The sequence below is a fragment of the Anabas testudineus genome, chromosome 13 (assembly GCF_900324465.2).
Source record: "Anabas testudineus chromosome 13, fAnaTes1.2, whole genome shotgun sequence".
NCBI classification, from domain to species: Eukaryota; Metazoa; Chordata; class Actinopteri; order Anabantiformes; family Anabantidae; genus Anabas; species Anabas testudineus.
The window spans coordinates 20934372-21078096 of record NC_046622.1 but is presented as its reverse complement, the minus strand read 5'-3'; the positions used below and the strand labels follow the sequence as shown (position 1 = coordinate 21078096).

The 143725-nt window shown below is 41.3% G+C and overlaps 7 protein-coding genes across 13 annotated transcripts in view; 3 read left to right on the top strand and 4 right to left on the bottom strand.

Annotated features, from left to right (window-relative positions):
• The window catches only part of esamb (endothelial cell adhesion molecule b), an 11400-nt gene extending 7268 nt beyond the window's left edge, over positions 1-4132 (bottom strand). The window contains 1 exon segment of the mRNA XM_026378786.1: positions 4115-4132. Within this exon segment, the coding sequence (XP_026234571.1) occupies positions 4115-4132 (18 nt within the window).
• Positions 4133-39465: 35333 nt separating this feature from the next.
• Positions 39466-83708, top strand: zgc:77784 (Ig1_Robo domain-containing protein). Its single transcript, XM_026363820.1, has 26 exons — positions 39466-39749; positions 47439-47765; positions 57575-57732; positions 59849-59969; positions 60073-60211; positions 61471-61598; positions 64797-64921; positions 66384-66555; positions 66943-67148; positions 69142-69223; positions 69420-69588; positions 72722-72888; positions 73223-73344; positions 73561-73777; positions 74537-74655; positions 76244-76421; positions 77080-77292; positions 78227-78269; positions 78357-78493; positions 78601-78888; positions 79918-80056; positions 80997-81319; positions 81538-81654; positions 81998-82174; positions 82525-82646; positions 83118-83708. The coding sequence occupies exons 1-26, from the start codon at positions 39701-39703 to the stop codon at positions 83127-83129; spliced, it is 4050 nt and encodes a 1349-aa protein (XP_026219605.1). The 5' UTR covers positions 39466-39700; the 3' UTR covers positions 83130-83708.
• A 7222-nt stretch (positions 83709-90930) lies between these two features.
• lim2.3 (lens intrinsic membrane protein 2.3) lies at positions 90931-92229 on the top strand. Its single transcript, XM_026378167.1, has 4 exons — positions 90931-91105; positions 91555-91704; positions 91790-91924; positions 92038-92229. The coding sequence occupies exons 1-4, from the start codon at positions 90931-90933 to the stop codon at positions 92097-92099; spliced, it is 522 nt and encodes a 173-aa protein (XP_026233952.1). The 3' UTR covers positions 92100-92229.
• A 447-nt stretch (positions 92230-92676) lies between these two features.
• On the bottom strand, positions 92677-98195 carry hspa8b (heat shock protein family A (Hsp70) member 8b). Its single transcript, XM_026369378.1, has 9 exons — positions 97841-98195; positions 95615-95824; positions 95320-95525; positions 95024-95176; positions 94265-94820; positions 93970-94172; positions 93652-93850; positions 93318-93550; positions 92677-93204 (listed from the first exon to the last, which is right to left on the bottom strand). The coding sequence occupies exons 2-9, from the start codon at positions 95817-95819 to the stop codon at positions 93019-93021; spliced, it is 1941 nt and encodes a 646-aa protein (XP_026225163.1). The 5' UTR covers positions 95820-95824; positions 97841-98195; the 3' UTR covers positions 92677-93018.
• A 4429-nt stretch (positions 98196-102624) lies between these two features.
• Positions 102625-105865, top strand: LOC113165406 (zona pellucida-like domain-containing protein 1). Its single transcript, XM_026364843.1, has 10 exons — positions 102625-102638; positions 103153-103268; positions 103361-103587; positions 103778-103962; positions 104078-104150; positions 104259-104356; positions 104449-104529; positions 104618-104789; positions 104931-105027; positions 105729-105865. Exons 1-10 carry the CDS (start codon positions 102625-102627, stop codon positions 105863-105865), a joined length of 1200 nt encoding a protein of 399 aa, XP_026220628.1.
• Positions 105866-106985: 1120 nt separating this feature from the next.
• sytl2b (synaptotagmin-like 2b) lies at positions 106986-122308 on the bottom strand. Of its 2 annotated transcripts, none has more exons than XM_026372139.1 (20): positions 122058-122308; positions 120982-121140; positions 119409-119572; positions 118900-119011; positions 117601-117637; positions 117427-117511; positions 116860-117298; positions 116569-116777; positions 113572-116046; positions 112450-112563; positions 112312-112362; positions 112111-112205; positions 111906-112016; positions 110701-110870; positions 110451-110553; positions 110197-110358; positions 109914-109998; positions 109264-109366; positions 108969-109174; positions 106986-107702 (listed from the first exon to the last, which is right to left on the bottom strand). In XM_026372139.1, the coding sequence occupies exons 2-20, from the start codon at positions 121080-121082 to the stop codon at positions 107554-107556; spliced, it is 4971 nt and encodes a 1656-aa protein (XP_026227924.1). In that variant the 5' UTR covers positions 121083-121140; positions 122058-122308; the 3' UTR covers positions 106986-107553. The 2 variants fall into 2 exon arrangements, with proteins under 2 accessions (XP_026227924.1, XP_026227933.1); XM_026372148.1 differs by having other exon boundaries at positions 117427-117508.
• A 678-nt stretch (positions 122309-122986) lies between these two features.
• Positions 122987-140894, bottom strand: picalmb (phosphatidylinositol binding clathrin assembly protein b). 6 transcript variants are annotated; one of them, XM_026370641.1, is made up of 23 exons: positions 140108-140894; positions 136507-136649; positions 136272-136347; positions 136061-136163; positions 135176-135269; positions 134872-134983; positions 134645-134751; positions 134498-134539; positions 132926-133011; positions 132695-132818; positions 132471-132604; positions 131294-131394; positions 130984-131136; positions 130493-130576; positions 128948-129040; positions 128640-128750; positions 126996-127112; positions 126863-126893; positions 126652-126751; positions 126419-126478; positions 125557-125661; positions 125100-125205; positions 122987-124443 (listed from the first exon to the last, which is right to left on the bottom strand). In XM_026370641.1, exons 1-22 carry the CDS (start codon positions 140235-140237, stop codon positions 125113-125115), a joined length of 2199 nt encoding a protein of 732 aa, XP_026226426.1. In that variant the 5' UTR covers positions 140238-140894; the 3' UTR covers positions 122987-124443; positions 125100-125112. The 6 variants fall into 6 exon arrangements, with proteins under 6 accessions (XP_026226426.1, XP_026226384.1, XP_026226392.1 ...); XM_026370599.1 differs by lacking the exon at positions 130493-130576 and having other exon boundaries at positions 140108-140890; XM_026370607.1 differs by lacking the exons at positions 125100-125205; positions 130493-130576 and having other exon boundaries at positions 140108-140885.
• Between the last annotated feature and the right edge of the window lie 2831 nt (positions 140895-143725).

Here is a 143725-nt window from a genome sequence, read left to right as displayed (position 1 = left end):
CATTTCTCTGTGACAGAATCAAATCCTAATCATATCAAACCTTAATGAATCACTGACTATTAGGCGCACTGTGTTGTCTCGAATGTGTGATGTGCTTGTATATATATCAAAGAAAAAAGCTGAGAAGAATGAAAAATTGTGAATAATTCCTCGATAATCACCAATAACCTCAGCACCACGCAACACCCAGCATGCTTTGGCCTCTGTGACTTTTTTAAACATACAGACAAAATTATCTAATAAGACAGCAGAGGAAGCACATTGTACAAAGTGCATCACAAAAAAAGACGTGATGATGACTGAAGGTCAGCACATACAAGTTTATCTAAGAAATGTGTACCTAAGAAAATATCACAAACAAATGAGGGTGATAACGTGAGTGAAGAATGAAGAAAGAGAAAACATGGGTGATGTCTAACTCACAGGGTGCCCAGTCACCCGAACCGGACAGCTGAAGCCGGATCAACTGATCCCAGCAGTCGGAGTCAGTCTGTGTCTCCAGCTTGAAGTTGGATTAATGAAAACAAAAAAACTCACACCAGGAAAAACGGATTCTTGTTACTAAGTCCGTTGACTGCAGGAAACACTGAAGCTGTGAAAAGTGTCTCTAATATGCTGAATGGACAAATGGTGAGAGAGAGAGAGAGAGAGAGAGAGAGAGATACGATTCACAGGCAGCCGAGATCTGCACAGCTGGTCAGCCAGGCACGCCTTCCTTCTTTTCTAGGCTAAAAAGTGTGTAGAGGCAGGAGAATTAGGCGATTGGTGGTGGTGGTGGTGGAGGTTGGTGGTGGGGGCTGGAAAGGTGGGTGTACAGATGAAAAAAGGGTGAGAGAGTAAGAGAGAGAGTAAGAGAGAGATTGCATGCATGAAAGATGCAGCACACATGAGAGATGGAGAAATTGTTTTTGATTTAAAAGTTTTCCTGGGGTCACTCAGTGCTCTCTCATTCCTCCGGGGGCAATGTGACCCCGCTGACGCCGTGGCAAACTTGTCCCTTCATTTTCAGAGTCTCTGAATCCGGTAAGTCCCTCTGACTAATCCCCAAACAATCCCAGGCTCAATCCTCTCACCTCACGTGAGCAAAAGAGCTCAGCCAGACATAGATACGACGCACAATAACCCATAACCCCCGATTCCTCATCATCAGCAACAGCACCTACACTCTAAATTACAATTAGCTCGACACGTCTGTACCAAATCATGGCAATCCATCCAACAGTTGTCAAAACGTTTCACTCAAAACAACAAATGTCAAGTTCGTGGCCTCAGTGGATGTTAAGATATTTCAGAGCGGACCAACCCCATACGAGGGCCACGCCGTAAGCACAACTTAAAGCCTAGTGATGCGACACCGCCGAGTCCACAGCAGTGATTTTACCATCAACACAGATGAAAAGATGTGTGTATTGTAATGCATAAATGCAAAAATCTTCCTCCATCTAATCATAAAGCATGTCTTCATTCCCTTCTTCTACTCGTGGCAGTTGTGTAAACATGTAATTACATACATTACAGTAAAGCAATCTGTTGAACATGTATGAATAAGATTAACATCTGTATCTTTATCGTCACTCGTTGTATCGGCCCGTTTTTCACTCATAATGTACAGCAGCTCAGAGAACAGAAGAACTGACGATTGTTTTTTCTAGATGTGACAGTTATTCCTCAAAAATCCTGTTAATGCTCAGATTTCATTTCCAACAGCTATTGTCTCCGCTGTCGTGCCATCCGGCGAGCTGACGTGTACGTGCTGTAACAATTACGTAACAATATTGAGGAAAGGATCTGGGTTGAGCTGTGATTGTGTGTACGTGGAATGAAGCTATAAAGTACTGGATGGGCCTCATGCCTTGATTAGTATATATTTGTATAGTAAAGGGACAATCAGAAAGGATCTGTACGTTGATGAGACTACACTGCTTCTTTGATATGAGGTGCCAGTTGCAGACAGCACACAGCGATGCACAGATGCAGACAGACAATTCTGAATGATGCACACAGACCAGGATAATGCCCTGTGCTCTCCACACTCCTGACTATTCTTGTGTTTCTTTGAGCAGGTTTATCCTCCAAACTGTGTCATTCAATTGTTTATTAAATGAGGGAAAATCTTCACTAATCCGTGGTCTTCTCCATCTGGGATTTGAGTGTGTATTGCTGCAGACGCAGACAGACGCAGAGAGACAGTTCAAGACGTGGATATGGAAAGGAACTTAAATCCTTCACAAGAAGGAAAAATCTGCCAATAAAGGGGAATGCAGATATGAGCCTAAGTAGCCTTACTTAACTGTGTCCTAATTATATTTCGCCAAAGGCTATCATTCAGCCAAGCTACGCTTTCAATCTGCTAATTGGATTCTTCTCTTTAGAACAAACAATGTTTTTTGTTTTCCTGCAGGGCATCCTGGCTGTGAGATAGGGGCCGAGTATTAGCTGCAAACAGCAAACCTGAACAATAATAAATATAATCAAAGTAAAGTCCACCCTGGGATGCATGTGTGAGCCGTGGCACAATTCAAAGATCAGGCCGGCTACTGCTGTAGTACTGTGAGCAATCCACAGGGGGCAGCACATTCCCATAAAACCAAATCATGTTATGAAGTGATAAAATCATAGCAGGAATCCTCATTTCACAAACGCAGTACAATCTGTAGATATAAGAATCAAGAATTTACTCATTTATTAAGTGTTCGCAAAAGCAACATAGTTAAATGAGTGTGAATTTTTTCACAGGTTGTCTAAAAGGTCTGACAAGGCTTCCCGACCTAATTCTGCTGTGTTGTTGTTGTGATCAAGTGAATGATAGAAAGAAAGAAAAAAAAAAAAATCAGTCCCTCTATCAAAGCCCTCTGGGAGGTTTGTGTAGGCCTGTGTGAAGATAAACTGATCCTCTTTAACCAGCCCCACTCTATCTCCCAGAGTAATCTCTGCTTCCACCCATGTCTTTCTCTCATGAGTCCCTCTCTGGAGCTAAAGCTTTAGCTGAGGCTCAGATTTACTCTCCATTTACACCTCATCCACCCCACCACCCCCTCCCATTTTTTTTTTTTTGCCATCAATACAGAGGGGTGGGCCTTCCACCCACAAATGAACTGATAATCTAAAACAAGTAGCACCAACGTGGTCATAGGTTCAAGCTTTTGACAGAGTGATTTTAGTGAAACTAAATCACAAACTATAAAATGCCAGACTGAATAAGTTACAGATAAAATTCCTTTCCTATTTATTAAACCTCTTTATACCTTTTACATTTAGTTTAGGTTAGTATTTTATACCATATGTAGTTTTTGTTTTCCTTACACATGCAAATCAGCCATTTGTGCAAGTATTATTCTGTCCTTTACCATTTTCCACTGCTCAGTTTGGCTGGACAGCTCGCTCTATGGAGAGTTCAAACATCTTCCATTTACTTGGACTTCATGGCTTGGTTTGTGTTCCGACTTGCACTGTTAACTGTGAGACTTTATATAGTGTATGTCTTTTCAAATCATGTCCTGTCATGTCATCAACAGAATTTCCCACAGGTGGACTCCAAATGAGTTGAAGAAACATCTCAAGAATGATCAGTGGAAACAAAATGCACCAGAGCTCAATTTTATAGTGTCATGGCAAAGAAATATGCACATTGAAATGATCTCAATTTAAAATTAGATTAAAAGTAAGGGGATAAATACATCTCTTACAGTTACTACAGACTACATTTCATAGCAAGCAAAACAACTTTCTCTAAGTGCCAAAAAACCTCATAGTGGCACTACAGGAAAAATAATGAGCAGGGTTTACCCTCTGTGGACTATGAATGTCTATATGTGATTGTGACCATAATGGTCCACACTCTATATATTGTTGTATAATTATTAATTATATTGATGAGAGTCGGACCACTGCACAAAGTCTTCTCCAGCACATCCCAAAGATTCTCAATGGGGTTAAGGTCTGGACTTGGAACATGTCCGTGTCATCAAGGAAGAATCTTCATTGATGGAATAACCTGGTCATTCAGTATATTCAGGTAGTCAGCTGAACTCATTAGCTGAAACATAATCATCCATGCAGTAATTATCCAATGGGAGGCTCTTACTTATTTGCTTAGTTAAATCCAGGCGGTGACTTTTTTTTTTTTTTGCATGGGCAGTGTATTATCTCAGAGAAAATATAGTAATATCATCCGACCCTATGCTCCATAATTAATTGCAGAGGATATCACAGTTTTCTGCTTTCAGTTGTTGTGGAGGAAACTGTGCTTGTCTGAGCTCTACAGGATGTTTCGTCTGTGCTGAGCTGAGATCTGTGTCAGAGCACCGTGATACAGTCAGCCTAGTCACGAAAACAGACAATATCGAATGGATAAATAATTGAAGTATCAGATTCCTTTTGCTCATTTTAGTCTTCCGTTAGTGCGGCTGGTGAAGACAAATTTACGAAGTGAGAGATAGATTCCTAGATTTTGTTGGTGTCACACAAACATGAACAAGCCAGAAAAAAAGGGGGTTATTCTCTGACTTTTTGATAGACAGGACAGGGTGGAATGTAGGACAACAAAATAGCCTTGTTGGTGTAAAACTGCACATTGGACTGACCCTACAGGCTTCAAACAGATGGTGCTTCAATAATAAATATTTTGGGGAAGGCTCCTTTAAATTGGATTACATTAGTGTAATCTCTGCAGCTATTTTAAACCATTTTGAGTGTGCTATCTCATCACAGTAGCTTTAATCCCTCTTAACTTTTGATTGTGTTTAAATTGATTCTCCTCGCACACATGGCTCCCAACTCCCACAACCTCCCCCCCGGTTCTCACAGGAAACTAATTTTTATTCCTCTTACATGCAAAAAACATGTGAAGTCGTACACAGTCATGTTTTACATGAACACACACAAACACACACACACACACACACACACCCCTACAGCTTATTTGTTTTTACAGTATCGCCCTAAGGTCACAGCAGACATACTAGCCCACTCATGACAGAAAAGTGGCAGCTTCAAACTGGCGGAAACTGGAAATTTTTAAACCCACTGACTTATGAACTAGATTTAGTTGCAGTCTGCCAAACTACTTTGAAGTGCAAAATGCATGGAAAAAACACTGACATCTAAGTTTAGAAGGAATATCAAACAAACATGGAAAGTGTGCGTAAATGCTTATTTTGTGTGATATTCCTTTATTTATAGAGCATATATAATGTGAAAGCTCTTATTTTGAAGGGGTCATATAAGCCCCATTCACAATCTGAAATAAAGGTTTCAAAGTCTGTCTTAGAAATACTCACATGTCCATACTGTATGTACACTGAAACAGGCTTAGGAATTATGTATTCTAATACTGAAACTATTGAAACTCGTCTAATACTGAAAGTATTAGACGAGTTAGACGAGTCAGGTGAGTAGGAGCCTCACTTATTATAGCAAGTTACACCTGCAAAGTTTAGTGGATCAGTCAACCAGATAATTAATATAAAATTAATTGGCAATTTAGCAATGTCTTAAGCAAATTAATTAATTAATTAATTATTTAAAAAAATGTGTCCAGCTTCAAAACTGTGGGTTTGATGTATTTCTTTAATGTACACAAATAGTAAACTCACTCATTTTCATTCAGGTATTGAGCAGACTAACTGATAAGGAAATAATTGGTTGCACCCCTAACAGAATGATAATTTCACATGAGCATAAAGCCATTACTTTACTGTACTGTTCATGTACTGCTCTTTGGTTGTGTAAAGCTGCTTTGTGACAATGTCAATTGTAAAAAGCGCTCTACAAATAAAATTGAATTGAATTGAATTACTGCAAACCTTACTGCACATCCATATCCCAAGATGACACCTGAGAATCTTTGGGATGTTACGCAGCAGTCTGATCCCAACATCAATACAAGAACTTGTCCAGAACAGCTCTGGAGAAAAATAAATGTAGTGACATTGCTTACACTTATTTTAAGGATGCCATGATGTATGTGTGCTGTACTCAAAGCAAAAGGCGACCTAAGAAATACGAAGAGTCTGTGGCTTTTTAACACTGAAGAACTGTGAACCTGTCTACTGGTTAAGTCCAATATTCTCACTTTAGCTTTTCTGTGCTCTCCACAAACTCCTGAACTAATATATTATACTATAAATATAGAATTATCTGCTTTGCAAGCTTTTGTTTGCCTTTCTGCTGCCTGCTGCATCTACCAACGACACAAGGTCACAGAAGGTGAACCAAAAGGTTAAAGCTGCGATCCGTAAAAGCCAAAGAAGTGAAACTCATTATACATCTCTGTAGAACAGAGAGAAACTGCAGTGGGGTTCATCACACACATTATACAAAAGTGCTTCAGTGGTGGTTGTTACACTTGTTCTGCAGTATTCAAGGCTCGTGGGGGCTCGTACACAAAAAGAAACACCATGCAAAGAAACAAAAAAACTAAACAAAAACCCCACTGAGAAGCTTCTTCTTCACTTCCTTTCTGCTTTGCTGCTGCAGCCACATGATTCTCGCTGCCTCAGCTATATATAACCTTTAATTTAGGAACATTAAATCATCAGAAATACGATTACTGCCGTCACAACCTCTGATAATTGTCGTATCAGAACATTCACATCACTGAAAAACCAAACCGAGCTCTCACATTTATTCACTGCATAAATACGTGTACATGTATCTCCGCCTCGCTACAGCTGAACGACCTCGCTTGCCGTTTGTCCTCCGACTCTCCTCACAGCGTTTTTTTACATGCATGATTGTGCACTGACAGCCACAGCGGCGTGCATGCTCCTGTGTTTATGCTGAATGCCTTTCATGTCTTCTTACGGCTCCACGCGGCACGTTTAACCACAATTCCCTCGGAGCCCAACGCAACACCAGACAATGAAACGGGAGAGAGAGAAAACGGGTTTCTATAGTCGGTGAATGGAGGGGGGAGCAGTGGGCTGTTGCTTTGATCACATGCAAATACCACACACACAGGGGATATAGGTGTTTACATAGAAAAACAAAGACTCCTATTGTAAACCGAGAATTATGCAAGTTGTGGAAAAGGTTTACATCTGCAAGCTGAAGTCTGTAAATACTTTAAACAGGAGAAACTGTCTGTGCAGTAGTTGGTGCCTCGTGGTGTGTTGGTCAGTCTGACTTGGACTAGCAGATGCCAGTGGCTTTTTCATCCCAGCTGTCCATCACAAGTCCCAAAGTGTTCTTCCTAACCCCCTCTCCAAGCTGCTCTGTGGTCCTAGTGGCAGAGAATGAAAGGCAAACTCAGAGTTGAAGTGGGTCTGCAATGTTACACCACAACAGAGCCCATAGCCATCCCGCCACCCCTTACGCCATCTCGGGCCTTTGAAGAAGATATTTATAAACCATTAGTGTGGCAGCGGGGTGAGGCTTGGCTGTTTTATCTCCCAGATCTGTCATGCGTTACCGTGCACGAGGCGTGCTGTGCTGACAGAGTGACAGAGCGAGGGGCTGATGGGGACGCTGCTGCGCTGGTCCAGGGTCGAACTTTGCTGCCTGTGGGACACGGGGAGGGCTTAATGCAGCAAGACTGTAATTAAGAAGTTGAGTGATCCGATTTCAGATTCCCACTGAGCTCTCATCAGAGAAGAACCACAGGATGAGGCTTATCATCTGTACACAACATCAGATAGTAAAACGCCTCCCAGGTTCATCAGGGGAGAGGTGTAGGGCGAGGAGGATGCACGTCTCAACATCTGGAGAGAGACACGCTTCTGTCTTTTGTGTCTGGTTATTTGTTTTTAAAGGGACAGTTCAACATTTTCGAACGTGTAAGGTCATAGTTTGCTTAGCTTAGCATAAAGCTTCAAACTGGGCTCTGTTAAAAACTGTTCTAATTAGAAGGATAAAAAAAAGACTGACAACTACATAACAGCCAATAGAGGTGGAAGTATATTTACTCAAGTACTTTACTTAAGTAAAATTCTGAGATACTTGCACTTTATTGAAGTATTTCCAGTTTATGTTATACTTACTTTAACTCCACTTCCAATGAGGTAGGAAGAAAATATTGTACTTTGACTCCACTACATTTATTTTATCATCTTTTTTTTTTTTTTTTTTGCAGGATTAGATTCTTTTAATAAAAATCATTATATATTAATAAGATAAGCTAAGATAAACTTAATTAATCCCTCAAGGGAAATTCAGGTAGTCTTGTAGATAAAGATAGTAAAAGTAGTGAGTAATCATCTGCTGTTGGTTGGAGTGTTGTAGAGCCTGATGGCTGTGAGGATGAAGGATCTCCTGTATCTTTCAGTCCTGCAGCACGGTGAGGCGAGTCGTCCACTGCAGCTGCTTCTCTGGTCCATCAGGATGGTGTGCAGGGGATGGTCGGTGTATGGTAGAATAGTCTCCATCTTTTTCTGTGCGTTTCTCCACCACAGTCTCTAGTGACTCCAACCTCATTTCCGTTTCTGTGCAGTCAAATTGTCTCGTTTTAATCCGAAAGTAGCTTCTTATTTACTGTGCAAGCGCAAGAGTAGTATCAATCTTTTAATCTAGGGTAGCTCACAAAGTTAATTAACATATTTCCCCAAATGTCAAACTTTTGATTTAAGGCATAGAAAGCCATGATATGAACAGGAAAAGAGACAGTCTGACTTCAACTCTCAGCAGGTTCTCTAAGATCCCAGTATAAAATCAAAGCACCGAGTATCTATCAGCTCCCACAGCCAGAGCTACTCCCAAAGGCCATGTATAGATTTTACAAAGTGAAATCCAATCCATAGAAGTGACTTAGAGGTTACTAATCAATAAGGTTCAGCATGGTTCTTTTCATGGATTGAGCCATTTGTTTTTGAAAAACACTTAAATAACACGTATGTTTTTGTTTTAACTGCTTTTAGACGATGCATTAAGGCTGATTTTGTGTGACATTAAGCATATGTTTATTTATGTTCCTCCAGGTGAATTTAAGTCCTGTTTTTGCTCTCTTTTATGGTAGCTACTAACTGCAGAGGATATGTGGGGCGGCTGTGACAGGACCTAGAACATTTGTCCACCAAGTGCGGGGTCAGTTCAGTCCCCAGCTCCTCTTTCCATAAGTCAAAGTGTCCTTTAATTGAACCCCAAGTTGCTCTGGTGGGTCAGGCTGACCATGCAAGGCAGCTATCCCCTCAGAGTGTGAATGGATGAATAAAAAGCAACATTGTAAAGCACTTTGGGCAACAGTAAGGCAGAAAGCACTGTGTACTGTGCAGTGCAGACCATTCACAATATTGGTCTCCTTACCCCTCAGCTGCTAGTTGCTTTGTCCCCCTGCTGTGGCTGGAAATGAAGTTTTTGGGAATTGGAAAACCAAAACAATGAGCTAAAAGATACTATGATAAGGGATGGCTCATAATTCTCTTATTTGAACTATGGTAGCGGCTGGATTGCCACTCTCCATTTGGGAGACCAGGGTTCGAATCCCAGTGACTGAATGTATATATATAAAAATATAAATGCAACCTTAATGAATCTGAGAACCAGAAATTCCATGCTGAGATGATTTCAACACCTGTTTATTGAGATTAATCATAACACTGTACAAGATCTAGCCCTTCGACTCTTTAATTGCATATGTTGTACCATCAAATCCAACTTTCAAATAGCTCTCATTAAGCAAACAAATCATCCAAAAACATCAAAGAGAACAGACGCAGAAGCCTTTGGCTTACAGATTTGGAAAAACTCAAATTATCTGTTTTTCAATCTAATTTCAGAAATAAATAGCATTTTAAACACTTGATAATAATACCAGTCATATTTTGGAGTTTTCTACAGTATATCAGGTTTAATTTAAACTACAGAGGACATGTTCACATCACCTTATATCTGCACCTCCATCTTTACCTTAAGCACTGAAATGAGGTGATTAATAATTAAGACAACCCGCTGCACACATCATTACATAGGCTAAAGCTATATTTCAAAAACCCTAATTATGGCACCACTATTTGAACATGGACGTTTTTCAAGGCTGCCAGAATTCACTGCACATATCCTGGTAGAGCCAATGAGTACAAGACACACACTTTATATGTAGAGTATATACAGTAAAGATAAATCAGTTATAGCTGTGTTGTTACAAAATGAAAGAGACAACGTGAAAACATTATTTTCCAACCAGGTTAGATTTCTACTAAAGTCTGTCTTTCGAAATGTTTAATGGTGCGGGGGTGTTTTGCCTCTGCAGCCATTTAGGCAGTCACTAGATAACTAATTCTGGGTATTACAGATAAATGCAGCCTTAGAGTGCTTAAAGTGAACTTGTTTAAAACATTAGACACACACTGTTACAGCAGTTTAGTCCATCTGTGCTACAGATTCACGGCTGCAGTGATTACAGTCCAGTGCAGCTCAGCGCCTCTGCAGCACTTTCCACCGTTCCAGCCAGCGGTGCTCATGTGTGACATTTCGCCACTCAGTGAATTGGCTTGTACTCGTCGGTTTGCCAAGCTCACAAATCACAGGCATGATTAATGTGGTGCAGTGATTTGTACAGGTAATTCCGCTCTTGCTTTACTTCCCTGCTGTGCATTACTGCGCTAATGTGACACTTTATTGATCCCTGTAGGGAAATCTTCTTTTCATGGCGAGGTCTAAGTGCAGTGTCAGTGACAGGGCAGCAGCTCCGCAGCTGGTAAAGATTCTGTGTCGTGTTGAGGGATGTTCGAAGACAAAGGGGGCTTAAACATGTGGCCTACGGTTGAAGGACGGTCACCAAAGTCAATTTGCTGCCAAACGCTGTCTGATGGTGTAATCTTAGCATCTTTTAAGTACAGTAGAAATGTACCTTCATCATAACAGCACTTTAATTGCCACACTGAATGTCAAACAAACATAGATCCGTGAAAAACACATCACACTGTATAAACTAGATTTACCAGCCACAGTGACCTTGACCTTTGACCTTTCGTGACCAAAATCACTTCATCCTTAAGGCCAAGGGGACATTTGTGCCAATTTTTCACAAGAATGGGACAGAAGGACGAACAACCCAGTGTGCTGATTAAACCAACATGTCATAAAGTAAACGTGCTTTAAACTGATAGTGAGAGAGAAATTGCAACATAATGAACCATGTAATCCAGAAACTGAGCGTATTCTCAAACCATGTCCAAGAAAAATGTGACAAATTGATTCAAAGTGAACAGGAAACAGAGAGGCAAAGTCAAGTGCTTTCTACACAATTAAGAGCAGCAGCAATGTGAGAGAGGTGATAGGATTGTGCTCAACATGGATTATATCAGGGTGGAAAAGGATTCGATGGCTCCCACACCCTGACATGATGGATTAAGTGAGAGAGGCTTTTAAGGTCTCTCGAGCGTCTGTTTGTAAATGCAATATAAACTGTGCTTTTGTCAAAGTGTTCCCTTCTGTGTCGGGATTAGATGGACAACAGTTGCTCCCTTAAGATTGACCGCGTGGTGTCTCTGTGTAATGCTAAAAGACATATGAAAGAGATTTATTGGGGTGTTTGTGTAATCCCCTTGAGCTACTTTACTTTTCTCTACCACAATGAATTAGTAGATAGTGAGGTGCCTGGTGGCTTAATGACAGCTGGTTGGCAAAGTGGCATGTACTCTGAAGGCCAAGAGGCGACGAGTGAAAAGTACGAAATCAGTGTACATTTCAACAAAGGGCTGCAAATAATAATTATTTCCACTATCGATCAATCTGAAGGTTATTTTCTCAACCGATTTATGGTTTTGTCTAAATAATAGAACTCTATGACAACCTTTGACATCACTCTGTGTGGGTTTGGTCTTGTAACAATAAGAGGAACATTCACAGGTTGCTGTGTCGCTGACATTCACAACTTGCGTTCATTTTTGCAGACTTTCTCTGCATTCATTTATAATTTACTAGTACAAAAGTACAAAACTGCCAGGAACTCAAAATACAAGAAAAACAACAGGTCAGTAAAGTGACAACTGTGATATTAATATCAGATATCGGCCCCAATATTGCCTAAATAGGTCACTCAGGTTCGGGCTGATCCATGGGGTCAATCTATTCCCTTCAGTTCTGTGTTTGTTGGTGTGCTACATCATGTGTGAGCAGCTCGTGCAGCATGCTGGTACAAAACTATATAATAATGTATTAAAGCTTAAATAAGCTAAGGAAGTACAGAAATGGTTCACAAAGTGATTGTCCATATACATTCTACAGATAAAGTTATGTTACTACTGAGTTAAGAGTGAAGGAGATACATACACTTCATTTGGTTACTATAACAACCACAATAACACGTGAAACACGTGGAAATCTCAATGCTTAAGCTTTTATTTGTATCCATCTCTGTTTTGCTGTGGCACACAGATTTGAACAAATACTCTGCAGCACATGGCCAGCGTTAAACAAAGCTTTGTATTGTATCAGTTTGATCTGCTCTGATCTATTGGACAAGCTCTTTAAAATTAAAACAAAACCTGTTGCGTAACTGACGTAGTCTGCACAGGAGCTCAGTTATTACACTATTTTCAGGCTGTTTGTGGCTCTTACTCCACAGTCGAGTGTATTTTCTAAATCCCTTGTTCTGTAAAGAGTGTCGAAGACAGGCAAAGTGTTAAGTGTGTAATTTACACAGTTCAACAGAGCATTGATTAGTTTGGATGGATGAGGCCACTGATGGAGACGAGAGCTGCGATGCTGCAGAGGAGGTGAGGATCGATGGTGTTTGTATGCACATTACATAAAACACATTTTATTTTGATGCTGTGAGGTGTTTGGAGTTTGAGTGTTTGTACCTCAGGCAATTAAAATCAGGCACCGTGTGGTTTTATGGGCACATTTGTGAAGCGACTGAACGGCTCCCGCTGCCCTTTAACCTCCGCTGCGTCACACCTACTCTCTGCTCTCAGGCTTCTTTTACCCCCAGTTCCATCTCTCTGCAGCGGCCTTAGAGATAAACGATCACAGTTTCTTACTGCAGGTCGCTAAGCTGCCTCCCCCTGCTCTAATCTTATTATGAGCCCAAGCTGGCTTTAGCAGGGAGGGAGATGGGATAGACACAAGTCCTACACAAGACAACATCATAACATGACCACTGTCCTTTGACTCAGGAGACAATCACATTTTAGCAGAGAGAGAGAGAAACCTGGAGAGAGTATGAAGTGTCTGCACGTGAGATGACGTCTCACATAAGACGATGTACCAGACAGATGATCTTTCTTCTAATAAATGTCCTTTAACATTAAAATGTGTTCAATTAAAATGAAGACGCATCCTACGGGATCATTTCCAATAAGTCAAGAAGACGCTTTCATCAACTACCAAACACCAAAGTTGGATATCTGAGGAAATACAATGACTTATCTGTGAAGTGAAAAGTTTGTTTTATCCAACTCAGGAGAATCTGTGTTTCAAATATCTGATGCTGCTCAACATGAAACACTAACCCGGTAAAATAAAAGTGCCTCTCTAACCTTTGTTTTAAAGACATTTCTAAGAAAACATCGACTCGGAAGAAAAGCAAGCACCTGAGGGCACAAACCATTGTCCGGGCCTTCAGATAAACCAATTAGATATAAGTGTTGATAACCTGCTGCTGCCCCCTCACCCCACCTCACTCTCTCAGCAGAAGTAGAAATCAGGCTGTGACCACATAGAGGTGTTCACCTTTTAGATCCAGACACGACCTCCTCTTCTACTTTAAAATGATAAGCCTTTGTCAGATTTCCCTAACAGGATGGGGGTCCATGCCAACAGATATCAACAGTATTTGTTTTTTTAAGGTGAGTATTAATAAGCAACAGTCTACGATGTGGAATTCCCCCATAAGCTGGCACTGGTCGGACGCCCACCCCCTGGATAATGCTCTGTCCTCCAGAACCTTTGGGCGTCAGTGTTGTGCTTTCAGTCTTGGTTTCAGAGCTGTTCCTTCCCAACTCTCACTATAAAGTCATTCTTTTAACTTTTCAGCTGTAATGTCTGATGTCTAAACAACGTCTACAGTGTTGTACAGTGTCCAGATCTACTGTATCTGTCCTGCAGTTAGAAAAGACTCCTGACTGATTCGAGGATTCGTCTCGTCTGTAGAGCTGTGATGTTCAGCCTGCAAGCCCCAGGTTTTACCATCTCTTTTTCGGTCTTTATTAGTTTATTATCGCTATACTGGTCTTAGTGTACACATGCTGATAATAAATGGTTGTGCAGAGATGCCAAATTAGGTTTGAAATCCAAAAAGAAATCAGTCTTTATCAGATGTGGTTATGTTAAAATTATTTTAAACAATTGAAGCTTCTAGACTGGATGTTTCTGAACTAAGACCTCCAGCTCCTGAACAACAGCTGTTAGTGTCAGATACAGATTTAAACCGTATTTACTGTGGGTAGGCCAAAATTAAACAACTCAGATCAGAATCAGGGCTGGCTTGTTCATGCTTAATAATTATGTCAAAACTAAATAAAATACATTTTGCTCTACAATAGTAAGTTTTACCTTCAGATGTTTTTTGTATTTAACTTTAACTTTTATAAACTCTGCGCTGCTTTAGCAGGGGGAGCTGTACGCCCTTTAGTGCCACAGCTCTATTTCTCTAAGTGCAGCAGTTACACTAATTTTCTCATTTAGAATCAATGAGGACGCACAAGTGCACTGATGAGAAGATCTAAATGCATGACCGACATCTCCACTGCAGGATTTCACTGAAAACAGGAGCAAGATCTCCGTCCATACTTTGTTCCTCTTTTAGATAATTAGTCAGTTTCAGTGTGGAGGAGAACAGATGAATAATGAAATACTGCTTTAAATGCCACAAAACCAGAGGATGTTTCATCCTGAATTACTGATTAATCTCTAACTACTTATGGGTCACTACAGTAGGAAAATGGAGCACTTGTATTTTTAAGGGTATAAAGTGCATCTCTGTAATACTGGTTTAATGAGGCAACTGACAGTTAAGTTTTATTCTTAATGAGCTTTAATCTAATTTGATCTTAATTCATATTGTTAATATTAATATTATATAATATTATTTTTTATTTTGAGCTTGGCCTTCTGTTTACAGTTTAAAACAGTTGCTGCAAATGTTTTACCAGTATCTGATTTGGTTCCCTGAGAAGAACTACAATTATCACCTTGTGAATATGGTTAACAAGAAAAGTAATGTCTTGGGTTTCTGCATAAATCGGTCATGAAATAGGATCTGATCTTCACGGTCAAAAATATTTCTAAGCAGATAAAACACAGATACAATCTTCCATGTCTTTATTGAACACACCCATTAAACATGCAAAGTGATAGTGGAAAAAGGAAGTCAAACCATTTTTTTAACAGTGAATAAGTGGTTGAACCATCTTTGACCTGAGGCAAGTGCTTCCTGTAGCTGTGGATTACAGCTGGACAACAACCAAGAGACTTTGGACCACTTACTTTTTTCCTGCAACTCAAAGTACAAAAGATACAAAATTCCTAATCTTACACATATTCAGTTTACTTCTTACAAATAAAAGCGTAAAATCCAGGCACCAAACATTTTTACATGGAAAATGACCAAAGTAGCTGCAGAGTCCTTCTTGGTCAATCCACTAACTGATCAATCATGAATCATTTAAGCTATAGATGTTTTCTAAACAACACTACACTGTAAGGTTAAATCTTACTGAACTGTTTTAAGACACTTCCTGTTTGAAGGTACCTTCTCTCTATAATCTGACTTCATACAGTAGAGATTTTATCCTGGATTGCTGAAAGCTTCTTCTGTACTACTTGGAATTTTTATGTGGCAAAATAGATAATTAAACCTGGTGTATAGTTTCACTCTGTCAGAGCCTGTTGGTTTCAAAATACCCATCTACTTGTGCTGTAAAGTCACTGTCAGGGATCTTCACAACAAACAATATGACATTAAGATCCACAAAAGGTTCTTCTTACAGGTTCTCAGCTTCATTAAATGGACAAACAAGAAATAAACATGAGAGGTCACCTTTCTCTTAAATGACATATGTTCAGTTACAGGTCTGAAAGGCTGCATTACTGTACACAGGAGGGTACATTTCTCATTCCTCCCTATGTCTCACTAGTTTCGAGATTCACGTTCTACATTTTAGCGGCAGGCATGATACTAGAAAACGTCTGACTTCACCTTGCTGCCTGAAATGAAGCATATTTAATGTCTGAGCTGCGCCGGTAAAGGTGCCATGGTTACTGTGCTTATCAGGTCTGAGCAGGTTTCTTAGAAGCAGCTGTGTTCGCCAGATCAATTTAGAGGACCAACCAACCTCTGGGCTCGAAATAGAAATGAGAAAATTTCACTCCTTAAAAAAAAAAAAAAAAAAAAAAATCCTATATGGGTGAGACTCACGTTATGGATCCAGAAATATGTATCTTACTGCATTACTACTTTGCTGGCAGAGATACAGGAGAGGGCTCAGCAAAGCAGTTCATGTTTTTGGACGCACTGACTGTAATTTAATTGCAAGTTGAGCTAAATATTATATTACTTAAAAAAGCATCTACATGAATATTTGAGAGTGTGCATAAAACTGAAGATTCAAACAGCGTTGCCACCAGTTACCGTGTAAACAACTTGTCACTACAGTTTCACACGTACAGTATGTGTCAGACCTTCTTGCACACGTGCCAGGGAAAGCACTGAAGTTTAAAGAGTGGTCACTAAAATACACTTTTTACCTAAAATATAACTAATCTCATTCACATGGGATCTTGACCTAGATTTTGTGTCAAAAAAACTAACACTGGCCATAAATACTGTAAAATAACGATCCTGGAAGTCATATTTCTGTCAATCCCATGATGTTTCCCTGGTAACACTTTACCTAATAAGTCCTGTATTTACCATTTCAAAAGAATTTATAAACACTGAAGTAATGGTTCATAACCCTTTTGTACATTTATAATGTGCATTATAAAGTACATTTCAGGTATGAAACCTTATCCTGTAGTTAGGGGATGACCCACTCTACCTGCCCACTAACAGCCTCCCTACAGTGGTAATAACAGTGATGAAAAACTCCCCTTATCAAACCTCCCTGCTGATACTCGCTGGCATCTGCTGAGGCTCCCAGACAGTGGTATCACTTCAACTGATCATAAGGTTATTACTGTGCCCCCCCCTTTAATTCTCAGTCATCCCTAAGAGCCAATCACTGCAGGATGTGACAGATCACTGAGATTATCAAATATGGTGTGGCCTCATATTGGTTGCCTGGTTGTTTCTATTTTGAGTGTCAGTACCCTGGAGTCTTAATTCTAATGGCAATTGTCTCACCACCACCAGAGGGACCAAACAGAATGAAAATTTGATGGACAAACTAAATTGATGATACAGCGGCAGTAAACACTGGAGGCCTGGAAACTAACACAAGACATTCATGGGAAGAGCAGAGGCCAGTTCAGGGGGATTAGCTGCAACGTACAATATGTGGTGGGCAGGGGAGAAAAAATAATCTAATTAGAATCTAGTAGTTGTTGACAACTCAAATCTCTTGTTACAAATTATCAGCTATTAATTTATTATTAATCATTAACACGACTACGAATTGTGTCCTTGCAATCTTCCTTCTCAGCGGCCATTAGATCACAGAGAGAGAGTCATAATTCCAGTCACTACATGTTGAGGACAGCTGTCAGGAAAGACAAATAAAAAAAGCTTTCCCTGAAGAGTGCATTACATGAGAGGTAGTAACATTACCGAGCCGCGGCGTCATGCAGTTTTAATCTGTCAGGAGAAACAGCGGCAGCCTGTGTGGCTGAGTTGCCTCGCCCCAGCGGGATTGACCCGTGGGACCTTCTTTAGCTTCACATAACCGCGCCTGGAGCCTGTGAAGCCAGGTTACACCTTAAACCAGATGACAGCGTTAATCTGGCCACAACAACCCTCCCCTCCATCTGGTGAGACAGTCGAGCAACAGGGAGGAAAGGAGCAAGGATGCCTCTCACTCTTCAGTGAATACTAATCTCTGATTTCTGCTCTGACAACGATAAAAGAAACATCCTGATTGCAAAACACGACACTTCTGTCCTCAAACACGTGAAAAAAAAAGACAGTTTCACAAGGCTATCATGTACCATTTTAAAACTAACCCATCACCGACACAGCGAGGCAGAAAACCCACTGAACAAATGTTCCTTTTTTCTAACAGCCACAGACGACTGGACACTTCTAGCATCTTACTGCAAAACTCATCATCTGCTGCCACCCGACAGCCCATTTCCCACCTGCACAAAGTCAAAAGAATAAGGTGCTTTTTTCCTTTCTCCACAGAGCAGCAGTTTTCGTGCCTTTTATCCCTGAAAATCTGTCTTTCTCTCTGGATTAAAGCAAACATTTAAAAATGCTGATGAAACACTTTCTTACACTCGTTTACAAAAAGAAAAGCCTTTATCTTAGTGCGGCAACAGTTTTGATGCTACACCTCAGTTAAATGAACTGAGTAATTGTGATGAAGTGCAGAAATTGGATTAAAATTCATTTCAGCAGGTTAACACTGCTTTCCCGAGCCACGGACAGCAGCTTTAATGGGATTTCATCGTCTCTCCTCAGCTTAAATATCTGTTGGCAAATGAAATGTGGCTGCAGATGACAGTGAGCAGCCTTGCGTCGTGCGTGTTTGCAACTTTGTGTCGGCTCTCTGAAGTTCACTCAGTGGTTTCCTCCCAGAGCAAAGGTCTCCTTTATAGAGGGAATGTACCTCATTACTGTATGCCGTTTAGCCAGGGTGCACCTGATCTAAATCATCACGGCCCTCGCCTACGCCCGAGTGTAAATGACACACTCCTTCAAGATGCGTCATTTGTGGTCCCTGATCAGCAGGGAAACCAGCGTCTAGTTCCAATATAACAAACCTCCTTTGGATGCTTTTTCCTTTCTGTGATTCAGATGCTGTGAAGCTACTGTATCTAAGATGAGGCTAAAATTCAAAGTGACGACCTGAACCTGCAGAATTGGGCACAAAGGCCAAGGTGCACTAATGCGTCTTCGCAAACCAGATCGATCGCCCACCAGCGGCCACGTCATTAGCAACATGAACACGCAGGTGATGGGGAAACGCTTGCTTGGCTGCAGCATCCTTGCTCAATCAGCCTCTGAGTCATTAGGAGTCTAACTAAAGCGTGATGACCTGTAGGTCCAACGATGGATTCACTTTTAAGCACAACAAACACAGCAAACAGCAACAGCTTTGAAATAAAACCTTTGTGGTGGCCTGACACAACACAACGCGATATCCATACGTCTTAGTGAGCAGTGGGAGTTAATGAGGTGAAATTCTGACTCACTGACGGAAGTTGTGACTGCAGATAAACGAGCTCTGGGGTTTCTAAATGATTCATGCTGAGCGGACCTATTTCTTGTTATTCTGCGACTCCATAACTTGTCTTTGTAATGTTGCATGGCAAAGTAGAGTTAAAAAAATCAATTACACTTTAGTACGCGACCTATTTAATTCAATAATTCAGTCCAGTTATCATGGCTCCTCCTGTGACTATGAGTGACGGATCTCAACCCTCCAGAAATGAACTGTTGTGTCTATTCTTCTGCATATTCAGTGCATGTAAAACATATGACTGTGTTCTTACAACCTTCACAGACTGTTGTATTTGACATGGAGAGCCTAAGAGCATTTGAGACATTTTAAATGTTTCACAGTATCAGTAGTGATCATTCAGCATTTGTTATCTGTAAATTTCCTCCTCAGATCAGATTAGACAATTCCTCCTCCAGGGTTTTGCTCCAAATGTAGAAATGTTTCCCAGATAGACAAGCTGGTGGCTGTCAGACATAATAATTCAGGTTTCACAGCATCACTCCCCCGGCATCTGCAACGTCTCTAGTAAATCCACACGTCCTGCCCATACAGAGAGGAATGATATTACAGTTTTACTGAGAAACATCACCAGATTATAAAAAAGTATTATAGAAATTCCTGTGAAGGTGATTTCAAAGTACGTTTTAGTAGTAGAGTCTAAAATCTGGCCACCGCTGCCTCCCACAGATGACACCTACAGTACCTTTAGTCGGTTTTAAAATAAGTTATTAAACATGAACATGTCACAACTGTTACTTTTACTGAAACTCTTTAGATTCAGTTTAAGAATATAGCAACATCTCTTTATTGTCTGTATTTATTTTCTTGTTCTACAGTTACACAGTACATCTGATCATCTGCACACTTCACTGCATGGAGGTTGGAAACACTTTAATTTAAGGAAACATAAAGCTAAAAAACATCCGATCCCTGCATATTTATTCTTCTCTCTGGTGCAGTTAGTGAAGCTGCAAACCATGTACTGGTGTCTTTACTGACTGATTTAGATTTTTTTTTTTTACTACGGCTAATAATCAATGTCCTGTGCTGTTTCAGTAATACGGACAGCACGGCACCGACCACAGTGATGATATGAAAGACGTGATATGTCAATCGTACAGTTCATCAGTATGTTTTTGGCCCCAGGTCAGAATTTATCATGGAATATCACAAAATTTCATGGACAACAAAATGACATGATTACATGGAAGATACCATTTCATTTTGTCCTCCCCCACTGCACTACACATCAGAGACGGTATCTTAAAGCTTCTTATTGGCTGATCCAGGTAATCAGCAATGGGTAGAGCAGGGATAGCTGGAGCACAAGCAGGACAATGGGACCAGGTTTGGGAACCCCTGCTCTAATCTTAATGAAGTGCTGCGGGTGGCTAAACCCAACCACAAAAACCAGTATTCAACTACAAAAACATGTGTGTGATTACAGGTTAGCTGTATATTAACTTCATTTGGGTTGTTCATAACCATGGTTTGAAGAGCATGCTGGTGATGAGCACACATGCTGCATCATCTTCTCAGTATCCAAACATTTACTTCAGTTAGAGTTGAAGTTATTACTAAAACAGCTACAATCGTTCTTTACTGAGCAGCATAATGATGAGGGTTACTGGACTGTTAAAGTGTGCTGTGGATAGCAAATCACTAATGCACTCAGTGTACCTAACATCAAAGCAAGCCATCCGGCGAGCAAACGCTGATTAGTTTGTGAGCATAATGGTTAACATGGTGTGCCATATTTTCCTGTCTGATCCAGGGGAAACAGAGTGTTCATTAAATCTGCATCAGCGAAAATGTGCATGGCTAAAATTTATTAAAATTATGTTTATTATAGCAAGACACAGTCTGCAGATTGTAGCATACCACTGGAAATAGCTACAAGTACATTAGTTTGCATGAAGCCCCTGTATGAAGGGACTTAATATTTCACTTTCATGTCATCCCTGAAAGCAAATCCAATGAAACAATGAGTGATATTTGGGACTTTCTGGCACCATGTACTGTATGTACTAATGTTAACATACTACCACATCCATCACATCCTTCACTTTCTGATTGGTTTGATCACCTGCCTCAAAGTCACATTAGCTCAATGAGCCGACATACAAAGCTCCGATCAACTGTCAGTATCAACTAAAGTATCTGTCAGCAATAAACCAACACAGAAAAACTTTTGCTTCAATCCATAAAGTATAAAGTTGAATGCGCAGCAGCTGCTGTATGTAGGGAACACCAAACCTGAGTATTACTGTCCTATTTATTGTGTGGCAAGTGTGAGCCAATTAATTTGACCTAGTTTTACATGACAGAAGTCTTTAGGTAGCGCTGGCTCTTTCTGGCTCCTTTCAGTGTCTACAGCCTCTACAGGGGTCCTCAGTGTGGCTGCAGTACGCACAGTGGACTGTGCTCAATTAGGCTCTCTCATCCTATGGTATGTGTCAGACTAACAAATGCATTCGCATGTGAAACTGGTGGCAAATCTCCAGTTTGAGCTAGTGAAGATAAATTCAGGCATTCATAAAGTGACTCAGAAGATCTACTGCATCAGGATGTAGATTGGTAGTAAAGAAGAAAAGAAAGATGTATAATATTAGCACTTTTATTTAATGCCCCAATAAGGAGAGGAGGAAATTAAAAGACAAGTCTTACATAAGTAAACTGTTTAGTTAACTGATTAGTCGAGTGACAAAAAGGACTAAACTGTGTGTCTCCACCCACCAGTGAAATTAGACTTACATGTTTGTCCAGATTCACATTCTAATCAGTTCTTCCACGAGTTCAAGAAGAAATGAAATTCTCTTCCTAAGATACTGAGTTGAGAAGAGCAGGACGGTCTGGATGTTACAGTGACCCGTGACCACGGGTGTCCTGAGATATCATGTTCACGAGTCAGTGAATATAATAAATCGTTGCAGCTCTGACATAGATTTATTTATAAAGTTCACAAACTTTTGCTCCTCAAAGTACAGTATATCTGCTCTGTACTGTCCTACTCCATATTTAAGTGTAGAACAAACCAATACCATCAAATGTCCTCTCCATAGTTTAATCAATATGTAAACCATTTAAAGGAAAACAATAGTGTATATATTGCATCTGCAATGGTCTGCGTGTTCTCTCATAAAACCAGCAGGCCATTCCTTTATTCAGGGCATTCAGAAATATCACTAGAACAAGAGAATGTCTGGCATTTTGGCTTGACTAAACACAATAACAATACAACACAAATGACTGACTAATCACTGCAACTCTACTCAGGATGATGCTCATTACACAACTGTAATCAAAGCAGGCACTGATAGGAAACTGGCTGCAAGTATAGGTCTTTATCACAACCAGTGATTAACAGGTAAAAACTTTTTTTTTTTAAAGAAACCATAATGAGAATAGTTCATAAATGCATTATAAGCATGAGACTAACTCACTGTTACACAAATCCTTTGGCATATCGAAGTCTTCCAGATCTGCTGATGACTGCTGAGGACTTTTCTTTTTGTTTACTACTCAAGGCAGCCAAAGGAGCGCTTTACCCTGACAGTTAATTCTCTTGCAGCAGCCGGGCGGAAATGCTGTTTGTTCCAACGCCGGACCACGAGCGATTAATTTATGTTTAGTTAATCATGCGATACATAATCAGAATTACCCTAAGCTCTGTGAGTTCTTCTGTGAAAAAGGATATAGCTGGCTCACAGTATCAGCTTACACACTTTATGAACCAGCGGTCACTGAACACAATCAGCTGAGGACATGACAATATTTTAATAGCCAGGCCAAAGAAAAAAAAAAGGGTGGCTGAGTGTGGTACACTGACCCTTTTCTACATCACACAGCTGGGAGCCAAATCACCAAGTCGATGCCCTCAGGCTGATCCGAGCTATCTGACAGGCAGTGCTAATGTTTTACAGCATGGACACACTGTAAAGTACAAGTAGAATGTGATTTACTGTGGTTAATGGTTATAAAACAGCAGAAATCAAAGGATCCTGCAGGCAGCCCTGCATTAACAGATCTATTTTAGCATTTAGTAACCAATTAGCCACAGTGTGGGGTTTTTTCATGTAACGCTAATGAGCTGCTCTGTTCCATCAATACTGAGCCGAGTCTACTCTGAAGTTACACTGGACAGACGGGCACTGTGCGGTTTTAGAGCTGCAGCTTCTTCATTCACTGATTCTGAAAGTTTCTGACGAGCAGGATTGGCTTGTGACAGGCCAATTAGCCGCTGTGAGAAATGGAAGAAGAAAATCCATCACGCCAATTAAGAAATCAATTCCATCATCAGGACGGACGGCAAGTGAAGCTGCTCGTCAGTGAGCCGCACACAGCCTTTCATTTCATTTGTTTCATTGCATTTAGCAGTTACGCCACAGCACAGGACGGCAGGCGTAACGTCACGCCCCAGGGGTTCCCATGCAGAAATCCATACAGACAACACACGTTAACTCAGGTAACCTCCGCACAGTGAAGAATGAAATATAAGTACAGTAAAACCCATCAAAAGTAAGTTGAAGATGGATATAATGCAGCTCTTTTTTTAAATGTACATACTCCTCAGTGAAACCTGCGTTTGAACCAAACCCATCCTGACATAACAGACATGAGCTGTAACAGTCTCTGATTTCCACACTGGAGGAAAGCCAGCATCTGGTAAGAAATGATGCAGCAGCACAGTTGACAGCAACAAGACCCTGAAGGGCTTTTCAGAGTAGAGCCTGAATGATGCAGAGTATGTTGATAAGAAAGAGGGAAATGAATGATTTAACACCAATTGTCAATATTTGTGTGTGTGTGTGTGTGTGTGAGAGAGAGAGAGATTGTGTTAGGGAACAGCATCCAGTTGTCGTCTGTTCATCTCCAAATCATGTTTCTAATGCAAACTTATAATTAGCAAAGACATTTTACAAAAACTCTTTTTATGTTTAATTTTCTGTTACATATTAAAATGTGAATTTTGAATTTGATCAGTTTACCGGTGCATTCACTGCCGCCCCAACAACAGGCCAGGACTCGGAACCTGTATGACCATTACGTTTCCTAAATAACCCTCATCCTTAATGTGACAGCTGGGACTTCTTGTCCAGAATTTTTTAAATGACATCCCGCTCTTTCAGGTAGCTTTTAATGTTATTTTTAACCTCACAAGGGACAATAACCATCAAAAGAAAGCAAAAAAAAAAAAAAAAAAGCAACAACATTTGACTTCCTTGAAATTCATTTCAGAGCATTCAACCGTGCAGCAGCATTATGCCCTCTTAAGATGAAGAGTACTCGACTGTGTGTGCCTTAAAAGGGGACCTCTGGTAAAAACACAAGCAAGTGGCAGCCACGGCGGAATTCACAGCAATAAAAATTACATATTTCATGAATTGTCAGTGTGCTTGTTCCTGCATTTGAAATCTAAATTTTCCTGGAGAAGGGAGAGGGAGGGGGGTGATGGGGGGGGTGGGGGGGTTCTTCAGACTGTTCAAGGCACAACTTTGGCATCTGAGCAGAATAATAGCTTCTCATTTCTGCCAATAAGTCTGGGGGGGGGGTATCTGTATAAGATTTTATTAATCCAGGTGCAGCACATCCGCTGCTCTCTATGTGTGACACTTTACTTTAGTGACTTCAACCAACTTCTAAAAGCTGAGCTCTGTGTGGAACAGAGCAAAAAAAAGTCTTTCACTTTCTATTAGGTTCACATTAGACATAAACATATTTCTACCAGCTTTTAAATGGACTTTGAGTACAGTGAAATGTATTCAAACGTCACTAGAAATCCATATTCATCACTTCTCCTGCTTCCAACAACCTGCTGCTGGACTCAGGTTTCACTCAGAGGCTGCCACCTGCAGCAGCACCCGGCTTAATGAGCATCACTGAATTAATTAGCTTACCTTGGAAAATCCATAGCAACATCATCATGCCTCGAAGTCTCGTCTTTATCTCCATGGCGCAACATCCACCGGCTGCTCCAGCACGAAGGGAGCTTCTCGAAAGTTGACCCCCAGAAACACCGTCTTCACTCCCGTTCAGCTGCTGCTCTAATTGTCTTCAGGTAGCAATTAACAGTCCGCTACAGAGCCCTGGGTAGAAAACACAGCTTCCTCTTCCCATGCCGTGTCCAAACAGCGGGAGACATCGTAGAGCGCACCGACGGCTCCGCTCCTGTAACTTTACACGCAGGATAACAGAAGAATCCTTCAAGTTGCCTCTTCGCCTCCTGTCTGTTGAATCCGGTCTGGTTCACTTGTGCCCGCCTTGAGTCGAGTGCGCGTCTGTCCGTCCTCTCACACGGGAGCAGGAGCACCGTGCGCTCCGGAGCAGGCGCGTATTCACCTGCCGGAGCTGCTCGGTGCCGCCCCCTGGCAGCGCGTCACCGAACAAGAGCGTGTCATTGAAGTGACAGGTGAAAGTTACCTAGTCACACTTAATGCCTCTTAATGAACTCCCACGGTGATGGCACATGTGTTTCTGAGCACAGGCTGTAGTCACAGAGTCACATGTATCAGCGTTATTCATAAAATATCAACGTATGTGTTTATTATTAGTTGATGTCATTTTCCCTCTGCTGATCTCCTGAAGCTCCATCACCACCTTCAAGTCTCTCTGCTCAGAGGGATTTGACTTGTCCTGAAGCCACTCCAGCGTTGTCCTTCAGGTCAGTGTTGTGCTGAAAGGTGAACTGTCTACCCAGCAGGTCTTCTTAAATCAGTATTTGGCCGCATTCATCCTCTCCTCAGCTCTGATCAGCATAGCATGACACTACCACCTCCACCAGGGTTCACACAGCACCTCCGTTGTGGAGGTCCACACAGACATCACTGTGTTGGCACACGCTTTTGCCAACAGGTGAACTCCTATTAAGTTGTAGACACATCTCCAGATAAACCAAAGCAACTTGGCCATGATTTGCACCACTGTGGCAAATGAGGAAGGAATAGGAAAATCTATAAACAGTAACAATTGTATCCATTTACATGTAAAATATTTTCCGCACCACAAGGAAATGTGGTGACAAATGTTTAGGGGTCTGATTATTTTCTAAAGCTGCTCTATATATTATTTACACATAAGTATTTACACAGCATGGGGAGAAATGTACTGCCGGCCTTGACTGTACTTAGAAAATGAAGGTATTGTTTTGCAGTACCTTATGTAGCTTAAACAAGCCTGGTCTTAATAAAATATATTGTGGTAGGACACTCTGCTTATTGTTTCTAAGTAAAGTGAATTGATTGAGTGATTTAAACCTTTCTCTAGTCACTGTTTTGTGTGTGATCTACTTAATTTAAAAGAAAATGCTAAAATGCTTCAGGTGAAGCAGTGAAACTGCTGAGTTGGATTAAAACTCTCTTTATGTTCATCACCTACCGTCTATCTCTACAAAGTCTTTTGATCCACAGTTAACATAAAATGATTGGACTGGAGCTTCTTAAATTACTTTTAAGAAGCTCTTTTATTGGATTATTCACTTGTTTGCATGGCACCAAGCACCAGACTCAGATGAATAGCCTGCTGTTACTCTGATGTCAGCAACAAGGTGAACAAAGACTTTTTCTTTTTACTCTTAAAAATAAGTCTGAGAATAAGACTAACACTCAAACTCAGTGTGGGCTTTACGTGTCCTACAGGTGATTATCACGTACTACGCTATCTGCTGGATTACAAAGTCTAATTCAGTGTTACAGGTGAAAGTCTCACACTATGCAGCCACTTCTACACGGCAGTGGGATTTTACAGTGTAGTGTAATTCAGAGGCCTTACAATAAATGGCTTGTCGTGTAAAATATTAATACAGGTGGGTCGATGTGTTGTATTTTTAATGGAATATAGAAGATTATTAGATTGTATGAAGCGTGTGCTCCGAGGGCGAGAGCGTGAACTCCTTTGTTGTCACAGATTAGTGATATACAGTCGAGGTTTGACTGAAACACAGTGTAAATTGTTTTATACAGAAACAAACCAAACATGACTCCATATGTCTCAGTTCTACTCCACACACACACACACACACACACAGCTGGACTGTTACAGTCTGTTAATGCGGTAGGGAAATGACAGTATTCTTTGTTTTTAGATTGGATTTACACAACACAATGCCTTTGGGAAATTACAGTGTAAATAGAAATGGACTTTTCTAGTTATTCATTCAGTTGCCAATGTATAAGGTACACCAGGCTTGTGGCCAGGAATCAGAGGGGATCAGGTAACAAACCACCAACCCTGGGTTTTTAGATGACTGCCCTACCAACTGAGCCACAGTCACCCCCTAGACCTTATAATCAACATGTCAGTGACAGCCACGGCCAGATTGTCACTTCAAGGATGAGCTGATTAGAATGGATTTGGACTGACACGCATGTAAACAGCAACTTGACTGGTGGGCTGAGGAATACAGTCACAGGGTGGTAATTCTATATGAGTCTGGTGCTGAGTTTTATTGAGTTTCTATTACTGTGCCCACTATGACAACAAAGGTGGGATAAAGCACAGAACTACCATTGAAAACAAACAACCTTTTATATAACACAAGTCAGAGCTCTAAAGAAATGTCAGGCGCTGAACAAAAACTCCAACAACTGTGGTAAAAGCCCAATGTAGAATATTAAATGACTAAAAAACGAAGAGGCTTAACGGTTTTTAACTCTTTGTTTCTGTATGCAGTAATGTAACTAAAACATGTGTTATTGGTATAAAAGTGACCACATCTAAAAAGTATCTACAGTATACAAGGTGGGGTCTGTGGTGATTAGGAGACTGATGGACCTACAGTACACTGACTTCATCCACAGCTTCATAGCTGCACAACAGGTTCTTTGTATATGCACTGTGTAAGTTAAAAGTCATTAAAGTGTCGTTTAGTTTGTAACCTGAAGTGTTGTCTGTGCTTGTTTATGCAGAAACTGTGTAACTCCTCCAGTATGATGTTATGCAGCTTGCACATCGAGGCTTTTCCAACCCTGTTCCCCTTCAATGAACTTCATGTCGTACGTGTCAGATCGATTTTAGAAATTCATGTGACAAAAAAAAAAAAAAAAAAAAAAAAAGACAAACAAACAAAAAACTGTTCAACAAAGAGAGAAGAAGACAGAATCTCAAACTCAGTGGTTTGGAGAATTGTTTCAGTCGTAGGTTTCCTGGGTGTCTCTCTGATTGGTGACATTTTCTGCAGCTATCTATTGGAGGGGGCACTTTGTGAATGTCTCCTTTATTAAAGTCAGCAGAGATGCTGCTATCCTGCAGCTAGAAGGTGACAGCGTTCGAGATAACATGGCAGGACCTGTTTGTGGAAGTCAGTGCCTCCGTGGTCCACTACAGTTCACACTGTGTGGAGACAGTGATGCTGGAGTTGAAGAGTTCACATTTGTTGATTCCTTTATGCCACCTAGTGGTGTTCACCTGCAGCACCGGGGCAGCCTCTGTGACTTCTTCATCACCTCTTCTACCTGCTTTTTGTTATGGGCTGGCGGGTTGCTGCAGGACAAAACAGCAGACAGGTCAGCAGTCCCTCGCAGGGATAATACAAATTGACAGACAATCAGTCACACTCATGTTTGTACCCGCTGGCAGCTTTTCAGTCTCGGCTCCTCGCCTCCTGCTCCGTGTCTTTGGACAGAGCAGGGAAATCCATGTGAGAGCACGGTGGCAACATGCAGCATTGTCTTAGTAAAAGTCACATCAGAGAGTCCAACCTGAATAGAAGATTGACAGCTGTTCACTGAGTCACCATGCTTCCAGAGGGCACTCCCAGTTTAAATGGGAGGTCGCTCTAATTTTGTTTGCTTGTTAAGCTCTTCAGCTTTGCTGCAGCCACTGGCTGCATCTCTACAAAGCAGTGTGGTGCAGACAGCGCTGATGCCAACAAAACTTTAAATTTTAAATTCAAAACTTAGTTCAATTTAAAAAACGCGCTCAGGTGTAAACAGAGTTGGAAATGAAACAGAGATTTGTAAGTCACAGACGTAGACATATGACAGTAAGCACATAATTTTTAGATCACAAGCAAAAAAAAACAAAATAAATAACATAAAAAATCAGGGGAATCAGTTGTTTAATTCGATTTAATTCAATTCAATTTTATTCAATTCAATTTTATTTGAATAGCACCAAACACAACCAAAGTCATGTCACTGGCATTTTAGAGTGTAAGGTTTAAGACCCTACAGAGTATAATTGTATAGAAAATTACTTTGTTAAAATTACTTACTACCCAACAATCCCATTTAATTAATAATAATAATCACTGCCAATTTTTTTGTTTACATATGTTTTTATGCAATCTCTTGATCAGCAGAGTAACTAATAAGTAAGCTGTGGGATAAAGGTAGTGAAGTAAAAAAAGCATTTAATCTGAGTACAGTACACCACCTGGTGGTTTTTATGTTGCTTTCAACACTGCAGGCTAATAATGTTGTTCTTCAGAGGAGCCTAGAAACAGCTAAGCCACTAAAGCCAGCAGTGCTTTGAGCTAAATGCTAATGTCAGCATAGTAATGTGTTAGTAATGACACTGCTACAAGCTCATTTTTAGCAGGTGTTCCATGTTCTGTATTCATCATCTCACTGTGCTGTATTCATGGTTGCTAATTAACACAAAAGACAAAGTGCCGCTGACACTGATGGGATTGTCAAGTAGGCTGTTTAGTTAGAACTGCTCAAATTTATTTGATGTTGATGGTTGATGATGAACAGTCAGTGAAATGTGAAATGTCTAGAATATATCAGCTGGAAACGATGGGTGTCTGTACCAAACAGTGTGTCGAATCATCAGGTAGATGCTAAGATTTCACAGGTTACGGGAAGTCTTTCTTCATATTTCTGTGTGAAATGTCAGAGGATCAGATCTAATCTGTGCGTTTCATTCAGTCAGTGCAACAGGTGTTGAGACATTTCAGCCTAAACTTTGCTGCTAAAAATGTCAGGAATTCAGGCTGAATAGTACAAAAGCACAATTCACAATACACTGTTCCCAATCTGATGTAAGAGACAAAGCAGCGTCGGCGTGAAACGTTTCCTCTGTGTGCCGTCACTGTGTGGTACGCAGTTTCAGTGCAGAGTATACTGTAGTGATGATGAAACTTGTCTTTAGAGCTAATGTAGTTTTGAAGTGAACTTGTGGAAATGAACATTTAATGCTCCATGGGACACACAGGATCTTAAAATCAAAGATTCCAGGACAGAAGTGCTTTTTTAGTGTAAAATAAAAATGTACACAGATCATTTATTCTCTTTGACCATCTGTGATCCACTTATTCTGTCAGACCGTGTACTTTCTTTACCAATGAAGGTTCTGGCAGCATATATATCTCTATTTTTTTTTATACATTTCTGTGAAACAGCTTTGGTCTACCTTTTAAGTGCTGTTTCTCCCTAGCTCCCTCCACCACACTGGCATGAGAAAAAGCCTATACACAGGTAATAATTATAGTTTTATAAGGATGTGAATTGCAAAGGTTGACATTTGGACGAATGACATTAAAAAACCACCTACACCGAATGTCAGCAAACCAGCTGCAGACCACGGCTCCATCGCTGACCTCCTCAATAAATCATGTCCCGTGGTGAAATACAGCAGAGTCCTTCACAAAGTAGAAGTGACAGCTTGAATTCATCTCGCATGTGAAAAACTTTGACACCTTCTCACCTAAAAAAACATCAGAAAGGAAAGCTCACACAGGTTTATCGCTGAAGCACTGAGCTGTTTGAAGGACTGGAAAAATGCTTCTGCATTAATGCCGAACAAATGAAATAATTGTTTTTTTCCTCAGAGAAATGATAATAGGAAAATAAATGTGGTATGCATATCTTGTTATTGAGTTCTTTTAAATGAATTCTTCCCTTCTTTGAAATGCCTGCTTTTCTTAGAAATGATGTGCTGGAAGCATCTGTGTTTATGGGCTTTAAAGAATTCTCTCAGTGAAATCACAGCTATTAGTTTACTCCGGACATCGCCCGCTTCCTTCCTACATTTCCATTAAAAATGTAGGAGTCACGCTGACTTGCTCATATTGTGCTGTGACAGTCGGGCCGGTGAATAATCTCCGGGGCTGTTTGGATGTCTGCCACATGTTTGGCGATACGAGCCCTCTGTGAAACGGGACCCCTGTCATTTATCACTCTTTACCATCATTACAGCGCAGATTCGATTTGGACGAGGGTAAGGAATATGAAAATGACCTTGTCAGAGGCCGAGACATGCATCAAAGAGAGAGATAATGTAATTGTGCTTGTGAGCACCAGGACACACATCTTCAACCCTTTCACATTAAAAGGGTTTTTTCAGTGAGGAGTAATCCGGGCTGCTGTAATGTGACTCAGCAGGATCACGCTGCGACTCTGCGCCCTCCTTGTGCTGTTTCTCTCCGAAGGCTGAAAACAGTGGTGATTCTGATTTAATCCTAATTGTCAATTTGCTTCACGCCAGCGTTGCATCTGTTTGGTTCTCTCCTGATTGCAAAGCGCACATGACAACTGTTTCGTAGCTCTGCGTGATGGAGAGCCTGAAATAAAACAACTGTTTTCTGAAGATCCTTTATTTTTATTTTCATACATCTGAGACTGCCAGTCATAACACTGAACCTAAATCTGCCTAAGAAGGATTTAAAGAACAAAGAGGAGCAAGAAAAGATGAGGATTCAAGACAAGTGCCGCCTGAATCCATGCAGAATTACGTTTATACTACAGTTTAGAGTCACAGATGATTTCACCAGAATTCACCATCTATAATTGTGCTGTCTTATTGTGTTATGATTTGTTCATCATGCCTAAATTTAGAGATGTTCCTTGTTTTTTATCATGTTTTTGTACATTTATGTGAAAATGATTGGTTGATGTCGACCGCTGGATGAATGACATTGCAGTCCATCTATACCTCAGCAAATATACTGCAGACCACATTCCTTCAGTGACCTCCTCAATAAATCATGTCCCGTGGTGAGATACAGCAGAGTCCTTCACAGAATAGAAGTGACAATTCATCCCGCATGTGAAAAAATTTGACACCTTCTCACATAAAAACCATCAGAAAGAAAAGCTCACACAGGTATATGGGCGACCTTCTGAACCATTGGAGGGGGCTTAAATAGACAAAAGTCTTTCTGTCTAGAGCACACAGTTTGAACCGGTGCAGAAAAGGATGATTAATCCCGGACAACATGATATATGCAGCACAGATCTGTCTCCAGCTACAGGACAGTAAAGGTGTCCAAATAGTCGTTTGCTTTTTGGTGTGAGCACCGTGCAAAGTCACTTGAACTGCAGTTTTTGTGTATCTTTAAATTGAATAATAGAGAAAATATCACTAAGTATTGAAACTGCTCTACAGGGCTCTATTATTTTCAGTATTTGTTCATTTCATTGTTGATTATTTGCATGATTGGGACAATAGACGATTTATTGTTTGGGTTATAATCATAATAATGTTCTAACTGATCTTTTCTTAAAGCTGACATTTCCAGTTTCCATTAAATAAAAATATTCGTGGTACTGGCTGAACCACTGGCAGGTCAGCTGAACACAGAAAGTTGGAAACCTGTGGGTCGGGTCTGGTGAAACCTCACAGTGACATGTGCAGTGACAACTTTAGGCCAGCGGAGGACTCCCATGAGCCTCTGCTGGAATCAGCTGCTGCTGTGAACACTGTGTTCAGTCTAAAATAATATTTTTTCCCTTCTGTCATTCCCTCGTTTCAATAGCCCGTTCTCAAGGATTTTTGGATGAGGTCACTGTAAATGTCCATGTGTCCACTGCTGTGCAGGGCACGCTACGTGCTGCACAGATGAAACATGTGATGTGAAAAGAACACGAGAACAGGGCGTCTGTTTGGACATAAGCAGCTCCAATGAATAAATTCTGTTTCAACTCTGTTTCAGCTGTGGCAGACGCACAACATGTCTGATATTTTCATCAGTGAAACATCAAAGAGAGGCAAGACTTGAGGCCTGTGACGCAATTTTACAAAATAGATAAATGAGCTCTCAAGCATAAGTGGCAATTACATGAGAGACCTACTTGTACCAAGCAATCAGTGGCTGAAGATGTGGAAACTGAAAAGTATATTCCCCCTTTATTCCTGGAAGTGTCAGAAGCACTGGATCATCACATCAAATCATCATCCAGTCTCGTATTTGAATTTGTGAAATGTGAATTTTCCCCAAAACAACACACATTGGACTAGACAAAAGACAAAAGTCAGTGTAGCCTAAAAACAGCAAACACAGCTGCTGCAAGCTACAGATGTGTAGATGATTAGAGAAATTACTGGGACACAAACCAGTCAGGGTGTCCAAAAATCACCGTGACAGTCATTTAAAACTGTAAATACACTGCAGACATGTAAATCAGGCAGTATTACAACCCTAATTCCACAAAAGTTGGGATGTCTAAAATCTATCCAGATGATAGCGTTTTCAGAGAAGGATTTGAATATTTCTATTTTTATTGCAGGACAGTGCTGAACCACATAACAGCAACTTGGTAGTAGTAGAGTCCCGGTGCTGAACTGGTCCGCCTGCAGTCCAGACCTCTCATCAATTAAAAAGACATCTTGAAACGAAAATCTGACAAAGAAGAAAATGGGAAACATTTGTCTTCCAAAACTGGTCAACTGGTCTCCTCAGTTCCCAGATGTTTATAGACCACGGTTAAAAGAAAAGAGGCGGCTACACAGTGGTAAACAGGTCGCTGCCATTTATTTCTAAATTACCTTATTTTCATAGGTAATTATTAATAAAACGAAACAGTTATTAACATAAAAATCTTCTCATGTTAAATCAAAATAATGTTAATGATTAACTACTAATGACTGGACCTACAAAGTTACTTAAACAAATTTGAAAGTCAAAAAGAAGAAAATGTTTTATATATATATGTTTTTTTAAGACTCCCTTCTTTCACCTTCACTGTAACTCTTCATTTTCGGTTTACCATCCAAGCAAGCTTTTGATTTTACACCTTTTAATCTTTTTTTGTTTCCTGGCAGAAAGTAACCTCCATGCTTTCATAGAAAGCACAATAAGTAAAAGACATTTCTACATTTCCAGAATCGTTCATGTATTATCATTGTAAAGAAAAACACATTGAACCAAAAGTAAAACCTGGAAAATTCCTTTCCTGCTTTTCTTAATTAAAGGTAAAAATGCATTTATGGTATTTATGACTTGCTGTTTATCAAAGTTTTGACTAATTTCAACTATTTATTGTATATTTCTGACTTTCTATCCACGGCTAACTAATCATCTGTGTTTCTGTTTCTGGCAGGAATGAGCTTCCATACGAAACCAGCACCATAACCCAGCACTTTTGAAAATAGTTATCATCTGCCCTAGTAACAGTCTTTAGAGCATAAACCATGATATGACAGAGAAATTCATGCCCAGTGTGAGTAGAGGAACTGTAATATTTATCACAAGCAGCCTGGTACAGGCTCATTACATGGCTTTATCAGATGTAGCAGGAGTCCGGGCTCCTCTGGGGCTCTCCCAGATCTGTGCACAACTCAGGATAAACAACTGTTAGGCGGTGTGATGCTGCAATTTAAGAGCACAACATAAGGAGAGCGACGTTGCTATGCATTGCTCCCTCTGCTGGTTCTGAAACATTAAAAAAAACCTGAGTCTTTAAGCCAAGTGTTGCAGCGATAGTAGCTGCTTACCTTTGCATTCTGGTGAACTGGATGTAAATGACTTGCTGCTGTTGGCTCTGTGCTGCTGTGAGCCTCAGCCTATAAATAAACTCTGGAGCCCTCCTGGCTATTTGAAGGTCTTCTGCACTTGCTTAAACACATGCACACACACACACACACACACACACACACACACACACACACCACAAGGAAACAAAAGCCCCGCTCCTGTGACTAATGAAATCTGCTGACAAGGTAGCTTGGCAAGTCAACAGCTACAGTACGACCCACGACCACAGAAGGAGGGGGCAGGGGAGCTCAATTAGTGATGGCAGAATAGGCCTGAGAGGTATTTCAGCTTTTCTCGGTTCTTTGTGTCATCTTCTTGGTTTTTTGGTTAGTAATTGTTACAGCTACACGGTGAGAGTGTAACAATATGGAATTAGTCATAATGAGGTGGTGCCAGACGGTGATCAGAGACACATAAGGTCAGAGCCGGGGGGTGAGAGGCCGACAGCTGAATCTTGACTGCAGTCAAACAGACTGCCACGTCCCACCATCTGTACCTCTCAGCATTGTCACCACCTCACACATATCCAGCCTCCAACCTACCTACAGCAAAGCAGAAAAATAAATCAAGTGTTGCTGTAAATCCTGTTAAATCCTGAGATTCAGACACATAAAAAAAGGGGAGACAATACAAAACACAGTTTAACTGGGTTGTGTAAGAGCTGCAAATGTTTCCATGATTTGGTGTCAGTGATCCAATAACCCAGATTAAAACCATGATGTGTTACGTAATGGATGAAGGTGAAATAAAGCGTTTATTGCTGAGGTTCAGAGGTGCAGGTAGGGGGATTTTTATATCTTGGATGGAAACATTTTTAGTCTTTTTGCTAAGCTAAGTGTCCTCTGACTTCAGCCTCTCATATTAAATGGACAGATCTTCTAACTAACTCTTAAATGGCAAAAAGAAAATGTGCTTCCATCCATGGGGATTTACGTGCAATTTTAATGTTAGCATAAAAAAAACTTGTGAAAACAGTTGCAAAAACGTCTTGCGTACTTCTAAAAGTTCATGAGATAAAGTGCAGTGAGTTCACGATCATGATGTTCACAAAACATGTGACTTAAGGATTCAACAACTTAACGTTTGTGCTCCACGGTAAAGATGAAAAATTCTGAAAGATCAAATCATAAGACCTGTGCAGAACAACCATGAAACGGTAAAAGACAGGAGGAACCCACGTTTCTAGAAATAATCTGTGAACAACAACTGTTTTCTACTCAGTCTAACCACAGCACCAATCAGCTAGGGGCTAGTTAGTTTTACTGAACGTTAGACGTGAGATTAAGTTCATGCTGTGCACATGGTTTCATTATATACAGTGGCAAGAAAAAGTATGTGAACCTTTTTGAATTTCATGGTTTTCTGCATTCATTTCAACACAAAACATTCTGACCTTATTTATGTCTTTATTGAGAACAACTAATAACAAATTGATGTCAAAGACTTTAGAAATTCACCAGTCATAGAAGGCATCATTGGAATTGACTAACATCTGTGTTCATGAGCCTACAGTATGTAAAAGATTGAACAAGCAGGGTGTCTATGGCAAGACACCACGAAGGAAGCTGCTGCTGTTACCGTTTCATGTGATTGGGGGGAAGATGAATTCCCAAGTGATCAAAAAAATTCTTCAGCATAATGTGAGACTGCAGAATATCAGCTTAAACTCTGTAGAAGTTGGTGATTCAGAAAAACTAAATGTGCCTTTTTTGAGTGGCCAAGTCAGAGCCCAGACCTCAACCCAATAGAGATGCTATGAAACGACTTGAAGAGAGCCACACACCAGATGCATTCAAAGAATATAACAGATCTAAAGCAGCTCTGCAAGAAGAATGGGCTAAAATTCCTCCTGAACAATGTGCAGGTTTGATCCACAGCTACAGGAAGCGACTGGTTGAGGTAATTGCTGCCAATGGGGGGGGGGGTCAACCAGCATGGTTGACTTTTTTCACTAGGAGGATTTTATAGTTGTTCTCAATAAAGACATGAAAGATCCAAATTCTTTTGGTGTTATTATTTTAGGTGCATCATATTTGTTAATACTCAACCATGAAATTCCAAAAGGTTCACATACCTTCTTGTGCCACTGTTTAATTACAAGTCTAGCCTCCCACCTACAGTAAGTGGCTGGGTTGATAAGGTGATGTTTGACTCAGGGCTCGGTTAATAAACTGCTTTAAAGTAGAATTAAGTGTTCACTAAAGGCAATGTTGGAGCCTATGACACCACATTTAGAGCAACAGGAAACAGTAAAACGTTACAGTGCAGTAATAAAGTAGTAATGTGCACAATGCAACATGTAAATCATGCACACACAAAAGCCAGTTGCATTTCCTGTTACAGATTTTCTAAAGGTTTTTCTAAATGTAGAAATCGGTCTTCTTATCAAATGGCTCACTGAGTTTATCTAAACAGTGGGACCTTCTCTGCCAAAATAAAACTAGACTCTGATTGACCAACATCTGCTCCTCTAATTGAAATGCTGCGAACCTGCTGAGATTTCCAGCAGAGAGGACGCCGATTCAAAGGAGATCAAATCTGACGAGTGGAGGGACTTGAGCGAATGTTTTATGACAGCGTGTCCACTTCTAAAGCACTGACTAGAGATGGACGGGAGACTGATTCTTAAAATTGCCTTCAGTTGGACGCCAGATTCAAAATCAAGGAAGCACTTGCGAAACGATAAGCGAGAGTGAGAGGACGATACGTTGGACAAAAAAAGCTGGAAAACCGGAGGAAAGTGTAGTGTTAACACACATTTGTGTGAGTGCCTTTGCATGTCCTGAAAGAAGGATAAAAAAACACAATCAGGGACTGAACCAAGGCACGGTTCTCAATTTCAGACTTCTTTGAGGTCTTTATGTGGAAATGCGACCAGCGTTCCCATCACACACCTCTACAACTGCAGCCACTCTCCTGTTGAGTTGCCTCTATTTTATGCCTGTTTAGCCTTTGTGGGCCCCTCTTTGTATCACGCCTCGCTACAGACATCTGGACACTCTTTCTGTTGCCCAATTTCCAGTCTCATTGAAGGGGGACAAAGGAGAGCAGGCGTCCAACGGCCCACAAAGTCACTCTCCATCACGTTGGGCTCCTGCAACACTGACACGGACACAATGATGAGGAGGGAGAAGAAGCAACCGGGGTGCAAGTGGGTGAAACAGAGCTCGCACCCCCAAGGGAGCTGTTTGTGTCAACAACTCCCCGCGAATGAGACCCGACCCCGGCACCAGAGGCCCCCAGCAGGGGCCAGACCGCGGAGGAGAGGGTGTGAAACAACAGCTGCTTAATAAATCACCTCAGAACCAGAGAGATGTTGCTAAACAGTGAGACTTCAACACTTACAGTCAGTGTCCTCCTCCATCAACATCATCATCATTAGCAGTGATGATGATGACAATAGTGATGAGAGTGAGAAAGTGATGATGGATGTGTCGAGGTGTTGATATTGCTTTGCGGTGTGATGGATAACAGATAAAAGCAGTTGTCAGGATTCAAGCATCGAGTCAAGTTTATTTATGCAGCACAAAATCACAAATACTGTTTGTCTCCGAGACTTCACTTCTATCATTAGACCCTCTGGAAAACTACGATGGGGTAAAAAGCTCACAGCAAAGAAGGTGGAATGATCATTGAAACTGAATTGAAACATTGAAGTTTCTATGGTTCAATTAAACATTTATTAAGAGAAAGAAAACAAACGTGGGGAGAAATAAAGAAGAGATGTTATAAGTTGGACCATGTTTAGTTTACAAATATAAACCAACAAATACAAATACATAACATGAACTCTAAACCTATTCACTGTTTTACTTTTAACCTGCAATCTTCATTAATTAGTCAGTCGTTTCTTCTTTGTTTTGCTCATAACCACTTACAATGAAGAATGAACTTGTGACCCCTCATCAGTTAGGGTCTTATGTTTACGCACTGACTAGTTCACCTAAACTGCCATCTGATGAAATGTGTACTGTTGTCAGTGTCAGGGGCCAGACTCTCAGGTTGTTGGAAACCAGCATTTTAAAACAGCACCATCAAACATCCTGCTCCTTCCTTAACTTTGACCTTTCTCCTCACTTCTCCTTCGTTCCTATCTATCCGCTGTCTTGTGAGGGCTTTTCGGTCTCAATATAGCTCAGCAGAGCTTAACCAGTCGCACACAGGGCGCAGATGTCGCGTCTGTCTCTTTAAAACAGTGACTCCTGGAGGCTGGAGAGGATTTGTTGCAGACCCAGTGCGCAGCTCCGCTCGGCATGTGCAGCGCTCCACATTCACCCAAACAGACGCCGCAGCCCGCAACTGGCCGGATCGGAGCAGACTCCGAGAGAAGAGGGGGAATCTTTCATTTCTGACAGGGCTCGATATAGTTATCGATTTTTTGTTTGGTTTGTTTTCATCTTCCTCATCATCAGAAGCGGAGGATGTTAGAAACACTGAATGCGCGCGTCACGGTGAAGTGATGCTGCTGAGTTTGGTTATCAGCTTCCTCCGGGGCGGTGCTGCCGATCCTGCCGCTGTCGTGGCTTTCTGGGAGTGACATCAAAGTTTTTTGGGGGCTGATTTCAGCCGCTTGATTTACTCCAGCTGAGGCTCGGGCTCCTCTCCGGCTCGGCGGAGCTGGTTTCTCAGTCCGCTCCGGGCGCTGCTTCATGACTGCAGGTGTAATTGAATTGTTCGCTCGGCGCTGAGTGGAGTGACGGGAGGCTGCAGACTCCAGAGGATTCGGCACCGGGAGAGTGTGGAGATGAACTTTGGAAATTTCCTGCTTGTGTCATTCATCGCCATCGCTTCAGGTAAAATGAAAATAGCCAGAAGAGTGTTTTAAAGCTGCTTCCTCCCTTGGCTTTCTCTCTATCTGTGTGTGTGTGTGTGTGTGTGCGCCTCTCTCACACACGCACCCTCAGCCCATATGGCGTGACGGGCTCATATTGTCTTGGACTCGTCTCATCGTGTTGTCTGTCCCTGGATGATGCCTGATGGATGTAAATGTTGTGTTTAGCTGTGGTTCAAACACGTTTCCTCTGACAGCTGTGGGAACCCAGCGCATCCTCCCCAGATGAATTTAAACAGGAAAATGTCACGCATGCGTTCATTTGGGGATATTTGGATAGCACCGGTGAATGCCAAGAGCGGGCACGTTTTCCTGGAGTGTCCCCCTGAGCACCGAGGTGGTCACTCTGGGACACCATTAGACAGCAGGAGAGGTCAAAAGAGGCTCCACTCCAGCCAAAGTGAAACCATTTAACTCTCACTTCTGGCTCAGTAACTCTCAGAGAGAGTGTCATAGCCTGAAAAGCCCCCACTCTCAGAGCCAAAATATCTAGAGATGCCACATATTATTAAAATGCCCCTAAAAGCTCCTCTTTGATTACCTTTGAGCAAGGGATTATATTTTTTAACCGTTGCTTTAATAACAGCTTAAATGTCCAATCCTTAATCCGACCCCCAAATAAAATCAGGGCTCAAAAACAATTCAGGAGAGTGCAGATGTCTTTTTCATTCTCAGATTAATTGACACAAATGGCAGCAGTTGCATTTGATGTCTGAACTGTGTATTTCAGTTTAATACTTTAAAAACATTCAGTTGAACTTATACAATTCAGTCAAAACAAACTAAACCAGAAGTAGTCCTTGTTAAAAATATAAAAACACAGAACCTATTTTAGATCAGAACCTGACTGCATATACGGATATATAGTTAGATATTGGCAGATTTATTTACCCAGACATTCTTATACCACTAGCAGCTCTACTGAGTAATGTTTCTATAAAGCTGTTACATCACGATTTACATCCTGGTGGATGTTTAATTTATGTTATACATAACTGAGTGACATTAATACTCCAAAAAAGACAATAAACATTCAATAACTGACATTTTAAGTTCATATAGCTAACCTACAGTATTAGCATAGTTGCCTACATACACATCCAGAAGATAAATGGCGTCTACCAAGATGTATGAAATTTAAAAGCTCACTCTAAGCTGCTAAATACTCAGCAATTGTCATAAGGTAGTTGTAGAATTTGTCTGTCTGTTAATTCAGGCTTGGCAGCTAACATACAGGGAGGTTTTACAGGATATTGAGGGTGAACCAGAATGTTAAAGTTGCAGGCCATGAAACCAAAAAAGTGCACTAAAAAGCTTTATGAAGCTGAAGGGAAGTGCAGGTGATCCGCCCTCTGTGAGACTGCAAGTAGGAATGTCCCCTCTCACACAGAAGTCCACTGTTGATGTTAAAATATTTATGCATAGCAGCTTTAAGGAAATGTGACCAAGACCTGTATTAACTAATATATCTGCAGTAAACTTGTATCAGCTGATAAACTGCCCTAGCCAAGTTATTGGTTCTGCTTGATTTTCCATCCTCTTCAATGATAAACTCGAATTTCACCATAAATCCGGTGCTCTATGGCCCCTGTGACTCCTCTCACCACTTGCTCGGCTTCATTTTATAAACTGCTAGCACCTCTCTTTGTACGAGGTACTTCTTTCAACACCCACACCATCTGCCCACATCCATTAATCTGGACTATTTCTTCTCATTCCTATCTCCATTATACTGCACATTCCCGTGGGGTGATTCTATTTCATAAAAATACTTTCAAACAGGTTTCATGACCTCTGTGTTGAGACAAATACCCCACGGTAGATTGTTTTTATATGAACAAAAAGGAGAAATACGAGCGTTATGGTGAGATACGTTTTGTTTGTGTGGGCTTATCTAGCCAATAAATTCTTCTGTGTTGGCTTTAAGATGTGTGGTGGGGTGTTTGTTTGTGTTTTCCCAACTTTCTTGTTTTATTGTGAAGGAAAAACAACAATCATCTTTAAAAACTGCATTCAATTTAACACAGCAGGTCTTTCTCACGCATGCAGACACACAAAGCAAATCTCAATTAATACGCCATCAGTGTAGACCCTAATACATCTCATTGAAATTTCAGTTATCATGAGATTCAACAGTGGAACTAATTGGTGCTAAACTACCCTTAGCTGGTGATTTGTGTCCACTGTGCCCACAAGCTCATTACTTAGTGACAAATATTGCCGAAGGCTGGTTAAAGCCTCTCGCAGCTCCTCTCCATGAAACAACCGTGGATGATGAAACCACTGCAGGAGCTGGTTGGTTTAATGTGTCACATGCTTGACTCATTTAGCCGGTTGTTGATGATGGCCCACTTTTGGTACAGTTGTTGACGACGTAATTTTAAAATTAGATGATGGGTGAGGAGGACAGTTGCCAATCAAAGGCTCCAAAAGTCCAGACTAATGCCAGAAAATCAAACTGCAAATCCAGTCTGCTTTGAAACGGAGTTTAATGTGCCCAGTTATCGTCTTCCCCCAGAGATTACTTGGCAATGTCACAAGAACTCCATGAATGTTTTTGGCCTTTTTAAGTATGTAAATGAATTGAAATTATAAAAGGCACGAGTAAATCGCAGCAGACAGCACACAGCCCCACGGAAAGGCTGCCAGCCTTCTGCCCATGTCTTCCTTTAACTTGCACGTAAAGTTAGTCTTTGAGCTTTCTGCCTAACAGGTAAATAGTAGCGTTTCTCAGCAGATATCAAGCTGGGAACTCAGACAGGTCCAGCTCCTTGTATGCGTTCCCTTCCGAGCCTGGCTGTCGCTCAAAGGCACAGAGATGTGAAGCACAACGGGACGTCCCTTTGCGGCTTTGTTGTTTTCGCACATTAGCATGACAGCGGTACACTTCTGCCTCTGGGGAGGATGTGGGGTTAATATTTGTAAATATTAATTAATGAAAGCAGTCCCCGTTATATAATGGCACAGCTAGGAGCCAAGAAATGCCAAATGCAGCCTGAATCAACGGGGTTTTGAAGACGTGATCGTGATCACCCCCTCAGCTTTTACCCTGATAACTCTGTGTGTTAGATGAGGCAGAAACGGAGGAGACGCCATGAGCAAACATGTAGGCATGTGTCAGAGTTTGCAATTAAGACCAGTGCAATCACTTGTCTATCAGAGCTGAGCAGGGCATTAATGGGATTTAATTCTACTCCGTGCTGGATTTTTTCATTTGTGATCATGATTAAATGGAGAAATTCCCACAGATTAGATGGAATCATAACAATAACTTCATCTAATCAGATGCTTAGCTCATAATGAATTAAGTCTGTAGCTCTGTTTTTACAGGGAGAACACTGTGCTCACTGGCAGTCGTTCACTTTGTTAATGATGCTATGGTTCTGGCACGTATTTATCAACTTCATCATTCATTTGGTCTAATGTATCTGTTTATTTACCCACTTTAACTTTGTTTCTGCCATCTACGGTATATGAAATACAGTTGAGCTGATAAAAACCTGTGTGTGACAGCGGCACACCGGTGTGTGAGTGGCAGCTAGCACACAGTGGGGTTTTAGAGGATTGAGAGAGAGAGAAGCAAGACATTACATTTGCCGGCCATAAAACTAAAACAATTAGCTGAAAGGCACTAAAATGGATAAGAGAGAACATGACAAAAATCAATGTATGTAGGTTGACATACCGTGAGACGACCCTCTAGGGACATTAGATGAACATTACAGGATATAAATCAATCCTGTAATGCACAGTGAAGCCTATAGTCTTCAAATATTAGCAAAAGACAGTAAAAGCAGAATAAAGATGTGTAAAAACAACACAGACATCATTCGTATGCACGAGGAAACAATGCAAGTGTGAACCTTTAAACATTTAAAGTGTTGAACTCACACCATCCATACGCAGAGTTACACCAACATAGTATTAAAGAGGCCCAGTAACAGAAGGATCTGTAAAGAAAACTCACAGCGATCCTCGTTTTTTAAAAAGTCAACATGCGACCGATGAGTAGAGCCATTAAATTAAGCTTATTGTATTTCTCTGTGAAAAGCTCCTCTTGCCCTCTCATACTCATTTGTAAACAGAAAAGCCTTGGGAGTGTACTACAGCGTGATAACCTTGCATGAGGCCGACACACTCTCATTCATACATAAAGCCCCCTCTCCGCACCGGACGACAGCTCAAGGTTGACTGTCATTCTCTCTCGCGGATTTTATCAACTCTCTTTTCCCCTCTCACACTGAAGACGTAAGACATTCATAGAAAATATGCCTTCAAAAGTGTTTCATCCAGTCGTTCACTCTGACGCCGGTTCAGCACAAACATGTAATTTTAGCAACGAGGATTTAACTGCCCCCCCTTTTTTTTTTAAAAGAAAATCCAGGCAGTGCTGCGATTGTTGAGCTCATATCCACTGATATACTACAATCTAGTGATTTGTTTCATCACACCAGGCTGTATTTGCTCATAGCAAAGCACCGCTTCTCTTTTATTTGCTGCTGAGGAGCCACTTGGACAGTCAGACACATCTCCAGTCTGTTGTTCTGAAGTCTCTGTTGTTATGCGCTTATGCAATTTGTTCTCAAAACCTGCTACACGAGTAGCCGATGTCCTTGCTTGTTCATGTCTTGTATATTTACAAGTCATTTCACACCAGAATGCCCCGGAATAATATTTTTCACACACACCAAGTCACACTCTAAATTCCCAGTGGCACTTGGATATCTCTGGGGACCCACAGCAGGCTCTAATGGACTGTGTTTGTGATCAAACTAAAAACACACCTTCGCAGGTCCTCGTTTTGTGCCTGTGACATTTTATTTTTCCATGTCGCATACAGAGCTGACAGGGTTTTTTTTTCTTTTTTCTGAAAGGTGCTTTCAACCACTGGTTCACAATCTTCCTGCCATGAAACAAACATTACTGTGAAAATATCCCCCCTCAAAAAAGAAAATGTGTTGCTGTCACACTCAAGGTGACGTAGACTTTTTGCTAATTGCACACTTGTCACTTGTCACCTGAATGTGTTTGCTGGTCTTTTTTTCTTGTGACAAGACCGTTTTCCATGTAATGCATCAGCACGGCACCACATTGGTAGTTTTGCTTGATACTTCTATCCACTACCGATTAATAATCTGCAGTGAAAACTGTGTTTCCGATAAACTTTCACGTCTGGACTCTGATTAGTTGGACTTTTTGCATACTGTGTGATCAGTGATGTGTCAAAACCACTACACAAGAATCTGTCACTCAAAGCATCAAGGGCTTCACAGTCGAGAACATTACGACACAGAGAGCTTTGACTACAGCTTCTACAAGTGTGGACAAAGAAACCATTACCGTTACCCAGAGTTAATGGTTAATGGCCTGTTGGTGACTGGAGTGGTGAGGAACCCGCTGAGCTTAGCCTGTATTCCTTTAAGTATATGTAATGTGAGTTGTCAGAGCTTCTTAGCACTCTGAGAGTTTAAGGAACATAGTAAAAGAAGCAGATCAGAGTAAACGATGAAGAGAAGAGGATATGCAGTCTCCAAAGAGTTATTTAAATGGAACATTTTTGTAAATTAATTTCAAGGATAAAGCTGGTAATCACCCATACTTTTCTTTATATCACCATATCCCATTAAAAGGACTCAAACCCGACTAAGAACATGGAATTGTGTCCACTCGCTGTAACATCCCTGAATCCAGAATCTGATTTGATCTTGCCCACCTTCGCCATAAAGCTCCACTGTTGCTCAAAAGCTATTAAAAACCCTCTGCACTGGGTGACACGTTTCTTCCTCAAGAAAAATGTGACCTCAGTATTTCTTAACAAAGAACTCCGAAGGCCCAGGATGACCAGCGCTTTTCACAGTCTGTGAAATGGATTTCTGTAGGAAAGCTGGTGGTTCTGTGGCGTTCTCTGCTTTTTTTTTTTTTTTTTTGGAAAGATACCATGGTCAGATTTTTCGTGAGGCACAAACATGTCACCCAGAGCAGCAGCAGTGTGGCTCACTGACATGTTTTTAATAGCTTTTGAACAAAAATGGAGCTCTGCGACAAAGTTTGACAAATACAAAAATGTAGAAAATCACCAGATTTCTCCTTTAACTTCCTTCCAATGATTGTACTTTAGGGAGTAGATGTTTAAATTACACCTCTCACCCTCCAAATGATATCAACTGAAATGAAAATCTCCTCCAAATAACATCATCTGGAGGAGTTGTTTCAGCTAGAAGCCGGGAGTGTCTCATGTGGCTTTGGAGCTCAGTCAAGTAAATAGTGATTGTGTGAACATATTGTATGCAACATATGAGGTCTAAAACAAATGGGACTGCTTAATAATGCAGTAAAGCTTAAACAAAAAAACTAAAAAGAACAAGCGCATGTCCTCCAGCCTGATGCCAATGTCTCCTTACACTCACTTATCCACGACCCATATGAGGGAGTTCTTCTTCTGAGGCTCGATCTCTCTCTCTCTCTCTCTCTCTCTCTCAGACCAGTCGACATCACAAAATGATTTTAAGTTATTATTGTGTTTTTGTCGGGACAGACTGTGACACATGTTAATGACTCGATTAATATTCATCCACATCCTGCATTAGCGTTTGGAGCCGTCCTGGTTTGTGACCCCCGGTTGGTGTTAGCCGAGAACGCTCCGACTGCTCTTTAGATGTTTACTTCAGGTTTAGGCCGTGATGGCGACTTCTGACCCGCGTGGATCAAATCAGTTCATGAAAAGACATAAATCTGCTTACAGCTGAAAAGTGAGGCTTTATCCTCCGATTTAAGTATAATGTAACATCAGCATGTGCAGCCACATGTATGCCATTAGGTTACTCCTGTCTGCTCCCCTCCAGTGATAAAGAAGGATTTTCATGCTGTCTAGATTATGTCCTGAAAATAATGCTTCAGACAGAGCTGCACAATCAGTGGCACAGTGACCATTTCATTTTCCTTCTTTTTTTTTTCCTGCTGAGTGAGGGGAGAGACCATCTGTTCCTCAGACCAAACTAAAAGCACTGGAATTTTGAATTATTCATTTTTCTATCTGTAGCACATTGTTAGAGATATTTGGTCTTCCTCTAAAAGCTTACCTCTCGTCTTCAAGCAGTGGGCCTTTCCCTCACAGCCAAGGGAAGATAGTAATGGATCCCCAGAGAGAGAGGGATATGGGAGTTATCTATATCGCTCCGTTTCGCTCTCTCGACTCTCGAGCTCGACTCTTAAATGCACACATCCCTCTGTCTTATTCTCAGCTTTCCAGCAACTGTCATCTCTGCCACTTGACGTATAGATTGCTTATTGCTGTATCACATGGATGATTGCATCCTGTTTCCAGGTGATGTCGTCTTTTTTTAAATGATCTGCTCTATGTATGCAACATGGGGGTGTCTGTGTCTTTCTGTCTGCAGAATATAGACATCACAGGTTGTTATTGGAATCTGTGATGTCTTAGCTTGAAATCAGAGATAGCCTTTAAAAAGAGATTACCCATGATTTGCTGCTTCACTCCACACAGTCCTTGTCGTTGTCCCACATCTCTGAAGAAAGACATTCTTGCCTTTTAAAGGGCTTTGACGCTTTCTGCTCTGTTACAAAGAAATTATATATTTGTGGTAGGTGGTTCACTGCCTAGATAACATCTGTCCTTATCTCCACTCCACAGGGTCCCGGGCACGGTTTGAAGACAGCGCACCTCGGATTGTGGAGGACCCTTCGGATTTGATTGTCTCCAAAGGGGAGCCTGCCACCCTCAACTGCAAGGCAGAGGGTCGACCTCCTCCCAGTATAGAGTGGTATAAGGATGGTGAGCGTGTGGAGACGGACAGAGATGACCCCCGTTCTCACCGCATGCTCCTGCCCAGTGGCTCCCTTTTCTTCCTCCGCATCGTGCACGGGCGACGGAGCAAACCAGATGAAGGCATCTACACCTGTGTGGCCCGCAACTACCTAGGAGAGGACATTAGTCGAAATGCTTCGCTGGAAGTTGCCAGTAAGACTCTATGTTATTGATCATTGTCCTAAAAATGTACGTGTGTGTGTGTGTGTGTGTATCCTGTTTCACTATGTTTCCACGTTTGTGTGTGTGCACTATACACATGCTTCACAGTTGTGTCCCAGATCTTTCTGCAGCCGTCTGGCAGCTTTATGGAGGTCCACTGGAGGGTTGGCTGTGCTTAAAAATAATGATATGAGACAAGCAGACTGCAGGAGGCAATCCCACAAAAGATGCTGCTGTAGTTGGTGATAAATTAAGTGAAAAGTAATGGCCTGTGGATTTGCTCCTAATTTTAGGCTGCTGTGAAAATAAATGAATGTGTTCTGTCTTTAGTCCCTTTTCTTCTTTTATTAGGTCATTAACTGTGGCTGAAGAGTCAGCTCAACAACCAAACAAGATTTAGGGCGAATTAAACATTGCAAACAACATAGCTGACATAGCAATATAGATACAAGTATCAGGTCTTAAAGCTAACATGAATCTGATAATGATATTGTATGGCTAATGAAGATGTTATGTAAGATGAGTTGCTGTGCTGGTTAAAGGCAGACACACATTTTTTGTTGTGATGACTAGTGTCTGACTCAGTGTGTTCTGTGTATTGATTAGTTTGAAGACCCAGCTGCTGCCGGTCATTCTTCTTTAAACGTGTGTGATATTTACTGTACAACTGACATTACCTATCGATGGCCTCACATCCAAGAGAGACCTTGTTGAAGTTACTTTAATCCAATATTATTTTTGCTCACTGCAAATTGCACTGTTTATGATAAGTAGCCACTATGAAATGACACTGTGTCCAAACTCTAACAATTGGACATCACTACATTCAATGTCCATCAATTACCTGCCATGATGAAACAATTAAACATGCTGGCAGCAACAGTTCAGTCATGGTGGTTTTCACACTCAGTTTCAACACAGCCTATGTCAACCGACTAAAATTGGATTTATATTAATGTATAATATCCTGATTTTAGATTTGGGAAACAGACTAGTAATACACTGGTGCTGTCTATGATCACTTTACAGATGCATTGAGGTGTAGGAATCAAATCCCTAATTTAACTCGTAATTTGGAAACTGTTTCCTAAACGTTTAATGGTAATCAGTAAAAGAGTGGGAGCTGCCTGCAACTTTCCAAAACACTTCAGTTGAACAGAAAAGAAAGTAATCCACTTGTCTGCATAATCGATCCTTTATGTGAAGCAGTTCACTACAGCAGCTACAGGGATTCCCAGCGGACTACTTTCTGTGTTTACTGCAGACCAGACTCAGTGACAAGTCTTTGAGTGGATTTCTGTTAAAGTGAAGTGCTTTGGGAAGGTGTAGGATGTTTGTGCTTCTTCCTCTGATCGGCATCTTTATTACCAGAGTTTGAGTGTTACAAATCTTTACGAAGAGAAGAATGTTGGCATTTAGTTTACTTCAATCTGCTTAAGCGTCGTGTCCACATCACTAATGGTCATAATGTTTCTCCATCAGTGCCATGTTGAATGTTTATATAGCCACTCCACTGTCTCCACTGACAGAGGAGATCTCCTCTGTGGCAGCCGGATTATCATCATGTCCCCTGAGAGTCGCCTCTCTGCGTCACATGTGTGTGAGCACGCATGTATAGCTGTGATTCCTTGTACAAACGTATCATCTCCAGATGAAGAGTGCAGCAGGGAGGTGGGAGCTTCCTCATATCTTGGTGAATGAGCACTGAAGTAAAAAGCTCCCACTAGGAGCAGTGTCTATTATTTTCCCTTATTGGTCCAGGACTCGTGCCGTTGTCTTCATTCCCTCCTTATTGTGCCAGTGTGGCTCGGCCCTGGGCTCAACTGCAGCTCTCTCTGGCTTGAAGAAATGGATTAGTCAGCAGCTTGATTAGGGGAGGAAGCATAACAGATTAGCAAGGACGAATTATCCTTGTTAAAAAAAACACAAAACAGCAATTTGAGCACGCTCTTATCTTCCACCATATTGAGGCTTCCTTACTGGCAGCGTGTGTGAGTAAGTGCTCATGGCTGGTTGACCTCATCTGTAGCTTGTGTCTAAAAATAGTGACAGCCTCCTCAGATATATCGTATATTGGGAACCATACACAACTGCAACTAATGCAGATATCCATGCTGGGAGAAGATATAATACATATTCAGTCATAATGAAATTTTGCTTTGTGTGCAGCTGAGGATTACAGTGCAGTCGTATCAGATGACTCACCTGCAGGCGCTGAGTGACTAAGAGTATTAATAAGTTCCATTTTGTTCTAATCTCACAGCCTCCGGCTAGCAAGGGCATATGCTAAGACAGCATGGTGGTGGTCTTAGACTCCCCCCTGCACCCCTCCCTATGCAAGGTTGTGCTGACTGTGGAGATAAATAGTGACCCAATTAGCTCTGGCAGGGAGGTGGAGGGGTGTGTGCAGTGTTAATGACAGGCCAGTTTTAAGCTGGTGGTCTTGCAGAAATGTGTGTGTGCAGGGCAGGAGTCAGAGGGACAACAGGTGGGAGGAGGAAGGAAGAGCTTTAGACTCCCACTGAGCAGTAATTAATACTGATGCATCTGTTCGACTATTAGTACGACTCCGAGTCGGGAGCAGGCACTAACCTGGTTTTAACCACATTCATTACATATTAATTTCCAGTGAATGATGCATAATGTATTGTGCTGCATGACTAAGACTTTTCTCTGCAGTGTACTCACTTAACTCGCTCTAACTGCCTTATCCCTAGCCCCATTACACTGGCGAGACTTTGTGTTATTTCTATACAGTATAAGAGGACTTGTTTCTGTGGAGATTCATGTCTTTGTGAAAATCCCTGTCACACATAGGATACATTACAGTACATTTGTGCCATTACATCCCAGTTCACAGAGCTGATCAAGGCTGGGCTAGGATTAAAAATCAACCTTGGACGTCTGCCCAGACAGCCCCACCACACAGACACCAATCATTCTTGCGCTACTTCAAGTGTACCTACCCTGATTACCATCACTTAGCTGAGTAGAGTATTATTCCAAAAGAAAATGATGTTGTTGCTCCATATGTTACTCCATTTAAGGTGTGATGAATTGTGTTGCAATGTCATTTTTTTGCCCAAAAACCTGGAACAGACACGGTTCTGTGAATAAAAAAACCAGACATGCTCATGTTTGACACAAACACTAAAAATAAGGTGGACATGGTTTTGTATTAACAGAAGAAATATAACCGAGATACGTGTCTGAGTCATAGATGTTTGTGTCAAAACATAATTCATTAAAGAGATCCAGAACTTAGACGCTGTATGTTTGTTTGTTCTGTGTTGTCCAGCCCAATTTGCTGCACATTTGCAGTTTTGCACACCGCAAGGCCAACAAGTTATGTTTTTGTATTTTTGTTGTTGCTCGATTGTGGAGTACCTCAGCTGGTTTGCTTGGAAATGCCAGCAGCATTCATTATTCTGTCTTTTTTTTTTCCTTCCCTTTTTACTGTAAGCTGCCAGTGACCAGCTGACTTGCCTGGCTGTTGAAAAACAGAATAATGAGACAGTGGGTGTGGACGGAAATCCATTGCTCTGTTCTTCCACACTGAGCATTTTGGCTTCAAAGGAAAACAAGAAGGTGTGTGTGTGTGTGTGTGTGTGTGTGTGTGTGTGTGTGTGTGTGTGTGTGTGTGTGTGTTTGTGTGTGTGTGTGGGGTGGGCTGGTCGGATACAGTAGTAGAGGCTGCTTTAAAATCATGAATGCGAATGCCTGTCTGTCTTAGCGAGGAGACACTCACAGGGTGCGGGAGGATTAGAATAAAGTAGGACAAATAAAAAATCTAACTTGCTTAAAAGGTTTTTGAGCCAGATGTTCTTCTTACTCCTGATGAGGGATTATGAACAAATCAAAGTTCTGTTTGCAGCTTTTTTCTTTGCTTCTTCTGCCCTTTGTTCTCGTATGACGGGCGAGTATCTGCAGATATGTTTCATCTCTAATCAATGCGTGTTATAGTTAGTTTATAGTTCAGAACTATGGAACAGCACATTTGACCTCCCCAGTCAAGGTAAAGTCCTCTGTATCAGCACTGTTACTGCAACGTCCACATTCACGTGACATGACTCATATAAAATAATTGCAAAAACCCCATGAATTGTATTTTATTCATTACAGGATTTAGATCCATTCAGTCCTATATTCTGGAAAGTGTAGGATTATTTTATTTTATCCCCTTTTATGTGTGCAGGGAACCGAGAGAGGTGACGGGGGAGGTCGCACATTTGCATGCTCTGTGGGCGCAGAGACGTGCGAGGATCTAGATGACTTTTAGTGGAATAAAAAAGCTCCTCATAGAGGAATGAAGATTTTTTTTTAGGTGCCATTGAGCAAACTATGTTTTGATTCAGTATGCAGTTCTTATTATACAGTACAATTTCAGCCTTATTCCAAAATGGATTCAATTCATTATTTTCCTTGAAATTCTACCATCAATACCCAACAATGATGGCATGAAAGAAGTTTGTTTGAAATCTTTGAAAAAAAAAAAAATCAGTATTCACAGCGTTCACTCAAAATTGAGCTCTGGTGCATTTTGTTTCCAAAACTCATCCTTGAGATGTTGCTACAACTCATTTGGAGTCCACAGGAAATTCAATTAATTGGACATGATTTGGAAAGACATACACCTGTCTGTATAAGATCCCACAGTTGACCGTGCGTGTCAGAACAAAAGCCAAGCCTTGTAGTGCAAGGAATTTGTCTGTAGACCTCAGAGACAGGTTTGTATCAAGGCACAGATTTGCTGAAGGGTCCAGAAAAAATCGTGCAGCATTGAAGGTTCCAATAGAGAGGGTTGAAGCTCCAAATGAAGGAGGTTGGAATCGCCAGGACTCTTCCTAAAGGGGGCTGCCTGGCCAAACTAAGCGAAGGAGAGAGAAGTCAGGGAGGTGACCAAGAACCCGACGGGCACTCTGAAAGAGGCTGTAGACAGGAGAATGTTCCAGAAAAATGACCATCTTTGCAGCACTTCACCAATCAGGCCTTTGTGGTAGAGTGACCAGTGACGGAAACCACTCCTAAAAGGCATATGACAACCCACCTAGAGTTTCACAAAAGGCACCTGTAGGACTCTTAGACCATAAGAAACAAAATCTGGTCTAATGAAACAAAGATTGAACTCTTTCTGTCATGTCACCGCTCAGCAGCTGGTCAATACCATCCCTTTAGTGAAACATGGTGGTGGCTGCATCATGGTGTGGGGATGTTTTTCAGCAGCAGGAACTGGGAGACTAATCTAGATTGAGGGAAAGATTAATGCAGCAGAAGTACAGAGACATCCTTGGTGACAACCCTGTATATGTCCACCAGAGCCCAGACTTAAACCTGATTGAACATCTCTGGAGAGATCTGAAAATGGCTCTCCACTGATGCTCCACATCCAACCTGATGGAGCTTGAGAGGTACTGCAAAGCAGAATGGGAGAAACTACCCACAAATAGGTGGTGCCAAGCTTGTAGAATCATACTCTAAAAGACCTAAGGATATAATTGGTGCTAAAGGTGCTTTAACAACTTATTGAGCAAAGACTGTGAATACGTCCTTGTACATGTACATGTGATTTTTGCATTTTTTATTTTAAATAAAGTCATAAAGATTTCAAACAACTTTCACGTTGTCATTATGAGGGATGGTAGAATGTTGAGGAAAATAATGATTAATAATTTAATCTATTTTTGAATAAGGCATTAACATAACAAAATGTGAAAAAGTTAAGTTCTTTATGAACTGTACATCCATGGTCCAGACCATTACCTACCAAAATGTTTTTCATTGTGTTCAACAAAACATCTTTTCCCCAGGTATGCAGACACAAGTTATAAAATTGTAAACCTTGGGAAATAATCTCTCTCTACATGTAAGTTTACAAGGTGATCTCAACTTTAGCAATCAGTTTATTAGAAAAAAATATTTTAAAAGGCATCACCTTATGTAACAGTCCCGATAATCATGCCTATTACATCACAATCCAGACGAGGCCAGAAGATATGGCTGAACAAAGCTTTGAAATCCTAACTGACAGAGATATCTATATTTGAAGAGGGGTGTTGTGCCTCTTTAAAGCCGTAGCTTTTTCATAAACACTGTTTGCCCTAGAGACCTTCACATCCTCCATCAACACAATCAGACAATGGACGGATTAAAGCACCCTCTTTCCTCTGTGGTCTCCATTAGCTGTGACAGGGCAGTATCATGACAATGGGATTAGACTGCCTCCCTAATGGGTTTACTGTTCGCTAAAATGGAAGTACAATAGGAACCAGGCACTGGGTCGCATCAGGCCGTTCAAATGGGTACTTCCACTTTCCTTTAACCTCTCTGTCCACCCTTGTGCCTGTGAGCTGTGAAAACACACAACCTGGTAACTATTCACACATCTGTCCCACGCTGCCGACTCTGCCCGTTTCCCAGACTTACTGCCACCTCTTGTTTAGCAGAAGAGCGTTTGTTTGTGTCTTGCCTGTCACACTCACCTCTCATTTGTTCAGTGGCTGCTTGATTTTCAGTGAAGTCATAATCAGTTAAGAAAAACACTGTCGACCATGTTCATTAATCAGCCCTATACAGGCGAAGTATGAATGCAATGCAAACAGTTTTCTACTGATTAATCTTTTTTCCCTCCCTCTGTTCATTTTTCCAAAAACACTAACAGATGGCCTTTCTGCAGTCCTACTGCTCCCCTCTGCTAAACACCATATTATAGAGATAAATGACACTTAAAAATCAAGTGATGAATATTCTTGGCAAGATTAAATCTCCTAGTCTGTATATCCCTGAAATATTAAAGTTACTAAAATGAATGGAAATCATAATGAAACCACTGGGAGGCATTTAGCCCTGCTTTGCCTCTATTTAAGCTCACAGGAAGTGCCTTAGGGAATATTAGGATTTGTCTGACGAGGCAGGGTCAAACCTCAGCTGCCCTGCAGTAACCACACTCCGTGGCTGAGCCTAGTGTGGACGGGCGGGCGGAAGCGAGAGCGCAGGGCCTGGTTTGGGAGATTATTTGTCCGAGAAGTTAAGTTAGGGACTGTAGGCCCTCGGGGACGAGGGGTGTTTGTCTCTGTGTTTCTGAGGAGATTCTGTGCTGGGATCATCATCAAATACAAACATGCATGGGAAACTCTGTTTGGCATGGCAGGCTTTAAAGTCGGAGCAAGGAAGGATCACATTAACTTGAACACAGCTTCAAAGAAAATTTTGGAGCTCACGTTGCACTGTGTTTGGGGGTAGTGATGTCAGGAATATATTCTGCTCTCTGGCATGTGTTTCTACATTGAAATGTCCCACTTTCTGAGAGTCTGAGCCCGGGGACTCTGGGTTTCAGATGCTAAAGGTGTGTAAGTGCATATGTGTGTGTGTGTGTAGTTCAGGGATTAGCTCTCTGCCCATAACTTTTTCACTTCAGTCACCATGGCAGTGAAACAAAGGTCTCTGTGCACCCATCTAACCAGGCCTTACAGACGGAGGTCTAAAAATAATGCAGTGCATTCAATTAGCCCTTCAGCTCTGCAAAGCATTTGAAACAGGCAGCCAAGTGAACAGCATTGTGGTTATTTGGTGAACAGACGTTTGGGAGGAGAGTAAGTGCCTTTACTGGTTACAGTCCCCCCATGACTTTTCTGTAGCTCCTGAAAAGAAGCTCTTTAATTGCCCTGTTTTGTGAGGACCTTGTGGGTGTCTTACCCTGCTGTGGCAGATGTCCTTGCCATAAACTGTATATGCCCACAAGCTCCCCCCAGACCTCTGGTCAGCTCCTCTCTTGTCACATAATCGCCTGCTCTGAGATGTATTACAGTGTTTGACAGTGAATAATAATTAAAATATCACTGCAGTGTAATGAGAAATTTAATAATGTCTGTGTTAGAAGCTCTGAATGAGTCCTCATTTTGTAAAGACTTCTCCTAATCCTAAATGTCATGGCATTGAAAAAAAAATCCAATTCTCCCACTCGATAAAGAGAGTAAATGTCCCCTTCATTTCAATAAAGTTCAGTTTAAGTAGGCAGGTAGGATCATTATATCAGTCAGCTAACACCGAGGGTTTAAGAAAAGGGTGGATGATGTACGAATGACTCTACTTCAGACCTGAGGGAAAACTGCTGCCTCACATAGATTGAAATATTCATTGCTGTTTACCCAAGACAATTATGTCTGTCAAACAAGGGAGGAATGATTTTCCATTTCTAAATGGCTGCAATAAAGATGTTTGAGATGAGAGTTGACTAAGGGCCAGGGCTGCTATGTTGACATGGACTTGGTGGATAATTAATGATGCATACATTTGATTATGTACTCAGAGTAATTGGCTTTAGACTGTGTTTAGGGCTTAGGTTAGTTGTTGATTTAAGGTGGATTACAGTAACGTCACTAAGTCCTAAGGAATAAAGACTCGCAATACACTGTTGCTGTGGGGTTTCTGTTCTAGCACAGTGTATATGCTATCTACAATGATGATATTTGTATTATTCATAGTATGAAGCTATATTGAAGCTAAAGAAACACCATCACGTAATTTGGGATAGAGATTGTTCCCAACATACATCCACTGAAACATTCAAAAAATGTGTTAATTTGCCTAGACGGACAAAAACTAACCCACACCCTACAGTGAAAGGCACTATTGTCACTACCTAAGTTACTAAGTTACTGTTACTAGACATGCAAACATTTTACACTTTGTATTACAGCACATAAACACATATATTGACACATATTGAGACACAGCTCTTCACTTCTTTGCCATGAGAGACTTAAGTATGGATGCTAAACTGTAACTACTCTAGATAAACGCTTCTCTGGCTGGGGTTTTGACTCAAGAAGGACAAGAATAATTAGTCTGTTGCAGTGAATTGTAGATTGACAGATGGAGGTGATCCTTGTATCAGTATCTGCAAAAGATCGCTAAAATATTCATGAAAGAGTAAAAGGAGATTGTATTGATTGATTATGCTGAAATCTTACACTTTGGCTGAGAAAAACCTGAAGGCTGTAGCTCCAGGATATGGTCCAATATGTCGAGGGAAGTCGGGTGTGTGTATATGTGTGAGGCTGACAGCATGCGTGTATGAGTTTCCATTGTGCAGGGAGTCTCATGAGAAAGCTCCAGTTCACAGTTCACACAGAGGCTTTCATCTGTCAATCATAAAGAAAGATTAGAAGATATCGAAAGTCACCGTGTCAACCTTCTCATCCAGTCATCACCCACAGGGTAGCGGGAGTGCAAACCTCAGAGTTGATACCGGGATGGGCTTTGCTCGTTCAGTGCTGATTTCATTTAAATCAGAGCTGAGCTGCACATTTATAAGATGGCATTGGGAATCTGAGACAATTCTCTTATTAAAGCGGAGGCCTTTTTTTTCCTTCCTCACACATGGGCTAAATTATGAATGCACTGTTATTTGTTTACTCCATGTTGGACTGAGAGATGTGCATTATTCATCTGCTCTGACAGGAGAGACAGCAGAGTAGGACACAGGCATGGGAAAACATTAAAACAGAGCACAGTCTAACAAGGACGTTGCCAGGGATTTGAGCAGTCATGCACATGCAAACACAATAATGGACATTGTCTCAATGAGCTCGTTTTCATCCAACCCCCAGCAAGAAGATGGTTCACTCAAGTAGACAACTCTGAATGATTTCCAAGACAAATTGGTGTGCTATTTGATGATACTGGTCATGTGCCTGTGCTGCTGCTCGCTGATCTGTGTCTGCTTTCCAGTCTTTGTTTTAAATACATCAAGTATACAGACCTTCTGAAGCTAATTAGATTTCTTTGTGTTTTCTTCTCAGTACTGAGAGATGATTTCCGACAGGCCCCGAGTGATGTGGTGGTGGCTGCTGGCGAGCCTGCTGTGTTAGAGTGTGTGCCTCCAAGAGGCCACCCCGAGCCCACTGTGTCCTGGAAACGCAACAACGTCCGAGTCAGCACTAAGGATGAACGCGTTACTGTGAGTTCAACAAAAACAATGAGCAAGGACTGAACGAGTCCAGCTATCAAAATTATTAGGAAAAGTGGATCTGTCTTTATATCATCACACATAATGGTATGCCACAGGGGTCTATTCTTGGACCCTTAGTCTTTTACATAAAGATTATTAAGAAGATTATTTTACCTGATCAGTCTTCTAATATAAACTACCTCAAGTCTCTTCTCTGATTTAATTCTTATAACTACAATACACATTCCAATATCTATATAACTTTAGACAAAAAAACAAAGCTTGGCACAAATGGTTTCAGGTACTAAGCAGCCTTTTGAATAGAACAGTAATCTACCCTTACATTTTTTATGATCCATTTCATTGTTTCTGTAAATGTTTTGTTATTTGCCAATATTCCTTTTGTTGGGGCTATTCTATTCATCTTCAATGGTCTAGGCTGAAATCTATTATACAAGCGGCACAGATACCCATTTTCAGTGACAATCCTTTCAATAGTCTATAATTCAGATACACTTGGCTTCTTCTAGGCTAGAAATTGATCTAATTCCTACATGACTTTTATTCTCTTCTATGTAGAAATCTACAGCTAGACACATTTTCTGGCAATTTTGACACATTTTTGCAATGGTTTTACAACAGCAGCTGCTGCCGTTTTCATGGGTATGACTGTTTATTGGTCTCAGGTGTAAAAGAGTAAAAGCTATAAATGACGATATAAAGATATCAATGAGACTACTTGATTAAATAAAGTGTACATATTTTTACAAACTCTGGTTTTGTAGCCAAGCACTGTTGAAAAGTATTAGACATTAGACATTTATGTTAAATACATGTAGAGATCCCAATATTTCCAAATTCAACACATTTGAAAGTGGGTGTGAAGATACCTACAGTGTTTAATGTATGTATATTTGATATTTGAAATGCCATAATGCACATTATAGTTTATTTTAAGTCATTCCTGTTGCTGCTGCATATGTTCATTAATTCAACATGTTCATGTAGCCACAGCTATAAACTGCCCACAACAAATAAACAGTTTATTTGTGTTTGACTAATGTTTACTGAAAACCACATTCACCTGCTGTTTTTTACTAAATTATTCATCCTGTATTGTGTATTAAAAAATCTATATTTGTCACCAGTTCAAAAAATGCCAAAGACAGGGTAGAGAAATCTGAATGCATTGTGAAACAGATTTTTTGTCTTTACTTGAACTTTAATGACATTAACAAAAACATACTATGTGAATTTGGTGTATTTATCAAGTGAGGAAAAATGTCTTTATTAATTTTTTGTCAGCTTTTTTTAATCTTATAGCAAAATAACAGTTCAAATTCATTTGAATAAAAGTACTGTGGCAACTCTAATCTGAAGCATCAATAGAAAGACTACTGTGCCTTTTCTCAGCACCATTTTATTCAATGATTCAATAGTCCGGGCAAAATCTATTATACGAGGGGCACAGATACCCATTTTCAGCGACAATACTTTCAACAGACCGTAATTCAGACACGGTAGGTTCTTTTGGGTTAGCTTTTCTGTGATGTAGAAAAAGCTGAAACCAATTTCTGGAAATGTGGGAAGGACAGTATGTGTTGATGAAGGACAGTTTTTTTTTACAACAGCACAGAAGCAGAGCTGAAAGACATACAGACACAAAAAAGTCTAAGTATGTAATGTAGTATCTAATTAGTAATGGCCAAATGTGCTTAAAGTACAAGTACTCTTTGCAGAAAACTGGCCCTTGTGAGAGTTATTATTGGGTCACTGTCACTGAATTAAAGTGTATGTAGCGTTTAAATGTTTTAGTTGGTTGAGCTGGAGCTAATTATACATGGTTATAAAACTCCCATAAAATAGAAATAAAGCAAAGGACAAGGGCAAGGAAGTTGATACTTATAGCTTGATTATAAAGCTTAGTTATATTCATCCACTTCATAGAATGATACCACAGTGACTCAAACGGTGGTTTGAAAAAGGATTCATAGCAGTGCAGTAGTATCCAAGTGTGCATTATTTCTCCATTAAAAACTGTGATGATTAGCTGCATCTATCTGCCGTCTTTACTCAGGGCACCCTGAAGACTAATCTCTCGAGCTGTCACAATGCTGTTTTTCAGATGCGTGGGGGAAAACTGATGATCTCTCACACTAGGAAAAGTGATGCTGGCATGTATGTTTGTGTGGGCACAAATATGGTTGGAGAAAGAGACAGTGATCCTGCAGAGCTAGTGGTGTACGGTGAGTTTCTGATTTTTGAACAGTAACTCTTTGTGCAGCCACATCTATGTTGCCTATCAGCAGAATCAGCCTGACGTGTTTGAGTACCTGTCTCTCTCCCCAGAGCGACCTGTGTTGGTACGAAGGCCGGTGAACCAGGTGGTCATGGAGGACGAGACTGTCGACTTCTTGTGTGAGGTCCACGGAGATCCTGCCCCCACTGTGCGCTGGCGCAGAGACGAAGGGGAACTTCCCCGCGGGAGGTGAGAGTGATGGACAGAAAAACAGCTTTACCAGAGACAAGTTGTGGATTATTAGCACATGAGACCCAGAAAAAGTGACATAATTGCTCATTAGTTGTCTTCTCTTGTCGTGGCTTGTCTTTCTGTCAGTGTGCAAGTGTGAATTTATAAAAGGAAGCGACCAAAGAGGATTTACTTGTCTTTTTCAATCCTGAATGCATGTTTAGCTTAGCCTGATAAATAACTACATTTCTTCTCCTTCTGCCATTATATTACATATTACTTTAGGTTTAATGTAGTAAAACTATGAGTGGTAAAAGTTCTGCGTTCTGGTTCTCTGTCATATTGCATATTGATATATTAAATATAAGAGTGATACATATTAATATCACCTGTGTTAGTGGATCTTTTTACACATCAGAATCAGCTGATTCACTTCGTTGCTATGAATCAGATGAGAAGATTAATTCTGCTCCAACAGTATGTTGAATTTGAAGCATAAGACAGCAGGCGATTAGCCTACATTTAGCACACAGACTGCAAACAAGGGAAGCAACTAGCCTGGCTCTGTCTAAAGGTAACAAAACCTGCCTACCAGCTCCCCTAATGCTGACTAATTAATGTGTTAAATCTTGTTAGTTTAATCCTTACACACACTACACTGCAAAACAAGCCTTGGCAATGTGACATTATGTAAAATTCACAGATGGGCTTTTAATTACTAAACAATCAACAGTGAATGAAGGCATTTTTAATCATTTAAAATAATTCTAGGCCTTTCTGATTTTGTCACTGCTTTTCTCCGGTTGGAACAGTATCACAGTAGAGTGTCCTAAATGTGATGTTACAAAGGCAGAAACTTTTGGAGAGACGAGAAACCTAGATATAGGTATTGGACAGTCTTTCCAAAACCCCTCCAGAGAACAGCTACAGCAAATAATGCTGCTGATATGAGAACAGATAATAGCGATGATCACGATTTCATGTAGGTTGTTTGTCATGTTTCTAAGGAGCTATATTATTAATGTTATCTTACTTTTTCAGTTATTTCAAAGAACATCTAAGGCACAACAGATAAGCACATTGTTCCATGTGATCTGATTGGAAGGAAAAAAACAAATCTTTCCACCAGGTTAATTGACAAGGAAAGAAAAGACATCGTCTCATACCACGGGCAGATTTTCCTCTTTATAGATAAGGAGATAAGTATGGTCTTTTGTTGTTGCTATGCTTCTCTGTTAGATGTTTCATTATCTCTGTTTTTCTCATTCTCTCTCAAGGTTTGAAATCCGCAATGGCAACAACCTGCGTTTGTTCCGCGTGAAAGAGCAGGATGAAGGGACGTATACGTGCACATCTGAGAACAGCGTGGGCAAGACAGAGGCGTCAGCCATGCTGCAGGTCCATGGTGAGAAACGCGTCATCCACACTGCGTGTGAGCTCACCCATTCACATGCCCACTCGCCAATAAGAGAGCAAACTTTCCCGTGGCAACAGCATTGTACGCTGGACAAAGCTCTATTCCTGTTTCCTGCCCATCGCTCTGTGTTTTCATGTCAGTGTATTTATCTGAGTCCCTGTCCAGCAGTGCTGCCAGGAGCTTATGCTAAACCGTATGGATTACACCATTTGACAGATGTTTGGTAGATGTGTGCTTTAATTCACTGCCAGAGAGCAGTCCCAGTATTAGTAAGACATGACTCTCTCCCCCTGTCTTCCGCTCTCTTTATCTCCCTCATTTTGCCTCTCTCCCAGTGCCCTTTTTTCTCTCACTGTGCGTGTGTCTTATTTTAAATAGTCTCAGACGACTTCTTCCACTAATGCTTTTATCAGTGTAAATGTAATCTGCACCGAGCAGTTTTCCATTCACTTGTCTCCTCCTTCTTCTTCTTTTTCTTCTTTCTTCTATGCAGTCACCGGTTTTGTTTTGTAGCTTAGCATTTCATCCATCTCATTAATTTTCCATTTCTCCCCATCATGTTTCAAACCCTTATCATCATTCCAGTCGGACCGTTCCGTAAGTTTCCTTTCCTCATCTAATTCTTCTCAATAAACAAGGCATTCGTGTCATTGTGTTGGTTTGGAAATCAACATAACCGATGCCTAATGCTATAAATACAGTCCTCCATTAGCTGCTGACTTGCCGACAACATGCCTGTTGCTGCAGTCAGACATTAAGTGAGCCTAAGATGTAGTGCATTAGTGTACGCCAGATTAAGGGCTCCCATCTAACACACATCTGCTGTGTGTAAAGTGAGTGTGTCACTATGTAAATCCTTCTCTCATTTGCTGCTACAGTGTTTTGAATGCAACTGACACGTGTTTAATTACAACCCAGTGGAAGTCTTAATTTCTAAATAAGGGCATGGTTTGACCTCAGGTTTCGTTACTTATCATCTAACCTAATATTAGCATACTGTAAGTTGTAAGTTGGGTGGGTGCGTGTCATTTTACATGGTCAATGATAATAACAATAATAATAGTTATTACTACAGGTATAACTATACCTGTAAATAAACTATAAACTATAAAACTTATCTTTGACAACATGAAAGGATGTATGGCTCCTTTTCCCATAATGTATTACATGAACAGTAATCAACCACATATTTCTTCCTTGTCTCTAGACCCATAGACACAGTATTAATAATTAGCCATCACGTGTGAAATCAGTGTAGTCCCCCTTTAAGCAAGGGGACCTGGTTACAGATAAAGATGGCGGACTACCAACATGAGCAGGAAGTAGTCGATGTTAGAAGTTGTTAAGCTCTGCAGAATATGAGCCTTTGGATGAAGATTCTTAAATAAGGACGAGTGTTTAGGGTTAGAGAAAACCACTGGTCAATGTGATGAGACTTTGTCAGGGTTCTTGTCTGCAGTCTTTGTCAGCAGGCAGGTACCTCTCCCCTTATTATTGCTTGGTTGGTTAGTAGGTAGTAGTAGAAGTAACAGTAGGTTATTTTAGCATCTGTTGTGTTGACTTTACTGTGAAATAATGTTAAGACTTTCTCCCATCCTTAAAATCCTTCTCTTCAACAACAAAGATCTTAATTTCAATCAAACTAAACAGCAGGTTATTACAAACCTATAGAATAAGGAAAGAAAAAGGTGCAACATAAAAACAGGCATCATCCCCTCCCTGCTCCCCAGTTCATGATGAGACTGACCTTGGTTGTTTCAGCTTAAATAAGAGACAGTGTTATATTTAGGCTAGGTCCAGTTTGATTTAATTATGGTACAAAAAGCCACACTAACCTAATAAAAAGAAGTTAGTGAACAAATTCCAGACATGATCCTCCATATTAACATTAACTCTCAGACAGAAACAGGTGACATTTACTTTTAGACATTTCTGACAACAAGTATGTTAGATTATAACCTCATAAAGGAACTAGCGTGTATACTATCATCTCTGTCCAAAGGAACTAAACTCTAAAGGCACTGAAATTTTGCCTCATTTACAGCCTGAAGTTGTGGTAATTATAAAATCATGCTGTGTGCTTGTCATAATGTCCATTGTTGTTCATGTCTGACAAGTGCCACAGATACAAAGAGAATTTCCAAAAGCGTAATAAACAAAGGCAAACTAACAGGAGCCACGTAAAAGAAATGTCTTAAAGACGATCCAGTGCCAATCCAATGCAGTAAGACAGTAACTGTAGCGACTGCAGCAACACATCCGATTTGTTTAAAGACATTACAGCATCTGAAGAAAACAAAATCCACAAAAACATCATCAAAACATGCTCTCAGCGAGAACATTAAGACACGACACAGATGACTCAATTTTCTAGTGCATTGTGCCAAAAATGTGTTTGCCTGCTCCCGTGTGTGTCTGTGCATATGTACTGAGCACAGATTTGTAGAGAGGATGAATCCAGGCTGGGCAACGTCCTCATCTGACGGCAAGTGTGAGCCAATTATTCATACGGGAGGTAGAAGGCAGTGGTCAGTGTAAATCTGCAGAGAATGTGATGATGTGGATAATGCAACGATCTGACCCGAACTGGAAATTGGCAGCTCTGTCCAGACCTTTCCCAAAATAACTGGGTAAATGTCATGATGACGGCACTGCCTTGCGCTGCTGTGATTTGGGTTTTTTTTTCCCAGAGGATACCGAGGTGATGTCTCTCATTAAAGATGAGAGGGCGATGAGAGTGTAGTGATAGATCAAAAAGCTCAGAAGGTTAAAGAGAAGACTTTTAAATCTTGTTTAATATGAGCAATGGAGAGTGTTTCATCGATACAGATCAGGGCTGAAAGCAATGGTGCAAAGTATGATTCCAATTTTGAGGTACTTGTCCTTTTATATCATCTCATATCACTACTCCGCTCTATCTCAGAGTGACACATTGGTTTTATATATTTCAGTAAAAGGCAAAGATGAATGAAAGGTCAGAATAAAAAAACAGATATAGTTATAGACATTTGTGTAGTTCTAGCACAGTCATTATCATTCATTTCTTTTACTGGAAGTCAAGGGAAAGAAGCACCTCTGATGAAAAGATCAGGCATTGATTTGCACAGTGGATATACAGGAGTTTAACAAATCTTTCACCAGAAGTAAGACTTTTAATGGGTGGTCACACTTGGTTTCCTCTCCTAGTTCCCCCTCAGATTGCTTCAAAGCCCCGAGACCAGATTGCCACCCAAGGGAGGAGCATCACCTTTCAGTGCGGCACTACAGGAAACCCTCCACCTGCCATCTTCTGGCAGAAAGAGGGCAGCCAGGTAAGAAGCTGGAGCTGGAGCAGGGAACAAGACGTCCTCTAACTCAAGAGCATTGTGGCGATGGAGACATGAGTGAAATTCATGTTTACAAATCACCACGAGTGCAGCTGAATAAATTTGCTCTTGTCTAAGAAGCGGGACGTTGTTATTTATGTGGTTAGGTTTTTGTTCTAACCCTTAGTAATCCTGTAGCATATCAATAAGCTGAGTTTCACACCTCTTTGTTTTAAAGGCGAGAATGACTCACCGCAACATGAGCAGGCTTTGTTTAATCTAATCAGACTTTTTCTGACACTTCTTTTTTTTGGGGGGGGTTGCCCACACTCTTCAGGACGAAACAGGCGAGAAGCGAACAAGAGAGAGCAGCACATTTGCATTTGGCTCCGAGAGATGAGTACAGACAAAGTGTTGGATGGCTGTTGCGGTGAAGCGTTGGCGAGAAATGTTTCTCCTGCTTGCGACCACAGTGTAAGAGAATAGCGACAGGAAGAGGCAGAGGGATGAAGAAGCAGGAGAGAAGATAGAGAGGAGGGTGGCAGGAAGTACACCAGGTGTGGAAACTGCTTCTTCGTGGCGAACCCGCAGGGGGCAAACACTGTCCTCCTTCCACATTGTACCCAACTATAAATACCCAGTTGCTCAACAGCAGCTGAGATCACTGAGTAAGAGAAGCTGCTTCAAATGTTTTCAGAAGCAAACAGGAAGTTCGGCTACAGACTTAGGAATCAGCTTCAGTCTGCAGAATGGTCGGAGCATGGTTTGGTTGTTTTGTAGAGCCTTTTCCTGTATTTGGGGGATTATCTGTGGCCTTATAACATGGGTCCCTCCAAGACTAAGCCTCTTAGTAGAATGAAATGGATGACTGAATGGATTGATTTGCATCCCTACCCCCTTGTTCACATCCATCTCACTTACAGAAAAACACGGGGCCGCTATTTAAATGCCTGTTGGTGGGCATCATTCCTGAAAACATCAAAACAACCCATCTCTACTAGTTTAGATCGTCGTTGGCAGTGTCTGTGTGCTGGTCCCAACGCAATCTGAACAGCTGCAGAGGTTTAGTCATAAAGTATAGGAGAGAGTGAAACTTCAACACAGTAGCTGCAGTAGCTCATAGTGGCACTCGTAGGTAATTAGGAGCCATCATAATCTAGACACTATTATCTGTTCAAAAGAGTTTGAGTGAGTCCTTTCAATAGCTGTTCTACAGTTGTAGCTTTTAATTAGTGATGAGGAAACTTCCCCTCCCTGGCTGTTTCGATACATATGCTGTTCCTGCATATTTACACGCCTCTATCGATGAAGTTTCTATTTCTATTGTAAACCGATATATCTGATGGGAACGTGATGGTGTGCAAGATGACCATGAATTATAAATATATCATAATTCCAGGATTATTGACACCTCTGATTTCAGTTTTGACCCGACATGTGACAGATTCCTTCTGCTGTGTGTGTTTAGATGTTATTGTTCCCTGGTCAGCCGCCTTCACAGTCTGGCCGTTACTCTGTCTCCATGAGTGGAGAACTGACCATCACTGACGTCCACCCCGAGGATTCTGGCTTTTATATCTGCCAGGCCATCAGTGTAGCAGGAAGTGTGTTGACCAAGGCACTGCTGGAGGTGGAGGGAGGTACGTCTACACACTCACGTGTCCACACAGTCACGTTCCAACCTGGGAGAAAATGTATTCTTTATTATTTATACCATCAGCTAATGAAGTGCAAACATTAATTACTCACTAGGTGCAATAAAGCTCATGAAAAAAGAACACAGTTAGAGGCCCCATGTTGGGTGAACAATGAGTTTTTGGCTTCATTTTCTTCCTCGGGGAGCTTGTAAGAACACGATTTAATCTTATATTTTCCTCTTTATGCAGCCCATGTTTTGCCTACTAAGCATCTAAAGTATTTTCCCCCTTTTTAGATGTTTTCTCTGCCTTTCTCCACTGTATAGCTAATGAGAAGAGTGATGAATCCCTAAACATAATACCCTGCTTTCTTTCCCTTCTACCTCGTAGGCCCTCCAGGTCGTGTCCCGCCGATCATTCGCCAGGGCCCCGCCAATCAAACCGTATCTCAGGCTGCAACAGCACAGCTGCACTGCCGTGTAATCGGAGGTCCTTCAGTCAAGATTTCGTGGGAGAAGGATGGAGAAAAAGTCCAGGGAAATAAGCCTCGACTGACCTTGATGGAGAATGGCACCTTGCAGATCACAGACATAAAGGTGTGTGTTTGCATTAAGTAGGTGTCATTTATTGGAAAGGCTATGGAAAGGATGGCTTTTGAAAGGTGTTTGCTCCATAACAGAATGAAATATAGACAGTATGACTGCAACGATTTGTGTAAACATTACCATACGATCTCTGACCTCCTTTCACTTTCACTCCAACTCACGTGGCAGCGTTTTTTTTTTTTTTTCTCAGTTTCATTAAACATTCCGCTTTCGTTCGTAAAATTAAGGTGAGACTTAGTTTCAAAGACCAATCTCTCTAAGGCAATGCCTATCTCTCCAGTGCAATTATGTGGTCATGCAGTGTGTAATTGTAATGTTAATGAAGGTGCTTGTTTGTAAATGCTAATGTGTTCTGCTTTGATGAAAGAGCAGTCAGCGGCCCCTTTGTGCTACAACCCCACCTGGAGGTCAGTCAATACTTGCAGGACGGAGTAAAAAGTAGCATCATTTTCCTTAATTGACTTGCCATAGATGATAAATCATCTTACTGGCAATTAAATCTCCTGGCTGGATTGTGCTTATTCATTTCCACTCTCATCCTGTTTCTCAGTAGTGGTACTCAGCAAACTTGGGGCATTAAGGTTTGGTCCAGTGCACCAGTGAGGCGGGGGAAATCTGCCATGCCAATGTGCTCAATGGAACAGAAGACATGCATTAGTGTGGCATCGAGGGGATGACGGGCAAGAAAAAAAGAGCAGAAACAGAGATGACGAGCAAAGGACTAAAAATATTTACTCTGCTGATGCCCCTACCCACTATCAATATTTTAGCAGTATTTGGAGTAATCTAAGGAAGTTCACCTGCCCACATGCTGCGCTGTCTGTCAGCCAGAGGTCAACACTGCGGTGGATGATCTCATATGGTCTGATGATAGTTCCAGCAGACTGGCTCTCATCCAGGGCAGGGCTGGAGTGAACGCAGAGTGTGTCAGCGAAGCATGAAGGCGAATACAGTTCATAGTGTAAACAGAAGGGCAGGTAGAGTGTGGTATAAGAGTGTGGTACAAGAGTGCGTCTCTTGCTGCAGCTGGTGACATAAAATGCATTATGTAGGGATTGGATGGATATCATTTCAATCAGACAGCTGTAGTCTATAGGTGCAAATCCTTTAGTTAAAGCTGCTATAATCAGCATTTTATATTAAAGGGGAACCAAATGTCTCCTGTACTTGTGTGAAATGTGTCACTGGCTGTAACAGATCCACAGAGAAATATAACCTTACTCTGCACTTCCCTCCATCTCTACTGAGCCTTTTGGTGTCTTTCAGCTCATTGTTATGCTTTTATGGCCCACACTGTTACTGTTGTGCTTCACTGTTGAAAAGCAAAATTATGATCCTCATTTCACCTTCATTTTAGCTTCAGTTTTGTCTCTATCGGTGAGACAGGAGACCACCTTGAGATGACAGGCAGCTGTCCCCTGTCCCCCTGTAGATCTGCACCTGGCAGCTCAACTTAGCATTCAAAAATATATCTATCTCCATAGTGTGGAGTAAATTACACAGTTCTTTCTGTAATTAGTACCAAATTACATGGTGCTTTTCATAAAATGTTGTAATATAATGTAATTTAATACTAGTATAATATAGATCTGTAACATTTTTGTATGAGAGTTATTGGGAAATCTGATAATTCCTTAAATTAAAAAAATGTCAAATTTGACTTTTTATACCTCTGGGTTTTTTAATGAATGAAATCATAAAGTGCTGCATGTAAAATCAAAATCTGTCAGGTAACTAGTATTTTTAGCTGTCAAATAAATGTAGTGGAGCAGAAGTAACATAACAATACCTCAAAAAGACCAAATGAAAATCTTAAACAGTAAGTAGAAACAGGATTTTGCTGTCGACCTTCTGGCTCTATTCATCTTTCAAGTCGTCTAAAAGGAGCCAAAACATCGTTCAAAAATTAAAAACTGCTTGCAGCATTTGTTCTGTCAGCTTTTTGTCCTGATGTCTGTCTAAAATGTTGACTGCTGTTTAACAGGACGTGGACTCTGGGATGTACACGTGTGTGGCATCCAGTGCCACAGGGGAGTCGAGCTGGAGTGGGATGTTGACCGTCAAAGGTAGTCACACTGAAACTTTCCACACTGTGTCTATTTGTTGCACTCAGTCTGTCACTCTGACTTTACACATCTGTGTGCACGAAACCACACACTCTGCCCGTGGTGTTCTTCATCAGAGCACAGTGCACAGTCAATGCAGATCAGACTCAATGTATTGTTTGCATGTAATGGTGTCTTTGCCCGCTTTCTGTAACAGAGGATGGAGTTTCTTCAGTGTCCAGAGTTTCTGAGTTCATCCAGCTTCCAGGACCGCCCCAGAAACCCATAGTGACAGAAGTGACCAAAAACACCGTCACCCTCACCTGGCAGTCCAACCCTCATGAAGGCGGGGCTGCTGTCACCTCGTACATTATTGAAGCTTTCAGGTACGCAGTGGTACACATTTTAAATGCTGAAGTTGAAGACATATGTCCACTACAATTGTCAAGTATAATAATAATAGTAAAAATAATTGTATTAATGTGATTATAACTTGGAACAAAAGGTTGGAATGAGGTAACCACAAAACTGAATACATAATATGATGGGAGTAAAGATACACTAACACATATTAAAAAAGCTTGACAGCAGGTTTTGACATTTAAAAGCAAACCCACTTTTAGTATTTATCGAAACCACCATTGTAGGGTAACAGCATGTATACTGTATCTTACACCTTTCCTGCAGTGGAAATTCATTCACTCACTCGATCTCGTGAGTGCATCTTTCCTAAAGTTCCCAAATTTAGAGCACAGCTCGATAAAACCCTAATCTGAACATGCGTCAGCTTCAACCCTACGTCTAATCCTTTTACAGTTTTGTCCTTATCTCTTCTTTTTGGTTTATAACTTTGAGGTTGGTATTTTCCATTTTCTGTTACAAGAATTTATTCTGTGCACAATGTTCATCCTTTCTGTGTTACTGAATATTCCTTATCTGTTATCTGCACTGTGCAAGTGTCTGAATTTCTCAAAATGTTTTATGTTGTTTCTGCAGTCCTGCTAAGGCCAGGCAAACAGCTCTCATCACCCTGCATAAATGAATGTATAACTGAAACTGAATCATGCTACTTTGCCACCCTAATTTGACTTATGCCTATGATAGAAATCAACTTTTCCCCTCAGATAAAGGCCTCTCTCTCTTTGTAGAGATCTGCATTCATCCTGTTTTATGTAGCAGTGTTCTGACTATTTCTTAGCAATGAAGTCTTTTTTCATTTAGAGTCATTAGAGTCTGGAAATAACTCATGTGTGCCCGAGGGAGTGACACTTCTGTTAAGTGACGTGCTGAAGTGAAACTGTGCCACTCACTGCTTCAGTATTTAGCAGCGGCATCCCGATAAGAGCCGCAGCAGCTCTAACAGCCGACCGAGGGGCTTTAGCAAGACAGACAGTGAGTGAAAGAGGAGACAATTACTGCAGTGGTCAGCTCAGCAGCTCGGACATACCCTGGGGCAACGGGAGGGGAAGATGCCAAGCGAGTGGAGAGGGAGCTCAGTCATTACAGAAGCACAGAGAGGGTGCAGAACAAGTGTACAAATGTGAGCACACACAAAAGTCCAGTTAGGTCTGTGTGGACACAAAGCTCAGTGTGGCAGACTTGCATGCAGAGCTAATGATTAAGATCCACTCCCTGTAGCACGCTCCAGCAGCAGTAAATTCCTGTTCTCAGGCATCAGCACGGACAAAGAAAGAAATATGAAGCCATATGTTTCCATCTCACTATTGCGAGCCCTCACATTTAGCACATAGAGACACTTTCATTTTGCTTTTATATTCAAAATAGAGGATTTTTTTGTAAAAAGCAGCAATTGTGGATTCTACTTTAAACCAATCTGCAGAAGCACTTTTTACAGAAAGCAGAATTCACTCTATTTAAATGGCGAAAGTGTTTCTCCGGAGAACATTTGGTAAGAAAGGTTGCGGAGGAGGAAGCTCTGATGACAGCAAAACGCTGTGGCCTGCTTGTTGTAATTACTGCGCCATTTTCTCCTCCATGGACTTGAGAAAAATGTTAAATTGGGCCCATGCTGCTTGATAGTCCCTGTCTCTGTTCAGCATCACGCTCCCGTATCCTCACCGGACCCATTCAGAAGCTGCAGTAAAAAGAAGGGATAAAACTTGTCGTTGTTGTGTCTGGCAATGTGTGCTAGCTCCCTGCTTCCTGTCTTTATGCTAAGCTAAGTAGTTGCAGCATCGTAATTAGCGTTCAGTTAGCATGTTCGCTCGGGGCTTCTCACAGAATGAATCCAATAAGAAAGTAAACATTTATATAAATACATCATCTTTATAATAAGTCGTAGAGCTTAAACTGATTTGAAAATAAACAACCGTGATCTAATGTATGTACATATTAAAGGCACGCAGCAAGTTTCAACCATGGCTATTTTCTGTAAAGAACCAAAAACAAATCTTTTAGAAGCATTAACCCAACAAAGTCTACTAATATGCTCATTTGTTTTGTTATTATGGACTTAATTTAACGAGTTGAGTGAACTGTAAGAAATGAATTCATTTAACTCATAGCTTTAAGTGAAACACCTCTAGTCAGAAGGAGTTGAAAGGAGCTTGTAGTGTAGTTGACTAAGCCTTTTTCAGCAGTGCAGACATATATTTACTTCTAAAAGGTTTTTAGCAGGTCTCGCTCCTGTAACCAGTCAGATTATTTCACGTATTTCTGTTTGATTTGTAAAATCGACAGCATTGTCATTTGTTGTAATGCGGAGTGGGTGATGGAGGACAGGGTGCAGCTGAGAGGACTGATTTCAAGTCTCTACAGAAAACCTCATATTGTAGCTTATAACACAACACGTTTGCTTTAAGATCCCAACTAATGCTGAAATCATGAGTTGATGAATGTTGACTTTGTAAGAGCTTGTCCTCTTGTCCTCCTCCTCATTTTTCTGCCAAAACATAAGGAGATAGTCTAAAGACAGATCACCACATCAGAATAGTGATGATTTGAAACATTGAAAAACAAACAAACAAAAAAGGTCGCTCCCATAATCGTAGTCATATTGCATGCATTTTTATCTCATATGAAATATTCACATCTCTTGTTCTGACATTCCCTGAGTCACTTTCATCTGTCTGTGCTATCAGACTATCAGCAGTGGGAAAAGGGCTGTGATCAAGCCCATTAAATCACCTTGTTATCTCAAAATTACATGATAATGAAGCCAAGCTCTCAAGATAACAGGAGTGAAAATCATGTTCACACAGAGGACAGAACATTTGCCTACTAAAAACACCACTTTCTAGACAGCCTGTCTACCGACTGTGTGTTTAATTATTAGTGTTCTTTTAAAAGCAGCAAATACCCCTCTGATAAAAACCTTGACCTTCAAGTATGACACCATGATCTGACCTACCGCTAGTCCTTTATTCAAGACTATGTCATGATCAAATGTACTATGTGTTATCTCACAGTTACTACAAAACATGCTACAGAATGATGTCCTAAATGTTGTGAGATACTGAAATACTCATTTGACAAAATAGCACCTTTTTATCCCTGCAGCCAATCAGTGGGCAGCACCTGGCAAACAGTAGCAGACCATGTGAAGCAGGAGAGGCACACCGTTGTTGGCCTCTTCCCCAACACCGTTTATCTCTTTATTGTCCGAGCTGTCAACTCTTACGGCCTCAGTGACCCGAGCCCGATCTCAGAGCCCGTCAGGACGCAGGGTGAGTTACATACTCAAAACAGAGCTTTTTCTGTTAGAACTTTTGTATTATACCCAAGATTGAGTCCAATTACCCAACCTTGATTTCAGTTTCTATTTTAAATAAGAAATTAAGAGACACTCAGCGTAGTGCTGGGACAAAGATAATGTGCTACATGGTTTAGGAAAAGTGGCTTTGCATGCGGAGTCTCAAAACTAATTGCTTTCTCAGTGTGATCTTCTACTGCCCTGAGCAATATTCAAGTTCATCAAAAAGCGTTTTCCTTTTTCCGCTGATTAGCTGCTATTCAGCTTTATTTTTGCCCCAGACTGAACGAACGTCTTTGCGGTTTCAGATGGGAGTCCTACAGAACAGGGTGTGGACCACAGACAGGTGCAGAGAGAGCTGGGAGACGTGTCCGTCTACCTGCAGAAGCCTGTGGTTCTCTCTCCTTCCAGCGCCAAGATTTCTTGGACTGTGAGTTGAACACTTGGCTGATGAAAAGACCTACTTTTCAAAGTCATCTTGCAGTATGTGGAGGACACGCTAATCTCCAAATATTAACTTCAAAAACCCATCCAAACACAAACAGATTAACATGAGGGACAAACAGGCAATTCTGCCTTTGAATACTGTTGCAAATAAGAAACTATGTTGATGATTTTTGTGTGTATGTGTCTGGGCTTTTTGCAGGTTGCTCGTCATTCTCGGTATGTTCAGGGATACCGTATATTCTATCGGACTATTGGCAGCTCCTGGTTGGTTCAGGATGTTGAGGAAACCTCCGACCACAGTGTCATCTTAGTAGACCTGCACAGCAACACAGAGTATGAGGTCAAGATACGGCCTTTTTTCAATGAGTTGCAGGGACATGACAGCCTCATGGTTCTGCTGCGTACCCCCGAGGAGGGTAAGAAATACTTTAAAATATGCAATAAGCGAAATAACTAGGTATGTAGTTCACAACTGTACTAAGAGCAGCAACTACGGTGATGCTGAAGTTGAAAAGAGACATTTCAGAATGGATGAAGTTCAGGCTCAGTTCAGATGTAACACAGTAAACTAGTAGCTCCCTTATAACTCAACAATTAGCATTGTTAAATGCAGTAAAACAGAATCCAGGCAGTACCTGTTCACTTTGTCTACAGCTACTCCACCCTCATGTTCTGAATTATTTAGTAACATTTTTATCTCTGCCATGGAATTTGTTTGTAATTAAGAGACAAATGAAATTAATATTAAATAGAAATAAACCTCAAATAATATGCAATTAAGGGAATAAAAGTGGCTCGCTGTTCATTTTGCAGCTCTATAATTTCCAAATAATGATATCCTCTGCTAGGTAAAAGTGTTCTGTTGCTACTATGCACTTCAAATTAATTGATTTGCTAGTGCAATTGGAGTCTTTTAATCTATGTAGCAACAGCAAATCAGCAGAGAAAGCTTATAAATTTTATGAGCTGAATAACATTTACAATCATAATAATAATCATCATGACTGAATTTGTATTTTGCATTAAATTAAAGCTTCGTTCCAGTTTCCCTACAATGAATATCAACATCCAATCATTCTTTCTAGGGAACTTCTTAAAATGAAACTGATAAATAGAGCCTTGTCAAAAACAATGCTAGATCTAATATCTTTTTTTTTTCTATGCTGTGTCTCCAGTCCTAAGTGCTCCTCCACAGGCTGTATCGGTGGTGCAGCTCACCAACAGCTCCAGTATCAGTGTGTCCTGGGAGCCTCCGCCTCATAACATTCAGAGCGGGATCATTCGTGAGTACAAGGTGAGCCCACAGCACTCCTGTGTTTTATTCACCTAGATTTCTGTCTGCTTTTAAAACTGCCAATCTAAAGTGCAAAAAAAGAGTGCTTTTAATCTATGATGTTTGTGTTTTTCCACATGTATTTATATGTATATGAAAACCACTGACTTGTCCCTGTCAGCCGTTCGCTCTGTGAGAAAACACTAAGCTCTGATTATCTGTCTAATAGCATGAGCACAGCATTGATTACTAATCATCAGACTGCTATCCCTGACAATATTAAACACTGAAATAGAACCGGCAGCGATTTATTCTTCCCATCTGGATCTACATGTTGTACAGTACGTTAGAAGAAATCGACACACGTCTGGTCACGAAAATCCAGATTCTTTTGTATGTGGCTCCTCGTCCGCCGAAGGCAAGGTTCACACTTAATCCTCTTAAATATTCAATTTGTTGGGAACTACACCCATAGTACAAGCTTTGAAAGGCTTAAATGTGAAAAAAGAAATGTTGAATCAGTAGGTAGTTACTGTAGGATACGTTTTCATTACAGCTCATTGTTACTGTTAATTCACTGGAGATTATGCAGATTATACCAGAGGTGGAAATGAACTATTTGCTCAGAACTTGTATTAAAGCAATAAGGTACTTCGTATTTCATGCTCCTTTTTTCTTCTTCTATATCTTCTATTTTTAAAAAGATAATTACTCCTTAATGTTTACTTAATTAAATTTAAATTACTCAACTTACTTTGCTGACAAAGACATCAGATACAAATCTAAATAAAAGAATAGCTAAATAAATGTAAGTACCCATTACTATATGCACGTGTTCATTTATTTTGAAACATTTTGCATTTCATTTCTTTTAGTAAAATATATAATATTTATTTATTGCTTATTGCAGCTAATATTAGCAGATTTCACCAACAGGAGATGCAGTTGAATAACAGATTTATTTACTGAGCCAGCTGAGTGACGGTTACTGTTATAGCATTTAGCTTCATGCTGCATTGGTCACTATGTCGCTGTGGCCAAGTTAGCTTATAGACTTATAGACTTGATTTATTCATAAATGAAAATAATTTCATTAAGAAAATAAAACAAGATGTCATTTAAAACATGGTAAAATTACTTATTTAAAAATAGCTTTTAATTCTCTGAACTTCTTAGTACCACTAGTTGCTGTCCATCTTGTGTTATGTGCAGCATGTTACATTTTGACATGTCACACATGTAATTCAACCTTGTGGTGTTGCTAATTATTTCTTGCACTACAGGATTGTGCAGGACATAAATCCAACTTACGTAAACTTTCTTGAGAGTAAAGAGTTTGGAACATGACATGCCTAGAGCAAGATCAGGATTTGAAATCTGTTTTTTATTTCATTACATTTACATCCTTTTCTCTTTCATCTCGGTGCCTTTCTCCACTGTGTACTACCAGATAAAGCTTTAGTGGCAAAAAATAAAGCAGAGGTTTTTATCAGAGCCTTTCTTTTTAGAATAGCAGGTTGCATCTTATCAGCAGATGAGCTAGATAAATTAAATGTCTTTTCATGCTTTAAAATTCAAATATGAACCCTGCATGTCTGGTGTTGGTCAGGTCTGGTGTCTGGGCAGTGGCGTGGAGCAGGAGAACCAGATAAATCGAACAGTAGATGGATCAGTTCTGTCCATCCTGCTGACGGGTCTGCTGTCTGATGTCCGCTACTCTGTCACAGTGGCTGCTGTCACCAGCCTGGGCGTAGGCGCTGAAAGCCCGCCTGTCAGCCTGCTTCTCAGTGAGTCACTCCAAATGTTACAGCTACTATAGAAATATGGCAAGGTTCACTCTCAGTGGGCTGAGTTTACCACAGGTGAAATCTGTATGTGGAAGTCACCAGCATGGATCATCAGAGTGTAACGTAAAATGTGTTGGTCTGGGATTCACAATGAAGCTGAGAAACATGTTGAAACTATATTATCAATTAGTAGCAGGATATTCAGCCTCCGTTCTTCAAAGTAAAACATCTGTTACATAAGCATCAGGTTTTAGAGGCATTTGTGTTTTTTGAGATATTTCACTAATTATACTTGGTTGCTCTAGTTTGTCTGGCATTAGTTAGATTGATGCCACTTTGGCAACAGGTCAGCTTAACTTAGCATAAAGACCAGAAAGAGGAAGAAGAAGCTCGTTTCGGTTCAGTTTAAAGACAACAAAATCATCCAGCAAAAAATAATGCAGAAATAAGTTGTGGGTTTATGGGGAGGTTTTGTTCTGGTTAGTGACAGAGGGATGGGAGTGATATTGTCTCCATCTATGAATTTTTTAAATGCCAGACTGTTCCTTTAAACTGTGACTAGGTTGTTAATAACATAATGTAAACAGCACCAGCTCACTACAAACACTCCAACAGGTCTTCTACTCCTTTCACTATTAAGATTTGTTTTTTTTTTTAGCTGTAGCAATGGACAAAACATCTGTGAAGAAAGGCCGTAACCTCAGTATATCGGAGCAGATTACAGGCGTCATCCGCCAGCCGGCCTTCATCGCAGGACTCGGGGTAGCTGCGTGGTTGGTGCTGACGGGCTTCAGTGGTTGGCTGTACTGTCGCCACCGCAGGAGGAAGCAGCTGGGACACTATACCACATCCTTTGCATACACACCAGCAGGTAAGTGAGTCAAAAGTCCCAATTAAAAGTATTAACTGTCAAATTTAGATTGAGCTTGCTAAGGACTAGTGTAAGAAAGTAGAAACGTTTATTCTGACATGACTCTGGGTGATTTAAATTCTGACAGTTATTACTTCTTATCCATCTTTTATATGTTCGTTCAATAAAGAGGACATAAAAGAGGACTGCATTTGCTGTAGCACAAACCATTGGGTTTGGTTTTCAACAAATGACAGTGACCTCCTAATAGACCGCTGGGATCTATCTCTGCAGCAGTGATGAATGTTTTCAATTTTAGCTTGGATTTCGATAAGCAGTGCACATTCAGTTAATTGAAATGTATTTATCCCCACTGGGCAGTTTTTATGGCAGGAATAAAGGAAAGCAGTGAAAACACACTGAGTCAAGTATATGTTAACAGTTACCACTATGTACAGTGTATTTTAGAATATGCTCTTGGCACAAAGCTGTTTTTGATAGATTATATATAAATCCTCAATAGACAGCTCAAGGCCTTAAGAACAACATATGCAATTCGATTCTTGCATAAATATTTCACAATGACTATTGCTGCTGTGCTAATGACTAAAGATTATAGTAGTTCACATTCAACCAGAAGTCTGTTATAGTCCTGTTTTCTCATATGGTGCAAGAAAGAACCAGCTTCTCTGATTCATCAAATGACATCTGCATTTTTATGTACTGCAGGCATACTGTGCATGAATCTGTTTTATGCCTCTTTGTGTATGTAGGTCAACAGCGTATATTTATAAAGTATTGATTTAAATCTGTACCCTTAAACACTGTGTGGGATAAACTGTATAATTGAGTCCAAAATGTATCTACTTTCAAGTGCGTCTTTAGACAAAAGCTTTATCTTTTCGACTGTAAAATGAGATTTTAAACGGACTGTTTTTTCTTCTTCTTCTTCCAGTTGGCTTTGCTCACAGTGAAGGATCTGGAATCATTAACGGAGGGTAAACTGAAGCTCATAAGTTGACTCAGATAATAGTTGCTTCTGTGTATTCTATTTTAAAAATAGATCTCACCACCTCCCCTTCCAGGCCTGGCTTGCTGGGATCAAATATGGGTAACTACCCGTGGCTGGCCGACTCGTGGCCCACTACAAACCTCACTCATAACAGCAAAGAGTCCGTCAACTGCTGCTCGGGCAAAGTGGATTCGGACAGATATTACAACAGTAAGAGCTCTTTGACTTTGAACGTTTGGTGAAACAACAGTTTTAGGATACTTGTACTTGAGTAGATGATTGTTGCTGTTAGTGTAACACAGTCTTTTGCTGTTCAGCCGTTGGCATCATGAACTACCCAAACCAGTCGGAGAAGCACAGCATGGCGTCTAACGACAGTCCAATCTACAGCACCATCAACACGGCTGCTGAGGACGACCTGCTGGCGTACTACGACACCTACTCCAGCGCGTCCTACAACCAGGGTCCAGACCCATACAGCAGCAATCCAATCCTGTCAAACACTGGACTTGTGGGTTTGGAGCAGGATCTGGACCACTGGACCATCCAGTCTGGTCAGTCTGGGTCTGAATACGCCAAGCTACAGCATACCAAGAAGAGTAAGGGTGAGGATATGATCCATTTGATTTTAATAGCAGGGAGGAAACGTGATTATGACTCACCTGATGTAATACATCTAATTGCATTTCTTTTGTAATGGGGACTCTACCCAGGGAGCTATCGTGTCATGTAGTGTGAAGCATGAGTATTGTTACCATGGTTACTTGAACATAAGTTGATTTAATTATTTAAAACAAAAACTGTCTCCGAGAATAAACATGTTGCAGCGCAATAGTTGCACCAGTGTTAAACATATGCTTCACTGTATATGTACAGTACATGTGGGCTTCCAGCCACCCACACATTTTATCTGTTTCAAAGCATACATACAATATGTACTTCACACTAAGACATCAATTACCATTACACACACACACACACACACACACACATATACAAATGACTTTTGTATAAGTCAAAAGCAGAATATACAGAGTGAAGCACCAGTCTGTGGACATGCATTGTTGTGTTGCATTAAAAATACGGATTTGACTTTCATGTTTTAGCAGCATCTTAACGATGCAGGTAGAGATGGGGACATATTAATAAAAAATATGTGAGTAAGGCCAATGCAAAAATAATTTACAGTTAATAGAGGTGCTGTATAACTTTAAGAGCTTTACTGTGTGGTTTAACGTACAATATATATCATGTATATTAATTCTTACATGAATTTTACTGTCAGATGTTATTTAAAGGTGTTACTGAGAAATGTTCCTGGCCTTAAGATTTAGGCAGTATTTGAATGGTGACATATTGCATCTAAGAGCATACAGGATTGCAGCGGCTCAGTCAGTTTCAGATGCAATAATTCTAGAGAATCTTAAGATCATCTCAAAGATGAAAAAAGAAATGGTCAGTTAAAAGAAATGTCCTTTAGCTATTCATGGGCAAAGTGAGGACAAAGAAGGTGTTTGAAAGCTTGTATTTAGTATGTTTAAAAAAAGAGAGTTCAGTCAAGTAGGTTCGAGAGCGCACGATGAAGGCACAGTAATTACACCTTGCACACTATATGATGGATTTTGTCTTCATAGACAAACTGGTAAAGCAGATGTCTACTGGTTCCTCGTCCAAGTCAGCTCCTCTGACCTGGGTGGATGTTCTGTCGCTGCCTCTTCCTGCCAACAAAGACAGAGGTCACACAAAGACGGACAAAGACGAGGAGCAGCAGAGGTGAGACTAATCACTGTTATCTTCCTTCTACTCTAAGAGCACAGTTGCTGTTTGTAGCCTAATATTCTTTCAGTCAGTTAATCATTGGCATCAAGGCATCTGACTTCACCTAAATGACACAGAGAGTTAAGGGAGATGGAAATCAAACTTGCCCTGCAACTCTGCCAAGGATGTCAACCAAAACTCGAGTGAAGTTTGGAGTCTGGGGAGTTTTTAAATTAACAACAGTTGCGTCTGCAGGCAGTCAGTCGATTGGGCTTTGGGGTTACAGAGGGGAGCGTCTCCTCTAACTAGTTCTGACAGATTAGACTGCAGACATAACGGGGTGGCTGATCGGAGGGCTGTTCTGGCTGTGCTGTGTATTTTGTAATGACATTAGCCACTATCTGACAGTTTAGATTAGTGCTTTCCATTTTCAATGACACGTCCGTCATTACACAAGACCTGAAGGCAGTAAAGTGACAACAGAAATCATGGCGGATCTTGTCCTCTTTGAATATGTCCTCCTTCCGTTTTCCTTATGAACTTAGCATTTATATTATTTTTCATAAATCCAAGAAGTCTCTAATTATATAGATTTCTGTTGTCGGTGTTCGTTGCACAGTAGCTGTATGTCGCTTCGGATGTGTTGTTTTGTCTAACACACTGTACCACTGTGCTTGTACAACCCACAGAGCTGCATGACTAAAGATTCATGTGTATGTGTCACCACCATCTAAATGCAGTATTATTTGCATATTCGTGTGGTTACTGTGAGTATGCTGGTTGACATAAGCATGTAGCTCAAAGCACTGATTTAGAAAAACAGCACTGCACAGCCACTAGCATGGCTATAGATTAGTTTTATTTACTCAAATAAACATCCTGTAAGTAGGTTTCACGTGTGCAATGTGTCCCTCCAAAGCACACAGTCATGCTGCTGTTACTCACTGTCTTTTAGCTCCGAGGAGGACGATGATGACTGGTGTCCTCCACTGCCAGCCAGAACCTACCTGGTGGACACTTCCAGGGAGGAACTCTCCAGCCTGCCCTGCAAACCAGACGAGCTGCACCATACAGGAACGCTGATGTGCTCCCCCCAGCGAGAGATGCACAAGGCCAGCGACAGTCTACGGCTGCAGCACTTTGACCTCTTGGCCCGTCACCACTCAGGCTCTCAGTCCAACCCAGATCTGTTTACCAACTCCAAGGCCCAGGTTGCCAGCGAGATGCACCACACCAGCCAATGGGCAGACAACTTCAAGGAGGAAAGCCTCAGCAAAGGTCGGTTTGAATTCAGTTTAATGCCTCACGTCTTTAAAAGGGACTTCCCAAGGGGCAGTGCACAACCACACAGTGTCATGTATAATTTAGTTTATGATGTTACCTAACAGAAAGTATTTGTACACGAGAATCCTGTCGCATTTGCTCAAAGTACTGCTTAGTGTGCTTTAGTTTCCTCAAAGTTTCCTGAGGATGACATCAGTGTGCTGTCTTGTCAGGACAATCTCCTGCTCAAGTCGCTGAGCTGAGCCCTGCAGCCCACACACACCGATCCAGGAGTAAGAAAAAAGCTCACAAGGATGGACAACAGAAACGGGAGCTACATAGCCACGCAGGTATGACATGCAGTTTGTATCTAAAAAAGAAAACCTGTTTGCAAGTAGACTGTAGACATGTTATATAAATGGTCTAAAAGGTTGAATGAAGAGTTCTCTGCTCATAGATTAGCAACAGGTCATATCCAAGAAACAAGATAGAACGTTATTTCTGAATTGTAGTTTAGGTTTAGTCTGTTTTCTGTTGTTTCTAGTCTTAATGTGAAGCTGAATCTTCATATCTCAATCAGAACACTTGGCAAGAAGCCAAATGAGCAGAATTATTAAAATGTCAGACTACTCCTTTAAAGCAGTCCTAACTTTGCCCATAGTTGATTAATCATCAGGGATCAATCATATGCAGGGCTCCCTCCTCCACCAGCACCTCCCCCACCAGACACCTCCCTGCAGCTCTTAGCTGACGTTTTGAGCCACAGCAGAACAGACAGTGAAGAAAAGGAGGGGAGCGACTCGACTCTTCCGAAGAGGGGGGAACATCTCTCATCCCAAAGGAGGGGACCTACGAAGTGGTTATCGCAGAGTAAGTAATAGTGTACCATGGTCACTGCAATATCTGTGACCAAACTGAAAAAGATAACGTGTAAAAACAAACTAAAAGAACAGTTCTGTTCTGGCAGCGCGGCATCTTGCTTCAGCAGCTGGACCTCAAGTAGATTTGTATTAATATTATTGTGATGCTTCATATCAATCTCTTTAAGCTTAGGAAGAACCAGCTGCCACCAGTGTACCCACATACACATATAACCCATAGTAGCAGCTCCACTTTTAGTAGCAGGGGGTCTATTTTCAGTCATCATGTAGGATTTAATCTATATAAATACAGCTGTAACGTTGGCTGATTTGTTTTCTTGTCATCTTTGTCCTCTGCAGATGAGAATGTAATCCCATATGGACAGTCTGGCTTCCTGCCCAAGGTCCAGATGCCAGGCTCCGGGTCCCTGGGTGGACGAGTCTTTCCACCACCCTCCGCTGCCGGTGGAGGGCGAGATGAGGTATGTCTGGACATAGGAGCTGCTGAGCAGACACACTGTCTGGATAGTGTGTGTGGGTCTGTGGGTCAGAGTCAGCTCCACAGTAAACTGGGGGCAGTTTGAGCTGCCTGTCAGCTTCCCTGTGACAGTGATTGGCAGAAGTTACCAGTTGCTAAAAAAAAAAAGTAGCAGTCTAATACAGTGACTCCAGAAAAGGAGAAGTTCCCAACTTTCTCCTTGTTATTTGGGGTTCTGTTAAAAACCCGACACATTTCTAACGTGTAAATTTAGCACTCCAGACCCATCAGGCAGTCTGTGCTGTTATATGAAGGTAGATTTGCAGTTTCTGGGAGATTATTTGTAAATGAACAGGAATCTAGCAAAAACGGAACAGTTCAGTGTTGGACGCTGTTAATCTACCTTCATGTTTCTGGATGTAACCTCTGTCTGCAGCTCTTTCACGACACTGCGTGCTGTGTGTTTTCTCTCCAGAGCCTCATGTAGACAGAAGCTGATTATGTGACATGACATCCTCCTTTCTCCTCTCTTGATTTCCCGTTCTCTGCGAGCGTCTGTTGCCACTGTCTCTTATGAAAATAAAAGGGAACGTGTCAAGGTTTGCCATCTGCCTTTTCACAAACTATTTCTATAATTTGTAATTTATTTGAACTACTTCATCTTTATTTTCTATGATTTCCTTCACCACCGCTCTGTGTAGATAGACATCTTTGCAATTTTTTAAAAGACATGATCAGATATATTACTTAAAATGCACCTGGGGGGGAGGGGGTACTGTATTTTTAGGCAATGGGAAGTAAATGTAACAATTACATCATTGTACAGCAGATTATTGAATGTATCTTCTGTTTACTCCGGACCATGAAACCATGATGATGTGTGTTTTTGATGAAAGAGTGGGAAGGACAAAAAATCTGATTAATAATCCATCACGTTGGCGTGTGGGTGCGTGTCAGTGCATGTGTGTGTAGTGTTCCTGTGTGTTACTGTTCTTATCTCACATCTCTGTGTGGCTGTGTACTGTGGTATCCCTGTAGATCACCTGTTTGCTGTCAAGATTTTTAAACTGACCAATAAAACATTTCTTACAAAAATGCTTCGTTCCTGTTGAGTTCTAATCTCAAACATCCCAAAACTTTTTAGAGGGATTGCTGTGAAATTTGGTACACGAATAGTTTTTAGCCTTGGAGGTGTTGTGGATACAAACAATAGTGTCAATCCTTAAATAAATCATGCTCTTGAATTAATCATTTGTGATTTACTAAGTTGGATCTCTTATTTAATGCTTTGTGTACTTGTTTTCCGAAGAAGACAAAAACATTCATGAAGCGCTCCAGAACCCTAAAGCACAGTTTTATTAACTAGATCACAGTCACATCTTCAAAGTTTTTATATGAAAGCTTGTAAAAAACATTTGAGGGGGTTTAATATTCTGGAAAACAAGAAAATTAGTGTGAAATAGGGTGATGGTAACTGTTTTTTTTTTTTTTTTTTTTGACTAAAAAGTGAACAGATTTGAAACTGCACACAATCGAATGTAGATTTTAATACAGTACCATCTCCGCTCAGCACTACACTGAATGACACATATGGAGCTAGTCAAATCTCTTTGCTCCATCCTGCAGTGCATGGAAACCATGTAAAACAAAACAATTCCCATGTGTGGTTTTTAAAAATGCCAGGTGTGTAAAATGCATCACAATACTTGAGCAATCCTTCAGGTCCCGTCCCAATAGTTCCTGAACCGTCAGAAAGAACTATGACCCAATGAAGGACTTATTGGGAGTAGAACTACATGGCCCCAGAACAACATCTAGGCCCTGGTACTGCTGGTGGAACCGAGTTAGTCTCTCATTCACTGGGGAATGTTCCTGCAGAGTAAATGGGCTTTTTGATAAAGTTTTAAAACAAGCATCGTGTTGAAGCCTCAACTGTGCAGCAGCAGGTTCTTCTCCTTGCAGAGGATTTGCATTATTATTAGGTCATATTGTGATTTACCAGGAGTATGTGTGGGGGCAGAACCTACAGCCAATCAGAGATGGTGGTCATGAATAATGCACATTTTATGTAAGTAGTTTACCAAATTGCTGCTCATGCGCAATAAAACACCCTGTAAGGGAGATAATATAGTGCAGTATTGTGTAATAAATAAAACAAAGCATGCTGACATATTGTATCTTAGTGTGATCAAAATAAAACCCTATCAAACCAGTCAAACCAATTCTCATATTTAGGGCAATTTAGTAAATGTTAGCATGGTAACATGATAATATGCTGGGAAATATTAGGTCATAGCTTTAGCATATATTTAACATACAACATCTAACATATATTTATCATTGCTATTATTATTATTAGTAGTAGTAGTAGTAGTAGTATTAGTAGTAGTAGTATTAGTAGTAGTAGTAGTAGTAGTGGTGGTATTATGCATGAGATTAGAGGACAATCTGTTCTGTGGTGAGAGCAAAGTGAAGCAACACATTGGATAATTCTGGACAGGAGTATCAAGAGAAGACAGAGGATAAAAGCAAAAGACCAAAATAAAATTAAAAAAAAGAGAGAGAGAACAGAAGGGTGAGCTCAGATTTTTCTATGAGAGCCAAACATCCCTGCTGAGGTCTGAAGGAGCTCAGGGTTTATCTAACGCTGCAGTAAAATGACTTCCCTGGTAGAATCTCTGTGATTTGATGCCTTCCTCGCACTGCAGCACTGTGAACAGGCATATTCAAGCTTAATGAGAGGAGGTAACCTTCATCTCACTGTACGACTCATAAAACGTGACAGCTGTGGGATTTGAAAGGCTTTCTTCATGTCTGTACCTTCATCTGCTGTACTATATGTGCCTCTCGTCCACAGATCTTATTAGCTGAAGTACTACAGTAGTTTGGCAGGGAGGCAGTCGTGTGGCATGGAAACCGTGAGTTGGACTCCGCTGCCCTTGGCAAATCTTGTAAGCACTGGGCCTCACTGGGCTTGGAGGATAATGGTAATCCGATGCAATTTGAAGGGGTTATGCAATTTAGAATGGCTCTACAATTTTATGCTTTCAGGCCCATAGAGTGGATTAGGGTCTGTGTGGTTTATAGCTCCCCTCCTGCACAAACACACACAGACAGCTCAGCTTGACCAGTGCTTCACATGCCTACAGACATCCTCCACTGCAACAAGTTTTTTTAAGCAATAAAAAGCAATTTAAATTACTGCAAAGACTCTAGACATCCAAACATCTTTTATCTTCTGTATGTAAGAAAATGCCTCTACTAATACTAATAAACTAATAAATAGTGTTTGACATTGTTTAAAAAGCCGTACAACTCCAGCTCCTCATTTGACCACATCACTCTGTAAGATGAAGATTGGACCTCCACTGGTTTCCAGACTCGCTGTAATGTGTCTCTGCACCCAACATTTACGTTAAGCCCAGAGAAACTTCCTCTCTTTACTAAACAAAGGTGAAAATAGTCTTTTTTTATGTTAAAACTGACATCTGTGTATAGTAACAATGAGGAAAACACATTCCTGAGTAGAAATGGAATTTAAAATCCATGGAAACAACCAGTTGTAAGGAGGCATGTGCAAATATTGTAGAGAAGCTTAACTAGTTTTTATAGAAATTATAAATAATAAAACTTCACTTTATGGGTCAGTGAATTCCCCTTGTTTTCCAAGTAATTTTCTAAAGCTTCCTGGAAAAAAACATTGCAACATTAACACTTCAGATTTACATATAATCTGTTGCATCTGTGGTAATAAACCATTCACATGACAGAAAATCTATCCGGTGAATCATTCTCTGTAGCAAGACTAAAGACTAAAAGGCAGCACCTAGTGGTCACGTTTGGGACAAGCAACTGATCTGATGCATTTTGTGGTGTTGGGAAATAATAATGATGATGAATGATGTTGGTAAAAAACAGGCCTATGGTTGACCCTTTTTGCAGTAAGGCATAGTGGTGTGACAGTGGGGGGGGGGGGGCTGAAACTGAGGGCAGCTACACAGAAAGCAGTTATCGTTCATTTAATTATTTCTCCCCGTGCTTGTCAGACTGTGACATTTCAAAATGTCTTCCGTGAAAAAGGCTTATTGAACATCAGCGCGCTGCAGCACCCACTGCTCTCGATAAGGACACAAAAATAAGTGATTAAAGTGAAGTGTCTCACTTAGTTTACCATTAGCAGATATAAATCTGTGGTGTGTCTGGTTCAAAAGCTTCCAAGGAACTGAAATTGTTTACATGATGCTGCCAAAGGTCCAGCTTTCAGTTCAGGCCTGTGATGCCATCCGCCTTGTTGTTCACGTACAGAGTGTCTACAGTATAATATCCTCAGAGGGAGCTGTTAGTTTCTTTGGTCCTGCTCTGTGGAATAAACCACCAGATAACCTGAGATCAGCCACAGCTGTTCCCATGTGTCTTCAGGCCTGTGACTCATTTGTTTTTGGGATGTTGTACTGTTGAACACTGGCCTGGACACCCGGGAAGAAGAGTCTTCCTGTTGCTCTTCCTGACGTTTCTTACATTTGTTTTTCCTGTTAAAGGGATTTTTTTTACTTCTACCTTAGAAAACATAAGCTAATAAATAAATAACTAATAAAAGATGATATATTAATGTGGGTTCCCTACCTGTGCATACAGTGGTTAAAATCAGCTCTACCCTACATAAGTTTAGTCATTATTTCATATTGTTTGCCATAATTTTTCAGATAAATGTAATCAACATCATCGAATCAATAATGAGTTCTACTTGTAATGCAGTACTTTTAGGCAAGTACTTGCACTTTTACTTACTTGAGTAATTTCATCTCTGACATTATGCGCTGTCATTTTAATTTCCTATGAGTTTATGGTCAATTTGCTTTGATGCTGATGTGAAGCATTTTGAATTTCCACTGTGTATGAACAAATAAAATTAACTTGAATCTAAATGTCACCTGCAAGTCGTAGCCCACTGCACACGTACAGCACATCCATCCATCCATCCATCATCTAAAGCTCATACGGTAAGTATAAAGGTTAGTAGAGGTGCCGGAGTCAATCCCAGCTGTACACATACTGTACAGTGTAACCCACCACTCTAAACTGAGCTGCACTCTTGCATCATGTGTAGAATAACCTTCTAAATATAGTACACAGTCACAGTCTAATTGTTCAGTATGTAGCTCTATCAAAGACTCTCATCACGTCCCTGATTAAAAACCTTTCTATGGTTGCTTCCTGCCTCTTTTCACCATCAACGCAGCAAAGGAAAAGAACATTTTTCACCCAGCAGCCTCTCACTCTTAACTCCTACTCCCCCTCGCGTGCTCTTTACCACTTGTTACAAGCGAGATAAATCACTTTTACTGCAGCTCCTTCACCCAAAGTGCACAAACCCACAGCTCTGCTTGTCATTTCACACTGTTTGACCACGTTAAACATTCACAGATGCAGATTCACTGTTGTATGAGGTTGTTTTCTCTGTAAACATGTTTTTGTTTGTTTGTTTGTTTGTTTGTTTACTGTTTTTACATATTTTCTCAATAGCTTTGGCTCATGTCCTCAAACTTCACTATCATGCACAGTATAGTTCATGCACTAAAGGATAGACTGTACCTCACCCACTTACCTTTAGCTCATGTTTCAAAAGCAGAGTCAACACTATCAAAATGAAACGTTCCATTATCATCGTGTAAGTCGAGGTTCTTAAAATGTTTAGCTGTTGTCTCACAGTGAGGCACTTACATTTGCACTAATGTGCGGCAGTAATTAGATTTTCCGCTAACACATAAATTGGATACAGTGCAGCTGAGTGAACCTGTAAAACAGAGGGGAGAACAGATCGCTGCCACGCCGCTGTGTGTTATGGTAAACGTACAGGAAAGGTTCAACAACAGAATGTGCTGTGGAGACAAGATCTCCAGCTCGTGTGTGCTACAGCAACACAGAGTCACAGGACGCTGCAGTGTCTGTGTGGTCACAGATTTTCATCCACCTCACTCCAGATTTTCTCCCTGAAAACACGTCTGCTCTTTTCATCCCCTCCAACTGAACCAGGCTCAGTGTGGGCGGCCATCTGCCTCGACCGGTTGGGAGCTTACTATACCTGCCATGTACCTTACAATACCATATTCAGTACTTCTACTACATACTATACTTCACTAATTGTGCAGGAAAACAAAGTCGAGAATGGAGAATATGGTGTTAGGAAAGCAGTGAAATCTGATGCTGTCCCAGACAACGACACAGTTCACCAAGTCACCTCTCACCACTCCTCTGTCATTTTCTCTGTCAGGCTCCCTGAGGAGGGTGTCCAAGAAAGTTAGGGTTAGGTTAGGTGTTGTACGGAGAGGCGCCTAGCTTGGGTGGAAGCTGCCAGAGGCATTAGGTTTTAGAGGTTGTCTATCAGTTGTTCCGTGCGGCGAACTGATTCTAGTGAATGGGATATCTAAGCAAAGCTTAGATTAAATCTTTTCAAATTTGTGCCCACTTGGACTCGATGGTGTTTGGATTTGACCAAAGGTCAAAGGTCACACTCACCTTGTGTTCATCATATTCTTGTTTGTCTAATTCTTGGGCACATCTCAGGAACAGCTGGAGAGAATTTAATTACATCTGACCCAACTGTCCACTTGGACTCATGGATGAACTGAATATGAATCTGGATAAACATCCATGTAGCAGCACCTTGACTGGTTGGTGGAGGCAAACAACCACAGGATACTAATTCTAGATGTACAATGGTTCAGCTTATCACCCTGACTAATGGATTTCCCATAACAGCTCATCCTTATTGTCTATCTCTAAGCGTCTGTGTTTTAGGCTCCATCCAGATTAACAACAACTCATGCTGCTGCTGTGCCAGTCCTCCATCTCCACATTGCATGAGTTCCATGAGCCAGTAACAGGAACATACAGTGTGTATGCACAAAGCTTTCTGAACTGTCAGCACATGTGGTGAAGTTACCGCCACAATGGCAAAATAAATGTTCTGTACATTACATATTTTGACAACAGCATGAACTAATGTTCACGTGATGACGTGAAGAGTCAGATTATTTTATCTGTTTATGAAGTGAAAGGCAAAAGTGTACTTCCTTTGAAACGTGCTACACAACTGCTATGTGTAGGGACAACATCCCGTTGTGCTGGGTAGAAAAAAGGAAAAATTAACAATGGGACCTAGTTTGGATACTTACATTAACCTTTAGTTGTGAGGCAGACACTCACAAAGTGAGTTACTTCAGCATCAGCGTGATGTGCAGCAGGATTTGTCCAAATCACATCAACTCAAATATGATTCGTAGTGACAGTTTTATCTATTTCTTAATATAAGCTCTAATTTATTCATTTTAAAAATAATAATGAGCTTTTCCAGCAGCACTATGGGTAGGGGCCAGCGCAGCGTGACAGTGTGCGGCTGTGTAGCACTTTGAATGAGAAGCGCTGCGTCATGAGTATCACTGAGATGTGCGCAGCGCTTTAGCAGTTTTGTATTTTCAGCAGATTCCCCAAAAAACAAAACTCATCCTCTGTGATTGGTTGTGGCTCAGCATGCTCCATTGTTCCATCAGCCCGTTTGTTCGCTCGGTTTCCTGCGCAAAAACAAAACTTTCCTGACTCCCTGGGCAATATTGGGCTCCTCTGTGCTTTGGGATCCTGTTTTCTGAGAGGAAAATAAAAGATTAAGGTAGGTAACCAAGATAAAAAGAGAATGTGTGACATGTCATATGTACACCTGTGTGAGGCAGTCTTTTAATTCATGTCTGCATTTGGCTGTTAACCACAGTAATTCCTCCCTAAACCTCCCTTTAACTTTAAAAAGAGGCTGGACAGAAATTAATTACATGTCTGTATGATCAGGAATCCAGAGAAACTGCTTGTCTTGTCTTGTCCATCATCTTATCCACGTATTCCCTCTGTTCCCTTTGCTGTGTTTAGTATCTTTAGGTGAGTTGAACATAAATATTTGTGGGTTTGAAGGTGATGGGTCTGCCTGTGTTAGAGGTTAACGACTTGTCGGACCGAGCTGCCTCCTTCTCCACCTTGTCACCTTCCCCTCACTGGTCTTGTCTACTGAGTAATGTTTCGATAATCATGTCTGTCCAGCTCCAGCACATTTGTGACACCCTGCTGAATGCATTTGGATACTGTTTTATTCATACCCAGTGTGCACCCCGTGCTCGGTAACAGGAAGTACTCGCAGTAATTGGTACAGCAGGGGCCACATGTGACGGGGCCCCGACCTGCTCTGTTTTCCCTCCGTGTCACTCAATATTTTTATTTATTTATTTAATTATTTTTTTGGCAGGATGTACAGCTTCATGGGAGGTGGGTTGTTCTGTGCTGGAGTCGGGAACATACTCCTCATTGTCTCCACGGCAACTGACTACTGGATGCAGTACCGTCACTCAAGCAATTATGTGCACCAGGGCCTGTGGCGGTACTGTGTGCCTGGGAAATGCATGACACACACAGACAGCATCGGTAAGACTCACCCGGTGTCTTCCTCTGCGTGGGTGCAGGCAGACACATCCTGGTTTCTATTTATTAGTTTGCTGACAGTCAGTCCGTAACCTTAGTGCTAACCCTGATCATCACTGGAGTTACAGCTCTCTGGAGCTTTGTAGGTGCCTTTAAAGGAATAGTCTGTCTTTTTTTTGTGTATGTGTGTATAGAGCTATTTTATTTATATGGTTTCATGTTCAGTCAACTGTCTTTCATGTAATGCAACAAGTACATATCCACTGCCAAACACTAGATGTCAAACTTGAGCTGTGAAAGGCACAGCGGAAAATGAAATACACCTACACTAGAATGAACCATTTGATTATACAAAACAGGAAACGGCTATAAACATTTAGAATCCTTCCTGTTATTTCTGGACATGTGGTCCCTCAGGTGTCAGACTGTCCTTGTCTCCTTGTCACCTGCAGCCTACTGGGACGCCACCCGGGCCTTCATGATTCTTTCTCTGCTGGCTTGTTTCATCGGCATTGTGATTGGTGTCATGGCCTTCATCCACTACTCCTCCTTTGATGGCTTTGACAAGACCTTTGCAGCCGGGATCCTCTTCTTCATCTCCTGTGAGCTCTCCACACACAAGCCTCTCTGACATAGTGACGTTTTTTGTTTTTCCTCAGTTAAGACTAACGCTCTCACCTTGTGCAGGCTTCTTTGTGTTGCTGGCCATGGCTGTGTACACAGGAGTGACAGTGAACTACTATGGTAAACGCTATGGCAGCTGGCGGTTCTCCTGGTCCTATATAATAGGCTGGGTGGCAGTGGTGCTCACATTCTTCTCAGGTCTGAATGCCACTAAATGCATCTTTTTCCTCCTTCTTACATTATTATTTTGCTGTTCCGACCACACATTGCACTTCTTCTCATACCTAGTTTTATTACTTCCTTCTTTCCAGGTATCTTCTACATGTGTGCCTACAGGATGCATGAATGCCCAAGAAACTCTAACTCACGCTGACCTGCCAGAGACATCAACACAAACTCACACATATAGCAGATCCAGTCCATAATATCTGGCCAAGAGGAACCAATACCCCAATAAACTGTGCTATCATTTCCTACTAAATATTCACAAATAAGCAAAATAAATGAGGAAAAAAAGAATGCAGCTGGTGTCTATATGCTCTCTCTACATCATTATTAAAACTTTTAAGTACAGATGTAGTATAGAGGTGTACAGTGGTTTTCTTTACAGTGTATCCAGGTCACAGCCGTATATACAATAACTGTATGATGGCTGTAAAATTCCATGTAAACCTTTATATTGTATCTTATTTCCCTTATCGTCAGTACTAAAAGCCTAGCTGGCAGCAGGTCTAACCAGTACTCAGTAGAAGGTGAAAACTCATTGCTTTCATGACATGATAAGAACTGAGACTTAGATGAGTGTCAGAGCTCTCATCTAGAGTATTGTATTTAGACAATGGAAGTTCCACCTTTGGTTTGGTTTATGACAAACAGCACAAGCTGTAAAATCAATATTACAAGGCATCATAAAACTGTGATGAACATCGTGATGAAAAGAAAGGCATGTGTTCATATTTGATAACAAGTTTATTTACACTCATTTTGCAAATACTGAACATTGAAGGCAACTATTTTGGCCCCTGAAAGAACAAACACTGTGGTAATGCAAATACTAGCTTGTTTAACTAAATGCAACGTGCCATAAATGCCTGGTGAAACTGTCAACCCAAAAAGCCACAGTGAAAGTGCTACAGTTAAACCCGGCAAACAAAATCTCTTAAATCATGGCAAGACAGTTGTGGTTAATGGTGCTGACTATATGATTCAGATAACTGTGACGTTATGAATGCGATCACCTTTCACACCAAACTCAACAGAGGAAAGAGGTCAAACTCGTGTAAACATCTCGTTTAGTCAACCTCCTCGATGGTGGGGCCGGAGGACGCTCCTCCTCCCGGAGCGCCGCCAGCTCCGGGGAAGCCGCCCGGCATCCCCCCTGGCACGCCCCCTGCACTCTGGTACAGCTTGGTCATGATGGGGTTACACACCTTCTCCAGCTCCTTCTGCTGATGCTCAAACTCATCTTTTTCTGCAGACTGAGAAAATACAGAAAAAAAAAGAAGCTCGAACATCCTAATTTTCTAATCATTATCCACTTAACGTTAGCCAAGTTTACAGCAACAAACCAGAGCATGTTTCTAATTCAGACCTGATTTCTGTCCAGCCAGTTGATGATCTCGTTACACTTGTCCAGAATCTTCTGTTTGTCCTCGTCACTGATCTTGCCTTTCAGCTTCTCATCCTCTACGGTGGACTTCATGTTAAAGGCGTATGACTCCAGGCCGTTCTTGGCGGCCACCTTCTCTCTCTGCACATCATCCTCAGCCTTGTACCTCTCTGCTTCCTGTACCATACGTTCAATGTCCTCCTTGCTCAAGCGACCTGTGGAAAAAATGCAAAAAATGTTTTTTTTAATGACAACAACGTTACAACTGTCCACCAAATTTCACAGTTAAAGACAAGGTGAGCTGGTTACACATTACCTTTATCGTTGGTGATTGTAATCTTGTTCTCCTTCCCAGTGCTCTTGTCGACAGCAGACACATTCATGATGCCATTGGCGTCAATATCAAAGGTCACCTCAATCTGAGGGACCCCTCGGGGGGCAGGGGGGATTCCAGTCAGCTCAAATTTTCCCAGCAGGTTGTTGTCTTTGGTCATGGCCCTTTCACCCTCAAACACCTGCACATGTAATGTCAGGTCAGCCCATCAGTGATGACTTATGTGGGATTTAAGACCTTCTGAACCTGAATTAAATGTTGTTTTTCTTCTTTTAGCTAAACTAAAGATAGTGGTCGTACCTGAATGAGGACGCCAGGCTGGTTGTCTGAATAGGTGGTAAAAGTCTGGGTCTGCTTGGTGGGGATAGTAGTGTTCCTTTTGATAAGAACGGTCATGACTCCGCCAGCAGTCTCGATGCCCAAGGACAAGGGGGTCACATCGAGCAGCAGCAGGTCCTGTACATTCTCCGATTTGTCACCTGCCAGGATGGCTGCCTGCACAGCTGACGAACGAGTGAAGTTGAGGTTTAAATGTGTAGCTTTGATGAGTACACATTAGTTACTGTTACATTCATTGCTAAAAAAAAGCCAATACCTGCACCATAAGCCACGGCCTCGTCAGGGTTAATGCTCTTATTGAGTTCCTTCCCGTTGAAGAAGTCCTGCAGCAGTTTCTGAATCTTGGGTATACGAGTGGAGCCTCCCACCAAGACAATGTCGTGCACTTGAGACTTGTCCATCTTGGCGTCGCGGAGAGCCTTTTCCACAGGCTCCAGGGTTCCTCGGAACAGGTCAGCGTTCAGCTCCTCAAACCGGGCCCTGGTAATCGAGGTGTAGAAATCGATTCCCTCGTACAGAGAATCGATTTCGATGCTGGCCTGGGTGCTGGATGACAAAGTGCGCTTGGCCCTCTCGCAAGCTGTGCGCAGGCGACGCACTGCCCTCTTGTTGTCACTGATGTCTTTCTTGTACTTGCGTTTGAACTCAGAGATAAAGTGATTCACCATGCGGTTATCAAAGTCCTCGCCACCCAAGTGTGTATCGCCTGCTGTGGACTTCACCTCAAAGATCCCATCTTCAATGGTCAGGATGGAGACGTCAAACGTGCCACCACCCAGGTCAAAGATGAGGACGTTTCTTTCAGATCCAACCTGAGGTTTCAAATTATTTTACTGTAGCTGACTTTTTATCCACCCTTACTTTTTCTAATGATCAGCAATGTCAGTAACTACAAATCTATCAGTATATTTAAGTTTTTGATTTTTGATTTTCTTTTTATTATATTTTTAGCAAATATTGTACAGAAAAATAATTAATTGCAGCCTAAAAAAACTGTTTCGTGCAGGCATTTTACCTTTTTGTCTAGGCCATAGGCAATAGCTGCAGCAGTCGGCTCATTGATGATACGAAGGACATTCAGCCCAGAAATGGTCCCTGCATCTTTGGTTGCCTGGCGCTGAGAGTCATTGAAGTAGGCAGGCACAGTCACCACAGCATTTGTTATGGTCTGCAAGAAGGAAATGGTTCTGAGTTACAGCAGGTAATGGGGCATTAATAATTTTTTGCAGCCAAAATAGCAGACATGTATTGTGTATTACTCGTGCACTCACTGCATTTCTGTAGTCAAAAATAAAAAGCAGACAGGCGTACCTTGCCAAGGTATGCCTCTGCAATTTCCTTCATCTTGATCAGCACCATAGAGGAGATCTCCTCTGGGTAAAAGGTCTTAGTCTCTCCTTTGTACTCCACCTTCACTTTGGGGCGTGAAGCATCATTAATGACTGTGAAAGGCCAGTGTTTCATGTCTGACTGGACAACACTGTCATCAAATCGACGTCCAATTAGACGCTTTGCATCTGAAAAGTCAATAAAAGATTCCACATATAAATACAAACATCAAAGGGTGCTAATGAGCCTTTAGTTTGATAAGAAGAATGTCTCATACCGAATACTGTGTTGTTGGGGTTCAAGGCCACCTGATTCTTGGCTGCATCCCCAATCAACCTCTCTGTGTCAGTGAAGGCAACATAACTGGGTGTAGTCCTGTTTCCCTGGTCATTGGCAATGATCTCAACCTTGCCGTGCTGAAACACGCCTACACAGGAGTAGGTAGTGCCCAGGTCAATGCCAACTGCTGGTCCCTTGGACATGATTCCTGGGAACGTGAAAGAAATCAGTTGTCATATATTGGAACTAAACAAAAATTCTGGCTTAAGTCTCTGGCTCTCTCTAAGCACTGTGGGTGGCAACCATGATGCACATTTGTACTATGTGGTAATGAGGCTATTATCAGGCTCTGAGCTGCTCAAACAGAAGTAGAAACAAACCATCTCTATGAAGTGAAGCTCCCCAGCACCTGTTTTCAGGCGTCCCTACTTCTGACAGCTTGGCAACGGCTGCATTTACTATGGCAACAGAAAACAAGGAGGCAATGTCCTTTTCAAGGAACCAGGTTTACTGTAAATAACAACTACATACTTTATTGATCCCCTTGGGGAAATTGTGGTTGAAAAGCTGCCAGACAGTACATATCAGCACAACTAGGTTTTTGGTGTCTTTTCCAAGGACACCTCTGCAGCTAACTAGGAGGAACCAGGAATCAAATCACTAACCCTGGGATTTGTAGACAACTGCTCTACCACCTGAGCTAGCCTTATACACACCAGGCCAAAATGGCACTTTTCATCACAGAGCTAAGAGGTTTCATTGTTGATATTTTTCACCTACAATTTATTCATGGAGTTTAAGAATAAATGGCTAATTAAGACTTCCCCAATGTGATGACTTTCTGCTGTTCTTTTTCTTATGTGATATTAGGCTGGATACCTCAGGGCATGAGGGAAAAGAAGTTACTGGAATTCATCAACTCTGGGACTCTGAGGCATTGATACTTGCTATTTAATTATATATTTATAATACTGTATAAAATTGCTAAAAATAATCTGAGAATAGTCAAGAAATAAAATGAGAGTTTAGTTTACACAGGACAATTTGTTGAATACAACCTTAAATTTATCTCCTGAAATAAAGAGCTGTTCCAAGTTTCACTCAGCAGCAGTCATCACAATGACTCAGAAAGCAGGAACGTCTTGGAACAGGCCCTATATTTACTGTTGCTAAAGCAGCAGACCATCAATACACTATAATGTCAGCCTAATGTTAAGCCACATGGAAAGTCATTTTAAGCCACCTTTCAACAGTTTTGACCCTGTGGGACTGGTTCTCTGGTGGCATCTACATGTGGTACATCTGTTGAAACACTATATTGTTTGAACTCTCTCTTCTGTCTGCTTCATATTTTCGTGTCAGCTGTCTGTTTTCTTTGAGTGATCATTTTAACATTTTAAACTATGCCATTATTTAGCTACTTCTTATTTGTTTGTGTGTTTAGTTGTTTTAAAGGCTTCTTTACAGTGGCACATTTACAGTCATACTGATGTATGTGCGACATCCCCAAAGTACAGTAATAATAATAATAATAATAATAATAATAATAAAACACTGAATTTAGCTAAAATCTGAAGTGAGATTGAAAAACGTGTTGCTTTTTAAGTAACAATGTCAGTCAAATCATAAATATGAGTAGCTACACCTCAGGCTCCCTGTTATTTAAAAATGACTGGTAGTACATTCATTCAGTAGCAACTGTAGCTACTAGCTAATATCCATCTTCAGTGCAGTACAGTACGGACTGCAGAGCTGTAACTGTGGAGTTAGAAGTGGGGAAAGCATCTCTATCTTCAGCCATCATCCTCCTCCTCCTCCTCCTCCTCGTCTCTCGTCTGATTCCTGGAGGCTGGATCTTTCTGCTCATTTCCTTCAGGCTGCACTCAGTGACGCACTCAGCGGGTTAGCACCATCACTTACCCGCTGTTAGCCGCGGTCACTAGCATAACTTTTTAATTCAGGTCCACTCAGTTTATCAAGCGTCGAAAAGGACAACACGCGTAATAACAGTAGAAAAAGTTAGCCGGACTGTCAGCATGAAGTAACATTCATTAGAAAAGTTAGTTTCGTTATGTGGAGAGTGTTTTAATAACAGCTAAGTTAGTTAGAGTTCCTGTTGACAGCCGTTAATTAGCTCATGTTAACAGGTTAGTTAGTAAGTTGCTAACCTGCATCTGTGTCCATGAAAACACTGAAACACCGTCACTCTCCTTTCTATACTTACCTCCGTTACAGTCACACGTCTTGTCGGTTTAGAGCTACAGTTCGCGTTATTAACGCCTCTTGACAACTCCTGGCCAGCGGCTCCGTGCTGCCTGTCCGTCCGTCCGGGTCTCGGTGTGCGTGGGGGCGGCGGCTCCTCAACAGCACTGGCTCTCCGAACTCTCTGGAAGGCAGGAGGAGCGCTGCCGACCAGCCCTCCAGCATCACTCTGTCTCGGTGCTCCAATTAAAAAGACCGGCTGCACATTTCCACAGCAGTTGCTATCAGGAAAAGGGGCATATTTCTAGAAATGACTAGAAAACACTGGCTGATTAGGAGACTGCTGCATGTGTAGTTTCCTTTTTCCAGAAGTCAGCTAGTAGCACATGACTGAGGCCTGGTCCTTATTCCTGACACGGTGAACCTGTGTGGGGTCCAGGACAGAGTACTAGAGTCAATAGGCTCACTAAATAAAAAATAATACTTTTTCCATCCTGCACTGTCAATGTTTACATGTTATGTTCAATAAAAACATGAAAACATATAATGTTTGTGTACTATTATTTTAAGCAGACTGTTGTTCTATTGTTGTGAGTTAGATGAAGATCAGATCACATTTTATGACCAATTCATGCAGAAAACCATGAAATCCCAAAAGGTTCACAAAGTTTTTCTTGCCACTGTATATATGTGAAGGAACTATGAAGTATATAAGTTGATGCAGTAGTTTAAACCGTTTTTAGTCACTGTTGTAAATACTTATTACCTATCGTAAATGATTTATTTCTTTTCTTTGGGTTTTGCACTGCTGGTGAGACTAATCATGCCATCTGGGGCTCCTGGGAACCTGTGATGGATATTTTTCCTGACTTTCCTGCATTTTTTAAACTAATTTCTAACAAAAAATAAAAATAATCGAAGGACAAATGAATCAATGATTGTGACAAAAATCACACACTACAGCACAGCAATGACTAGGCACACAGGGTTGAGTTTATTGTGCCTACAGTCGACACTGGTGCTTCTAAAACTTGCATAACGTGTGATGCAGTCGCAAATTTTACTGATAACTGGGTAAAAGATCTAAGGACTTGTCTGGTTATAAAAGAAGGAGAATTAAAGTAAAACTCTCACTGTCAGCCAGTACAAGTGGCCTGTGAGAGAAAGAAGGATCACATGTAACCACACCTTTGTGCACCAGGATAAAACCCAATGAGTCATTTTAGAAATATCAAGAAGACTGAGACAAATACCTGTTAAATAAACAATCTACAGGGACGCAGCAAAAATTCATGTGAGAATAGAGATTAGGGTGTATTACTCGGAAAAAAAACTGCGCCACAGATGCTTTTATAACAAACCTTGATATTAGTTTTCCATTTACAGAACAGCACATGAGTTGTGTTCTGCTGTGGCCTTTAAAAATGGGCTCATCCTATGTCACTGTCACAGAATATTCTGATGCTGCTCAGGTGTTGCATGTTTCGCATTGATAGTGTGACTCAGTGTACAACATGGTCTGATTACAGTCAATAGGAGATGTTGAAAAGAAACCTATTGTAAGGCTGAACTGAACAATCCGGTCGGCTGTTTTCCACATAATGTGACCTACTGTGAAAAAGCAATCGAAACAAAAGAGAGGAAAAGGTCAGATATGATAGGTCTAACAAGTATAACACAATGCAAACAAATTGTTTTTTTTAACATATTGTTTAAAAAAACACATCAATTTATTAAGGTTTGCATACATCTTTGAGCTTGTTTATTTTAGGCCGATGAATGCAGCAGTTCTAGGTATGACACATAATAAGTGTAGTACAGTATAATGACAGGGGTTTATTTTGGCACCTAAGTTGCTGGCTGTACTCGACTAGTTATTGCATGTTTGCACGGGGTGAGGTTAAAGTCAATGCTGACAAACTCCTTTTTACCAGAGTGTCAATAAAACACAATTAATTTAACATGCCACAGTTGTAATATTCCCTGGAGGGAACTAAAGGCAGTTTATGCACAACACTTTCTTACACCTTTGATTTCATTGACACATACCAGTCTATTTTTTCTGAAATTCCTGTGGGTTGCACAGGTGTCATGCACACACCAGGAACTGTTGCACAATGTAGAAATCACTCATTATCCAGCATGGATGAAATGGAGTGAACCTCATTTTGTTGAAAATGAACACAGGCCTGAAGGAGTTGTGACATCACAATATGAATTCATACAGGATAGAAATAATGTCTTACCACTGAATGCTTAGCTCAAAAAGTTTGTACATTTGTAAGTTTTACTGTTAAATTCCAGAGAAGAGTTTGGGTACATGGTTTGTGGGAACAGTACAGGTAACCAGAATGAATAACAGTATACATCTGATTCAGAAAGTATTCAGACCCTTTCACTTTCTGCACCCTGTCTTGTGTTGTAGATTTGATTTGCTATTTTGTCCATCAATATACACAGAATGACCCATAATGACAATAAAAAATAAATAAATAAAAATCAAGAAGTGATCATTTACATAAGTACTCTGACCCCTTCCACATTGATGTCAGGTAGTTTCTGTTTGCTTTAATTTCCCTTGAGGTCTGGTTAGAACATGATTAGTGCACCCACGGCAAGCTAAGACGAGCCACCTGTCTGGAATGCATTCTAATCTTCTCGCAGTGTGATCAACACAAAAACTCTTTTGATGCCTTTTGTTGGACAGCTTTTCTAGAAATTGGGTTTGTAGATAAACCAAGTCAGAGAGGTAACCCTTGTTGCCCTTACCCTTGTTATTTTACAAATCACCAATCTTACTGATGCTTTTGGAGGCCCATGGGTTTAAACTTTATAGGTTTTCATGCATATTATTCATGTTACTGCCATTTAAGGTCCACCTGTCCAAGTTTCTCTCTAAATGTTTTATAATGTGTGTAATTAGTTCAATATGATGTACTGCATTAAGATTAGAAGGCCTACATAGATACTGATTTCCTACAATCCTATCATAGCCGTCCACTGAAGGAGGGAACAGGACCATTACAATCATAGAGATGAGTACATTCTTTGGGTCTAGGTTGCTTCTCTTCCTAATGAAACATTTTAATGCTCAGTGTCTACATGTTGGACTGTTCAGGTACAAATAGTCCAGTTCGTCCTCAGATTTGACCTCTGTTGAAATCAAAGTTGTCAGTTTTTATGTTCAGTAGATCTATGACAAGTGTGTCAGAGCTATATTTATAACAAACGTCCAACACTAACTGTTTCCTCTCTCTATTAATATGGAACATGTGTGTTTTCGATCATGGGTTTTGACCTAAATCTGCTGCAGGTCTTATCAGGTTAGTGTTTCCCAGGGGCAACCACGTTTACTGTTTGTTGCTCAAAGTCTTGAAGAACTGCGCCCTTAGTAATGCTGATGGCATTGCTTGCAGACAAATGCTTATTTCGACAACAAAAGAGAGATTAAACCAGGCATTTGACATTGGATCCGTCTAAAGTAATCTAACAGGCACCTTTTTCAGGCTGTCCTCTCATGGTGTATTGTGGTGGTATTCTTTAGGGACCTGACTTGCTCAGGAGTCCCTTCCGTGTCGTGATGCTACACAAAGGACTTTGGGTTTCTCTCAGATAGGTGTGTCTTTTATTTGCTGTAAAAACAGCACCAACATCTTCTATTCACAAAAAATCACAGCCTGAGGCCATAACAAAAACTGATCTGTTACAAAATACACACTCTGCACAACAAAGATGGGTCCATTATCACATCAAAAGATCTCCACAGAGAACACTTGTGTGATCAGATCACTGATTCTGTTCTTTCATAAGTCTGTGAAAATTAGTTACTTCAAACAATGTGTGTATATGTTAGGGTTTCCCATGCAGTGCTCTGCCTGCCCAGTGTTTGCTTTTCTATTACATAACATTATTCCAATCCAATGCTCTGGTGCATCACACATGATATAAGCACACTACTGATTACACTATTTTGCCTTTAAATTGTGAGACACAAAGTGCTTATACAGGAGCCCAAAGAGCTAACACTCTTTTAATGACATAATATACAGCCAGCTACAGTACCAGCTCTAATGACTTGGTCTTAAGATCGATTAATACTGACTTACAAATAAGAATATTGAGTGATTAACTTTTGCTGGACCTGTGTACACCTTTTGTGACACATCATAGTTACCTCATAGAAAGCTGAAACTTTTAAATCCAGAAAATGTGCATATTTATTTTAGATTGTTTGATTAAAGTCAGTTAAAGAATATATTTAATAAAGTAATTAAGAAATTAATAAACAACCAACAAACCTGTGTCTAAATATTATTACTGTGTATAACTAATTAAAACTAACAGCAAAATGCTGCTTACAAAGAATTACACTACTTCCTAGTATTATTTTAACAATTGAACAATAACTTGTGATGCTGTATTTATTCAGCATTTAGTTGACAATACCGGTTTTGAAGGAATCATATTTCTATTAGAAGTACTATTTGTTGTAGAAGTACTTCTGCACTGTTGTATCAGTGGGTCTTCTTAAGTTAAGGGAGTGTACTTCTTCCTCCACCAGATGATTGCAAATGACAAATAACTTCATTCATTCTTTCATCAACACAAGCGGAACTGGAGCCAGTTCCGAGGTGTTGTTTTAGATCACCTGTTGTCGTCTGAGAAATATTCAGATGACGATGTTCAAGGACCTGATTGTGTTACGGGTGGTGAGAGGGTCAGGGAGGGGGATGGAGTCCCTTACATGCCCCTGTGGGTCCGACAGTATAAATGGGGAGGATGTGGGAGCCTACAGCAAGACACAGAATGAAGAGTTACAGGTGAGTCTCGAGGAACTCTATCACCTTATTTCCTGGTAGTTTAGTACTTCAGGTTATATTTACTTCTAATATTCTGAAGGGAAAAGAGTAGATTGTTTTTGAAGATATTTCAGTTGGTAAAATGTTTTTTTTTTTTTTTCATTTTATATTAACAGTGGGGAAAAAGTTCTACAGTTTAAACCTTTTTGCAGTTTACAATGATACGAAATATGTTTTGGCATTTGTTGACATATTATTTACATATTCCATGAAATTTAAGGGTCTTTCTCTGATCAATATTTTCAGTTGTTATTTCTTCTACTACTTACTTATTTCATACCTATGAATTTATAATGTTTTTAAATTCTGATACTGCCCAGAATCAAGACTTTCCATTATTTTTCAACTTGTTGCTTACTGCAAATGGCGGAAAGATTTCCCTCATTTACAGGAAGCTTTATCATATTTTGTCATAAGTTGTCCTTCAGAGCACCTTGACGCTCTAGTTCCCAATTGTTTCGCTGTTTTCTCACAGATCCACACTCACGACAATGAAGCTGATCATCTTTGTGTGCCAGCTGGGTCTTATTCTGAGAACCGAGGCCCAGGTACCAGATGCCTGCACTGTGAGTGAAACGAACAGACCTCCAGGTTTGTGTCAGATTTTTAATACGTTCTTTCGCTGCTCTCCTTTTTACACCCTCTGCCGGTTGATTTACGTCCTCTTTTTCTATCTCTCCCAGAGAACACGGACATATCTGTATCTTGTGGAACTCAATCTATAGACCTGAACATCTACCTCTGCCCAATGTACCAGGCTTCTTACAATGAATCTCTGATGGTCCTCAATAATCAGTTTAATACACCAGCATGTCTGGGGACTGCTGACTGGACTGCTGTACCACCAGTCTTAAAATTCCGAATCCCCTTGAATGAAACTGTCATCGCTGCCTGCGGTAACAGCTTTAAGGTATTTATTTTTAATTATCTTACATATTAATTTCAAAGGCACATCAACTGGGAAACTATTTATACACATATCTTCAACAGCATATATGTTTAGAAAGTTTACATTTTCTATTAATGTAACAATGAAATATAAGCACTCTCAGCAATCGGTTCAAACATTAATGAAATGTATCTTTCTTTATTTTTGACAGATAATGAATGATGTCGGGAGTGGGACATTTTCTGACTTCTCAAGTATCCAGTCTGTCAACATCTCTGGCAGTGTTACTTCTTCAGACCCCTCTGCTGGCGCAATCACCTATCGCTCACAGCTCCTGTACAAGTTCTCCTGTTACTATCCGCTGCAGTATCTCCTTAACAACACTCAAGTGAGCGTGTGAGTACTGTACGCTGCACCAAAACACCCAAACCTGCACCATCAAATTAGCAGGACCTACCCACATTTTGACTTGTCCAAATACATTATATGAATTTGGTTTTGTTTGATGCAGGTCTGGTGTGAATGTTGCCATAAGAGACAATAATGGCACCTTCATCAGCACACTGAGCATGCAGCTCTACAAAGTAAGACCTCCTCTTGCTTATTGAATTGACATGACAAAAACATGGCAATGACAAAAAGTAGTTTTAAACATTTTAGAAACTTTTATGTCTTACTTTTCTTTGGAACAGGATCCCCTATATCAAGAGCCCCTGACTATCCCACCAACAGGACTCAACCTGAAGACCAAGATTTATGTCTCTGTAAAAGCTACTAATCTAACTCAGAGGTATTCAGGTTTTGCCAGTTTACAGGAAAACAAATATATCAGAATTTATTGCTAAGAAAAGACACTTAAAATCACCTTGCGTGTCCTCAAAGGTTCAACGTGCTGCTGGACAGATGCTACGCAACAACAAGCCCGTATCCCACGCTTACTACTTATTATGACCTTTTTGTAGGGTGAGCCTCACGTATTTAACCCCAGTGTATAACGTGCTGTGACCCTGATGCTCAACACCAAGCCAACTCTTTGCACTCTCTTTCACAGGTGTACACGTGACCCACAGACTAAGGTGGAACTCAACGGGGCCTCTCAGAAGGCCCAGTTCTCCTTTGAGGCCTTCAGATTTGTAGAACACAAGGACATTATAGTGTCCACGTTCTACCTGCACTGCACTACCAGACTCTGTGAGGTGTCCACTTGTAGCTCGTTACTACCTGTGAGTACAATTGTTTTGGGGAATCCACCCATCAAGAATCACGTAGATAACTATATGTAGATAACTATATGTAGATAACTATATGTAGATAACTATATGTAGATAACTATATGTAGATAACTACACGGTCATTTTGAACAGGTCTGTCCCAGCAAAAGGAAAAGGAGAGAGGTCCAGGATGTGCCAACCAATGCTACGGTCACCTCTCCCGCAATATATGTCGGCAAACAGAACAGTGGTGAGTCTGGCAAAATATAAATAAACACATCCCCTCCTACTATCACAATAATACAAAAACATATTGTGAAGAAACATACAAATGTTAAATAAACCTAAACTTTGACACAATCTATTTAATTGCACAATACATCTTCTTGTCAAGACCTAGATCGTGCTACTCACTTAGCTTGTCTTAGCATAGCATAGCTTAGCTAAGACAACAAATGGAAATTTCCCAATTGAGCAGACTAAAGTGATGAGATTTAAAATCATTATTAGTGAGTTCTAGAGGTGTTGGTTAGGTGTTTTTTTTTTTTTTTAACAAAAGCAGCCTACTTGCCTTTCTTTTTTTTTCTTTACATCTTTATGCTAAGCTAAGCTAAGTGGCTTCACATTAAATGGAAAGATATAAGAGTGGTATTAATATTTTTATCTACCTCTCAGTAATCAAACTAATAAGATAAAAATAGTTAATAAGTAATAACATTATTAAAGTGAAGGAATTATTGACCATAGTTTTGATATGACCTTTCAGAAGCTGCGACCACCTCTCCTAATAATGGTAAGAATGTGTCTTTCTGTAAATATACATTATAAAGGCTTCGATGGATTCTTTTTGTGGTTCTTGCTCAGCGTGTAATTAGCAACGTTAGGTAAAATATCAATGATAGATATTATTGTTTGATATCTTCATGCTTTTCTTCTTCTCTGTTCACACAGCTCAGAAATCTGACAGCAGCTACAGCAGCCCTGTGGTAGCTGTAATCATTTGCATCGTCATCTTAACTATTGTCATCGTCGCCATGACCATTTACTTGTTGTTCTACGTTAGACTGGGAAAACCTCTCATCCATTAACATCCCCTGATCTAGAGTGGAGTCCCTTCACCTCCCCAAATCAACTCCAAAGCAAGGTCATATGCTACAGCAATCATGTCATACTGTTAAAGTAGCTGCTCTTTAGATTTCCCATTTCACAAACATAGCATCACAAGGTCTACTATCTATCATGCAACCTTTCACTGTAAATCACATAGCTCATTAATATGGAGATGAAGGCTCAGAATAATATGTATAATAACTGTATAATATAATTACATTGATCGGCTACAACATTAGCACAAGCTTGTGGTTTTAATCTTGTGGAGGACAGGGCACAGCATGGACACTGTGGCTGGACTGTGTGTTCTGACACCTGTTGATTTAAGCAACGAGCATTACATTTTCCCAACTCAACCCCTATCCACTGCAACATTAGCACCACCAGATGGTATTAATTTTATGGCCAATAAGTGTAAGTGTTAGTTTGAATCATGTTGTAAGGCTCATATTAAAAAAAGATTTTATATGAATGGTGGCATTTTTTGTAATCATTTCAGTCATGAACTTATGCTTTAAACTTTAACAACCGACACTATTGATCTCAATAATTTGAATCTTGTCTCCTATACCGTAACCCACAATCTTTTCAATTTTGCTCCCAGGTTTTAATGAATTGTGTGTGTTATTTACGTAGTTGTTGCTTACCTAAATAAATATTAGTTTGGCACTAAGGCACAAAATAAAAACACTAATGACCCCTAAAGGTCCAAAGGTAGCTCCTAGAGTTTTACCAAATAAGTCCCTGTCTTACCTGTTATAGCTCTGATTTTGGTCCCTCCCAACTCCTGATGTTTAGCTGCTAAATATTTTACGATAATCACCAGCTAACCACAGACTTTGACTGTGTCCTGTATGGAGCTCAGCTGGTAGTATAGATGTAAGAGTACACAAACAGTAAAAGTACTATGGTGAACATGACATGATTTATGTTAAACATGCCAACACTAGGAGCACCCTGTTAACTCCTGGCTAGGCACAACAAAAAAGTTGTGACTTTTTTGACTGAAGTAACAACCTAAGTGATGATAAGAAATCAATCCATACACAATTTATTGGAATTTGTGAAATAGTAAAAAAAAAAAAAGGACTCAGGAAAGTTGTTTCATTTCTTTAATCCCACTTGTGATTAATATAATTAAATGCAAACAGTTCATGTGTCATAAGTAAATTCATTGAGATTAATACTGTCAAAATATGAAGATACAGCCACTTAAATGAATAAAAGGCTTTAAGGACAGTTTGAGGTGACACAAGATAAAGTAAATATTGAATGAAAAGTACTTTAACCACTGTTTTAATATTGCTTAACAAAGGTCAGATATACAAGGGAGATACACAGCTTACAAGGCCAAAGCTTAAAAAAAGAGTTCCAAAGAAAAGAAATTAAAGATATGCTGGAAAAAAATAGGTGAAAATGTTGAACTATCAATGCTTTGCAGATATGAAAGCATAAATGTCATTGGACAAAGATCTGTAATGAAGTATACATGGCAATGTAAATGACAGTCTTGCCCTTTTCAGGATGCTTTGTTAGAGCATATTTTTTTGCTGTAAAAACAATTGTCAGATTTTTGAAATCTGAAACTGAATCTATAAATTATTAATTCACCTTTTTTTATTTTACAAAAATATATTGTCTTTGCATGGCAGTGGTTTCCTTCAACTTATTTTAAAGCAGTCTTTGCAGAGGTCAGCATTCGTAGTGGGAGCATGCCCTCCACCCATTCATTGGGGGAAGACATCATGCGCTCCCATAAGGCCACCTCATAGGAATTTGAATCCATCCAATCCACCACTGCTCCATAACTTCTGCCTACAAAGAGACACAAACAAATCCAAGCATTAACAATGACGGGACTCATTAAGAAAAATATAGCTATAGACAGAATTCTATAGAAAACCTAACAACCCCACTGTCGCACTAGGCGACAGAGGAAAAGAAGAACTCCCTTTAGATGAAAGAAGCCTCCAGCAGAACCAGGTTTAGGGTGGGCAGCCATCTGCCTTGACCTGTTGGCATTAGTGGAAAGAGGAGAGAGAAAAGAACAGCAGTACGCTGCATTCTGAGAACGGAGAGTTCTCCTGGGAAAATATGAAACTATTTAAGATAAGATGGAGCCTGATTATTAAGTGCTTTATATGTGAGGAAGTGTGAACTCTATTCTGGAATTTAGATGAAGGAGAAATATGATCTCTCTTACTAAGTCCTGTCAGAACTCTGGCTGCAGCATTTTGGATTAACTGGAGGCTTTTTAATTAGTTACTGGGACATCCTATTAATAATGAATTACAATAGTCAAGTCTGGAAGTAACAAAGGCATGGACTAGTTTTTCAGAATCACTTTGGGACAGGATGCTCCTAATTTTAGCAATCCTCCTCAGGTGAAAAAGGCAGTTCTAGCAATTCATTATATGTATGATGTAAAGGAGATATCCTGGTCAAAGATAACTCTGAGAATCCTCACAGTGTAACTTGAGGCCAATGTTAGGTCTTCTAGGGTAAGAATATGATTTGACATAGTGTCTCTGAGGTTTTTAGGACCAAATATAATAACCTCTGTTATGTCTCAATGTATGAAAATGAAGGACATCCAGGCCTTTATGTCTTTTAGGCATGCTTGAAGTTTGGAATTGCTACTATAATTAGTTTCTTCTTCATAGTGAATATAGGTGGGTATCTGGATAGCGATGTGTTTATTTGACTCTACACTCTATCTACACTCTATCTACACTCTATCTATCTACACTATCTACACAGTGAAAAGAATCGGTCCAAGCACAGAGCGCTGTGAAACTTTAGTGTGCATGGAAGACTCATCATTAACATGCACATACTAAAATCTATTATTTTAGCGATATTGGTCTATAATTTACTAAAACCCCTGAGTCAAGAGTAGGCGCTGAGAGACTCTGGTGATGATTTTCTGGTACAACCTAGGAAGCAGCGGTTACCAATGATACTTTCTGCTTATGTATAACATAACAGTAGGTGAAAAATGTTCTCCGGAAAATGTACTTTTCTCATTTGCATATAAAACAATGAGATGCTTGAAAAATGGATGAACCCCGCCACAATTACCTGTTCCAGCTCCAAGTCTCAGCCCCCCCAGCAGGTTATTAGCTAGCCTGTCTCTGTCCCAGACAGTGAGCTCCACGCAGGCTTCTGTTAGATCAACCTCTCTGATGCCATCGTACACCATTGTATGGTTAAACACCGGATCCACTGTCCTCCGCAGCACACGCGTCTTCTGCCGACTCTTCCTGCTCGTGTCTGGTAGCACGAAGCTTGAGAAGAGGAGGAAAAGGAGCGTATAACTGATACAGGAGGAAATTAAAATAAATTTAAATTTGTGTGATAAATATTTAGTGCATACCACTTAACATATGGGTCGATGGTGGTCCTGATTAGAGGTAGGTTCTTGCATTCTTTCACCCAAATATGAATCTCTCCAAAAGTGGGAACATCTTTAGTTACACCTTTAAAGGGAAAATGACACAAAATGCTAATGAAGCTGGTATGTTGCCTTCCAAAGCCAAACCTCTGTAAATACACATTTACATTTTCTTTTAATATAAAGAGCTTAAAGACCAAGGGGTCTTGCTGGAAATATATTTCCAAATGTTTTTTCCCATATAACAGATCTAAAAAGCATTAGTAAATATGAACCATTAATAAACCCTTTGAACGATGCCATTCCAGAAAGTGGTAACATGTGTGTGTAGACAGACAAACAGACACATTCAAGTTAACTTACATCCAAGAACAACATAAATTATACTGTTTTAAGAACATCTGCATGCATCTGTCCCTTTCGCATCATGTCTCTTTCTGCTTACCCGACACACAAGACCTATAGTCTAACTCAGCTGAACTTTTCATAAATGGAAACTGTCCCAATGGAACAAAAAGTAGTCCAATCAAATCAATTCCTACCTTCTTGTTTAAAGTACCACAACTGCGCAATGAGTCACACAATCTAAGAACACTGATCACAAAATATAAAATAGTGGACTGTATGCAGACCTTCACTGCTGGTGATCTGTGGTAGGAAACGTATCGCTAGTTTCATCTCTCCTCGGTCGTTTGATGTCACTACGGTGGGGATATTCTGAAACATTTAATAAAGGATATTTTGCTAAAATAGTACATCCAAAAGTCCTTTGTACACAGGTTACACAATAGGTACAGTGCATGTGATATACCAAGCTCAAATAGACTAAGGGAAAGTGAGCAGGTTGTTATTTGACGAGAAAACAACTAGAGTGAATAAAGGACTCTGTGTGCGCGTGTGTGTTCTTCTTCCTACTCTTGGTTTCAAAGCTAAGTAGTTCATCTGGGTGTGGTCAAAGTCCCAGTTGGAGAGGTCTACATCTACTTCGCCAAGAAAACTGTTCCTGCCAAAGGTGTCATGATGCCAAACAGAGAGAATGAGCGTCTGCGTTCTGAGGTACTCCATGCGAACACGATACTGTGAGGACAAGGAAGAGAAGGCTCATTTTCTTTGATGGACAGGCACGTCACGCACTTCAGTGTGGGAAAGTGTATTTTTAGGGTTCTTACTCTGAGAATCTCATTGAAAGTTGGATTTAATGTCTTCTTTTTTACCGATGTCTTCCTCTTTCCCAGGTTAGCTTTGTCAGGAAATAGGTAGCTTTTGACATACCTTAAAAAGCAACAACAACAAAAAAACAAAACAGCAACAAAATATTTTATCTCTTAAGATAAGATGGTGCATCAGACTAATCAGACTAGTTTCTTTCCACATACAGCAGAAAAACATTTCATTCAATAATACGTGGTGTTTACTCACGGATCCGAGCGACCCCTCTTTGGGTCCACTGCAGCCAAGTCTCTGCACTCAGCCACAAAAATGTGAAACTCTCTGAGCCGTTGTATGTAGTTAATGGAGAACTGGATGTTTCCCTGAACCTCGATATTCCCAAAGTCCCCACTGTACATGGTCATCACACTTCCACTCAACTAAGAGCAAAAACAAACAAAGAGGAAGAGAAGCATTTTGGATGATCAGGGATCACTAATTATTACAGACATGTTTTGTGTGTTTTCTGAATTTCAAATCTGTCTCTTAGAGCCTTAGCCCAGCCTTATTGTCATGACATTGCTATTGGGTGGCAGCTGGACTTGTTTGAAGTTCTTGAAGAGGTTTCACATCTCTGAAGGGCTTCTTCAGTTCTGATGGGTGGGGAGACCCAGGTACTGAGTTATAACTTTGATGAGGTCAAAGTGGCTCGCTGTCCCACCTGATCAATGAGTGTGTCTTTAAGGCCACATGAGACTATTTAATGACAGCTGCTTATGGATTCCTTTGAAACTGTCTTTAGGTCAAAGAGGTAAGCAATGCACAAACACGTACAGTACATTGGAGAAATAAAATAACCACAGATGCATGGCACAGCACAGGTGAGCCAACTTCTCAGAGGAAGACTCAACAGCGGCATGTGAATGCAGTTATCTTCTAAGCATATGTTCAAAAACTTCAAGCAGGTCCAATTACCACCAAATAGTAACTTTGAATGTGATGTGATGTAAAGCGATGAGTCACTCGAGTCAGGAATGGTTGCAGGTGAAAGTCTTAACAGACCTGTAGCGCATTCCTCACCTCTGCATGAGAGTACAGGGATGACACTACTGTCCCATGAGGCCAAAGGGTGCAGAACACCCAGACGACAGCTGATGTTAAACTCCTGATCAATTACAGCCTTTCCAAGAGAATAGGTACTAAAGATGTGGTTTGGATTAATCACTCAAGGTGCTGTATACAGCCAACTCTGTGATGAGCCTCCACACAGTCGATAAAACATAACTGAACCTAGATAGTCCCTTTCATGAGTCTGAGTCCTTTAAGGGCATAATAACGTCTTGTTCATTCCCACAGTGATTTCACTTCTGATATGAATTATTGTTAAAGTCAGTCCATTACAGTCATCATTTAAAATTAAAAGCCAACGAGTAGTAGAATGTGTTAGTGAGGCATGCTAGAGTGTTTAAACATACAGACGACACAGATGCCATGCCAGAGGAGTTGGTGAGGTTAGTCATCGAGCGGCCCAGCATTAGTTTTCCTCGTCGGTCCTCAAAGCTGGAGTCTGTGTCTCTGCCAGCGTCCTGCAACACACACAGCAGGCACAGAAAGCTCTGTGCAAAAGGATGCACAGCAGGCTTTGACCTACTTGACTAAAAGATGCAGGGCTTGTTTTACCTCATTCTGTAAGAATGAAGGAACTGATTTGCTCATCTTCTTTTGGTGGTCTGGATCCAAAATTAAAGATGAGAAGGGTGACGGAATGGACGACACTAAAGAGAGGTTGATTGGGAAGCAGAATTGTCATGATCTTGAATCACTTGCCACTACACTGGCAAAGATATTCAATAATTTAAGGATGAGCCAGGAAAATCTTACCATCACTAACACGTCTCAAGTCAGCCGTTGGCTCTTGTCTTCTTTCTTGCCCTGTGAAAGACAATAAAAGGAATCACAATCACCCAAAATGATATGTAGCATGGGAAATCTCGTCTTGGAGATTGATGAAATGCTCACGTGGTGATAGGGGTGCTGTGATGTCCTCCATACTTTTAGCCAGATTTTTGGGCCGTGCTTCGGCTCGCCTCAGAGCTTTCCTCACAGGGTTGTGGTTCTCGTTATCATTTTCACCTACAGTATGTAATGATGATAGCTTTTATTAAGTGGGCTTGTCTGCTGGCCTACAATGGAGCTTTTGCTGGTTAACTATTGACATCGCAGTAAACTAATATTTACTATACCTAACACAGGACTGAGTTGTGTGTGTTGTGTCTGTGTTGCAAATAACCTGCACATTTTATGTGGTGCATTATAACTAAATCTGCATCAAATGTGTGTACAGTATAACCACCGTTTCGAAGCCATTTATGAAGAAAGGCTGACTGCAGGAGTCAGTGTGGTGTCTGGAGAGTTAGAATTATGTATTGCCCAACCCAAAAACTAAACAAGCAGCTGACCTCAGGAAAACACTGTTTACAGAGAATTGCTTCTGCCAACACAGATAAAACAGCGTGGACGTTATATCAACGATACTGCTGGGCAACTGCACAACTGATAGTTAACTGTCCATGACCATGCAAAGAGCAGAACTGCTTCAAAACATACTTCAAAATCTGCTTCATTTTCGGCAAACTGAGAGATTAAAGTAAATATGAATTTCACAAAACAGAAAAAAATCTGTTCACTAAACAGTTTCTTTTCTCTAAAAATAAATGTATAACTTTGTGTAGTTAGGAATATTCTAGTTTCATTTTCAGTTTGGTTAGTTTAAGTTTTTCTTTTGTTGTGCTGTGTCATAGTCAAGGAATATTTTTATTTCTTTATGTTTCCACAACATACTAACATGCTACCAATGTTAGTTTTTTAATCTTTTTATTTTTGCTAGTTTCTTTATGTATATTAATTCACTAACATGTTTAAATACACTGAATCGTGTAAAACACATCCTAAAATATCTCAAAGTTAATTTTTAGTTTATCTTTAGTTTAGTTCTAGTTTATCTGTCAAAACTTTTAACTTTTACTTTTACTGACTATTAAAAAATAATTTTTAAAATAGTCCACATCCAATATTAGCTGACTAAATGTAACAGCATACCCACATGTAGGTCTTATCTTAGAGCGTGACTAAGGTGCTTACGATTTGAACTGTTCCTCGAGATGGACCAGGATTCAGAGGTGCTGCTCATGGACGACTCTTGGCCAGTGTCTGAACTGCTGTAGTTCGCCCACAGGGGGCGCTGGCTCGCCTTGTTGCTCTTCCTGCTGTAACGCTCCTCCGAGCTCACTGGGGTGCTGGCTCTCACCGGGCTGCTCAGGTCAAATTCATAGCCAGATTTGGCCTCCGACCCCTCGTCCTTCACAGCTGGGGCCAGCGAGGCGTGGACAGTGTTCTTATCTGTCATCCCCAGGTAATGCCGGTAGTCTCTGGGAACAAATGCCCGTGCACGTGGAGTTAAAGTCTCACTTTCCTCTGATGGTCTTCTCAGCACCACACCTTTATCAGTGTTCTGTCTCTCCTTTCTGCTCTGGGACTGGACAGGACTTACATCAGTTTGGAGCTGGCGGTGATCTTTTTCATCAGGAGCACTCAGAGCGAACATGCTTGTGGCTCGACGTAAAGAACTGCGACCGCTTGAATTGCCAAAGCTGTCTTTTCTGCCCTTTGGAGAACGGGTCTCCTTACCTGAACTGATTTGTGATTTTGTGGGCTTTTCCTCTCTGCTTGAGTCTCTTGAGCTCCTTTTGGACTCAGTTGTTGTATAACTGGACTGGCTGTTTTTACTGTCACTCGCTGCTCTTGACCCAGACCCTGTCTGTCTATCGTGAGGTGACTTTGACCGACTCTGTGGAGGTGGAGATGATTTCGTGGCAGCTGGTCTTGTTTTGTTGACAGCAGAGGATACACAGTAAACCTCTGGAGAACCACACTTTAATTCCTGACATGGAGTCTGGGCACTTGTTGGCTCTTTTCTTTTGGGGGTTTTGGGTTTACCAAAGGACGGCGATGCCTTGGTATCTGACGCAGCCTCGTCCCAGAACTCCCGCAGAGTGTTGAAGTGTGTCCTGCTCATGCTCAGGCTCGGGGACACATTTTCTATTCTCTGGTTCAAAGGAAGAATAGTAAAATTATGCTGACTTCTGTTGGAGTCTTCAGGATCACTGTCCGAATCATTTCCAACTGACCTCAGATCGTACTCTGACTTTGTAAATCTTTTATTCAGGTTTGACTGGTTGCCTGCTCCACGAGCTACTTTACCATTCCCAAGAGGTTTAGGTTTGCCGGTGTAGAACATGGGTTTGTTCCTCTCCTGCTCCCAGAAGGATCTGAGCTGCTTGATCCTCTCCGCTGTACTTTCCTGTGGTAAGTCTTGACTGTTGGAGTGAGGACCTTTATCCTCACTGTCCCACCTTTTCCAGTCTTCGCTTGAACTTCTACACACTTGTGCTTTAGGGGTGATTTGCACATCATTCCCACCTTGCTCGTAGTCCACATATGGGCTGGTTCTGGGCAAATCTATGTTCTCAGAGACTGGACCATCCATTGTCTGAAGATCTATGTCCAGCTGAGGTGCAGTCATGGTCCCTGGCAGATATTCTTGCTGTAGAGTGTCTTGAAACTGAGAGATGCTGTGAGGTTGTTGGTTTGGTTTGACTGAAGAGAGGCTCTGAGATTCTGGACTCACTCTGGGCTGGATGGACGTCCTTGGCTGTGTTAAACATTCAACTTTAGTGTCTGAACCTCCTCTGTCTACTTCCTGGGCACTGGATGGCAACTGCAAGTTGTGTGTTGGGTCATAATTGTCCCTTTGAGTTGAAGCATTCATCCACAGATGGTCCTCCTTCTGGTTAATGTTTACGTGGACCCCATCTCCCATATCTGTCTCTGGACACATAACCAGCTGTTCTCGTTCATTCGCACGATTAGAGGCGTCTTCATCAGAAATCCCCTTCGCAGTGTATATTCCAGACACTCTGTGTTGTTTGTTCACGTTCTCCTTGTCTTTCTCCTCTGGGAGGTGAACAGGTTTTTGTTCTGTGTTGCTGGGTGTGATTGATTTGCTGATAAGTATTTTGGGGCCAGTGTTGCTTTTCTCCCAGAATGACTTCAGATGAGAGATTTTGGGTGGCTGCCATTCATCACCATTATCTTTTACCTCCTCTGACCGCATTCTTTCTCCGACATCCTTCAGCACCACTTCTTCTGTTTCAGTCTGCTCATTGTTGCCCATTGTGTCTGTTGTTTTGAACTCGTTCGCCTCATTGGCCTGTCTTTGTAAGTGACTTCTCTTCATTTCAAGACTTTCCTGCTGTCGGTCACTTATAATATCCCCATCCTTCCCCAGTGAATCCTCACGTTTTAATTTGTTGATCTCTACATGTGTGTCAGAGCTCTTTATGGCCTCACTACCACCCTTTTCATTTAGCCAATCACTGCTATCTGAGCTGCGGCTGAACCAGTCCAGTACCTTTGCAATGGAGTCCTCCTCATCACCAGTGGGACTGGTAGCTTGAGTGGATAATTTGAATGCGTGCTTCTGATTAGATTTTTGTTGCATCTGCTGGTCAGACTTATCAATGAAGTTGAGATCATAAGATACAGGAGGATCTGGATCTGAAAAGAAAGGTAAGTTAACACAATTCAGCACTAGAAACTACTACCATGTGTACTGTAGCAGGTTGGCCAGGGTCACTAACGTCATATACCATCAAAAAAGTTGTTTAATAGTATAGTATTTCTACAAATCTTGCCATAACTGTGTTTTTTTTTATATATTTTTGGTCACACTTAGATTGGTAAACTCTCTAGACGGATTAACCCTATTAACACTGCTAAAAGGTTAAATACATTCCTAAACATGAATGGAAACATTTTATTTATGTGTTTGCTGGCCCCAAGCCAAATTTGAGGGCATCAAGAGATGATTTAAAGCATAACGTAGCAACCAAATGTCGACTTTGTGACTTTCTTCTTGTGATTTTCTCAAAAAGAATCTGTCGCAGTTTTAGGCTGTTCAAGTAATCGTTGCTTTATTTTAAGGGTCTCCGTTGCAAAAAAGGTGAAATCACCAGCCTAGATGTTAACAAAATAACATGTTTTCTTTTAAGTAGGGTCAAATTTTCTTTCTGAACTTACCCACAGTGCTTTGGGAGAAGCTCAGCTCCTCCTGTCCTGTTGCTGTTACCAAACTGCTGCTGTTTTCTCTGTCTGAGCCCTGGATAATGCTGGTGGGTAGGATGACAGTGTTCACCCCTACAGGTCCTCTTTGTGTCTGATCATCTCCCCTCCTCTTCTGTGGGGTTTGTTTCTCTGTGAACACGTCACCTGATCTGTACGTCGATGGTCTGAAATTATACAAGTTGTCAGTCGGAGCAACTTAACTTAGGATTTAAGGAGTATAAGTTGTACCAGGAACTTTCTACTCACCTGTCTCTTGTAGTACAAGGTGACTTTCTTTCTCTCTCCAGACTGGAATTAGAGGAAACCTGGGACACAGCACACAGTGGTTGCTTGGGGGTTTCATCTGCAGAGCTGGAAGGCCGAGTCGACTGATATACCTGCTTAGACTCTGGAGCAGCAACCTTCGGAGGCGTTTCATCTCGGGTCTTTGTGAAGGACTGGTTAGAACTCCCACTGGAGCCCTGCTGGAGGCTTCGTCTTGGTGCAGGAACTATTGCCTCTGACCCTACACGAGCTTCTAAGCCCTGGTCATTGCTTTTTGACTGAATGGAGGTAGGTTTTGGAGGAAACGTCCTCTTCTTTGGGACTGGCCTGAGCCCCGTGGAGGAGCTCTCTGATGTGACAGAGCCTCCTGAAGTCTGACTGGGTTCACCTGCTGGGTGATTCTTCAGTGGAAGTAGAAGCTCTGAGGGAAACACAGAGAAAAGATGATTTGTTTGTGTATATGTATGTTTGTGTGTGTGTGTGTTTGTATAATGACATTACCTCTCAGCCTTACAAATCTGTTTGTCTGATTTAAATGTCAATTCAAACCTGTCTTGGGTGACTCCTGGTCATTATTGTTTTCAGGTGGTTCAACAACAATGAGAGAAGCACGGTTGAACGGGTTGTGTCTCTGCTTGAGGGAAAACAAACATAATCATGTTTTACATAACAACAGCCGCAACAAGTCTGCACCAAGCAAAGCTGTAGAACACATGCGCCTACCGGTCTCGGAGAGCGCACCCCTGGATTCTCTGCATCACTGGAGAGAACAATAGAAACGTTTAGTCAGAGAGGGAGAACTGAAAAGTCATCAAGTGAGACTATGATGAAGTTCATTTTCAGCGTTATCTTGTTGTCACATGACCGTCAATAGAGGTGTGGGGGTCGTGTGAGACAACAACAGAAAGACCACATGGCTGAGTCTGTTACTATTGCTGAATAAAGACCTGTGAGAGACGGTCAAAAGCTCTGCTGTCGAGTAAGTTTCGACTTCTGTGTTCAGATGAATTACTGAACAACGTCGACGTCACAGACATGTTTTATAAGACGTGTGATGCAACAATAAAATGCTGGAACTACAGCGCAAAATCGGTGTGTTATCAAAGTGCAAATAGCTGAGGCAACTACATTCTTGAGTCTATTTTAGATGTTTAAGAAATGTGTGTCCCTCTGCACAAGGTTCAGAATCTCAGCCAAGTCAAATATTGACCATACTGTAATAGCAGGGTGGTATATGTGTCTCAGCTGTGGCACAAGTTACTTAATGACACATCGGTTATGTGTTGTTTGCCAAGTGTTAGTCTAAGAGACAAAGTGTCTTCTACTTCTTCTGGATAAAAAAAATCAATGTTCATAATAGGCGACGGCCTACAGTGAGGAAGAACCAAAGACAGTCACCGACTTTAGCACAAAGTCATTCTAGAAACAACCTCGACACCGACGCGGTCACGTCTCTCCTTCACAGTAATTACGCTGAGAGCTCTATGGAGTCTAACACTTTGTGGATCTGTTTTCCCTTCACATGTCAGACCACATCCTGTAACGCTCTGAGCTGTACAGTAGCTCCCGCTGGGCCGTAGGACAGACACATTTCCAGTCAGCACCACCTATGTTTGCAGAGTTTGAGTCACAAGACGCCGCAGTCACTGTACACATGAACACACTGATAGACAGAGAGAGAGGTGACGGGTGTTGGATGATATCTGAAAGGGTTCCTTATGGTACAATCTCTAAGAGACTAGTACTAGTTGAGGGTGGGGGTGAGAGTGTATCTTGTGAACTCGAGCTTCACTTCCACAGTTAAACACAAAAACAGCGCTTCGAGAATGAGTTGCATGTGGCGAGACATGTGACGGAGCAGTTGATTCAATATTTACACAGAGACATGACGGGCCACCTCCTGACATCTCCAGAACTTCCTACCAGGTTTCAACAGCACTTCCCAAACCACACGGAGCACGGTCATCAGGCTGAACAAAAACATGACAACAAGAACACGGAGACGGTGCGACTGCGACGTACTTTATCTGCTGTGGCAGCGGCGCCTCCAAACATCTGGCAGGTTTCGGCGGAGCGCCGGTGTCTGAAGCTCGACTGCTGGGGGTCTTTGATCTCTCGATTCTGAGAGACCCATCTGTAGCAGGAAGGGGAAAAGCAGGAGTCTGTGAATAACAACAACTCTGCACCCACTTTCAAACTCAATGCTCCATTTGTTGAAGGATCAACTGTTTGCCCAGGGTGAAACCGACATTTAAATCCAATATTTTCCCAAAGTGTGACACTTTACTCTGGCCTGCTTCTCTGCAGACTGTACGCTCAGTCGACCCTGCAGCCACTGGCAGCGGCTGGTGTAGCAGCACAGTTAGATTTAAACTTTGGTTTCATCTCAGGCAAACATTTGATCCTCGTGGGAAGAAAGCAGACATCTGTGGGATAATAAAAATACCTCTGTGCACATAGTGTAACCTGCAGCGACATACAGTGATGCACCAAGTGCCATGGTTACAAACGAGGCTAGAGAAGAAACCCACCTAAACCAGCAGCTTTCCTCTGCTTCATGGAGGCCAGAATGATTTCCGAGCCGTGGATCGTGTCCGTGTGTCTGCGGGACTTGGCCTCGTAAAACCACTCCCCAGTCAGGTACTTGAGTTTGGCGTCCGACCGAGAGCCACCGCTCACTATTTTCTCCAGTTTCCTGAAGAGAGTTGGTAAAAAACAAATGAAACGGTAATCAGCACTTCTACGGAGACACAACAACACAAGACAAACACTTGCTCTGAATAGAGGATCTGACACTATTTCAATTCAGTTTGAGCAGCGTTCATCTCTAAATATGAGGTAAAGGACAAAGATCACGGCAGGTAGAAAGGAAACAATCACCACAGGGTGTTGACACGGACACACGCACACTAAGCATCAACTCGGCACAAATGTGTGTCCACTTAGACTCAGTGATGACATGATTACATTTTGCCCATCAAAGGTCAGGGGCAGCGTGACCTCACTCAAGGTGCTTGTGCTGAGCTGTGAGTGCAGACAGTGAACTGCACCCTCACTGGTCGGCAGAGGAACAACCGCAAGTTTTCTACTGTAAATCCAAACTAACTCGTGCTTATTGCTGTGTTTTTATCTCATTTAATTGCACCACGTTTTGCATTCGTATTGTACTCCTTCACTACTTAAACTTTTCACTGCTCCGTACTTAGTTTTACAGAACAGCTACATTTCCCCCCGTCTGAAAGGAAGGCATTGAGAAAACACTCCCATCAAGTTCCAATTGAATCAAAGAGAGATAAAAAGCAAACATTCCTGTGCTTTGAAATGATCCAACTCATCTTTGGTTTTGACACTGTAGCACAGCAGTCATGTGAAGAAAGGGCAGCACATTATTACGGGCCTTTGGCTTAATCCTTTTACACTAGACTGGTGAAGACACAGCAAGCTTTCAGCCTCCCGCTGATGAAAAAAGCCAATTCCATTAAACCCACAAAGAAAAGCACATTGTTTCATGGCATTCTTGACTTTTGAATTTGAAGACGGGGTGAAAAACAGTGACTGCATTTCAGTGCTGTAGGATGAAGAAGTGTCTAACTCATCCCTAAGATTTACCAAAGAGCTGGTTTCAGTTTCAAACTGCAACAGTCAACACTGCTGCAAAGAGGCAGCTTCGACATTCACTGTAAGTTCATCTCAGCTGTGTGGTCATCAGGTTGTTCACAGGTGAGGTGTCTCCCATCATGGTGGCCTCTAACGGTTTCTATTCCCGACCATCAGAGCAGCGTGATCCTCGGCCCTGTGTGGCCGTCAGTGCGGCTCTAATCTAATTGCTCGTCTCGCACTGAGGCTTCTCAGTAACGGAGGCAGCGTCTGTGTCCGGCCAAGCTGTTATTGTGTTATTCTATTATGGCGTGTTTACTGTCCCACAAAGGTTTCTTCTGACCAAGCAGGCGATGGAGAGACTCATTGAATTAATAAAATGACATTAGCTGAATAACATGACAACTTCAATAACAGTGACCTCAGACATTTCATTTTAGATGAACAGAAGAAGAGAACAAACTCAGGATGTGACTTTACATGAATGAAAGTGATCCGTGTTACTACCTGACTCTCTCCCCCTCAAACTTCTTCAGCTCCAGGTCTCGCCTCAGCACCGTCATTATCGCCCCCTGCTCCTCCTCTGTCAGGTGGCTCAGGTCGATCATGGTTCCTCCTCAGTGGACGGGTGCGCAGGAAAAAACAACCGCAGAGCCGGGCCTGTCGCTGTGAGACAAAAAAAAACAAAACAAAACACACGGCAAGAAATTCACATTGCTGCATCCTGCAAAGACATGTTCCTAAGAACTTCATCGAGTTGTTTACAGTGAGTGCAGAGCTCTCAGTTCACACCGACGTCTAGACATCAGAGTCCTGATGCAGTATTTACACTGAGTTAAGTGTTTCATATCAGATACAACACGTTGATGAACGAATGATGAACTGTCTCAGTTTAACACACACAAAACGCAATGAGACATTCTTGAATCGTCCTCTTCATCTTCACACAGCCCCCTCTGATGGATCTTGTGACTCTTGGGGTGGGGGGGGCAACTTCAGGTTCAGAAACTGAACTACCTGACAGCATGTGACTGTAACTTCATGTGCTGCATCACTATTAATCATCGAACCAGTCACCAGTTAATAAGATGTCAAGCACAGTTTACTGCTAAAGCAGCGACACTGTGAAGACACTTCACTGATGATAGTAACTGTACTTTCTTATTTACAGGACTTTAGTTACTGTATAGAAGTATATGAGTACGTCCTCCACTATAAAGTAGTGAGAAGTGTCCTGTGTGCTCCTCAGGTATGTTTACCCAACATTTCCTGCTTATTGACACAGCTGGCTAGAAGACAAACTGTGCTTCACTTTATCCTTCACTTATCACCTGCTACCACAGACGCTGCTTCTGTGTCTGAAGGATTGTTTTCTATTGTTTTTCACATGGTGATGCTTCATCTTGGCTGTCAGAGTATTCAGTATTCAGTGTGTTTGTAAAGAAAGTCCAACTCCACACACTAGAGTTAGAAGCTGTTCACTCCTGTCACTGATGCTCTGTTCATGAACACAGTATCATGCAAGTGAAGAGACACAAGTTTACTTTCATTACGCAGTATTAATAGAAGAACATGTCACCTACCTTATGGGACCCCTGTTCTCCTTAAATCGCTCGTGTAATTTGCATTTCTGTGGTGGTGAAGGGTCAAAGTAAAGTCCTTCCCTCCTCCACAGAGCTGCTGCTGCTGGATGCGCTGTGCGTCTCAGGGGAGGAGCGCGCTGTTTGGACAGGGAGGACCCGACCTGTGCCAGCGCAGCAACAGCTGAGTACTTTTAGTGGTGTTTCCACTTCACCGTCTATCCACGGCTCGGTTTGAGGCGTGTTCCTGCTTATGGAGGTAAATTAAAGCGCGCACTGCACTGTGAAGTGTAGAGACGGCCGGGCGTTGACCCATCTGTGCTGTAATAGGCCGCAGTGTCCAGCAGGGGGCCCCAGCTCCCTCAGCAGTGTGTTTGACAACAGGGTGTGAACATCCCCACAGGCAGCAAAGTGTCACACCTCACAGGCCCTGCAACAGCAAACAGGCTGTACTCTGGGTCCACGATACAGCAGCGGCCCCCACCTGTTCTCCCTCCATACTAAATGTTCCTGCTGTGATCCTTCGCGGTTTTAACACAGTTTAAAACTCCATGTGGTATGGGATGAATCGGTGGGTCAATGTGCTTGACAGCAGCTCATCGCTTGATCTGAGGCCCTTTTTAAGTAAAGCACAAAGCTTCAGGAGAGCTGTGACTCAGCTGGTGGAGCAGTGACCCACAAACCCCTTAGGGTTCAGCCTCCAGCCATCACGCAGCAAGTTCTGACAGAGACTAATACAAGCACATCTGCATTTTATAAAACATCTACAAGAGTCTCATCAAGTGCGTATCTTATGTAGTAATTACATCAAGGAAAAAACACTTTTACTTTACATTCCTAGATAATATGTTTGAATAAAAACTGTGTAACTGCCCTTTAAACCTTAAGTCATAAAAACTCAAACCAACAAAAGAAACGAGGCACAGTTTGTGGAAGCTGCTCTTTATTTGTAAAAGAAAGAAAAGACTTCAGTCGTTGTCTGCTACACGTTCTAATTACATAAAGAAAATATCTGCGGAGACAAACGCAGAGAATATCCTGAATCAAACTTAGGTAGAGTCAAATTTGATTGAATTGCTTTCATATTTCATACATCTTTCACCTTTGCACTCGAAGAACAGTCGGTTTGTATGTACACACGGAGCACCGATCAACAGTGCTCCTCCGCTCGCCCGCCCCCCTCCTCGACCCTCTGGATCATTTTATACAATTAATTTACATCAAATCTGTGAGCCGTTCTCCCCGTTAGTGTAGCAACTAGCTAACCAGCAAGTCCACTCATCCCCCCCCACCCCTCGCCCCTCCGTGTCCCTCACCCCACCGAGAAACTGCAGTGTGGAAAGATGTGTGCAACATGAAGACAACTCTTTCACATTCAGAGTAAAGGCAGCCTTGAATATGATCAGTGAGTCAATGGCATGCCAAGCTTAAAGCAAATGGAGCCCACCACCCAGTGCAACGCTTCAGATTCGTGGATGAAGTGTTTTTTTTTTGACTAGACAGGAAACCATTGCAAAAAACCCTAGGCACAGAATCGACTATATACTGGTAACTGACTCATACACTAGCCCCTGTTGTTGGACAGGGAGATTGTGAAGTCTTTCATCTAGTAGAAAAGAAATGTTTTTCTTACCACAAAACTCAGAATATTTAGTGCTCTATCATTCCGCTTAATAGGTGTAATTTATATAATAGCTATTTTTTTTAAGTCTACCTCTCAATGATAGTCTGAGATTCTTGTTTAATGCTGAAGCACTCCCACAGGTGTTCACTGTACTGTAGATTTTACATTATCCCCCCCCCCAATCTTAAACCAATAATCATAAATAAATACAAACAACACACAAGGAATGTCTACTGTAAACACGGTAAAAAAGACAGAAACTAAGCAGGTGTAAACGTCATTAGCATCACTACTTAGTGACAGTTAAATAACTGTGGGGAATGGATGACTGATGGTCGGATCAAGAAAGGGAAGGATGGCTCTCTCTTTTTTTCTTCCGCCCCCTCCCCGCTGAACACAGTCTTTCCATCCAACCACAGTGTTTCCAAATACATAACATCGAAGTTTCTCAGCACCCAAAACTATCGTTACAGATTACACTGTAAAACAGATAAGGAATCCTCTTAAAGGGGGGGTTAGACAGCAGCATCACTCGACGTCTCGGACAAGTTACAGAATAATGGGTGTGAGCTAATCGCCAAACGTCGTATGGACATGGTTACCATGGTTTCTGACAGCCGCTGCGCCGCTGTGGTCTCAACATGTCTGCATTTGGGGTTGTGTGAATGTTTCTCCGAGGAGTTGGACTGCAACGAGGACAAAGCTTTGCTGCTAAGTGCTTAATCTTCCGAGAGACGCTTCTCCTTCAAATTACATGAACTGCATCTGCACGAAGGAAAACAGACGATGTTAGAGAAAGGCCAAGATGCGAATGGATTGAAAGAAATGTTACGTCAACTGACAACAGCAGGGCCCAGAGACAGCTTAGCAACCATAACTAGCAGGGCAGCAGTGTAGTCAGATTGTTATAAAGACAGTCACTTTACTTTTTAACTATTGTAGGCAGTAAAAAAACAAAACACTGGCACATCCAAACATATCTATTAACCCACAGTAAACTGAAGCAGATCACCTGCTAATAAGGTGGTTAACCTTTTAGTTAGTAAGTTCTTCCTTAGTTTGACATCACTGAGTGATCAAGTGCATTTTAAGACCAATTTTCTTTTGATGGAAATTTCAATGGAAAACCTGCCACTGTAAGTGTGAACTGTATTTGTGCTCTTGAGATGAACAGAGCTTGATGAACTGTGAGTTCAATTCAAAAATGGCTACAAGGTTGAGAGAAAACAGGCTTGATCAAAATGTATTGAACAGAGGGTCAGAATGAAATAGGCCACTCAAAGGGAGCAGTGAATGCATTCGAACAAGCAAAAAAACAAACAAACAAACAAGCAGAATAAATGAGAAAAATGTGATAATCAGATGAGAAGCAAAGATCAAACAAAGGGTGTCAGCAGTGGGCATGCAGGTGCATGCAGTACCTAAAGAGACGCTCTACAAGAAATCCTTGAGAGAGAGGTGTGCAAATGGATCCTGTCCAGGGGCTCGGAGAGGACTCTGGCTGGAAGGACTAGAGGCTGCGGAGGGCTATTTGAGGAAGAAATACAGCAAGTGGAAGGAGCAGAGGAGAAGTTATAGTCAGAGTCTGAAGGACTGAGATTAGTGGAGAAGCTGTATGACAGAGGGGTTAATAAAAAGGAGACACCGGAGAAAGACAGGGAGTTAAAATGAGGGAGATGATTCACAGTTTTGTCCCTTTCAGCTCAAGAGAGTGAAGGGTTCATTATTAAAACTGTCATCATCATCATCATCATCTTCACAGTATTTACACTGACAACACAGCTCACACACTATGATCCACATCACAGCACAATGAATACACCTTGATAACTGAACATGTAGATACTGTGTGCTGCTGTCTGACTGCCGCGCACCCACCTGAGCACTAGACACAGGACCAAAGGGGTTGGGTGGCCTCATCACAGGCTGGTTGTACATCATAGTGGGCGGATTCATCATCCCCATCGAGCTCATTTGTGGAGGCTGCAGAGATCAGACAAATTAGTGTAGTAGAACACTAGTTCAATCATTTACTTTACAGATTTACAACACTGCTGACTAAATAATTCATGTTGATATTTTTTTAACTGGGTTAAAAAAGAAACTGTGTGGCATCATTCAAATATTTTGTGTTGTTATTCAACTAAAGGTTTGCTGAATAAATGTAGTAAGGTAGTTAAGAAACAAGAAATGTAGAAAATTTAGTTTAGAAAAAGATACAAACAATCTTGTGGTGAATTATTTATGAGCAGAAAACCTACTGAGAATTCTCTGGCCTTCATTACCAAACTTTAGAGAATGTCCATAAAAGCAAAACAACAGCTCACTTGACCCAGTTTTAGTGCTTTTACTCAATTCTCTAAGTGATAAGAAGCAGGTAAATGACACAAAAGGCATTTTGACTGGATTAACCTATCAAGGGGGGCTGAGGCAAAACGCTGCCTGTTGGACCCCCATGATTTAGGAATATGAACACAATCAAGAGTAAATACTTTAAGAATAAAGTTCAGGAAAACTATGAAGTGGATCTTGGATTAAGAATAAATCAAATACTTTAGATCTTTAAACACTTTGAGCTTAGAGCCCTCTACAAATAATCAAAATCCAAGTGATCTAAGGTAAACCTGAAGTCCCTGGTGATCAGGGGGCGTCTGGGCAGTTTCCCACCTGGCCTGGGTGGTGATCCACTGTTTTAGCTAAAATCCTACCTTATGCACAGTATATTTGCCATAATACTGACCATGCCGAATCCCATCATGCCTGTCGGTGTGGTGGCAGGGAAGGCCATGACCGATGTTGGCTGAAAAGAGACATTAATATAACAATAAGAACTGATACACTCAAATCTCCTGAGAAACAACAGTAATTATGCATTTTATACCAATGAAAACCAGATATTTGCCAGTAGAACAACACAGGAATACAGCAGAAGCAGAAATCATGAGCGATGCAGTGAAAGTCTGTATGTGTCACCATGGAGACGGGGTTCCAGGTCGTGGTCGGCGCCGCCTTCGGCTGCCAGTTGGTGCCACCAGTCATCCTCTTCTCCCCCGGCTGGCTCCAGTGGATGTCACTGTAGATTAAGACAGTTAACGTCAGCAGCAGCTTGTAACTGCCCTGAAAGCACAAAGCTGCTGCTGTTTCTGCACCGCCGAAATACACAGAGGGATGATGCATCACTTACTTCTTCATCGTGCCGTTTCCGATGCCGAGATCTGAGAGAATATTCAAAAAGCAGGTGTTACATGTCACTCTGTGCCTTTTCTTGAAGAATGTGTGCTCTATCTGGTGCAGTGGAGACACAGCATCATACTCACTGCCTACAAGGTTGGCCAGGGAGGAGTCAAGGTCGTCTGACACCAGCTTCTCCGGCTGCTGACTGGATGGCATGTTGGAGCCGGCAAGAGTGGGCTTCAGGATGCCCCCGCTAACATCTGACAAGACACACAACAAGAGAAAATGATTTTGATAATCAAAGATCTAAATGTGCTGATGAAAGACAGCGTGTGGTAGCAGCAGACAACAGTGTGTGTTCTTCATGTATGTGAACTAGTGACTCTGGAAAACTTGCAAGTGCTGCAGGTGTTTGTCCACATACAGCTCTAAGAAACAAATCACATACTTATTATATCACTGCTATAAAAACTTCTCTGGTTCTTCTGCAGTCAGCCATCACTGGACATGACCCATTAAATCACCTTTGCAGAATCACTGAAGCGTCCTAAGAAGACCTTTGAGATGTCGCCTTTTCTCTTTTTCTTGTTTTCTGCACGACTCCTTGTTTTAGTCGAGTGACATTTGTTTGATTTCGTTTTGTGCCAAAAAAAGAGGAAGGCTTCGTGCAGGACTGGCCTTTGATGCAGCTTTTGCACACTGCAGTTAAGCATGTCTGCCTTAGCAAAAACAGAGGTACAGCATGCCCGCTTACAGTGGTGGTTGAAACAGAGCAAGTCCTTAAACTAGACAAAAGGAAACTAAACAGACACATCCCAATATTAATTAATCGCTTGTGAAAAGTATATCCAATATTAAATATGTGTGTGTGTGGGGCTAAAGTATGTGAGTTCATGCTCTCAGTAACTGCTGTGACCCCTTTTTTTTGCAGCAGTAAGTTTGAATCATTAGCAGTAACTGTTCCTGCACATCAGCTTGGAAGGATTTTAGCCCGTTCCTCTTCACAGAACTACTTCAGCTCAGGGATGTTGGCTGGCTTCCTTGTACAAACTGTCTTTCACTCTACTGCTTTACGTCCAGCAACATTCCCTTTCCAAAACATTTCTCCTTTCAGCCATTCTTTGGTATAACAGCCTGTGAAGGGATACCTTGACATTTCCCCGCGTGCTTGTTTAAACTCAGAATTCAAAGCTTCATCAATGATTTAAAGCTGTGCTGAGGCAGGAAAACATGCCCAGAAAATCAGACCTATATGACAGACCTCCTGGACTATTACACATCCTGCTCTTGATGTGAGCTTTACTGGTTGACTACTCTTAGGGTGGAGTGTATTTATAGCAATGCCTTTATCAATCCTGCTTATCCTTTGTTGATTACCTTACTGATTCCTGATGAATTGATTTTCCGTGTAGAAAAAAGTGTGCAGCTGTTTTATTATCTCCATGTTTGAACAGTACAATGTCTGTGTAATAACATCTGAAAATGCTGAAATACATTACCATGCTTTTTTTCCAATAACAGGCATTATCCAGAAAAAGACTGGATAATGTATCTGTGTTAACCTGCACTAAGGCTTTGCAGTTGTTAATATATGATTTTAAGAATAAACTTATTACAATTAATACATTTATAGGTGTAATATGTTAGTCCTACTTGTTTAATTGCATTTCCTTTGTCTAGTTTTAGGACTTGTTTTGATCCTATTTTACATAATATTCATGAAGAAATAGAGAAAACCCTAAAGAGTTCACAAACTTTTCCTTTATATGGAAATATGAATTCCTCACCATCAGAGTTGAGGCTGTTGCTGCCTGTGGCTTTGGTTCCAAAAACTGACTCAAAGTCCACCTGGAGTGCCCCCGCTGACTGCTGCAGAGGGGCCTGGGGCGTTGAGTATCCTTCATAAAAGTTGACAAATGAGACAGTTGGACACAGACTTACAATATGTGAAATTATGCTTAAAAGCTGAGCACTGCTTAGGAAAAGTAGAGTTCATATATCAATGAGCAGTTGAACTACGAACTGAATAAACAACCTTCTGTACAGAATAGAAAACTAGCACTGAGCTACTGCTCAGTGTGCTTCAGTACTCTACCTCTGAATAGACCTGCTACAGTAGAGGGCTCAGTGGGGAAGGGAGCCTGGTGTGGGAGATGCTGGGCAACGGACGCTGGACCACAGAAGGAGTCTGACACGCCACAGGAAGCAGGAAGAGGAAGACAAAGAAGATAAGAGAAGAAGAATGAGAATGAGATAGGTGGGTAAGAACAGACAGCATCAGAGGCAGGAAGAAGGTGTATGTATAAACATCTCAAAGTAGTTTAACTTTAGGTGTTTTAAGTAAAATCTAAAGGCTGATGAAGGATACATCAGTGCAGAACAGTACTAGAGAAACCCACAGTTAGGCTGTGCGATATGACAAAATATATTGTGTGACGACAGAAACACACCTCTCCTCTCATATTATTATATATCATTTATATATATTATATTGTTCATTTCAGCGTAAAGGCTTTGCATTCTTCCACACAGCAGAGCAAACAGATTTTGACCCACCAAGGCAAAACTGGGAGCTTGTACCTAAAACTGGGACGACTCGCATGGACTTGGTTTGAGTGTGAAAAGCCTGAGTGAGAATCATGTCAAACGGTACAGAGAGAGTCTAGCGTGGGAGCCACAAACAGTACAGTCAAAGACCCAAAACAAACCCTGTGGTAAAAAAATCTTGAGGATGGAACTATTTATTTTGCATTAGAAATGACCTATGTCAGGATCTGAGGCTTTGGTCATATCGCACAGCCTAACACGGAGTGACGAATCAAAGGAACGGTGTCACAGTTTGAGAAATACATTTGTTTGGTTTCTTGCTGACCATTAAATTAGAAATCCAACTGTTATTTGTGTACAATATTTAGCGTATGTAGCGGCACCCAGCAGTTAGTTAGCTTAGCACACAGAACGGAAAATGAGAAACAGTTAGCCTGGGTTTCTTCAAAGCTAATCAAATCTGCATATTAGCTGCAGTTATTAGCATAGCATCTCATTTGATAGGAAATGCCATCAAAAATAATAATACAACAAAGAGCCTGGTGTTGCACCCTTACTGATTCATGAAAAAATCTACTGTATTCAAGTTTCTTGGTTTACAAATCAGCATACTATAGCTACTAAACTATATTCTATAGCAGTTCCTTTTCTATTTAGACCAGGATATTATATGTGTCCTGCTGTTATTACGAACTTGTCTCGGCTAACCTCTCGATTCGCCTCTTCTGTCGAGCTGTGACATTATGTTTGTTATAGAAATTTTGGACTGATCTTTTTCCAAAGCATTACTGGGACTACCTCTGATGATGCAGGTCACATAACATACAAGTCTTCTACTAGTGTAACTACGAATGTAACCAGCTGCTGGTTGTAGCTGTAAATTTACTGCACAGACATAAGAGTGATGTTGCGCTTCTTATCTAACTCTCAAAAGGCGAGTACACATATTTCTCTAAAATATTTCCTATAATATTAGTTAAAGTCCATGTTTGTACCATAAATGTTCAAATAAGGGCCCTGTCTATATGGAATGGGATCCTATGTTTGCCAGGGTTCAGGAAACATAGGCGGAGATGGTGAGCCATCATAGTACCTGAGATGGAGTGTTCTATCCGCACTGTGCGTTTGTAATTGGCTGAAACTGATGAGTTTGTGTCAATAAAGGGATTGTAACGATCTGGAGAATCAAACATAGTGTTGGTAAAAGAAGAACAGGTTTCAACTTAAAGCTCTATGGTACGTTTGTACTACAATACAACACAAAACTGTTCATTAAAAGAGAGGATGAATCTAAAAGCAAATGTGTGTACGGCCTTTGCAGTGGGCCATGGAGACGGTCCTACCTAATACGTTAAAGGAAACAAGGTTTGTTTCCACTAAATGTAGAACTTTAGAACTTGAGCTTGGCATGAACTGCAATGTGGTGTATTTTAAAGACGGACAGAAGAGAATTTAGACAGAGCACAGAGAGACAATCAACACTGAAATGACAGCAGTCCGATAGACATGCAGGCTAATCATGCCAGTAAGTGACCACAGAGATACAAAGGCAACTTTTGGAGGAGAAACAAAATGAGTCGTTACCACCAAACACTTCATGACCAGATGTCCTAGAGGAAAAGCTAACACCGTCTGACGACATGACAGGTAAGTGAGTGGCATCGACAACAAGTTTTGAGAGGAAAGGGTTAAGGTTTGGCATGGAATCATCTCCAGCTTCAGCAGAGGTGAAAGGATCTAGGCAGACAGAAAAAAAAGAGAGACAGAGAACAGAGGGAGACAGGAAGACGTGGGCGTCAGAGTCAAGACAACAACAAGAGAAGAAGAGCATGCAGAACAAGTCCAGAAAACACACATGTTGGATGGGGAGGGGTTTGAAGAGGCAGCTCTTTACCTGCCCACGCTGTTGCCACTGGAAGCCCCGCTGAGCCTGATTTTATGGAGGGCTGGAAAGTTGATTGCAGGTCAAACAGGTCACTCTCCATCTTCACTGCGCTGCAGACAGAAGAAAAAAAAAGCATCACAGTAAGTGAGAAAAAGATTGTCTGGTTAACGGATGATAACACTGTTAACTGCAGCCCTACAACTCAAAACAGACACAGGAAGACACTCCCATGTTGGTCAAGCCCACATATTGGGCAAATTCACCGTTTTTCAAATTGCTTCCTACAGTATGCTTTGAATTAGGGGAGTGCACGTATATGAATGCTCTTAAACCTTTCCTCTTCCTTCCCTACATTAAAATATCAACACCTCCTGATGACATGACTGGGAAGTTTCTCAGTTCAGAGGTTCAGATGATGTCCTCTGGAGCATCATCAACACTACAAGCTATTTAGCAGTAGAAAAAGTGGAGGGACGTTTAACACCATTCCTTTAGAAGTACTCCCTAAACTAGAACTGTAGTAAGCAAAAAAATCAGCGATGTTGCCCTTTAATTTTAAAATTTGAATACAATTAACAAATTGCAAAAATAAGAGAAACACCTGTCTGATCAAATTTCTTTAAATTGCATGTTTTTGTTATCAATCCATAATCCAAACATGCTCAGTTTAACATCATAAAGCCAAACAAAAGCAGAAAATAACATTATTTAAGTCATTATTTTCTAATGAGCCATTATTTACTGACTAATTGTAGTTGAAACTTTTACCAGTCCTTTTTAGACACCGATGCTGCTACTGTACGTTTCCATCATAACACTATTATACTGCTGTTGCATTCAAAACAGTGGCAGGTGAATAGTCATTTACAGCATGATTTCAACTCAAGCATAGCTGTTGAGCTGTTGCCAAGAAACATGTGTACAAAATATTGGCTGCTTCGACTGCTGTCACAATACAAGCTAAAACATACGATGTGTTCCTTCTATACAAAATAGTGTGGTGACAAAATGCTGCCATAGACTAATATCTATAAGCTGCTTACTGTAAATGAAAATAAATGGGGAAACTGGACTTCAAGGGACTAAAACAACCAGTTAAACAAAAACATGAAATAGAAGAAGCCTCATAGGAAAATTCTTTCTTTCCAAAATATAACAGGAGATATGCTGTATACTCAAGCTGTACCCATTTGAGCAGCTGGGTGTGGAGAACAGGTCGATGGCTGGTGCTGTGCTGATAGTGCCCCCGGTGGTGGAGATAGGCGATGTATCAGTGGTGGCAAAGGAGGGCCTCTTGGAGAGCTCTTTGAGCCTTTGTTCCTGAGGAAGTACAGAAGTTCAGTTTAAGAATACAGGCAACGGAGACAACTAATCATACAGTATATGTTTAATGCAAAACAGCAAACAAACCTTCAGAGCTTTGAGTCGAGCCTGTTCCTCTTCGAGAGCTGCCTGCTTCTCCCGCTCATCCACCTTAGTGAAAGACATCCCCGTGCTGGCCAGCGACGAGACTGCATTTGACAGAGTACTGGCCCTGCGGGAAAAACAGAAACAGATAAAGCTGAGACACAGGAAGACTCCGAGATGTGAGGAAAAGATGAAAGTAACTCAGAAATACCATAGCTGGGAGGATCAGCATACCTGCTGGCTGCGGTGGAGTCTTTGACCTTCTTGCCCTCTAAAGAAGCCAAGTGCTGCTCCAGAGCTTCGAGGAGGCTACTGGGAGCCTGTCGTGACAGAGAACACACAGTCAGCTGGCACCTGAGACACACAAACTGTACTCTGTATGGATATCAAGACCAAAAGAACAGTGGTGGGCAACCAAGATATGAGCAAAGTACACTACACACCAGGAAATACACCACACAGTTTAATCCCAAGTGTTTGTAGGCAGCCAATTTACACATTTGACTACGAGGTTCAATTTTGCTCCACAAATGTGAAATATCAGCTTCAAACTATTAGTTACCCACCACTGATCGATGGCTGCATTTCAGCCCAAAAGCTGCTTTGGATGAGAGTAACATCTGTGTGGGATGAAGTACTGCACCACGGCACTTTCAACAACCTGGCCGTTGTTGAATTGGCCGTGTCTAAGCACAATGGGGCAGCCACTTTGGAGTAGATGAGCTACATTGGTTTTACACCTCAAGACTGAGACCAAAGTGAAGAGAATTTTACCACAGCAAATTTTTTTTCCTTCAACTGTTTTTCACCACGATGTAGGAGACAGAGCAGAGCAGAAGCATGCAAAAAGACAACACTGAGACATGTCACGGACACAGAAGAAGAGTGAAATGATAGTACTTACACAAACTGTGAACTAAAGTGGAAAGATAAAGGGGAAAATACAGAATATAAAGGTGATGACAGTCAGAGGGGAACGCAGTTCTCTGGGGTAAAGTATGTATGTAAAAATTGGACCCATCAGCACAGCACGATAGTGTGTGCAGCTTACTCTTAATTAGGAAACATCTAACTGTCACTGTGCATCAGTGGATTGCAACTCAAGGGGTTATCTAAAAACACTTAGTGTGGACGTTACACCTTTATTTACTGTAGAAAGAAGGAGGAGAAGAAGAAGAAGGTAAGAAGGAGGAGAAGAAGAAGAAACGAGAAACAGGAAGAAGAGCGCCTCCTCGGCCAAACATGCGCTTGCGAAGGAAACCATGCAGTGTGCTTTTATTTTGAACAGCGTCTGTGTTGAGTGGACTATACTCTAGTTGGATAAGGACAGAAATGGGAAAAGAGCAGTTAGAGGAAGACACGTCTCAAGCTGATCCTAACGATCAAACTGATTTTATTTGATAAATGCTCCATAGCCGCCTCCGTGTATCAGATCTTTTCCATTCATTTTTGCAGGTTTCCACATCTGCTTCACATACTAACTCAGATGTGAACAACAAGCGCTCCAAAGGTGCACAGGATACGCAAGGTAGCCATGATAAGCATGCAAAGACGTAGTTAAAAGCATGTATAACGCTCTAGTATCGCATAGTGGTGACAAAAGTTTCAGCGGGGCACTGACATAGCACAGAAGCTTTCTTACGGAGGTTTTCGATCCATGGTTGGAGTTTGTGACCATCTACGAGTTTAGTGCCTCTATTAGTATCTCCTCTGATATTTGGTGTTAGTCGTTTGGGGCTATTTAACAAAACTCAAGCGAGAGTTTTTATTAAGAGTGGAAGTCTTGGATCAGGTTGCTTTGCTTACCTGTGAAAGGTCTGGAATGTCTCCTCGATCAATGCCCACCTGCTGTTAAGGGGAAAGGAAAGCAAGTTACAATCTTGTCTCTGCAGCATAAAGACACGAGCTAACTGTGGAACTGTCAAAAGATGAGAAACATTTAGTGGCATTTACCTCTGCTACTTTGAGGAACTCGGATATTCGGGTCATTCGGGTGAGAAACTTCTTGTAAATATCCAGACCTTCTTTACACTGAGTCTTCTTCATGTCAAAGTATTTCTCTGTGTGAAAAAATAATCGGATTTAATCCATTTCAACTTGACAACTACAAATTGTGAGGACTAAATTAGCCTAAAGTAAAAAAAGATTTTTAAAGCTAAAGTGTTTCTTGAAGGTCTTACCAAGCAGGTTGATAATGCCTTCATTATAAGCAGCAAAGAGCCTGATGGAGTCTTTGAAGAGAAGCATAAAGGCTGCATTGATGACTCCATTAGTCAGTTCATTGGCATTGACCTGAGGGAAAGCAATCAGCCAGGACATTTATCTTGCAGCTTCTTCACAGCGATTTGTTGACACAAAAAACAGAGCCTGTGTAAGTGTCTCTCTATCACTCTGTGATAATGCATCTGACTTTGTTTGCGGCAGCCTCGGTGCAATCTCCACGCTCGAGCTGCAGAGCTACGGGAGGCTTCACCTTATACTCACATTGAAATCGAGGAGGGCGTCCATCTGGTTCTGAATAATGGGGATGGTCTTGAGCAGCTTCTCTGTATTCATGGTCCTCATAACACCGTCCACTCTGAGTAGACACAGAGATCAGGTCAGAGCACAGTGGAGAGCGGGAAGAAGACGAAGCAAACAGTATAAATATTAGAACATGATAACAAACATTTCCATTATCAATGCTCTACAAATTTCTACATTCAAATTATTAAATTGAAGCTTCAAAATAATTTCAATGCCATCTTGACTTCTGCCATCAAGCTCCCTCATCGTCTGCTACTGCACTACTGTCCAGTATGTAACTGTGGAATCCCATCCTGGAGACCTCTCACGAGAAGTGCGCAACGCTCAATGGCACCACATCCCAGACAACTACAATATGCCAGATCCACAGACTGTATAGCTAAAATCATTAAGAATCACAACCTGACAGCCTGACCGTGCAGCCCGACATTTGCAACGACAGGTCTGGGATTTCATTTCACAAATATATCAACTTAAATCTGATACCAAGAGAGCTGAAACAATTCGTAAATTATTATTACATTCACATGTTATTTTGCTTATCAATTTTGAAACAATGCAAAGGTTTGTGGTTTCTCATAATGTAAGAACTTGCTGATTTGTTCATAGTAAAAAAAAATCATTGTAAACACAATATCAATAGATTTTGGACAAATGTTTTGTATTGTTCTGAATGGTGATCAACATTAATTTCTGCCATTTTTCTGAGTAATGATAAAAATCCAGGTTTACGAGAGAACAGGTTTATGAAGCAAAGTACCTGCTTGTTGTGGCTCCTTTCTTTTTCATTTACCTTCATATTGTAGAATACAGATAAATAATACAGATGCTTTAATCCCTTACCCGCGTTTAACTTTCGTAAAGTCAAAGGCAACCTGTCTGTAAGACACTGCTTTCTCATTCAGGTATCGACTATACCTCCTGATAAATGTAGACATGTCGTAACCTAGGGGAAAAAAGAAAGTTTACTTTCATTTCTACCAACTGTAATACCTTTTTTAATGGCCCACAAATTCAGATCGACTTACAGAAGAGTCAACAATCAAACTGTTACCTTGTAACCCACTTTTGTCCAAAAAATTACTGAGGTTGAATAGTGTATTCCTTGATGCCAGGTACTGGACAAAACGCTGCATAAATAGATTAACACAAATTTATGTTAGTAATTAACAGCACATTCAATCTCAAATCATCTCCTGTGACGTTATCAAACTCTTTAGAAGGTTCAATTACTGTGTAACCACTTTGCTGAAAAGATCATGTGAGCGTCGTGTCTGCTGCTGTCTCACCTCGTTGCCATAAACCATGAGGTGGTGTGTGGTGATGAGCGACTTAAACACAACCACCCAGCTGGTGTTGGTGGTCCTCTCAAACAGTGAGTCAGCCAGCTGGGGGATGTTCACGTTCATCTCATTGGTGCAGTGGATTAAATCTGAAAGACAAAGACAAATGTTGAGGAGATCATCTCATTTAACAGTGGAGCTCTTCTGCAACAGTACAAGTCATGTTCTGAGCAGAACGTTCTTCAAGTCTTCCAATGTCGATATTTAGAGGATTATTTGACTGCCTGTGATAGTGTTACTGAATATCTTTAGATTTATTGGATCATTAAACCAAGTCTGCAGATGGAACACCTGGCAAATGATTAACATGATTCACATCAAACAGTCACAAGCAAAATCTCCTCCTAGACATGGAGCTGATGAGTCAAAAATACTGTGATATTACACTGCACTAATAACACAATACTGTCTGTACGCTGCCTTGATGTCTGAACCGAGAGTCGGTGAGTGTCACAGTGTGCCGCTTTCTGATTAAGTGCCACAGCTCAACAAGGATGAAGTTAGTCACAGATAATCCTTTGTGCTGGGAATGTATTGTCACAGGCCCCATGTCGAGTTTGTGAGCAGACGAACACCTGCTGCTGCCTGCGATGGAGAACCAAAGTGACCACAGATGCTCCAAGTCTTTCTTGCACAACTGAGCCAAAAGCAGTCTCTGGTCTGACTCTGATGCTTACGTCACCCACAGCGGGTCATGTTCAGTATGTGTAGTTTGTTCAGATTGGGAACCTGTAACCAGCGTCATTAAATCCAAAAGCTTGAAGCCCAGCTCAACGTTTTGGTGACAATGGTTTCTATGCCATATATATCATGTATGTGTTTTGGATTGTTGGTATTTACAAAAAACACATTTTAATAAATAATAAATTCATCTCTTATCTCATTACGTTATGATTAGCATCCAGGTATCTAATCCTGGAGTAGTTCAAATTAAGTTAGTTAAATTTAAAAATGCTGAATAAGACGATCGATAACATCTTCCATTTTTCAAATGGAACTATAAACTTGAAACGACATGGTCGACCACAGATAGAAATGAGACAGCGGTGTGTTAAGAGATGTCGAGGATGTCTTCTACATACAATCTGCATAATGAACAGTAAAATCATCATCTTGTAATGCCAATGTAATCAAGAATCCCAGCAGGAGTAGACACTGATTCTGTTCATTTTAATTGTTAATGGCCACTGAACAGTCCTGTAACAGACGTAAAGAGCAGGGCATTAAGAGCCGCTCACCACGCGTGTACTGTCCCACTTCCTCTGTTCATATGTCCACCCTACATTCATGCACTGGTTGAACGTTGTTAGTTGAGGCAGCACAAGCTCATCAGTGCTACTGACCCCAGCATTCGCAGCAGTGATCAGACTGACGGGGTAATCAGGCCTCACTTTCTGTCCTATATTTGACTTTTTCAAAGGCGGGGGACTCTAAGTAGGACAGGATAACCTTCCAGAGACGAAGCAGCAGCAGTTAGCATGGGCGGCTAAACTGCCCAGAGAAGAAGATGACGAAGAGGAGCTGAGCAGAAAGGAGGAGGAGGAGGAGGAGGAGGAATATGGGGGAGTACGATGAGCTGACAGCACTGCTGTGTTACCAGCAGCCTGCTAAATATTCAAAGTACTTGACATTGAATGATTTGTTACTGAATTCATCACGAGACACAAATGAATTTGATGACAGTTGTGATGTTGCTGAACTGTTATAAAATGTATCTTTTACCTACTAAATGGAAAATATTAGAGCTGCGCTGCATGTTCAAGTCACAGTTACTCAGTTCAGGGTGTCAATAAAAATGTTATAAGTTCCAATAACATTACATCATAACATACAAAAGTAAATGTAATTAACTTTTAACTATCAAATTAAATTATTTTAAAATAACTTCATGGTGTCAATCTAAACATGACTTTAATGTTGATATACAATAAAATATTGAGTAATAATGTGACTACTATACTGAAATAGGATCAAGTTGGTATCAAACGCTGTGTAGTATTAGGTTATAAAAACTATTAAGTATCGTTGAGTGTTTGGTCAAATCAGTGGTCGCATTTACTTCATATTTAAAACAACAGTTCCTAATGGTATTCAAACTTTTGCCAATTTTAGAAACTTTCTTTTTATGGCTGCTTACAATATGATATACTTCCACTGATATTTGGCTTCTTTTTTTTTTGGGTACATGCAAAATAGCTTCTGTAATAAAACAATATTTTTATGAACACGACCCTGGACGTTCTCCATCGGTCTCCCTTCACTTATATTACCTTTCCAATAAAAAGACATGCAGTCATCCCCAAATAGCACGTAAAAGTACAATATGTGGAGTTACACGGTCATAATTGCTTCTATTGTGTCAGAATGGGACGCAGAGATAATTCTGTGACAACATTAAATTGACTAAATGAATTCATTAAAACTTGCAGAAACAAACTTGCTGCTGTTTGCCTTGTCTCTGTCACTCCAACCACCCAGCTGCCCTTATGTTTCAACACTAAACAATATTATCTGCACAAATACTGCTTGTCTGCACCACGTGGGCGATGGACCAACAAGGTACCAAACTTCTACTCATCTCACCTTGGAGCACCAAAAACACTCACTGCATCTATCCAATATTATTAGTTAGGAAACTCGATTGTTACTAGATTTCATTTCAGTGCCATGACAGACATGAGTGTGGGGCCTGAAGCTACAGGGTACACCTTTTATTCCTGGACTGCTGAGGAACTATTCTGATGATGATACAGGGCCACTTTGATCACATCCACCATGCATACATCTGCAAGTGCAGATCAATATGCAGAAAATCTACCACTGCATCCAGACTCCTCTGTACCAGTGCATCAGACAAGAAGAATTTCAGCTCTTCCGCACACGTCATGGTTCAGATGCGGCCGGTTTCATGCCCTGAGAACCACAAACTGAGATTTTTTTTTTTTTTTGTGCTCTGAAGGTTTCACCTCCTAGTGTCTCCAGCATCATGTCCCCACCTTACACAGACAGCAGGTATCACCTTACTCAATCACTTCCCTGCAGGATGTGGCCTGTGCTGAAACAGACACTTGTCCTGCTGCAGGTGCATCTTCAGTGGGTAGGAAAGTGGTGAAAGGTGTGAGCCATTCCTGTAAACGTGGATTCAGGCCCCCCTGGCTTTCTCATGCTGCTTTAAGGCGTTTCTGTTGGTTACATTAATATTTAGCATAGTGCTGCTATGTTAGCTAGCACTTCCAGCTAGAAGTCAGTGGGCGAAGGCGAGAGCTGATTGAACAAGCTAGTTTGACTGAAACTGAGGCCCAAATGTTCCTAGTACGTGATTAATAAGCGTTAATAAAGGCTGCTGCGTCTGTAACATCATCTTAAATGTGTACAGCGGTGTGAACGAGGCCTGTCCTCGGTCTAATCTCCCTGACTCGGAGCAGCACTAGCATGTAGCCCGTCCTGAGGCTTTGAGGCCTGGCAGCGCCACCACCGCCATGTCTCCGAGAGAGGAGATTTAACTTGAACCCCCCCCCAAAAAAATGTGCCGTTCAAACATACTCACAGTCCAAGTGTTTCTTTTTGGGGCCCATTATTTCGTGCGTGGTGGCCTTGCACACTGTTTTGGACACGGCGGAGCCCGTCACGCTGTGCTGGGCTGCGGTGATCCGGTCCGTAATGCTCTGCCCCGACATCTTCGCTCGCTCGCTGCAACAAAAGGCTTTTTAAACACGCAGCGTCGCGCCTCGTCCGCCTCTGGGTCTCTGGGTCTCTGGGTCGGGATGCGAGCTTCAGGGAAAAAGCAAAAAGAAAACCTCCACCACCTCCTCCGCAACCTTGCCAGGCCCCCCCCTTGTTCCCCACTTCGATGGAAATGGGAATCTGAACTCGGCTACGGCCGCCGCGGACCGGGGGAGGGCGGAATCAAGAGCGGAGGAATCGGACAACAACAACAACAACAATCACTCAGATGTTGTTGACTTTCTTCCTGCGCCGCTTCTTTCCGTCCACATTCATTCACATTTCACTGGTGCACTGATTGCATTTTCCTCTTGCTGACTCATCCGACCCGGGTGTCGGTCTCGCTCTCATCCCGCTGTGGCACACCGGATCCCTGCGTCTCCTCTCCTCTCCTCTCCTCTCCAGCCTCCGCCGCTGCTGCCGCTCCTCCTCCTCCTCCTCCTCCTCCTCCTCCTCCTGCCGCTGATGCTGATGCTCGGCTTTAAAGCGCCGTGAAACAAAACGACCACTACAGACGGGAAATGGCGGGCCTCGCTTTGCTCAGCTCCTCCGTCGGATGTTCCTGCTCGGAGATCCGCGGTGGCGCAGGTGGAGCCACGCTGACCGCAGAGCAGCTGGCTACAGCGCACGGATGCTCGGTGACTGGAGGCCCGAGTGGCAGGAGGAGGACTTGTTGGACGGTGTCTCACTGATGTGTATTCTCAGTGCACCAGTAGTGAATTGATTTCATTTAATAGCATCTTATTTTGATAACTCACCCCAGATCAGTGTAGCAGCACTGTGGTAAACGTGTGATATTGTGTCTGTCCAGAAAAGACACGCTGTGTTGATCCAAATGATATTTTCACATCCTTTAATTTGTCTTTAAACCTGAAAGTTAACATCTCGGTGAATAAAAGCTTGCTTCGCTACATCTTGGTGTGACAGACTTCAAAAGGATAAATTCACACCATCCAAGGCTGCCAGGAAAAGTAGGCAACTGCCCAGGGGCCCACAACCCCCGGATGGGCCCCACATGTCCCACTTTTTACTGTGTGTCTTTGGGTTTTGATGTAGGAGTCCTGCATCAAGATCAAACCTTAGTTTAATACAACAATCTCAAATCAAGGTTCACCAACACACACACACACTTTTTTTTTTTTTAAAGAGCTACGATCGCTTGGCTTTCGTCAGCACATGATCTCAGGTGTGTTCATTTTTCATGGAGATGGAGCTGTTGAAATGCAAACTCATTGTATGTCATGACTTCCTTTAAATTGATTTAAGTTTCACGCTGATTTACTAAGTTAGAGTTCATGATGTGCTCATGCTGTGCACATTCCTAAATGAGGGTCAGAAGTGGATTAATGTGTCAGTGGGTCCCCGAGCAAAAAAAGTTGTTGCAGTCATGACCCAAAAACCATCTAATGTAGGGGCTCCTCTTCCAAAAGGTTTACAGTGAAGTGTCTTTTTTTTCCACTAAGGACAGACTAATGTTACTTCAGATCAAACTGTGGATCAGTCGGTTAGTGACTTAGTTAGTGAGACTCTTAATTAGATATATGGGACCGTTGATCCTCACTTTGTGCTTGTTCAAAGTGCATTTGTTGGGTCCTTGGTTACATAGTAAGATCACAACACTGCTAATTATTGTTTTGTAAAATTGAACTGAATTCGTTTTCTTCCAAAATACACACAATCCAATACACAAGGGTGTGTTGTGTGACTACACTGTGGAGCTCTTTAAAGTTATGTCCTCCAGCGAAGACAGCCGGAGCTTAAGATGTTCAAATAATGTTAATAATAATCATCATAATCATATTTCATACTTAATAAATTCTTTGTGGACAGGCAGCTGCATTTTAGCCCTCCAAGCGTTCATAGACGACTGCCACACCAACTCAGTCACAGTCGCCCACTAAACCAGACATAATGTTAAGAAGAAATGATTTAGTTGGGACTTAAATGCACCACTTTAAACAGCAACACCTGAGCTCTCGTGTTGATTTGGATATTTGGATGAAAATTGGTGTGACATACTCTTAATTATGTGCTTCATTAATATGAATAAAAATAAGAATTAGACACAAATTAAAAAGTATGATCCTCAAAGCAAATGAATGTATAAGATAGAAATCTATGCAATCAAAGGGAAATATGAAGAAGTTAATATTCTTTAAGTGAACAACAAGAACATTTCTACAAAGCAGAGGTGCTAAAAACACACATGTTGAAGCATATGAGTCTATAATAATAAAAGATGGTTCTTATTATTGGAAACAGGAGTTGATGGGATGAGGCTGCAGGTGTCTGCAGTGCAGCAAAAACACCACAGGAGGGCAGCCCATTGCCACCTGACTGAACAGTCTCCCACAGTCATCAGCACAAGTGATTTAATGAAAGGGATTCTCATGTCTTGTCTCACTAACCTGAACGTCCTGCATAAATTAGTCAGATTATACAGGTTGTGTTCAATTCTGCATTTTTACCACTACAACGTGAATCACTCGCTTCATTTTACCGCCTCCCTTTTGATTTACAACAGACTCAAGTCTTAGTCTTGATGTGATCGTGAATCCATCCTATAGCCTTGCGTGTGATATCCTTCACAAGGTCAGCGTTTTGAAAAGCACGGCTTCTCGTGTGTTGTTCTCTTACTGCAGGCTCGGGTTTCATGCACAAACAGTAAGTCGGCCTGTTGTTTTCCCACCTCACCGGGGAATTTTCACAGGCTTTCAGTCCATCAAAGGACACAGACAGTGGCCACTGCAAGCACACACTCACTCACACTCACCAGCTAGTCCATTTATTTTCATATTTAAAAATCCCAGTTTGGAATAAACCCCTTTTCTTTTAATAAATTGCATCACTGGTGCAAGTATGAGTGATCCACTTTAATCTGTACTGCAAATAAACTATCTTTACCCAGTTTGCCCTTCCACTGTGGTTCCTGGCATTTTTTTTTTTTTTTTGAAACATTACTCACGGAGGATCAAATCACAGCACTGCCTTTGATGAGGGCTCCACTTTCCTGTTTGTGTTCAAACTGGAGCGTCGGTTTTGCAGGCTTTTGTGACGCAGTCCCAGATTGTGTGTGATTTAGAGGTCTGTTTGTTGAGTCTGGATGTTTCAGGCTGATCCGATAGACACGGCTCTATCTTTGTCCTGAGCCATTAAAGGTCTCCTGAGCACAGCAACCTGCAGGAAACATTCACTCCGCTCAGGAGAGCTGCACACACACCCCTGAACACTACAGCTGGTAGATGTGGTCCGACATAATGTGAAAGAAGGTAGCTTCTGGTGGTTTAGTCTTTAACAAAACCCATGAGTCGGCTAAATAGGTCGTTTGCTGGGTGGGATTTGTAAAACAAGCAGGATGGTAGTGTCTTCGCCATATGTATTCATTTCATGTTTATGTGAGCATCTGATCTTGTTTGCTCTGAATGGCACTCGTCTGCTTGTG

What these genes read in the sequence shown, in the direction of transcription:
- picalmb (XM_026370641.1), bottom strand. Translation starts at nt 140,237, where the DNA reads ATGTCGGGGCAGAGCATTACGGACCGGATCACCGCAGCCCAGCACAGC. An exon ending in ACACCCAGCTGCTCAAATGG is followed by an intron (nt 131,395 to 132,470) that starts GTACAGCTTGAG and finishes TTCTGTCTGCAG; the next exon opens with CGCAGTGAAGATGGAGAGTG. An exon ending in CAACAGCCTCAACTCTGATG is followed by an intron (nt 127,113 to 128,639) that starts GTGAGGAATTCA and finishes GTGTCTTGTCAG; the next exon opens with ATGTTAGCGGGGGCATCCTG.
- zgc:77784 (XM_026363820.1), top strand. Translation starts at nt 39,701, where the DNA reads ATGAACTTTGGAAATTTCCTGCTTGTGTCATTCATCGCCATCGCTTCA. An exon ending in TGGGATGTTGACCGTCAAAG is followed by an intron (nt 69,224 to 69,419) that starts GTAGTCACACTG and finishes TTTCTGTAACAG; the next exon opens with AGGATGGAGTTTCTTCAGTG. An exon ending in AGAGCCCGTCAGGACGCAGG is followed by an intron (nt 72,889 to 73,222) that starts GTGAGTTACATA and finishes TTGCGGTTTCAG; the next exon opens with ATGGGAGTCCTACAGAACAG.
- sytl2b (XM_026372139.1), bottom strand. Translation starts at nt 121,082, where the DNA reads ATGATCGACCTGAGCCACCTGACAGAGGAGGAGCAGGGGGCGATAATG. An exon ending in TTTGAGGGGGAGAGAGTCAG is followed by an intron (nt 119,573 to 120,981) that starts GTAGTAACACGG and finishes AACTCTCTTCAG; the next exon opens with GAAACTGGAGAAAATAGTGA. An exon ending in ACAGATCACCAGCAGTGAAG is followed by an intron (nt 109,367 to 109,913) that starts GTCTGCATACAG and finishes TTCCCTTTAAAG; the next exon opens with GTGTAACTAAAGATGTTCCC.
- LOC113165406 (XM_026364843.1), top strand. An exon ending in CCTGCGGTAACAGCTTTAAG is followed by an intron (nt 103,588 to 103,777) that starts GTATTTATTTTT and finishes TATTTTTGACAG; the next exon opens with ATAATGAATGATGTCGGGAG. An exon ending in GCTACTAATCTAACTCAGAG is followed by an intron (nt 104,357 to 104,448) that starts GTATTCAGGTTT and finishes GTGTCCTCAAAG; the next exon opens with GTTCAACGTGCTGCTGGACA.
- hspa8b (XM_026369378.1), bottom strand. Translation starts at nt 95,819, where the DNA reads ATGTCCAAGGGACCAGCAGTTGGCATTGACCTGGGCACTACCTACTCC. An exon ending in CAGAGGCATACCTTGGCAAG is followed by an intron (nt 95,177 to 95,319) that starts GTACGCCTGTCT and finishes TCCTTCTTGCAG; the next exon opens with ACCATAACAAATGCTGTGGT. An exon ending in TACAATCACCAACGATAAAG is followed by an intron (nt 93,551 to 93,651) that starts GTAATGTGTAAC and finishes TTTTTTCCACAG; the next exon opens with GTCGCTTGAGCAAGGAGGAC.
- lim2.3 (XM_026378167.1), top strand. Translation starts at nt 90,931, where the DNA reads ATGTACAGCTTCATGGGAGGTGGGTTGTTCTGTGCTGGAGTCGGGAAC. An exon ending in GACACACACAGACAGCATCG is followed by an intron (nt 91,106 to 91,554) that starts GTAAGACTCACC and finishes TGTCACCTGCAG; the next exon opens with CCTACTGGGACGCCACCCGG. An exon ending in GGTGCTCACATTCTTCTCAG is followed by an intron (nt 91,925 to 92,037) that starts GTCTGAATGCCA and finishes CCTTCTTTCCAG; the next exon opens with GTATCTTCTACATGTGTGCC.